This window comes from Notamacropus eugenii, chromosome 5 (assembly GCF_028372415.1).
Source record: "Notamacropus eugenii isolate mMacEug1 chromosome 5, mMacEug1.pri_v2, whole genome shotgun sequence".
NCBI lineage: Eukaryota > Metazoa > Chordata > Mammalia > Diprotodontia > Macropodidae > Notamacropus > Notamacropus eugenii.
Genome location: NC_092876.1, coordinates 238,799,878 through 238,944,056, shown reverse-complemented (window position 1 = coordinate 238,944,056; position 144,179 = coordinate 238,799,878). Strand labels below are relative to the sequence as shown.

The 144,179-nt window shown below is 36.4% G+C and overlaps 1 protein-coding gene across 3 annotated transcripts; it reads right to left on the bottom strand.

Annotated features, from left to right (window-relative positions):
• Positions 1-23,965: 23,965 nt before the first annotated feature.
• On the bottom strand, positions 23,966-113,249 carry MTX2 (metaxin 2). Of its 3 annotated transcripts, none has more exons than XM_072612409.1 (10): positions 112,927-113,249; positions 76,518-76,565; positions 75,460-75,506; positions 40,503-40,575; positions 36,851-36,927; positions 35,658-35,750; positions 34,435-34,473; positions 33,892-34,017; positions 32,601-32,677; positions 23,966-24,392 (listed from the first exon to the last, which is right to left on the bottom strand). In XM_072612409.1, the coding sequence occupies exons 1-10, from the start codon at positions 112,964-112,966 to the stop codon at positions 24,209-24,211; spliced, it is 804 nt and encodes a 267-aa protein (XP_072468510.1). In that variant the 5' UTR covers positions 112,967-113,249; the 3' UTR covers positions 23,966-24,208. The 3 variants fall into 3 exon arrangements, with proteins under 3 accessions (XP_072468510.1, XP_072468511.1, XP_072468512.1); XM_072612410.1 differs by lacking the exon at positions 112,927-113,249 and adding an exon at positions 112,453-112,629; XM_072612411.1 differs by lacking the exons at positions 36,851-36,927; positions 40,503-40,575 and having other exon boundaries at positions 112,927-113,186.
• Positions 113,250-144,179: the final 30,930 nt, after the last annotated feature.

Genomic DNA, 144,179 nt, shown 5'->3' with positions numbered 1-144,179 from the left:
CCTAGACTAGATGATTTCTAAGGTTCCTTTAAGTTATAAATCCTGAGATCTCTGATCTCTGTACTAACCATTCTCCCATGTTAATATGATGGTAAAAAATAAAAAGTAAGATAAACAGGAAAAGAGAATTACATCCTGGGATATTTGAGCATTAAAAAGTGACAGGAGAAATTCAGGTCCTCAAAATATAAGATAAAATATAACAGCCTCTCAACTAAACTTCTATCCCAAATAATGGCCTTCAAGGTTTTAAGGGTTTAGCAGTTAAAGTAGAACTTATTCTGTCTATAATGAGAAGGTACCTATACAAGCAGATGAAAAAGATTGGAGCAATAAAGGTGAAGGAGGAGATGAGAAAGGAGGAATGGCCCTTATATATGTTCCAAATGACAGTAGGCTGTATAGATCATCAAATTTAAGGTTAGTGAGTTTGGGGGTACTTTAGGAATCCAGATTTCATTTATATAGACTGGTAAGCTCTTGAATATTAGTGCTAGAAACTCTGACTCTCAAAACATTTCTTGTTTAAAAATCCAAGGTACCCCACTATTAAAAAAAAACAACTTTAACTGAAACTTTGAATTGAACTTTGGCTTAAACAACCAATGGAATCACTAAAAAAAACCCCAAAAAACTCACCATACTTCTTAGTCTCTTATTAATGTGCTTTTCCTAAGAAACATTTACTTCTCTCAGTATTTCTTGTTTACTTATAAGTTTTACAAATTTACAACTTCTTGTTCACTAAACAGCTATTGTTAATACATTAGATAGAAAGATGATGACAGATAAAACAGGGGTGTTCCAGTTTGGTCTCTGCTGCTTGTTTGCTTCAAAAAAATCTAGAGGCTGTATTTCCTCTTGAAATCCTAGTTACAGTACATGAAAATGTGGATGGATAAATGAATGAATGAAATGCATTTATTAAGTGCTTACTTACTACGTGTGCCAAGCATTACTAAGCGCTGCGGATACAAAAGAAAAGATAGTTTCTGTTTTCAAGGAACTCACCATATAATTGGAGAATACAAAACATATAGAAGAATTCAACTGCAGGTCAGATGGAAAAGGTGGAAGTCCTTAAGATGCATCAAGGTATATGTCTACCACCACTGGGAATGGGAGAGTAGATCTCCGGGTCAAAACAAAGAGGGAATTGTTTGGACAAGCAGCACTTCATTCAAACACTCGAAGTGTAAGAGAACTAAATAACTATCGCCTTCATTAAGTGGCTGTAACCTCACGCTTGGACTACCGTGACATTGCTATAACTGATCTCTTTGCCAGAAGACATTTTGAGGGAGAGACTGACTATAGCTAAAAAGGCTAACTAAATACTTCACCATCATTTCTCTCAGGTTCCTCATCTATAAAATGGGGTGATGGTAACAGCTGTAATATTTACCTCACAGGGCTATTCTGAGGCTCAAATAAGAAAACTTTAAAATGCTATGGAGATATTGGTTGTCATTACTGATAAGGATATTGGAAGTAGGACAAAACATTGTGAACCTGCATCCAGAACATTCTGTGAGCTTCAAGATGGACATAACCATAGCTAGAAAAAGTCCACTAAGATGATGAAGGAAATGGAGCTCTGTGGACACGAAGATAACCTAAAAAGAAAATGGCCACTCAGTCTACAAAGATGATGGAAAAGAGGGAATGTTTGTGTGTGTGTGTGTGTGTGTGTATTTATGCCAGGCATGTGGCTAGATTCTAGGTAGACAATAACAAAAATGGAATAGTTCCTACCCTCAAAAAGTTTAGCTAAGGTCTCTAACAGGGGAAACAACATGTGTGCATATAAGGGGAATAAACATTTATTAAACATCTGCTTTATGCCAGACATTATGCTAAGTGCTTTACAAATATCTCATTTGAGCTTCACAACAAACTTGTGAAGTAATGTTATTATTATCTCCTTCTTACAAAAAGGGAAACTGAGGGAGACAAAGGTTAAGTAACTTGCCCATGGTGACACAACTAGTAAGTGTCTGAGGTCAAATTTGAACTCAGGCCATCTTGATTCCAGGTCTAATGCTCTATTTATTGCACAATCTAGCTGAGATACAAAGCGAGTCTGGGGGAAGGGGAAGGGTATGAATAGCTTGAGGAGAATCAAGAATGGTCTCATGTAGGAAGCAGCATTTAAGCTGAGATTTTAATGAAACTAGAGATTCTAAGGGCAAGAGTGGAGGACTGACCTCCAAGCAAAGGGGGCAGACAGCCTGTGTGAAGACCATCTTATGTGAGAACCTCAAGAAGCCAGTCTGGCTACTCCAAGGAGTGAATGAAGGTAACACATAGGATGGAAATGGTTATAATAGGTTGGAGTCAAGGCAGTAAACAGCTTTAAAAGCCAAACTGAAAAGTGTTCATTTTACCCTAGAAGCAAGAGGGAACCTCTAAAATTTTCCGAGGAAGAGAAGATGCCTTAAGGCAGAAAACCAATTAGGAAGCCACTGTAATAGTTTAAGTGATAGACAATATGGCCAAATAGTGATATCAATGGAGAGAAGGGAATGGTGAAAAAAAAAAATATTTATAGAGGTTAAGTCAATATTTGGCAAGTGAACACATGAGATGGGGAAGAATGGAGTTTTTCAAAAGTAACTGCCACGAGGGATTAACCATTCTAGTTTCCTTCTATTTGCAGCTAATAACAGTCAGTGATACCATTTTGCACATACGAGGCCAATGTCTTATCCATGACTTTTATGAAATAAGATCTTCAAGTCCTTCATCAACTCAAACATTAAGAATCTGTTTGAAGAGTATGCTGCTGATGACCTGACTGCACATTGCTTAAGAACATGGCTAAAACCAGCAGCCTCCTTTCTAATGCAACCAAAAGGTGCCAATCTTCAAGTCCAGGGTGAAGTTGTTCAATCCCCAGAGACGTTTAGTCTCACCTGGGATACCTCCCAGTGCTCTAATTCACCTTGTTCCCTTGTCAGAAACCTTTCTTCCTTCTGCCCTGGTTTTTTCCCCCTCAGATTTATCCCTATAGAAAGGAGTAATCAACAAATACCGACCATGCACCTGCTATGTGATCCTATGGTTGTGGCAAGACTCAAATGAGATAGCGTATATAAAATGATAAATGTGAATTATTATTACAGAAAAATCAGTTTCATCTTTTTTCAATGTAATTCAGGGAGAAGCAATCCTGGGACAAGTCACTATCTGATTATTCTTTTATTTTGAATGTTCTTTGGACAACTGCTTAGGTGACTAAGAATAATTCCTTTTAGTAGTTGTTGGCTTACTAGAGGGAACCTTGGTTCAACTCCGGCAGAAGGGAGGATAATGGGGATGATGTCTACACCTCATTCTGTCCTCATGATTTTGATTTCTTCTGCTCTGTCTCTAGGTTTGGAAAGTCTCTCTTTCTAAAAAGCTTGGAGTTCGAACATTCTTTATGGTGGCATCAGTCTAATGTCCAGGAAATTGTAGGCAGTAGTTTGGACTGTGATAATGCTCCAATTCCAGTACAGTTTATTGGTTGAGCTCTCAAGGGACATTTTGAAATCCATATTTGTAACACTGGGATTTATTCTCTTGTTAATCCATGGAAGATGATGTGCTTTCGATGTAGAACGCATCAAGTTCTGTCTTGTGCAGATACTAAACTTTCATAGCTTTCAGTGATATGCTGTCTAGTTTCTACCTTCCCCCTGCATAATCTGCATTGATCCCTACATTCAGACTCCTTAATAAGAACTGCTCTCTAATTTTGGTGGTCATGATCAAATCCTAAATTGTCATTATTATTAAAGCAGAATGAAGAATCTCTAGTTTTAGTTTCTTTTTCCTTTTCATCCTCCCTCTTCTCTTAGATCTTGGAAAACCAAGAGAATGACCAAAACCTACAGTGTCAGATTATCAGCTTGTACAGAGGATTCACTTTATTCATTTACAGTCACTTCAGTTTAATTCAATAAACATTTATTAAGTATGTACCATGGACAAAGGTGGGGATTAGGAGATGACTTCCTGCTCTAAAAGAGCTTAAAGTTTAACTGAAGGAAACTCGTATTAGGTATCACAATATGAATCCAGTTCACTCTAGACAGCCTTTGATAATTTCCTCATCAGGGAATTACAGGGAGAGGGAACAGCCTAAGCAAAAGCATAGAGGTAGGAATGAAAGGCACGCTGCACACACAGCAATACTGTATGTAAAAATGTAGCGGAAAATACGACAGGAAAGATATGATGAGGGGAGGGTAACTGAATGCCAGAATGATTAATCAACAGAGCTTATAAGAGAATTTATACAGTTTATAAGAGAATTAATACAGTACAACACTGTTAAGCCACTTAAACTTTATTCAAAGAAGACATTAATTCTAAGAAAATTATTTCCCCCAACAACTAAATGTCTCATTGTGCTTTAATAAAAAGACCTGCTTATTAATTCAAAGTCTATTTTTTCCAATCCCTTGTGTTTGAAATTATTGAGATAATGTAACTTCATATAAAGCTACATATATTTGAATAGGAATTTACATCTAAAGAACATTAATTCTACTTTTAAGTAATCAACTAACCAATAAACTAATAATTTTTTACCATTTCTCATACCAAATGTAAAACAGCAATTTTGAAACCTTAACATGTGTTAAAGCTAAACTGAGAATTTACCTCTTAAGAAAGGGCAACTAACTCAAGATTATATGCAGCAGTTCTAAAAGAGCTAAGTTCTACTTCACCAATAACTGTGTCAAAAGTGTACATACTCATGGGCTCCCAAGTATCTATTTACATGAAAGACTAGCTATAGTCTGTCAAATCAATGATCCACTAGCTAAATGGTCCCGAAGTACACAGCAATTATGCTATTGCTTCCACTTCCACAGCCTCCAAGGAGGAAGCTTCTTTGAATCTGAGCATTGCAGAGGGATTCAAAACCACTTTGGTGTAAAATAAGCAAATTAGAGTAAGTTGATAATAGTGTTTGCCAGTAGTTTAAATGTTTCTAAGTTATATCAGGCCTTTCCCTTCACAAGGGTGAACACTGTGGAGTAATGACTTTTGGAGTCAGAAATAACACAATGGAATGATATTCTCAAAATAAGAAATGAGTGACAAAATATGATATAATGTTCCAAACAATTAAGGATAAGAGAAATATAAATCAAAACAACCTGGAGATTTCAACTCACTTGCAAGATGATGAAAGACGGAAATAGTCAACATTGGAGAGGTTGTGGAAAGATAGGCACACTAAAAAATGCATTGCTGGTGGAGCTGTGAATTGTGTAAAGAAATGAAGAATTACGCAAAAGACAGTGACTAAAATGTCCATCATTCAACCCAAAGGTTCCACCATGAGACATATGACCCAAAGAAGTCAGTGATAAAAAAAAAAAAGAAAGGTCTGATAAACACACACACACATTCACACAAACACAATGCATAACAATGTTTTGTTTTGTTTTGTGATAACAAAGAACTGGAAATAGATGCCCACTGATTAGGGAATGGTTAAATAAATGGTGGTACCCAGATGTAATGGAATCTTTCTCTACTGTAAAAAAGTAATGCACATGAATACTGAGAAGCAGGGAAAACATGATGAACTGATGCAAAGTGAAGTAAAAAGCAGGAAAACAACGTCTCTAATGACTACAACAATGTAGCCTGAAACAATACAAAGAGACGATGATCTGGAGATTAAGAGAGAGGCTTCAGTGGGAACTTCAGGTAACGAACCAAACAGAAGAAGGTTAACAAGAGAGAAGTGGAGACACTGACCACAGGTGGATTTTTCAGCTTAGCTGAGGTGAGGAGAGAAATACAGTTCTTACCTTATAAATAAATGTTAGAATCTAATGACTTTTTGTTTTTTAGCAATGGAGACTTGAGAAATGTTTGTAGGCAGCAGGGAAAGCACTAGTAAACAGGAAGAGACTGAAGATTAAAAACAGAGGGAAGGGACAGAAAAAATAAACAAAACAATCAACAAGAATTTATTTTTTTATTTTTGCAAATGAACTTTTTTTTATTATTAAATAATTTAATCTGTTTTCAGTGTTCTACAGTCACTTCCATATATCTTAGATTTTTTCCCCTCCCTCCCCCTCCCCTTCCTCACTCCCTTCCTGAGATGGTTTACAATTCTATATGGGTTCTACACATACACTCCTATTAAATACATTTTCACCTTAGTCATGTTGCATAGAAGAATTAAAACGAATGGGAGAAACCATAAAACTAAACAAAATAAAACATAATACAAAAGAAAATGGCCTGCTTCATTCTGCAATCCAGTTCCATAGGTTTTTCTCTGGATGTGAAAGGTGTTTTGCCTCAAGAATCCATTGTGAATTTTTTAAGTCCTTGTATTGCACAAGAGTTTATTAATCAACTACTACGTACCTGACACCGTGAAAGGCACTGTGGATACAAGGACAGGAGAACCTCGGCCTATAAGTGTCATTCATTCTGAGATTCTGTTTGTTATGTGATTTCTTCATATTGCAAAGTGAATTTTCCCATAGGAAATAATGTAAAGTCAGCTGGTCGGTACCACATCCCCAAAAATATTCATATAAAAACATTTATAATTTTAAGTAATTTTTTTGTCCCTAATGCACCTGAAATACAGTAACAACAATTAGCACACAATATAAACCAAAAATAAAACAAACTAACCTGCACTTTACCTTTGAGAAGAGCTGTGGCTGGTCTGAGAGAGATGAGAGGGTGGAGGAGGAGGAAGTGTTATTGCTTGGAAGGAGAATCTCCTTCGATGAGAACATAAGGGATTTCAACATCGGAGAGTGTTCTCTCTTACGCTACTTTCAGTAAAAGTAAGATTAATACTAGCGTCTTAACTTATTTTTCATTTTTTAGAATCACTTTCATGTTCTGACACACTGATTTTTGTTCTTTACATTTGCTTCTGACAAGGAATCTAATGACCCTTGTTTCTGACATCTTTTAAAAATGAATTTGTTTTCAGTTTTCAACAATCATTTCCATAAGTTTTAAATTTTCTCCCCCTCTCTCCCCAAGAGAATATGCAATCTTATATAGGTTAAAAAAAAAAATTGCCCTAGTTGAGCACCACCCCTTTGCAAGCTATTTAAGTCCAAAATATGATGGCTCATACTGCAAATTTTTGTTCATCCTGCAAGACAAATTTTGTGAAAAATTTTTCCTCATCCAGTGAAGCATAGAGAAACCAGGTTACTTGTAAACTGTGGTTCTACTGTATAATGAATGAAACAATCTCTACTCACAAGACATACACATTCTATTGTGGGAAACAACAAGTACATACGTAAGTATATACAGAATAAACACAACGTGAATAAATACAAAGTAATTAAACACGAGGTAGTTTGGGAGGGAGGGCACTACAAATGGTGCTTCAGCTGTATCTTAAAGGAAGAGAACTCTATGAGTCTACAAGAATCAAGGAGAGAGTGCATGCCAGGCACGGGCGCGAGCCAGTGAAAGGCACTAAGATGGGAGATGAGGAAGAAAGAAATGGACAGTTTGGTTGTATCATAGAGTACAGGAGAAGCAATAATGTCCACAATGGATCTGGGAAAAGGTTGGGCCAGATTGTGAAGAACTTAAGTTTTAGAGAAGTGTTCATTTTTATCCTGGAGGCAATAGGAAATCACTAGAGTTAATTGAGTGGGGGAGGTTACATTATCAGACCTGCACTTTAGGAAAATCAGTCTGGCAGCAACATGGAACAGACTGAGATGGAGAGAGACTTGAAGGAGACCAATTAGGAAGGTATTAAAAGAATCTAGGTTAAGTGGTCAAGAGGGCCTGAACTAAGGAGGTGACTGAAAATGAAGGGGGCAGATGGGAGAGATGCTTTAAAAGTAGAAACAGCAAGATTTGGCAACTGATTGGCTACGTGGGATGAAGGAGGTTGGGAGTCAAATAAAATGCCAAGACTGAACCTGGGAGACTGAAAGGATAGTAGTACCTTCAATAAAAATAGGAAAATTTGGAATATGGAACAACTTAGTGAGAAACATAGAGTTCAGTTTTAGACATGTTTAATTTGAGATATCTCTAAACAACGATCCATGACAATTTCAAAGGACTCAAATAAAAAATGCTAGCTACCTCCAGAGGGAGAACTGATGAACTCAGTGTAGACTGAAGCATATTTTTTTCAATTTTTCAATTCTTGATTTTTTGCAACAAGGCTAATAGAGAAAAATGTTTTGCATAACTTCACATGTATAATGGCTATCACACTGCTTACCTTCTCAATGGGTGGGGAAAGGCTGGATGGATGGAGAGAATTTGGAACTCAAAATTTAAAAAATGTTTTTTTAAAAAAAGATGCTTTTAAGACATCCAATTTAAAATTAGTAGTTCATGAAGAACTGAAGCTCAGAGAAGAGACTGAACAGGACTAGTCATATAGATCCAGGGATTCATCTTTATAGAGATAATAGTCAAATCCATTAAGAACTGATGACTTCATAAAGAGAAAGTATAAAAACAAAAGAAGGCCTAGGACAGAACCCTGAGAAACTCCCAGTTAGATGGCATGATAAAGGTAATAAGCCAGCAAAAGAAACTGAGATATGTAAAAGAACTTGGAAAGTAATAACATGAAAACCCAGAGAGAAGTGGGTATCTAGGAGGACAGGGTGATTAGCCTATTAAATGCAGCAGATAGGTCAAAAAAGATTAGTACATTGAAAATACCATCAGATTTGGCAATTATGAGATCACTGGTAACTTCAGAGAGAAAAGTTTCAATTAAGTGATGAGGATGGAAGCAAGACTGCAAAAGGTTCAAGACATAGGAAGTAGAGGCAGTGATTATAGATAGGGAGAAACAAGAGAGAAGGCAAAGAGAGTGAGGAAGACTAGATATCTTGATGAGGGCTGAGAAGAGGTACAAGAGAAGCAATGTGCAAAGATAGGAAGTTATGCTCAGAGAGAGAAATATTAAGAGTTTCTACTAAGTGGGTGGGGCAAAGATGGATAAAGGAGAAAGAGGGAATAAATAGCTAGAGTTGGGGTTGCGGGGTATTCTTTAAGGGTTAAGGCCTCAGTATCATTGGGATACAGAGAAGAAGAGATTGTAAGAGTATGAATCAAGGCTGTTGTGTTTGTCCTTCTTTCTAGAAGAGGACCATGACATCAAGATGATGACATGACTTGCAGTTGACTTTGATTTGAGTGAGGGAGGGCTGTGCAGGGTCACCAACCTCACTTTCTTCTCCTGAGTCAACTGGGTCAAGTGGCATGAAATTCATCAGGATGACTGGAGATGGCCCAGGTTGCAATATGTGCATGAATCAAGGCAGAGTTCAATGGATAAATCAATTAGTTATTTATTAATCACTTACTATATGCCAGGGACTTATCATATGCTAAGAACTGAGGATACAAAGAAAAAGCAGGAAAGAAAACAATAGTAAAAATAGTGTGGAGGCTGTTCATCAATCAATAAACATTTATAAGTGTCTACTATGTACTACACTCTTGTGATACAAAGAGATGCAAAAGACAGCTCAGCCCTCAGAGAACATACAATAGGAGAAAACAAGCAAATAAATATATGTGAAGCAAGCCATAAACGGAATAGGAGATAATTAATAGAGGAAAGTCACTGGAATTAAGAAGGGATGAGGAAGACTACCTGTAGATTGTAGAATTTTAGTTGGGGCTTAAAGGAAGCCAGGAAGGTCAATACTCAGAGAGGAAGAGGGAGAGCATTCCAGGCATGAGAGATGCCCAGGAATGTCAGGGCTGAGAGATGTAGTGCCTTGTTTGTTTGTAAAACAGCTGGAAGAGTACCAGTCAAGGAGTAAGATGTAAGAAGACTGGAAAGATGGGAAGGGAATAGGTTATGAAGGGCTTTGAATTTCAAACATAGTATTTTGAATTTGATCCTGAACCCATTAATAGAAAGCTACTAGAGTTTAAAGGAGGGGGAGAGGAAGAGAGGCTGAGTGGAAGGTGACATGGTTGGATCTGCACTTCAGGAAAATCACTTTGGTGGCTAAATGGAAAATGATTGGAGTGGGGAAGAACTTGAGACCACCCATCTACTGGTAGGCTATTGTAGTAAAACAAGGTGTTGAGGTGATAAGGGCCTGCATCAGAGGGATGGGAGTTTCAGAGATGAGGCACTGGAGTGACTTAGAGGAAGGTAAAATCAAAATCTTATGAACAGATTGGATTTTGGAAGTGAGAGATAGTAATCCAGAAAGACTAAAGTTTGGAGCTTGAGAAGTAGGAGGATAGTGTTGCCTTCTACAGTAATAGATATAGATAGGAGGGAGGAAATTTACCAGGAAAGAGATTAAGTTCTTTTTTCTAAAAGGCTTTTGGAGGTGGGACACTGGAGGTCAGCAGCGGTTGGGGAGGAAAAGTAGATTGGAGAATTATCAGTATAGACACTACAATTAAATATGTGGGAGCTGGTAAGATCATCAAGTAAAACAGTATAAAGGGAGAAGAGAAGGGAGGACTCAGGACAGAGCCCTAAGGAGGCACCTGTGGTTAGAAGATGTGATCCAGAAGAGCATCCAGCAAAGCAGACAGAGGAAAGGTGGGAAAAACACAAGAGTGGTGTCCCAAAAACCTAAAGAAAAGAGCATTAAGGAAGAAAGAGTGATCAACAGGGTCAAAGGCTGCAGAGGAGTCAAGGAAAAAAAGATGACTCAAAGCTTCATGGTCTTGTGGGGCACCCTGACCTTGGAGAGGTGAGAAAAAGAAGTGTTATTGCTGAGGAAGGGTAATGGTGGGAAGGGTCAGCAAGGATAAGTGTTGATTGGAGGAATGCTAAATAAACTGTGCTACATAAATGTAATGGAGTACTATTGTGCTATAAGAAACAACTAATGTAAAGAATTTAGGGAAGCACGGCTAACTTCTATGAACCGATACAGAGTGCAGTAGGAAACGAGGAAAACAACACACACATTGACAATGTAAATAAACAGAAAGAACACCAATAAAGACAAAACCAGGAGAGGACTCCCAGAAGACGGTGAAATAGGTCAGAATACTTTCAGCTTTCCAAATTTCCTCCACAAAACAAATAAATGAATGAATAAATAAATAAACAAATACATAAAATAAAACAAAACCAAACCAAAAATAGAGCATCACTTCAGCGCAGCAGAAATAAACTTGAGGAAAAGCAGTTGTCCTCCCAAGGCAACCTGAAAAGTTTGCAGGAAAAACTTGACCTCCAGGGGCAGAGGCTAGGTCAGAGGGAAGCACAAACACTCCCAAAACCAACAAACAACAAGCCCTGGGGACACCTGGGTGGAGAGGCAGCCTCAGCCTTAAAAACTTTAATTTTGCAGTGTGGGGAGTTTGATGCCTGAGGAGTAGACTTCCACTGTAGAGGCGCCCAGCACAGCTATGCTAACCAGAACTGTCCTGGATGGTGGCTGCAAGGGGAGAAGGATTTACCGCACACCTAGTGAGTGTCGTAATGGAAGAATGGGTACCCTGCTGGCTCTAGGCACTTGCAGGACAGCAGAGTCCCTGGTTTCAGTTCTAGGGCAGAGAGGACAGCTGTAGTTGGCAGTCACCAGTGAGACCCCAGGGAGTAAGATCATTTGAAGGACAGTGTGGCTGGGGGCCCTCCCTAGCTGTGGTTTAAGTTAGAGAGGAAAACCTAAGGTTGGGCCCCTGAGACCTCAGAAAAGAACAGCAAGAAGGACCTTGGGACTACAACTTAATTAAACTAATAACTGTTATAAAAACAGAATGAAATAAAAAATAAATAAAATAAGTAAGTAAAAGAGAAAGAACTCAACCAAAAATAGTAACTATGAGGCTAGAGAATATCTGGGTCCATATTCAGAGAAAGCTAATGGAGCTAAAAAAGTCACTCCTTTTTCAACGAGAAATGTCAGGTCCCCAGCACAAAAAGAGTTCTTGGAAGAATTCAACAATGACTTTAAAAATCAAGTAAGAGAGATTAAGGAAAAATTAGGAAAAAATGAGAGCAATCCAAAGAGAATCAAGAAAATTATGTAAAGTCAACCCACTTGAACAGAGAACCAAAAACTCAAGGAAGAATGGGCAAGGGGAAGCTAATGCCATTATAAGAAACCAAGAAATCATAAAACAAAATCAAAAAATGAAAAAAAAGAGAATGTGAAATATCTTATCAGAAAAACAACTGATCTGGAGAACAGATTGAAAAAAATAATATAAGAATAGTTAGACTATCTGAAAAATGATTAAAAATGAATCCTAATACATTTCAAGAAATTATCAAGGAAAATTGCTCTGAGGTTCTAGAACAAGAAGGCAAAACAGAAATAGAAAAAATTCACCGATCACAACCTGGAAGAGATCCTGAGAGGAAAACTTACAGGAATATCATAGCTAAGTTTCAAAGATCCCAAACAGAGGGGACTCAGTAAAGCCAAATGGGTTACATGTGAAAATTTTATCAGTCCTTTTATGACTGTCATTTATATTTGGGTAGTTTGAAAGAAATACTTGGGTTAATCTGAGCATGACGAGGTGATTCTAAAAAAAATAAAAATGTAGGGAGAGATTAAAAAGGAGTAATTATCTCATACAAAGGAGGCACAAAAGGATTCAGAAAAAGCTAATAGGGGGAACCTTACTCTCACTGGAAATAGGTTAAAGAGGAACTGTGTGTGTGTGTGTGTGTGTGTAGGGGGCAAAGTAGTGGGTACAACTCAAGTAGAGAGTGAAGAGAGAGATTAAACAGGGTAAAAAGGATAATGAGGAAAAATAGGAAGGAGGAAATACAACATGTAATTGCAGCTTAGAACGTGAATGGAATGAATTTATCCATAAAACAGAAATGGACAGCAGATTAAAAATTTGAATTCAACAATATGTTGCTTTCAGGAAACATAAAAATGAGAGTTACACACAAAGATAAAATAAAGGGCAGGAATAGAATGTAATATGTAAAAAAAAAAAAAAAAGCAGGGATAGTAATCATGATCTCAAAGTTAAAACAGACTTAATCAAAAATGAAAAATAGAGAAATTGCATGATATGTCAGTAATATTATTCAGTATAGCTTTAAGTCATTTAAAATATCTAGACAGTATAAAATACCTCAGTATATACCTGCCAAAACAGACAGAGGAACTATATGAATATAAACATAAACTACTTTTCACACAAATAAACTCAGATCTAAATAACTGAAGTAATCTTTACTGTTCATGGTTAGGTAAAGCCAATACAATTTTTAAATGACAATTTTATCTAACTAATCTATTTATTCAATGTTATCCCAATTAAATTACTAAAAAATTATTCTACTAAGTTAGAAAAAATAATAAAATTCATTCAGGAGAGGAAAAGATCAGTAACTTCAAAGAATCCAGGAAAAAAAGATGTAAAGGAAATAGATTTAGCAGTATCAGACCCTAAACTATATTATATCTATATTTTATGTAGAAGTGTAAAAAAGATAATTTCAGTTATTTTTAATCAAAATTTTCTTGTGTAAATAAAACCAATGGAGCCAAGAACAGATGGAATGCAAAAAATTGGGGAAAAAAAATTCTCATAGACAATCTCTCAGACAGGATGTGATTGGGTTGGAATAATGCTGTGGTGTAGGAAATGGCAAGTTCATTGACTTAGGAAAGCCTTGGGGCCTATGAAGGAAGATGCGATTCACCCACAGAGAAACAGAAGAGAGGTGGAAATAAGCATAGTACAGTCTTACATACATGTATATGAGCATAAATGTGATGTTTATAGATATCTATATATAAAAAAATTATTTCCATGCTTAACTGTAGCCTTCTTTAGGGTGAGGAGGTGTTAGGGAGAGGGGAAAAAATAAAGTAAAAAGTGCACAGCAGAGAATGAAAGAAAATCAACAAGGAACAAAAAAAAGCTCAGCCACTTTGAAAACAGTATTTTATTATATAGGTTTTCTTGAAATGGAAATTTATTGTTTTTTATTGAATCTTCTCCTATGGTCTGCTGTGTACATGGCAATGTTCTCCCATCCCCTCCATTTTGTATTTAAAATTTTTTAAATGTATATTAAAAAAATCTTAACACTGTAATTGTAATGACCATGCTTGGCCCTGAAGAAGAGTTAAGTAAAATCAGCTCTCTCCCTTTACCTCAGAGGTAGGGGACTTGGTGTGGGATATCTATCTGTCAGACATAACTGACATGGTTTTGCAAACTGCTTTTTCTTTGTTTCAGAAATGAATGATGTAAAAATAGAATATTCTTTCAAAATATCTGGAGCTCTGAGAGGTTAAGTGAATTAACTGCCTAGAGTCATACAGTACTTGAACCCAGAACTCCAAACCAGTCACATCCTACCTGAGAACTCTTAAGTACTATTTCATGTACTATCACGCTGCCAGCTAAAATACAGTAACAATGACCAAGAGTTCCCTACCTTATTCATTGTTACATATTATTCAATTACCAGAAGTGGGGCATTTCAGATGATCCCGGCACCACAGATGATGCTAGAAATTATTGCCCCTCTCAACCTCAGTTCAATGCTATTATACTGAAGGAGAACTCTATGAAAGTGCCATTCTCATCTATATTACAACTTATATCAATAATTTTCTTTCTCCACAGGTCACCAGAGATAATTTAGGCATCAACAGGAATGTCACAGAATGAATTTTCATTAGGAAATCTTGGTCTAAGCACATTTTAAATCACTTCACGTATTCATGTACATTGGGCACTAAATAAGCTTCACAGAGAAATGAGATGAGCCAATCAGAATAAAAGTAGCAGGCACTTTTATTTGGTGCTCTTAAGGTAAGGCCATGGAACTTAATTAGATACACCCAACTCAGTATGGGGAAGAGGTATGTGTGTGGTCATAGAGTACTGGGGTAGCCCAATTACCCATACCCCTCGATACAGAGCCCAGAATCCTCCAAAACAGAATAGGAAAAGACACATAAAGAATATAACCAAGAAGGTCCCTGCCATCTCTTTCCAATGTTTTCTATTGCTTCATGTTTTGTCTTCTTTGCTGCTTATCAATTGGGAGTCAAGACATGGATTCAAACTTTGTTTTAGACAATGCTAACCTGTGTGACCCTAGAAAGGCCTTCAGGGCCTGTTTCCTCACCTACAACAAGAGGGGGCTAGACTCATTGACCTCTAAGGTCCCTTCTAGCAGTGGGACCCTATGAGATACTTAAGTGTTACTTCCTTTGGTAATGTGGGTCGGGACACTGGTGAGGGGTGAGGGCAGCATCAGTTAAACTCCTACCACACCTACACTCCTACAACACCAGCAAGGAAACTGTGGTGAAGACTTGGAGCAGTTGGGGTTAATGCTCCCCCACCCCCCATGAACTGATTTGGGACCCCATTGCAGGGTTTGTTGGGCAAAAAGAATATAAAAGTGACTTTTTCAAAAGTGGCAGGGAGATTTTGAAACGTAAGGAACTTTCTTGCCTGTTGTTTTTAACCTCCTTTCTGCTGGCTTTTAACTGCTTTTATCTTCTGAAACTCTTTTACCTAGAGGCACTGGAACATGTTTTTAGTAAAAAAAAAAACTATTTGTTCAAACTCTTGATTCTGAGCTACCTATCGTAGAAGATGCAAAACTCTGATTGGACTTTCCAGCAAGATTTCAAATTACAGCTGTCAATCTGGAAGAAAACTCATGGAGGTGTTCAGTAAATAAAGTGAGGCATCTATTCAGGGTCAAGGAATTGAGATTCAGCACAACATGTTCCCTTACTCAGGGATGCCTGGGGAAGAAGGGGAAGAGGAGGTTCCTATAGGGCACAGTGGTGGGAAACAGCAGGAAGGGACATAGTCTGGACATACAGAACAGCTGAGCTGCAGGAAGGGCATGTGGAAAGGTGTTGAGAGATTACAAGAACAAGGTCACAGAAATATCCTTAGAACTCTCTCTTTCCAGGAACAGAAGCAGTTAAAAATTGATGGTGTATGGCCTTCCTTCTTGCGAGCAGTTAGAAACTGCTAGAGTATCCCCCATCCCGCCCCAGGTCTTCTTAGGGGAAGTTAGAAACTGCTGATATAGGAGCAGTGGCGATCTTCTTGGGGGCAGAAACGGCAGGTCAAGACAGGGTAGGGGCCCAGATTTTCCCAGGGGTTGGCACAACTGATCTAAAACTTTTTGAAGTCTCAGTGAGTAGCAAGAAGCACCTAGAGCAGTTGCCTTAGCTCACAGGAAGTGGCAGAGGGGGTAGGAAGACACTACAAAATCACAGAATTAAAAAAATTAAGGAACTCAGACTTGGAAGAAACCCATAGGTCATTAGGGCCAATGATGTCAGCTTCAAATAGGGATTCACTCAACTGAACATAAGGTAAATATGGGGGTACATACTGACTTAGAAAACCACAAATTAACTTTATCTATGTCTTACTGTATTTTATTTATTCTGTTAAATATTTCCAAATTGCATTTTAACCAGGTGACACTTGCGAATGTGTTTTAGGAACAATCCTTATGTTTGACACCTATGATCTTAGTCCTCAACTATTTCCTCAACAGGAATCACCCTACTGATGGAGTGCTTGGGTGCGTGCGCATGGATCCCATTTCTAAAATCACATTTCTCTCAAAAAATCACATTTCTCCCTAACCTCAAAACATTATCCCAAGGGGTTTCTCTCCAACCCAAGGACAGCCTACCCTAGACCTCTCTTCCTGATACAGTAGTCAGCTGCACGTATAGAATTTATTAGTTTGAACCAGCTGTGCACTGGCTGAACTGGCTGTGTCCTAGGTCATAATGACAATTTCCTTCCTCACTGACCAATCATATGCATCCTAGACTTAGACACATGTATACTCCCGTACATTTATCTTGCCTAACAAGACTGACAAGAGCAGTCTGAGTATTACTTAGTCAGTCCTGACCCTTAGTTGACTTAGTGATGTTTCAGGAATAAAACCACAACTCAATGTAGCCCCCCCACCCCAGTTATTTCCTGATGAACTCTGGGTAAAATACCTGCTCAGTAGATACTAAAAGTGCATGTTCCTTTAAGAACTAACCACTCCTTAACTACTCCCTAATCCTACTCTCAATCACCTAGGAAGTATGTTTGGCACATGTCTTACTAGAGAATACCCTATATAAATTTCACTTGTACTCCTCCTAAGGTTGCAGGTTTCCTAAGAACTGCTGCTGGCTGAAAAGTATAATAAATCTAATTTATCACCTTGACCTCAAAAAAACAAAAAAGAGAGAGAGAGAATATAAGCAAGGATGCAGAGAGGATGTTTCCAACACGAACGACAGTATCTGGTCAAGGAATGAGGAAGAGATTGCTCCCAGGATCTGACATATGCTTATACCAAGCTCTTACTGCTAATTCCAAACCTATCTCCCCTCCATGCTTCAGGGCTCAGTGCTGGGGTACTGTTCAAGAAGATCGTCTGACTGATTTCTTGCCTCTAAGAACAAGGTAGGAGGGCATCAATAATCCAAGAAACCGGAAGTTCCTGTATTGTAAGCTTCCTGGTACACAGCATCTATATCGGGTGAAAGGAGTGTGTGGGGGGGAAGAGTGAGAGAGAAAGAGGAGAGAGAGAGAGAGAAAAAGAGAGAGACAGACAGAGAGAGAGAGAGAGAGAGAGAGCGCTAGGCAGGAGGGAATGCGGTTACTCCACAGAACTTGTTGGACAAAAACTACATTGCAAAAACCAGTGTTTCGCCCCCCTTAGCACTGCATAATTAAGCAAGTAAGGAACAGAGCAAGGAGGTGATTATCAACCTTTGTCATTACTATTCAAGCTCTGCCTGCTTTTTTACTCCATCCATAGCCACACAGGCCAAGGACCTTGAAAAAATAAGGCTCTAAGAAATTTTAAAGAAAATGAAAATGGAATTCAAATTTCATGTTGTTGGTACGTCCTGACATCAGATACATCTCTCTAATCAAGGAACTAGAACAGAGGTTCTTAATCGAGACGCTAGGGGCCATGAACTTGGATGGGAAAAAATTACATCTTCATTTCAATGTAATTGGCTTCCTTTGTAATGTTATATATTTTTTTCACTCAAAAATACTGTTATGTGAAGGGGTCGACAGGTTAAACCAGACTCCCAAAGGGAGTCATGAAAAAAATAAGAACTAAACTAGAAAAAGTTTTGTTGGTAATAAAATAGTTATGTGGTCATATAAAAGGGAAATCTGCCCTTCAAAAATACTTTAAAGTGCTGGACAACCAACTCTACTCTAACAGGACTGATCTCTAGATCTGTGTTCCAGGATACAAAGAGATCCTTTCCCAATTTAAATAAGAGGCACAGGATCTTTACTCTCAGTAAGCAGCTTAATTATCATCTAACTTGCCTTTGTATGTTCAGATATATTAGACCCACTGTAGACTCCATAGAATGCCTCTTTAGACCTTGTCTGGGATTTTAAAGGCCAGTTTGAACGCTACTATTTTCAGGATATCCATGAGCAAAAGACTTGCTTACTCTGTCAAGAAAACTATCAATTTTTAAATTGACTAAAACAAGTGTTTCATATCATGTGCACATAAGTGTTATACACAGAAGGTAACTCATGAGACAAGTTATCTTTTCTTTCAAACTACACGACAACAATAAGCTGAATAGTAATATCCTTAATATTTTATTTGTATCTCTTTTCAATTCTCTCTGCTTTTATAGAAATGCCAGCTCGCTCTCTCTCTCTCTCTCTCTCTCTCTCTCTCTCTCTCTCTCTCTCTCTCTCTCTCTCTCTCTCTATCTGTATTATGCTGTATTTCATTAAAGTCAATTTTGCTGTACTGAGAACATTTAATACAGATTGAACATTATTATAATAAACCATTAAAATGTATTCCTGAAAAATTTGTGAGTTATAAAATCTAGAATAAGCAAATACAGAGTATCCCAAAAGTCTTAGCACAAGTTCAAGCTATTAAGGCTTATTTACAACTCAAAAACTCTGCATATAAAACGTATAATTTTTCTAGCTCCAATAAGTTATACTATAAAACTGGTACTTAAAAAAATAACGAGAACTTTTGGTCAGGTTAGCTTTAAAACATATACACTCTATCTTGAAAAACATTTTAAATAATTAAATTGTAAGCATATATATCTAAATGTTTTGTCACAGCAATGACCACCATCACTGTACTATATGAGAAACCTGCCCAATCAAAACCGAGTCTTTAAAAGTCTTAATAGTCAGAACAAATATCACACTGTTTAAACTAACACAGTAATCATTTTCTATGCTTATCAAAAGTGTAAAAAAATACTTAGTAAGTACAATCACTCTATTGAGAAAAATGTTTCCTTGTCTCATTAAGGAAGAAAGCAAGTAAATTTCCTAGTTTTCTGCTAACTAGAGTCCACAGCTTTTGCTATAATTGGTTAAATGTTTCAAAACAGGGCATGCCTATTATTAAATTAATATACAGAACACTTCTTGCTTAAATCTAAGAATACCACTTCACATTTTTATCATGTGTTGTGATTTTCTACCAATAAATATCTTTTCTGCCACCCAAGAAAATCCACCATTAGACAAAGGTGAAGTAAAGCCCAAATGACACAAAACCCATCACTGACTCTCTCTACATACACACTACCTTCTGCACTGTTAATCTCCCACCTCTCTACTGAGAAGAGAGAAACATGTGCTTTATCATCTGTTCTCTAGAATCAAGATCCAGTGCCTTCAACCAGAATTCTACTACCTTACAGCGTTACTTTCATTTACATTATCGAGAGCCACTGTTTATACCATCCTTTTGGCTCTGATTGTTGGGCATTAACTCGGTCAAATATTTTTCTCTCTGAATTTCCTTTATTTATCTTTTCTTACAGTACAAGAATAATCATAGGCCACAATTTGTCCAGCAATTCCGTCAAATCGCAGAGTCAGAGATTTAAAGCTGGAAGGGACCTTAGAGGCAAACTCCATCATTTTACAGATGAGAAGAATGAGGCTTGTAACACTTAGGTTGACTTGTCCATGGTTATACAAACACTTATGTGTCAGAGGTGGAATATGAACCCAGGTCTTCCTGGCTCCAAAAGCAGCAAACTAAATATTATACCACACTACCAATCACTAGACACACACACACACACACAGGTATACAGCAGGTATATCTAGTAGATATGTATATATATATGTGTATATACAAACACATTATAGATACCTAAGTTAAAGCATTTATATACACATATACACACACATATGTATTTATATGGTAACTTGCTATTTAACCATAATATTCAACCAACCAGTAAATCCCATACAGGGATCCCAAAGTCTTTGTGCAGATTTAAGTTTTAAAGCTTTGAGGTCATCCTGTGTACACAATTTGGCAGCGTGAAATAAAAAATTATCCTAAATATTGTTTCACAGTGAAGCACAGTGCCTTCCACTCAGTGGAAGGTGTAAGTTTACTTATGAGAATGTTAAGCATATGAAATGTTAAACCTATCTGTATAGAGTAGACACCACACCAAAAACAACAGAAGTGATATGTCCATTATTGGGCATTCCAAGATTTACAAAACCATTTTGAGGTTATTCTGTAACAAGGTGAAAGTAAGCATTACAAAACCTTGTAACAAATCAGGAATGCCACTGGTAGACTTCATAAAATGCTAAAAAACAGGTGGAATATGTGTGCAACCCTTTGTATCAACGACAATTGATCTTAGCAGCTGGTTTCTATAAAAACTGAAATCATTACACAAAGACATTCCTGTGGTTTAACCTGTAACAAGAGGCTCAAACCTCTCCTACAGAATGATGATAACTATATCCAACAGATGGCAGAAAGGTTTTAAATTATTGCATGAATGACACAAAATCCTTCTCAGGAATCATGTAAAAGGCATTTTATTCTTAATTATTTATTTTTAATCTCAAAAATGACAGTTAATGCTCAAATACAAAGCAGGTATTCAGCAATATCATTTCCTCATTATAAATTTTTTTTTTTTAAAAACACACTGCTATTTTGATTGTTAATAGATATTTTCATTTTTGTGAAGCAGGATAAAGATCTGGGTAGTGAATATAATTATGCTCTCAGAAAAGACTTTTGCTCTTGTTCCTATTGATGTGACTTTTAGGAATACCAATCCTCCCTAAGGAAGTCATGGCAATTTCCAAGTCATTCTTAAAAAACAAAAACAAAAAAATCTTTTGGGAAATAATTAGGTCACAAATATTGTCCGTAAACAGATAAAGAGATTTTGCATAGGCAAATTATAATGACTCAAGTCACACAGCTCTATGGAAGATTATCTACTAACAGAATAGACTTTTTGATTCTGTTTGGCATTATAGCTACTTAATCAAAGCTTAAAAAGAAAAAGGACAGCAAAAAAAAAAAACACCTTCAGAAGGAAAATATGTTAAATTACACAAAAGCAAGACACCCTAGACCAAGAGACATAAAGACTTTCATCCAATTACATTAGAGCTCTAGTTATCACCTTTAGTAGAACGAGAAAGCATTATATGAACAGGGTTCCAGACCAAAGGACTAAGAGTACACAGGGTCAAATGTCAATTTAACATAAAGCCCACATAAAGAATGATTCAAACATTCAGGAATTTAAACAAGATGGATGTATTATTTATATAATTCTAAATATTATTATGCATTTCCATTTATTGGAGAATCAATATAATATACAAACCATAATATACAAACATATATATACGTATCTGAAAAGTCAGAGAAGCCACACCACAACCAAGTATGCACTGACTTGTTACTATTAAAATACTGTGTAACTACAAATATTTTAAAATGCTAACATTCCACTCATAAATTTTCTTGTAGCATTGAATAAACTTGAAGAATTCAAATAACTAGCCACTTACCAATTATTTTTCAACATATAGTAGGTGCTTGTGAAATATTCCATTAATCACCAGTCAATCAACATTATCAGGAACAAAAAGTTATAAAAGAACTTGCACATTCCCATTTATTTCCTCTAAATTTAGGGAATCTAAAGACATATTAACTAATAATTTGGCTTTATTACTACTAGATGATCTTAGGCAAGTCACTTAGTCTGTCTGGGCTGTATTTTCCTCATCTGCAAAATGAAGGAATTAAATTGATGACTCCCCTAAGGTTCCGCTCAACTCAAAAGCCATGATGTTAAAAAAAAAAAAAAAAGATCTTTTCATCCAAAAGTTTAAAGCAATCAAAAGGACATCAGATAAGTCTTTTAAAAGAAAAAGCTTCACAGAAATAATTTGTATTAAAACAAATGGGAGGGAGGAAGGGAGGAAGTTAGGAAAGAAAGAAGTTAAAAAGTGAGGAAATTGTTAGGTTGGAAGGGAACAATTTTTAAGCATCTACTATAGGCTAAATACTGTGTACTAAAGTCTTTACAAATACCATTTAATTCATATAAGAAACCCAAAATACATTAACATTGTGTGCCAAGTATCTCTTGACTACAATAATTCTTTTCTACTCAATATCCTAATGAGCCATTCTATAAAATCACAAAACAGGGCAGTATGCTACTTTTAGAGTGTTCAGAGTAACCTCAAACATTTGGCAGGGACAAAAAAAAAAAAAAGACAACCAAACACACATCGAGCTTGTTTTTGTCGGCAAGCAGAATGAGAACAAGCAGCGCTGACTTTTCAGCAATAATTTTTAGCTACTGTGACTTGGCTTAAATGCTCCCATTTAAAAGGTAAAGGAAGGAAACTGAATCACCATAATGGGATGTCAAAGCTTCCATTTTCTAATGGATTTTGCCTTGATGCTGATTCACCTTGACAGAGGACAGCAACAAGACCGAAAGTGATCCATAGATAGTAAGTCTTAAATAAGAGCAGAAATCTCAGCTTGGAATAAACAGCCACTGTCTCCAAAAGCTCTTTATCTTGTAAGAAAGAAGAGAGCAAACTGCAATGATGATAATAAAAATGCATCTTGTGCTCATATTGGGGCCTTTCCATCTAAAAAGCATCAAGAAAAAGCCTAGGTTCCAAGTACTTAAATGATCCAGAAAAAGTATCAAAAGTATGGACAGAAGTAAAAGATTATCAAATTAATAACATGGTAAGATTCAAAAAATCCTTAAGGAATAAGGATTTATAAAAAAGAATTAGGACAAAATAGGTCTTAAAGAAAAGTCAACATAAACCAAAGTAACTGAGGATTAGAAACTTTTAAAAATAAAGAAGGTTTAAAAAGAAGACAAAAAACTAAACAAAATGACATTAGAGACTAAATAAAGATTTCAAAGCATGTGTTTTTGGAGGGACTGGGGGAAACAAAGAAGGAGTTATAGTATATACCTAGAGTGCATAGTAAAAACAAGGGCTTTCTGAAAATATTTATATAATAAAATTTCCCATCAATAAGAAGAATGTTTTGCACTAGGGGAAAAAAAACTATTGCCAACTAATTCATTCCAGTGTTTTGTTTATTTGGGGGATGGGGGGGCGGAAGCTTAAACATAAAGCAAAAACCTAAAACAGAAAAATAAAAAAGATCACAAAAAACTTTCAACCATTTTCATAATTATCGCTAGGTTGTATATACTTAATAGTCTCTTGCAATCACACTACTACTTTTGTGATTAGTCATTTTAAGGGGAAAAAAATCATTAAGAAAAATTCTTAACAAAATATGAGGTCCCTTCCAGCTCTAAATCTATGGTCCTCAGATGTAAATGTCAAAAATGAGAGTTATCGCTTTATCAAATCTACTTTACCCACTTTCTGAAGTTTCTCTTTTCATCCAAATGATTTCAGAGAACAATTACTCTGCAAAATGTTAAACTAGTATATGATCTAAACATCTCATAAACAGGCAGATTTCCCAAGTGTCTATTTATTCAGTCCTTAGGTGACCTTTTCTTTCCCATGACCAATTTTACCATCTAACCAGTAAGATCACCTTCAGTGTCTTGTCTTTTGTCTTTGCCTTGGGAAGAACTTAAAGCACTTTTTCAATCCACATGCATAAAGCTGACAGCATTTAGGGGGGAAATTTGTATCACAGTTAAAGCTTTATTTTTATGAGCATACATGTTTCAAGGAAACAAACATAATCTGGAATACAACAGAGCAATTCAGAATTGTTTAGTGTGTACATTGGCTACAAAATATATATAAAGGGTCTGTTATATATTAGAGACTTCTAAAAGTTTTGTTCATTTTTAAAATGCTGATACTATTTCAATCAGGGAAGCTGAACCTAATTTAAGACTTAGACTTCTAATCCAACAAGTCTCTATGCTAACCTGAGGGGGATGCGTCCTTTGCCATTTTCTCCAAAGTAGTTCTGTTCAATTCTTCTACAGAAAGCAAGGAGGTTGCTGTAATTTTTCACCTTTTCAGAGAGCTCATCGTTGGTCAGCTGAGTGGTAAGGATTGTGAAGAGATGGCCAAAGACCAGGGCATCAAGTTCAGTTGGCCTAAAAAGAAGGAAAATGTTGACAAAATGCAGAATCTTACTTTGCAACATCAATCTTAGCATACTTCCACTGGCTGCTTTAAACATCAGATTTAAACTACGGTGTAAATTAGTATGAACATTTGTTCTTCATGACCCTAACACGTCACAATGGCAGACTTCTTTATTTAGCTTTCCTTACACACAATCAAATTCCAATTCAAAGTCAGTCACAGAGAGGAATAAGTACGCCTTAAATTAAACCATAACAAAACTGGACTACATTTTACTTTATTTTGCTTTGTAGTATATTTTTTAAAAGATTAACCAGTTCTTTGACTTGTTTTGTGCAATGGTACTATCCTGAAGGAAGAAAATAAATTTAGGCAAAATACTCATCAACAATTACATGCATACATGCATATATGTATGAAATCTAGGTGCAATACATAACATTAAAAAACAAAACAAACCCAAAAAAGGTCCTGTATTATTCTGATGGTATCACTTTTAAGGACTTAATTCCAACTTTCTTTTCTCAGCACGTTTAGTGTCATTTCTTTCAGATATCTTCCTTAAATAATGTTCCTTTCACCATTTAATCAACTCAACAATGTAACATCAAAAGCTCTTCCACTCTTAGTTCAAACACCATCTCTTCCTAGACATTTTCCCTCATCTCCTTGCTTGATGACGAATTGTCCCCTCAGACTTCATAAAGTATTTGGTTTTATAATTCTCCAATGCATTTATGTAGTACAGTACAGTATTGTATATCATAGCTATCAGCTGGTGTCTTATTCTCCTCTCCTACAATATAAGATTCTAAGGGACTGTGACTAAATTTACTTCCTATGCCATATCCTTCGCATATAACTGGTGCTAAAGATTATACTATTCCTTAATATAAAAGCTCCTGATTAATTCTGAATAGCAAAGAAGCGTGTTATCCCTTGTGTACAAGGATGATGCATCACTGAACCAACATCAGCAGTGTACAGGCACCTATATAGTCATACATTTTCCCAGTATTCTATCTGTGCCACCTTCATTTGGCAATGATAAGAATCAAATACATAGGCTTGCTTAAGAGGAAAGCTGAGACCATGAGGAATTAACAAGTGGTCTCTTTAATTAAGTTAGAAAGCATGCCACAGTACATGGAGAGCTGGTCTCAGAACCAGGAAGATCTGGGTTAAAGGCACACCTTTGACACATCCTGATTGTGTAATCTGGCAAGTCATTTAATCTCAAATGTTCAACAGCAATGCTCTAAGCTACAAGTTGCAGAAAAGGTACTTCAGTAGATGGCATTTCCTCACCTGGGAGTTCCCTATAACAATGAAATCAAAGGTCCAATTCCTGTCCTATTCTAATTTAGGCAATGTTTTATCAATGGGCTACAAGGAGAGATAGTAAGGTACAGATGCTACAAAGGATTAACCCCTGAAAAGAACCAAAACTATACGGGGAACAAAAGCATAGGAGAGAAGACTGGGGAAGTTGAGGGAAGTTATCTCAAATACTGAAAATATTACCATAGCATTTTGCTTTACAGATTCAAACCCAAGGGAAGCTGAACTCAACTTCCTGCAGGCCTGATAGGAAGGACTTCAAAAATGGGTTACCCTATAAGATCAGTGAAGATTATGACAAAAAATATGAAGTGTTTTCAAATTACAAAGATCTGGAAATGTATTTGAAATGTCTAAAATATTATTGCTGGAAAGATTTATCTACATAACCTCAATGGTGCTGAATTATGTATGAACATGATATACAAAAATTGATCTGATGTTACATATTTTTTACAACTTTGTGGAAAATTACCTTAGAATACTTAAACAGGAAGCAGAACACAGTTTAACGAAACAAACTAAAACCAACTTTACTCGCATTTGTATGCCGCTACTGTGACCACATCTTACCCCAAAACATCAAAGCAATTTCTACAACTGCTTAATTTCAGAAAGTGTTCTATACAATGTGCTCCATCCAGTTTTCTTCTTTCTAAAATGTGCATTTCCACCCAAATTTTGTCTTTCACCATTTAATCAAGTCAATACTCTGCTATTCCCCTTTCTCATTATCTTCTATCTTCTCTATACCAGATAAATTTAAAGAAAACACAAGAAAATTTTTATGTTTGCCAAAGAACATTTGTTGACTAAAACCTGGATGCATAAAGCAATCACTTTCTAAGAATTTTTAAGCCTTTCAAACATATCTCATTTATCCTTGGAAAATTTACCAAAAAGATTCTGGAGGCCATACAAATATAACTTGTTTCAAGATAGCTTTCCAGACTTATCTTCAAGTACTCATTTTCACATACCCTACGTTTCAGCTGAAGAAGACTAAGGGAAGGGAATAAGCAATTATTTAGAACCTACTACAAGCCACGCACTGTGCTAAGCACTTTACAAATATTATCTCAATGGATTCTCACAAGAACCTGACAAGGTAGGTATTGTTACTATCCCCATTTTACAGTGAAGAAAAATGAGTTTAAGTAACTTGCCCAGGGTCACACGGTATAAAGGGTCTCAAGTTGTCCTGAGTCCAGGTCTAGCACTGTCCACTGCTCCAGTTAGCTGCCTTGACTATTAGCTATTTCCCAATAAATTCTACAACATCCTTGCTTTCATGCCTTTGCCTACATTCTCCAAGGATGGAAAGCCTTCACCTTCCCCATTTCTGCCAGCTAAAATCAATTATCATTCAAAGCTAGGTACAAATGTCATTTCTTCCATGAAGCTTTTTTCTCATTATCCAAACACATGATCTCTCCAGACCCTGAATTCTCATAATACTTAATTTTTTTTATTTGTGTTATAGATGCTGGTATATATCTTATCTCTCTCTTAGCTTGCATCATCTTGCATCATCAGCTCTAACTGGCTGCTTGAAATATCAACATTTAAACTACAATGTGAAAAAAAGGTAGCCTCCCTTAAAAATTTCTCAAGTATAGTACTTAACTTTGTTCTTCCTTTCTTTTGGTCAAAATGTCTCTTTCCTGCACTTCCTTGATTTCCCCTTTTGTTCCCCTCTCATCCTGACAGTATGTTTATTGTGTGGGCTTATTTTTGTTTTACCTCATCATCATGCCCAAAATTAATTAATTCCCAGTATCTTGATCACATATAAGCCCCGAATATTTTCTTATATATTTTTATAATCCACTGTACATTCTTTAATATTGCTATATCTTCTATTATTCCAATATTTTACAATGCAAGTCCTTTTGACTGTGTAGTTCCTTTTCAAACTTGGTATTCCCTGGGATATGTTTGGTATATAATGCATCCTTCCTCTCTCCCCAACAAAGTGTACAGACCACTTGATAGCTTAGTAGCTAGTCTTCATGAGTTGCTATGGTCAAAAAATGCCCTTAGCAACCAAAAGAATTGCTGATATTTATTCTTTTTTCCTTTCTTTCCTTTCCCACTGTCTTGTTTCCTTCTCCTCTTTCCCAGATGCTGGAATAGCAGGAACTTCTTTAGCGATTTCTTTCCTTTTCTAAATTGATTAAAGTTATTGGCATAATACCTATTTCAAAAGTCTTTCCTACAAAGGCTATAAAATTATTGGGTTTTTTTGAAAAAGAAAAAAATCAAGAGGGTAATAGTTTTTAATTGTTATTCCATAAGTACCCTCTGGAATCAGGGAGAGATAATGTGAATTTAACTCTGATTTATATAAAAGTAAATGAAGAAAGTAGGTGAAGAGAAACATTTCTTATTAGAACTATCTTTTAAAATTTTTTAAATTTACACTTCCAAATTTTTTCCCTCTTTCCACTTCCCTACCCATTTAGAAGGCAACAAATAATATTCCTTATAATATGAATTCATGTAAAACATTCAACATTAGCCATGTAGAGAATAAGAAAGAAAAATATGCTTCAGTCTCTACTTAATGTTCATCAGTTCTCTCTCTATCAAGATGGATAGCATTTTTCTTCACCAGTACTTTTGAAATTGTCATGGATCATTTAATTGATTAGATTAGCTAAGTCTTTCATAGTTGATCATGCTGCTGTTACTGTATACAATGTTCTCTTTGCATCAGTTTATACATGTCTTCATAGGCTTCTCTAAAACCATTCCTTTCATCATTTTTTACATCACAATAATATTCCTTCACATCATATGCCACAATTTGCTCAGCCATTCCGTAATTGAAGCGCATCCCCTCAGTTTTCCAATGATTCGTCACCACAAAAAGAGCTGTTTTTATGTTTATGCAGTTTTATAGCACTTTGGCACAGTTCCAAACTGTTCACAACTACCAACAGTGCATTAGGGTCCCAATTTTCGCACATCCCCTCCAACAGTTGTCATTTCCCTTTTCTGTCATATTAGCCAATCTGACAAGTATGAGGTGTAACCTCAGGGTTGTTTAAATTTATATTTCTCTAATTATTAATGATTTAAGCATTCTTTTCACATGGCTATTGATAGCTTTGATTTTCCTTCCGAAAACTGCTTATTTGTATCCTCTGACCATTTGTCAACTGAGAAGCAACTTTTATTTTTATAAATTTGGTTCAGTTCCCTATATATATTTGAGAAATGAGACCTTTATCAGAAAAACTTGCTATAAAAATTTTTCCCCAGTTTCCTCCTTCCCTTCTAATTTTTACTGCACTGGTTTTGTTGCTTGAACTATCTTAACTGTTATTTTATGGAGAAACACTACAAAGAAAATTTTATGAGGAATAAGAAGAGAGACTATATGAATGAGAGTTTGAAAGGAACTAATGAGATACTCTTCCAGTTTTGGTTGGAAATAAACTAAAAAAAAAAAACCAAAACCCAAAAAATCCAGAAAAAAGGACAGAAATAACTTTTTTATGAAAACTACTGGAACCTTCATCTTGCGAAGAGACTTCATTATCTTGAATGAACTAAATGGTACAGGCCTATGGTGTCAGAAGGGGTCACTTGTTGTTATAATGGGGGTTTGGGGTAACTCTAACTATGATTTCACAACTAAAATATTTAAATAATTATCTATGTCTTTATTGTACACTAAGTAACTTTAGTGCTTATTTAATCATGAGATTTAAGGGATTTAATATATAAAAAGGTATGAGTAAAACTACTGGGAAATAAAGTTTTTCTAGTTTATTAAGTAAAAACAAAAATTTAATTGGGATGGGAGCTCTGAGATTAGTTGATTGAGAGATATGTTCAAATTCTAGCAATTATTGAGGAAACAGCCATATCTACTCCTGGATTATCCTAGCATTTGAGGTGATAAGATTAAATAAGGAATGAAACAGATGATAAGAGATGATACAGAGGTGAAATTGGGTCAGCCCCAAATAACCCTGCTTCATTGGCTTTTACTCAACACTCACAATAGCCACCATGAGGGGAAAATTTATCTTCATTTTATGGAGGAAAAAGAGTAATGCATAAATAAAGTCTTCTGCCTATGGCCCCCGGTCAATGGTAAAAGTAGGGTTATAAGAATACACTGACAACTCAAACTTGGTCTGGTGATCTAGCCACTAAACTATCAGGTTTTCCACAACAGGAACTAATGCTTTAAGAGAAATTCTAGTTTAGAGATGGTAAGAGGACATATGCTTGTCTAAACTTGGTCTAAAGTAAAATTATTCTAGTGCTCCTAAAAGTAATTCATTTTCATGTCATCAAAAGTCCTTCAACTCTTTAAAAGCAGGCCTTCCTTTTTTATACCTGTTTTGAATTCTGAATCCAAAGCTATCATTAAGAATTTAATTATAATTGTACCCCATTATGATGAAACAGATATCTTGATATTCCCCTTAAATCAAGTGCCAACTGATCTCTGATCATCAACCTATTTTCCTTTGAGATCTAAGGATCAAACTGCTTGGGATGGTTCTCTATACCTCCCACCAGGATGCTGTGAATAACAAAAACCACCCTTAAGAAGAATGATGCCCTTCAAACAGTAAAATACACCCCCCTTCTGGGTCTTTCAACTCTTAAGAATTCCTAAATTAGTAAGAAAAGGAACTACAGAGTAGCAACATTTGGATACATTTCTTTTGTGTTGGGAACTAAGTTAATGGAAAGAATTGCATAGTAAAAATCAAAGAAGAGTGATTTTCTTCCCTAGAACCACATGCATAACTGTAGGTTTACCTATCAGGCTTTCTTAATTTGAACTCTGTGACCTTTCTCCTTCAGGGTCAATAGGCCCTAAACTGCATTTTATTATTTCTAACATATATCTTGTTTTGCTTGTGCTTCAGGTTATATATTTTAAATATCTAAAGGCTGGCCACATAGACACATACACTAATAGAGTCTCCCAAATAAATGTCTGATATATACATGAAAATGCAACTTACAAAAATGTCATTAATAATCAAAGAGTAAAACTGTGAAAAATAAGAGTAAAAAAATTCAGTGAATTAGAATTTTAAAACAAACCTTTGGATTTATGAATACTAACTCAATTTAGACAAACTTGATCATAAAACCAAGTGATGGAATTCTCCAGGATATAATGACATATTTTAAAACTGTAATTCAGGTGGGGAAAAGAGAAAATTATATTCTCTATCTATATTAGAAAGGGATTCTTTGCAAAAAAAAAAAGCATATATATATATATATATATATAAATCCTTTTACAGTAAAACATGAAATATATAACATCTGTATTTTTAAATTTGTAGTCCTTTATCTTCATTTCTTTGCTGTGTAAACACTTTCATAAACTTTAAAAAGCTTTGATAGCAATAAAATAATGTTTCCAATTTACATGAAAGACAGAGAGAGAGAGAGACAGAGAGAGCGAGAGAGAGAGAGTGTGTGTGTGTGTGTGTGTGTGTGTGTGTGTGTGTGTGTGTGTGTGTAATTCATCCCTTAAGAAGTCAATGAGAAATTCTGGCTACTCTTTTCTTAGCCTGGGGTACCTCACTGTACAGAAAAGCATCATTGTGCTTTACCAGAAGGTAGAACAAATAGTAATTTCTTCTTAGAGGTGCATTTTTGTACAAAAGTTTATTCATTTCAGTTTTACAATATATTTTACTCAGCTAACTGATCAAGCTACATATATATCAAGAATACATTTTAACATGTTATGTCAGAACATTTTAATTTCACTTTATAATCAATTCTTTTAAAAATTCGAATATATGACATACTTTCGTGGACATTGTATTTTCTATTATTTATTGCTTAACAACATAGGAAAGCTATTAAATAAAAAACAGCAAAGAGTTACATATCCTACTCATTCACAGAATCTCACTGTTGGAAAGGACCTCAGAGACCACCAAGTCCAAGGTGACTGACCAAGAACTCCCTCTACAATCTATCAGACAAGCAGTCATTTTGGTCTTGGTTTGAAAACCTCTCTGGAGGCGCTGCTCCATTTTTTGGACATCACTAATTTTTAGGAAGTTTCAAAAGCCAACATGCTCTACCAACGTGCTCCTGGTTGTGCTCTCTGAAGCCAAGCAAAGAAAGGTGAATCTCTTTTCCACATGACAGAACTATTTTCAAAATTGTGAAGACAGTTGTGAGAGGGGTAGAGGTGAAAGGTGGGGTGGAAAAGTAGTATAATGGAAAGAGGGAAAGTTCTTGAGTCAGGAGACCTGGGTTCAAATCCTAGATCTAGTACTTCCCACCTGAATGACTTTGGACTAGTCATTTAAATCTCTGTAGGCCTCAAGAGGGGGCTGGACTAGAAAATATCTACAGTGCCTAAAAGGTGTAAAGGACCTCATCTCAGAGGCCGCATAGTGCAATTCTCTTGTTTTACACATAAGGAAACTGAGGCCCAGGAAGGCTGATTAGCCCAAGGTCACACAAGCAATAAGCAACATAGAAGGGATCTGATCCTACATCACCTTCCTCCCCAATTATTTTCTTCTCCTTGCTAAATATCTCTAGTTCCTTCAATCAGTCTTCATTTTTAAGGCCTTTCATCAACCCAAATGCTCTCTCCAAAGTATGTTTACAAAAACTCAACTGAATACTTTAAGCTCTGTACTAAATAAAAGTGCTACCACATTCTAATAAACTTCAAGTTAATAAAATATTTTCTGTATTCACCCATAATTGTTCTACATTTGTAGCTTATTTTTAAAGAAATTAGAGAATTTTATCCTATATAAGCCAAACCTATAGATGACATTATAACATTTCTATTAATCAAGACAACTTAATACAACATACTATACTTTAAGATAGTCACAGGAAATAAAATTACTTACTGCTTATTGAAGAAATAAGGCTGTGTTCCTAGTCTTTGAGAAAGAGCTTGACAGCACTGGTCTACATCTTCTAAAACCTAGGGTATTCAAAACCCCCCAGAAAAGTAATGCTTTAATTACCAAAGCAATGACATTTTATCTGCAAAAATTCATTCACATCATATTCTATAGTGGAATTCTGAATGAGGAGCAATATAAATGTAAATATGAATAGAAAATATATTTACAGAAACATACCTTATGCACAGATACACATACATACATTTGTGTTTATATGTCTGTATCTATAAAACTTAAGCCAAACTATATTCTACATCCTCCTATGGAATGGAGCTGGCTACAAAGACTTTTAAATAAAGCAGCAGAACAAGACTACCCTGGCTAAGTCACAAGAGGCTAGCACCAAATGAGGATGTCAATCTTTTGGACAAACCAACTAAATGAACCCAACTACTAAAGTACAGTCAGTGCAGAGGCAAGCATCCACACCAATGAAATCCCAGCTTTGTTAAGGCCCTGAACCCTGGTCCATCCAAATCACTAACATAGAAATAATAGTTTAATAATATGGAGCGCCCTGGGAGAATATTTGAGAGGTGGCTACCTTTAAATGCCACACACTGAAATTCAAAAATTTAGAAATATTATCTTCAGGTAAATGCTAGTTTTTTCAAATATGTGCATATTAGATTAAGCAACAGGAGGAATATTTATTCATAGATGAATATACTTATATTATTCTGTGTACAATCTTGATGCCTTTTTCCATCTCGTATAAACATCTAGTCTATCGGTTGAACATGTCTGAGTTGTTTTTCCACTAGCATTTTGATAGATTTGCTTTGCTCCATCCTCATTCCTTGTGACAAACAGCTATTTCTGATGCTGCTGGACAGGGTTAAAGGTAACCATAAGTAAGGACAAAGCTCATTTGCTAACACAAGAACTAAAAATATTATATTGTCTCGGAGTATTTAAAATTATTACTAATTCTTCTGTCAATTAAGTCAAAGAGAAGGGGGAAGATAAGTTCAAAGTTGTATGACTAAGTCAAAATACATAGAGTATGTCCCAAAAGTCTTAGTACAGATTTAAGCTATTAAAACTTAACATAAGTGTCCCAAAATAGCTTAAAACTACACTAAGACTTTAGGGACACCCTATATTAAAGAGTAAAGAAATGATGGGAAATGATTTCCTTGTTTTACAATGTTTTAGTATTTAAATATAATAAATAATCATAAAATACATGAAAACTGGAGATTTCAACTTTAGTATTTAATGGACTGACCTGATCCAGAGTCTTATTACCCCATCCAATGGCTTTCATCTTGCGTTTGACTTCCCATTGTTTTTGATAAGCCAAGATGTGGTTCAGAGGCCAAGGATAAGGATATCCATATCGAGAATGAGTGATCTAGGTAAGAAATAATTTTTAAAGAGAAATAACATTTTACTTCTAGAAACAAAAGCTATTTTCAAAAAGAAAATTCTGGGAATAATGTTTATTTTGAAAGCTGATTCTATTTGTATACACTGAACATTTTGCCAGGAATAGGAAAATAACAAATACTACCATCTTTAAAAAAATTAAAATTTTAAACCTTGCTCTTTAAAAATATATAAACTTTTATGTACTTTACAACCAGTTACATCAAACAATGACACACTGCTTCCTTAAAATGTATATGCAAGCAAAATTAAAGTAAGTGAAAAACTATATCACTAATGGTATAAACCACAATGTTTCATTTATGAGCAGGGACTTGCAATTGTGAGCAAAAGTGTTTTCTCATTAAATTTTAATTAAGATAAATGTTGCAGAACCACTCACCTCCCCTACCGTAGCTTCATCACACCACTGAAGATACAACTAGGAACAAAAGAATATTTACTAAAACTTTGGAAGACCAAAGAAAAACTAAATGAATAAAATGATTTCTTACAATTACAATTTTTATGTGTCAAGTTTTTATAAGCTACATCTGTGGGGCTTTTCCTCTGGGCTAACACTTCTAAATAGTCATTATATTCAATGGTGATACTTCATAAAAACTATTTCTTATTCATAAAACACATCTCCAAGGAGTTTAAACTGCTTTACAGATGTTTTTAAGAAAGCCTCAAAGAATCTCTGTAAAATTATAAATAAATTTAAGATAACATAGGGGCTCAAACAAGGAAGGGTACTCAGAGGTCACCTATTCCAATTCCCTCATTTTACTGATGAGAAGGTAAGTAATATGCCCAAGGTGACACAGGTCAGAATTTGAACCAAACTCCTCTGACTAAATCCAGTGATCTTTCCACAGCGCTGTGCTACCCTGTACAAAAAAAATTTCCATAGCAATTGTACTTGTGATACCAAACTGAACAGCTTATTTCTTTAAAAATTAAGAAATTCAAACAAAGTCAAGCAATAAGATATTTGTGGAGCTGGAGAAAACCCAAGTGCCTTGCCTACAGACTGTATTGGTCTACTCTAGAGTCCAATATAGCCCTCTAGATTATCAACTGGCTAATGTAATAGATAGAATATCAGCTCTGGAGTCAGTAAAACCTGAATTCAAATCTGGATTCAGACACTCGCTGTGTGACCCATCCTCATTTGTAAAATGGTGATAACAAGAGTACCTGTCTGCTATGGCTGGTATCAGGATAAAGCAAGATAATATTTGTGAAGGACTGCACAAATACCATTACTGTTACTAGTATTACAGCACACTTGGGACTTTATAACACATGCAAAAACATATTCATCAACTTTTCAGTGAAGGTTTCACAAAGAGGAACAACTTCAAGACTTTTTATAAACCAAACACTTTGCAAATTTTGTGGAGCTACATAAATGTGAGCCATTATTACTATTGTTATTAGTAGTAATAATAATAAGCTTACAGGAATTTTAAAATGACCTAATTTTTCAAAACCTGACCTGTTGTCATCATTTAATTTAAAATTAAACAAACTAGATATTACTTTTTTTTTAACAGGAAAATAAGGATATTTTCAGTTACCTTCTTACACAAAACCACACAAAGTTATTATTTATTATACCTCTGCTGTCAACAGCATATTATTGACTAATTCCATGTAGGCTTTCATTTCTGCTTTTTGGACTTCATCCAACCCATCACTAAGAGAATGGCCCTAAAGGGAATTAAAAAAAATTTCAAAGCATTATATTGTATCAAACTATATTAAAACTTCCAGTTATTTTCCTATTATATTAATTTCCCAAAATCCTTTCTAAAGGATGTAAAATTTTTAAAATGACACCATGAATAAAAACCTTATATTCACTGATGCACAACTATGCAAATTAGTTTCAGATACTTTCCCATCATAGTATGTACCTTTTAGCTGAACATAGCAAAGTCACTTAAATACTACAATAGCTTATATTTGCCAAAATGTCAAATCTATCCACAATGCAATTTTTCATTTTTCATTTACTTCTACTCCTCCCCCTCAACAAAACAAAATCATAATGGTTATTGAATCCTTAGATTAACTTGGGAAAGTTGTTAATAATACTTCATTATAGGCTAGAATTCACTCTAAGTAAATCTTGCTTGGTTTGCCATCCAAAGGGATTTAGCAACTGAAATAAAGAAAGAAAACTTTGTTAAAAGGTGATTTCACCTATAAGGCAGCTCAGTGTACTTACAAATGGAAGTCAAGGCACTAAATATAAATACATACTGCTTAATGCACAAATGATGCTTTTACAAGGTCAAGAATGCAAGAAGCAAAGGCTTTTATTAGCTACAATTTTAAGGCTTAAGCATACAATGCATCTTTTCTAAAAGTACTATACCTGTTGCCAAGAAATAATAGTATGATACAAAGATGTGTTAGAGCTGTATTCTTAATGGAATTGGGAGCCAACCAACAGCAAACATGCATACAGCTTACAATCCAAACTGAGTAAATATAAGGTGAAATAACTAGGATAAATTAACTCTCCTAGTTAGCAAATCTGACATTTTGTAATATTTCAATATTTTTTTATTACTGAAGCTCTTGTAAGTGATGGTAAGTTAGAAAAATATTTACCAAACTACCACTTGCCAATAATTTATAGTAGGAAAAAAATTAATATTTTAGAAAAATTTCCTCACTAGTTTATATTGACATTTCATAAACCTAGGTTAAAATCAATGTAAATGTTAAGACATGCTAAAGAATGATGAATGACTCATTTAACAATAACTGTGATCAAATGCATTTAATATCTTTTTTATTACCTTGGCTTTTACAAATTGGACTATTGGACCAAGTTCTGATACCACTTGATTTCCCACATGAATAAAAGGTACCTTACCTGTAGAGAAAAAAAAAAAGGATTCTTTTGGAGTAAATTAAAATTTATATGAAAAAAATTAATGCATTAATAAACAAATTTGTTAAAATGGCGCATTCTGAATTCCATAAAAATGTATACCAATTCATCAATTTTTGATAAAGGCTACATTTGTCCCCAAATATGAAGTTTAATAAACACATTGTCCCCCAGTGCTGTAACAAGGACCAAGTGAGATAACACATATAGAGTGCTCTGCAAGTCTTCAAACACTACATAAATGCTAGTTGTTGTTGGTATTACTGTCATCAGCACCTTCTCTTCCTTCTCCTAGGCAATCTAGCAGATTACTATAATCCAAGAAATTAAGAGTACTTCAAATCACTGGGGAAGACCTGTACTCAGAAATACAGGGCAATCTCAAAAAAAAAAAGAGAGAATAAAAAGATAATTTACTATATTGGCAATAAATCCTCTCAGAATACAGTCATGTTCTGATAGTATTCTTTGTATGATTTAAAAGACATTTTTAAAACCTTCCATTTTAAAATTTCTACTGATTCTAAATCACTGAAACATGTACCAAGGATATTTAGTATCATTTATTTTTAATACTCTATTATTATGTCTCATAGTCACTTTTGTCAAAGTCTATTAATCTGTGAACCGAATAATACAATATATTCTGCCTATGTGGGTGTTGGGGGCAGGGAGGTGAGGGGAAGAGAGAGTTGCTATGGATTTTTCAAAACTGACCACCACATCAAACATTTAGTACTTTATTTCAATGCATATCAAACCTAGATAATAGCATTAGAATTCATATGAGCAAAATATTTACCAAAAATGAAAAAAAGTCTGCCTCAAAGGCCAGTGGATGAAACCTGCTGTCAGACCTAGTTCAAACAGAGTTCACAGTAACAGCAGGCTCCTTCATGCTCCCTTTCAATAGATTTGCTCCTCTCCAGCTCACAGTCAGCCTAAGGGTAATGGATGAGGTGCACTGCACCAACAAAAGCCTCATCTGCATCCACAGCATAAAATGCATTACAAAAGAAATGCAGGCCTTTTTGAACTACAACTCAATAGATTTATTTGGAACATACTTCCACTGTGACCAGTACATGGAAATGGTCTGGCATTCCTGTTCATTTTATAAATCTTATCTTAAAAAAATTCTCATTTCTACTCAATACCACGTTACCTCTTTTTTCTTAAACTTATCGTGTCTTACTTGAAAATGATTATACTAATTTAAGCTATAAATACCCCACATCCTTTTCTGACTCTTATGAATGAAAATAATTTATGAATGAAAGGGTTCTAGGAACAGGCTAAACTGAAAGTAATTTTCCAGTGTGCTAAATTTTAAAATAAAAAATAATTTTTTATCACTGCCACAAAAATAATTTGGATCAATAATTATGACCAAGGATACGTGGGTGATTTGAAATCCGACATTACATTTTCCACCACCAGCTTTGTTTAGAACTGGAAACAAAGCTATGGCCTGATTATTTGGCAGGTATCTGACATCTGCACACCGAGGCTGTTGTTGCCTGTCACCAATCATGTGACACTGTCTGAATTATTCTCTTCACAAAAGAAAACTCTGGGTTTCATGCTTTTCACAGGATGTAAAGTAAGAGCCAGTCTCGCCTTGGTTTCTATTTAAGTGTTCCCTCCATTTCTGTGCAAAGTTAACAAGATCAAGACACCATGGAAGTTTGAGGAAGCATCCCTCTTAAAGGTCTTTAAAAGGACAGATGTTCTGATTGCACATATATAACCTGTATCAAATTGCTTTACCATTTTAGGGAGGGGGAAGGGAAGGAGAGAAAAACTCTGGAACTCAAAAAGCTGAAAATTGTCTTTCAAAAAATTGTTTTAAAAAAGGGCAGATCAAGATAAAGTATAGCCTTCTTTAGGAATAAGAGAATGAACTAGATGGCTTCTCAAGATTTTTTTCCTACTTAAGATTTTAATTTTAGCTGCCAGTACAATCGTCTTTTATATGAGATCCTATGTTAGCATCTTTAAAACATTAGTTGTCCTGGAAAGGTCAACTGGAATTTGTGCCCCAAGGACCAGTTACAGATAGAGTCATACACACAAGCCCCTCTGCCTCACCCATACTACAATGCCTTTCATAATGGAAAAATAATAATAAAAATGCATGAGAAACTATTCTCTTAAATTTTGGACCTAAAGTGAAGAAATCTGAATTCCAATTCTGCCTTAAGAACAAACTGTACGAACATGGGAAGGTGGCCACTTAGTCTCTTAAAGGTGCAGTTTTCTCACTTGCAATTTGGAAATAATGATGCTGCCCTATCAACTTTGTAAGATAGTGAGGACATTGTTTTGTAAACCGTACATGATCATAAGCATGCAAACATTTATTATTGTGTCTATACAAGTGGCTCAATAAAATACTTGCTTAAAGATATCTAAGATTTGATGTTAAAAATTACTGTTAATTCACAGAGTATTTCAGGAAATAAAAACATGGAAGCTACATGTTAAATGTGCAAATCTTACTAAAGCAGACAGCTGTAAGTCTATAAATGTAGATGGTATTCAAGTGGAACACTGAAGTAGAAAGAAAGTGAAGTGATCCCCCTCATCTTATTTATTTTATTGCTACACTTGGGATGGAAATCATATTTCACACTTCATTCAGTTGTCTCTACAATGATAGGATACTGCATTTCCCAAAAAGCACTGCCACACATTTGCATCAGTTGGTTATTACCAACTGAGGTATTCATGAGAGATACTTCTACCTAGGTATGATTACTGCCATAGCAAAACCAGTATTATAATAGTCATGTCAACAGCATTTGGAATTTGTTTATTTTCGAGAGCACACAGCACTACACTAGACCATATTTTTAAATTAAATGAACTAAAATTACTTAGCCCATGCTGTGTAATGGCATGTTAAATGACATATATTATTTTTATATTTGTCATTTTATATCTCAAACTACAACAGACATGAAAATATCAGAAAAGCAGCAATATTCATATAACTGCATCTTGAGACCTACAATCTACAAACGTACTCTCAGAATTCAAAGAAATAAGAAAGATGGGACTAGTAGCCATGAGTTTTTCAATTGGTTATTTCACCTAAGATCTATGGCAAGTCATTTTAGTTACCCTACTTATTGATGTTCTCCCATCTGTAAAACAGTAGAACTGAAGTCATGCATAGATTAATATTTACAAAATGTTCTGAAGATGAAAGAGCTATGTGTAAGGGCTAAATGTAAGATGACAAGGAAGATTTGAAGAATTTAGGGGTAGAAATACAAGATTACACACTCCCTTAAAACCTAATTTTTTGTAGCAATTTACACAGCATTCTAAAAATGGTCTTAATTTAAATGAGTAGGCATTACTATCCTACATAAGATTCTTAAGTTTAAACAAAAGTTGATTTTATAATTCTGAATAATAGCCAACTCTAAGATAGTTCAAAAAATACAAAGGCATTAAAAGGATATTCTGTTTTCATGTCTGGATCCAGCATGAATATTATTAACTCTTTAGTAGTTTATTTAGTACAGCTAAAAGAGCACAGAACTTACCAGATGGAGACATATATTCAGCATTTGCTCTACAAACCACTTTGATGGGGAGCTCGCACATTTGCAAAAAGGCCTAGAAACCAGCAGAAGCAGAGTAAACCAATGAGAATTGTCATTCATTATGATTTCCTAAAACAAACTTCTGGTAGAATAGGCACAGTTCGAGCAAGTAGCACATTATAATGTCTTTTTTATGGCAAGAAAATAAAATATGTATGTTCTAGAAAAAAACAAAACACTTTATGTGAGCACTGTCAAAACAATATGAAAAGATCCAGCCATACAATTTAGCAGTGAAGCACCTGTTTTTCAAAAACAAGCAAAATGCCAGTTTACTATTAAAAATCAACATTGCTAGTCAGATACCAAGAGATAAGATAAAGCATTTGCACATCCTTAAGAATGCAAATGCAAAACTGTACAATTATTTTTATAGATTTTTAAATTTTAATTGTTCATATTTAATTCTCTCTTTAGCTCATTCTACTTCTTAAGTCTGAAAACCATGAAAAGCCATTGCTTGACTCCTTTTCCCCTTGAGTTGTGATTGATTTTCATTTTTTCTAGCTCCTCTGCACCTACTCTTAATGATCTTCCCAAAATGCTGATGATTTCTGCTGCTTCAATTCCTCTAACCTAATCCTTTAAAATCTGGTTTCTTTACCCACTAATTCACTTAAAAATGTTGAAGGTCAGTAACGTCTTCCTTGCTGAGATGTCAATAATAACTTTCACAGCTATTCACACCCTTTGCTTATCTATCTGGACTCCTTTTCCAGGACAGTCTATTTCGTTCTCTTTCCTAAAGTTTTTGACTGTCCCTGGTGCATAATACAAGACTTTTCTTCACTTATCAAATACAGAAGTCCCTCTTCTTTTCTCCTTTTAAAATATTTTTTTTTGAACCTCATGCTTTCATGTTTTCAATTTCTACCTCTAAATTAAAAACTAAACTCTCTTGACTGAAAAAAATGTTATAATTAGCAAACAAATGTAAACTAAGGTAAAAAGAATTGCTACTTTATTGCTTCTTTTGGTCTCAACCTGTTACTTCATTCGTATAGGATCCTCTCCATGAGGAATCTTACTCTACTAATGCACATAAGTAACTGTTCTGAAACACAGGGTCTTGGAGTTTCCTGAGCAGTTTTCAAAGAAAGAAATCCAAACTATTAACAAATATAAGGAAAAATGCTCCAAATTAACAATAATTAGAGAAATGCAAAGTAAAGCAACTCTGGGAGTTTGACTTTACACCCATCAGATTGGAAGGATAACCAAAAAAAGAAAAACAACAACTGTAGGGGGGTGAAGGGAGAACAGGCACACTAATGCACTGTTTGTGTAACTAGGCATTGATTCTGATATTCTAGAAAGTAATCTGGGGCTATGCTCAGAAACTAAATGTGAACTATCCCAAGAAAATCAAAGAAAGGGAATAATGTCCCATAGGCACCTAATTATTTAGAGCAGCTACTGTTGGTTAGTTTTTTTGTTTTTTTTCTTTTGGACTGGGGAAGGCAAGGCAATTGGCATTAAGTGACTTGCCCAAGGTCACATAGCTAGTAAGTGTCAAGTGTCTGAGGCTGCATTTAAACTCAGGTCCTCCTGACTCTAGGGCCAGGACTCTATTCACTGCATCAGCTGGCTGCCCCAGAACAGTTGTTCTTGTAGAAACAAAGAACTGGAAACTAAGGGGTATCCATACACTGGGGAATGGCTAAACAAATTACAGTATACAGTATGGTGTTTTCAGAGAAACCTCGGAAGACTTGCATGAACTGATGCAGAGTAAAGTGAATAGAGCTGATCGAACAATTTACACATTATAAAGAAAAACAACTTTGAAACACTTGAGAATGCTGATCAATGCAATGACCAACTAAAGTCTTGGAAGACTGATGATAAAGCATGCTACCCACTTCTTCACAGAGGTTTTACAAAATGATTTATACCTCCTTTTATCCTCACAACAACTCTGGGAGACAGGTGCTATTATTATCCCCATTTTACAAATGAGCTAGCTGAGGCAGACAAAGGTGACGTGACTTGCCCAAAGTCAAGAATAGAAAGAACAGGTCTGATTGAAGATGTTGGGGGAAGGCCAAGGATCATTTCTTCTAATTCTTTGGAGTATGCTACCCCCACCAAGTATAATGACTTACATACCACAGACCTGAATTCAAACAAATGTTTTAATTATTAAAGTCAGTTAACTTTAATAAAGCATCTTAACTCTTGATCAAATTAAAACTTTTGAACCTAAGTTTAAGGCCTTCTACCAGTGCTGGCCCTGATGTGCCTAATTATCTATGCCTTTGTGGAAGATGGTCTTTGTGAATGCTATTTCTGAAAAATTCATCACCCCCCACAGACAAAACTGGTGATGCGTCTCTCTGCATTTAAGAGGCTGACTCAGGCAAAAGATAGACAATAACTGGGCCCTACTCAAACCTTTTCAATTTGGTATGACCTATAAGAGTTTGTGCTCTGTTGGCATAACCTTCAAAAATCCAGGATCACCTCCATACCACAATGAGGCATAAGAATAGGAGTTTAATGGAAGTATAAATATATCTGATAAAAACTGACATTAAAAATCAATAGGCAATTAACCCAAATTTACAAATGTAAGGTCTATTCCCCAAAGGATAAATGGTCAAAGGACATGAACAAACTGTTCTGAAAGATGGAACACAAATAATCAGTAACCATCAAAATATTTTTCGAACTCTCTTAAAATCAGAGAAATCCAAATTTTAAGAATTCTGATACGCCATAATATATCCATTGGCAAAGAATATTTAAAACTATAAAATTCAAGGTTGGTAAAACTGTGGAGAGAGAGACATGATTCTACTACTGGTAGAACTGTGAAATGGCACAAACTTTGGAAGGTAATATGGCAACATGTAACACATAAAGCAAGAGTTACAAAAATGCTCATGATTATAAAAATTCTCTGATACAGTGATTCCAATCCTGAATATACAACAGGAACTTTTTGAAAAGAAAAATATATGTATCATAGATTTAGAGCTGGAAGGCACCTCAGAGGTTATCTATTTCAATCTCTTCATTTTACAGTTTAGAAAACTGAGTCCTATAGAGTCCTATAGAGTATACAGACTTGCACAAAGTTATTAACTGAAAGATCTAGCATTCAAAGCCAAGTGCTCTCTGACTCTTAAATCCTGTCATCTTTATTCAGTCACCAAAGTGATTTCCTTAAAGTTCAGGTCACTCCCCCTTCCCCACTCAATAAACTCCAGTGATTCCCTATTATCTCCAGGATCAAATACAAAATTTTCTATTTGGAATTCAAAGTCCTTCATAACCTTGTCCCCCTTCTGCCTTTCCAGCCATCTTATACCTCACTGTCCTGCCATACATTCTTCTACCCAGTGACATTGGCTTCCTGACTATTCTACAAACAACATCTTTCTGAGCATTGTTTCTGGCTGTGCCCCATGCTTGGAATGCCCTCCCTGTTCATCGCTGCCAAGTGCCTTCCCTGACTTCCTTTAAGTCCCAACCAAAATCCTATTTTCTAAAGGAAACCTTTCCTAACTCCTGTTAATTCAAGTGCCTTCTTTCTCTTAGTTATTTCCTATTTATCTGGCATACAGTACTGTGTTAACACTTGTTTGCTTGTAGTCTCCACTATCAGACTGCGAGCTCCTTGAGGGCAGCAGTTGTCTTGTCTCTTTTTCTATCCCCAATGCTTAGCACAGTTCTTGGCACATAGCTTAATAAATGTCTACTCACTGATGTACAAATCTTTTCATAGTACCATGTCCTTGTACAAACATATTCACAGTCATTTAACTTCTAATAGCAAAAAATTAAAATTAAAAACAACCCTCCCCCCAACTGGAAATAGCCCATACTGCTAAATGAATATAATGCTATTATTCTCATGTCATAAGAAATGTTAAATATGAACACCTAAATATGCAAAGATTTGCTTGTACTTCGTTCTCAAAGAGGACCAATGACACAGAGCAGACTAAAGAAAATAGAATCAGAATAATATATATATATGTATGTATGTATAGTGACAATGACTAAATTAAATAACACCAACATTTATGCAAACAGAAGAGACCAGAAAGAAACACGGGTCCAAATCAGTTTTAAAAATTATTTTGTTCAATTTGAGTAGACATTTTTAAAACTGAGCATAAATAATTTAGAATTTATACTTTTATGTGTAATCTTTTTTATCTTTATTTATTTTAACAACTGTGGACAGTTACTAAGATGATGGCTTGGTTTATGGTAACCAAGTTTAGAAAAATTTTTAATACATTCTTCAAAGGTCACTGTGACATTTCAATTGTCCATTAGTTATAAGTTCTATAGTTTATAAAACTGTAAATAGAGTATCTTCTTGCTGGTACTACTATGCACCAATAAATAAAAAAAATAAACGAACCAATAAATAATCAGAAATGCCACATTTCACAAGCAAATAAGACACTGAACCTGATTACAAAACAAGCCTAGGCCACTTAATCCCTAGTTTTCTTTCCTTTTTTAAAAAACCAACTCTTGTTTAATTTTGTCCAATTAAAAAACTTGACAATTCTTATAGTTAGGATGAGTTAAATTTATGCTGTGTACGTCTCCTTCATCTTTTGACTCAGAAGAGTATTTGTGATTTACAGCATTCAAAAAGCTAAACAAATTTATCAGCACATTTTTGATAATAACAGCAGTATCACAAATATAGCTTTCTATTTAAAACTTTTATTAACTTTTATGGGGTGAGGGAAGGGAAGCTGTGTGCACACCTGTGATTTAATCAACATGGGAACTTCCAGTGAATCAACTCCGTCTACCAATACATATCAACAACTGTTTTGCAACCTAGAACTTTCAGGCAGTGAAAGGCTGAGTAAGTGACCTTCCTAGAGCATAAACGTATATCATTTTACTAAGCTTCATTTTATTGCACGTAACAAATACTGCACTTTAAAAAAAAAAATTTAAAGTTTGTGGCAACCCTGAGTTGAGCAAGTCTATTGGAGCCGTTTTTCTAACAGCATGTGCTAACATCACGCCTCTGTATCACATTCATGTCTCTGTGTCACATTTTGCCAACTCATATTTTAGACTTTTTCATTATTATTATATCTGTTAGGGGGATCTGTAATCAGTGATCTTTGATATTACTACTGTAATTGTTTTGGAATTCAATCAACAAATGTGTCTTGTTCTGACTGCTCTGACTGGCTGTTTCCTGTCTCTCCCTCTCCTTGGGCCGCTCTATTCCCTGCAACACAATAATATTGAAATCGAGTGAAAGGAAGAATCAAATGATGGGGCAAACTTTATTGCTAACTTATTTTAAGAAACTGCCACAGCCACCCCAACCTTCAGCAACCATCACCCTCATCAGTCAGTAGCCATCAACACTGAGGCAAGACTCTCCACCAGCAAAAAAGATTAGAAGGCTCAGATGATGGTTAGCATTTTTTAGCAATAAAGTAGTTTTTTTAGACATAATACTATTACACACTTAACAGACCACAGTAGAGTGTAAACATAACTTTTAGGTGTACTAGGAAACCAAAAATTCACAACTTGATTCATTGCAATATTTGCTTTATTGCAGTGGTCTGGAAACAAATCTGCAATATCAGTATGCCCGTATACCATTAGTGGAAGTTACTAAAGATCCCTGATTTTAACAATGTTCATGTATGTATCCAACACCAACCAATATAGATCACAACCCCTCTATTGTTTAGTACAGTATTCCATGGGCTGCTGTAGCTAAAAACAAACAAACAAAAAGGTATCTGTGTGTTTGGGGGGAGGTTTCAACCTTTTGGTGATATACTTCTGCAGATCGAGCCTCTCCAGCTTGGCAAGGCCTGGCATAATATTCAAGAACAGCATGCATTATACCAGAGCAAGACATGAGAGTAGGGCTTAAACAAAGGGAGTAAGGGAAAAAGACACATAAAAATTGGATTTTACTAAGCATTAAGTAAGTAACAGGGGCAGATATAGGTGGCACGGTGGATAGGGTCTAAGTCTGAAATCAAGAAGACCTAAGTTCAAATCCAGTCTCAGACAGTTGGTAGCTATATGACCCTGGGCAAGGCACTCAAAAAAACCCCACAAACAAACAAACCTCTATTTGCCTCAGTTTACTCATATGTAAAATGGGGATAAGAGAACCTAGCCCCCCCCCATGCTGTTGTGAGGATCAAATGAGATAATAACTGTAAAGTGTTTATTAGCACAGTGCCTAGCACACAGTAAACACTATATAAATGTTAGCTATTATTAATAAAAGTAGCAGTAAACAAGGTTGTGGTTATCAGGCTTGGGTGAGAACAAAAAACATTCCAAAACTAAGAGTCAGTTCCATTGAATTCTTGGGAAAACTTTCCCACCTATCACTGTAAATTTCATAAAAATGAAGTTCTCAAATAAAAATGAATCTTTAGTTCTGAATACTGAACAATCCATTCAAATAACACTTCTTTGATTTTTAGAAATAAAGAAGTGTAATCTAAAAGCAGCAGCACCATCAAGATTATCATCTTTTCAATGTAACATATGAATGGTACACCAATTATAAGGATATTTTTCCATTTTTGACCAAGAAAGTCATTTATTTTTTCTATATCTGAACTCAAAATGAACCAATACATACTTTAATTATGATAATCAAGATCACTCAACTTGCTCCCATACTTTGCATGGACACTTTAATACGAACTAAATGACTGACAAGATGAAATAATTGTGATCAAGGATTTGGTACACCCTACCAGAATAATGTTCAATACTAATGTCAATCACTGCTAAAATCAGACCTCCTCAAAGAAAAAACTGACATCTTAAAGTGATTAGGCTAAATAGGATGAAAACAACTTGCATTAATAGAGTAAGTACTATGGCATCCTGTGGGTGCTCAATCAATATCTGATGATTATATGAAAGACCATAATGCTTCTAATTTGAAATGAGATCAACAGCAACTAATCTGAGGCTTCTTTCATTTACTGTATAATTGCCAGCATAAAAAAATTACACTTGTTACTGTGCATGATTACACAAGACATAATAAAAATATAAGGCTCAGGGATCAAGGAATTATCTGAGTAAATCTGTCTCAATCATCAACTTGGGCAAGGTGAATATATTTTCAGGCTTTTTTTGTGTTATTAATCAGCTACACTGATACAGATGACTCTCTGGGATGGGAAGAAAGAGAGATACTAGAGAAAACTAAAGTGCTGTAAAAAACAAAATACATTGCTTGAAAAAAACCTTCTATTTTTTTTTTTTAAAGAAAGAAAATATAAAATGTGCCGAATTGATTTCAGTCACATCTATACCACTCTGACCACCAGGAGTCCATGAAGATCAGAAGAGAAATGTTCTACCCCCGAAGTTTGCCCATGACAATCTATGTATCGAAATGTTAGTCCACGGTGACAAGCAGAAACCTATTTCTTGGGCAATCATTGGACAATAGGTAGAACAGTGCGCAGAATCTTCCTGCATGATCACTTGACAAATTACAAGCTCCACAAAAAGTAGAGATGGCAGCAATACTTGAGGCAATTTATCACGTAATGAAATGCTGGACAGATCACACAAACAAGTATGATGACCAAGAGATGGACGGCCTGTATTTTAAGGAAGATCCTGTGGGATCAAGAGGGGGGCAAAAACTAGGTAGGATAAACCAATGTTCCAGTTGTTCACACAAAAATGAAAACAGCAGACACAAACTGTCACTTTGGATACTGAATGAATCTGTTTATCATGTTCAACAATGGCAGATCTCAAGGTGAAGTATAGATGGATTCAAAAAGAATGAGCATTACTAACTAGAAAGATGAATAAAGGAAAACTATGACGAATGTTTTTTAAATGACAGTATCATTTGAACTGTTTAGTTAACACATTTATGTGAGGACATGATAGGTAAGATGAGGCACAAGAAGTCAGTAAAACAACTATGCTCTAGAAATATCCATTCATTATACTTGAGTACCTATTGTGTTCAACAGATGAGAATTATGAAAATGTATCTAAAACATGATCCTGAACACTATGAACTGAAAATCCCAAGGGATACTAGTTTCTTATCTTGAAAGGCTTCATGTCAGATAATTTTACCAAAGAGAATGGGTAGCAAAATTATTTTAATGAGTTTACCCTCCAAAAAAACCTGAATAGAAATAGACTATTGTGTCTGAATGGGATGAATGAAAACACTATCTAATGAGGATCTGTGAGGAAGCACACTACTCACCTACTGACAGAGAGAGGACAGATTCAAGATAGAGAATGAGTTATACATTTTTGGACATTTGTTTTTGTTTTGGTTTGCTTGACCATGCATATATGTCAAAGGGTTTCTTTTTCTTTTTTTCCAATGGAGGAGACAATGGGAGATGGAAAAGAAAGAAAATAAATGTTTAATAACTTTAAATTTCCCAGAAAAGAAGCAAAAAGCAATTACTTTAAGAGAACACATGAATTCACTTTTGACCTTTAAGAAAGGATGCAAAGAAGTAACTTAAAGATAATAGGTCTCCAAGGAGAATGTGATGAAACAAACAAAAAACCCTAAATAATATACTAGAGTAAATAATAGAAGAAAACTAGTGAGACCTTTTGAAAACAGAAAATGAAGTGCTAATTGATCAAGTGTGCAGATTGCTGCCAAAGAAAAACTGCATTAAATTTCGCAATTGTAATAACCAACTAAATTTTACAAGTACCCAGGAGATCTTAATTTATGAAGGAATGTCAATTTGAATTATTTAGTTATTTAATTATTTATTACTCCAGTCATGAAAAATCACAGAAAACATGTCAAGAATATTTTTAAAAAGTCAAGGAATTTAAGATGTGACCCAAAATGATAGCCTTCAAAGTTAAGCCTAATCTCAATGAAAGATATACGCCTAAAATAAGAGAAAGACAACTGAAGCATTCTTACAACAAGAACAAAAATGTGACCAGAATATTATATTCCAAACAAAAGAAACACAAAACAAAGGTTAAATAAGTAAAACTTATCAGGAAAAGACTAAATAATAAAATCAATTATCTCAAGTTTATTCTTAAACAAAAAAACTAATAGAAATAAATTGGGCCAAGGGTCAAATAAACAATCAAGGGACAAAAAGGACTTAAAGAAGAGCTGAAGATTTAAGGGAACCTTAAAGAATCATGAGAAAGGAAAGAAGGAAAACTTAATATTTCATAGACAATTATATGCTTTCCTCTAAGTGATTCAATGTTGGGTTTGGGAGGGAAAACTATGCAATAGGGAGTCACAAGGATAGGGAAGTAGTCAAAAGAGAAGTAAACGAGCGATGCAATCTCACCCAGTCTTAAGGTAAACAGAGAAAGGAAAGCAATTCCTTTGTCTCAAAAAGAGTGAGGGCAGTGGGCAAACAAGATAAAATCAAGGGAGAGGAGATATTAGGGTGGGAACATTAGACGATACGGCCCAAAAATGAAGCAGCTGGCACCACGAGCTTGTCCTTTTAAAAATATATATATATTTTGACAAGATATTGAAATATAACTGATTTCCTTTGTAATCCTATTTATTCTATTTTAAGCATTTAAAAATATTCTAAGAGATGAGACTAACAGAGAAATCCATGACACAAAAAAAGGTTAAAAAATATCTACACTGAAACTAATATAATAAAAAAAATGGACAAAAATGAAATTTGTTTTGAGAAATGGTTCTGAACCTGGGATCCGTAGAATCCCAAGGGGTATACAGATAGAGTTCAGAAGGTCTGTGAACTTGTATTGGGGAAAAAACATAACGTTTTTATTTTTAATACCCTCTAAATGAAATTTATAATTTCCTTCAATTACAAATGCAAGTAACAAACATTATTCTGATGCGCTTACAGGGCTTCACTGCACTAGGAAAAGGTCCATAACACAAATAAGCTGAAGAATCAATAATCTAGGGGAACTACAGGTCTAAAATATTAAGAGACAAATTTAAATTAAACTCATTAAAATTTAAAAGGTAGGAATAAAAAGGGACATAAATAGCACTCCAGGTCTCAATTTTTATTATAATACAGTAATCATTAAAACTATTTGGTTCTAATTTTAAAATAGTGATTTAAAATGCTTATCAATAAAACATAAAAGATAAGGAATAATCAGAAGAAATAAAAGTCAATAACCCATTGTTCAATAAACCCCAAAAGATTTCACATCTGCCAAGGGCTACTGCAAAAATTAGAAAGTAGTCTGACAAGAAAAAAAAAGGCTTGGACCAGCATTTGACATCACATACCATAATTAATTAATACTCATCTGATATAAATCATACAAAAATAAATGAAGGCGAATGGATGGAGGAATCTTTCACTACTTTGGCTAAATCAAGACTTCTTTGTTTATATATGAACCTAAATTTTTTTTACATACAAGATTTTTTAAAGAATAATCACGTCCAACTCTTTGTGACTCCATTTAAGGTTTTCTTGCCAAAGATACCAGAATGGTTTGCTGTTTCCTTTCCCAGCTCATTTTACAAACGAGGAAACTGAGACAAACAAGGTTAACTGACTTGCCCAGATTCATACAGCTGAGAAGTGTCTGGGGCCAGATTTGAACTCAAGAACATGAGTCTTCCTGATTCCTGGTCCAACACTCTATCCACTGCACAACCTAGCTGCCCAAGATGTTACAGATCTGTTCAATCTAATGAAGAAATAAGAAGGTAGAATAAGTGATCCTTAAGTCATACACATCTTTCCCCTACAGAGAGGGGAAAGAAGTCGTCCTTAAAAAGTTTATCTTACAAATAAAGTCAGATTTAAGTAAGTGGAAAAACATCAGTTGCTCATGGGTAGGCCGTGCTAATATAATAAAAATCACAATTCTACCTAAATTAATTTACTTATTTAGTGCCATACCAATTAAACTATCAGACAATTATTTGCTAGAGCTGGATAAAATAATATCAAGATTCATTTGGAAGAACAAAAGGTCCAGAATATCAAAGGGACTAATGAAAAGAAATGCTTGGGAAGGTAGCCGAGCACTACCAAATCTCAAATTGTACTATAAAGCAGCAATTATCAAAACCACTTGGTATTGGCTAAGAAACAGAGAGGTAGACAAAGTGGAATAGATTTGGCACTCAAGACACAGTAGGCAAGGAATATAGCAACCTCCTGTTTGATAAACCCAAGGACCCCAGCTTCTGGGATAAGAACTCACTGTTTGACAAAAATTGCTGCGAAAACTGGATAACAGTGTGGCGGAAATTAGGCATAGACCCATGCCTGACACCGTACACAAGAATAAAGTCCAAATGGGTACATGATTTAGGTATAAAGATTGATACCATGAATAAACTGGAGAAGCAAGGAATAGTGTATTTATCAGATTTATGGAGAAGGGAAGAATTTTTTACTAAAGAAAAGATAGAAAGCATTATGAAATGCAAAATGGATAATTTTGATTACATTAAACTGAGAAGTTTTTGCACAACCAAACCCAATGCAACCAAAATCCGGAGGGATGTAGTAAATTGGGAAAGAATTTTTATGGCTAAGCTTAGGGATAAAGGCCTCATTTCTAGAATACATAGAGAACTGACTCAAATGTATAATCATACAAGTCATTCCCCAATTGATAAATGGTCAAAGGATATGAACAGGCAATTTTCAGAGGAAGAAATTAAAGATATCTATAATCATATGAAAAAATGCCTAAATCACTTTTGATTAGAGAGATGCAAATCAAAACAACTCTGAGGTACCACATCACACCTATAAGATTGGCAAACATGACAGAACAAGAAAATGATAAATGCTGGAGAGGATGTGGGAGAGTTGCACTAATTCATTGCTGGTGGAGCTGTGAGCTCATCCAACCATTCTGGAGAGCAATTTGGAACTATGCCCAAAGGGCTACAAAAATGTGCATACCCTTTGACCCAGCAATATCGCTACTAGGACTGTATCCCCAAGAGATCATAAAAATGGGAAAGGGTCCCACATGTACAAAAATATTTATAGCAGCACTCTTTGTAGTTGCCAAAAACTGGAAGTCAAGGGGATGCCCATCAATTGGGGAATGGTTGAATAAATTATGGTATATGAATGTAATGGAGTACTATTGTGCCATAAGAAATAATGAACAAGAAGACTTCAGAGAGGCCTGGAAGGACTTATATGATCTGATGCTGAGTGAAAGGAGCAGAACCAGGAGAACTTTGTGCACAGCAACGACCACAGTGTGCAAGAGTTTCTTCTGGTAGACTTGGAATTTCATAATAACGCAAGAACTTATTAAAAAAAAAATCCCAATGGTGTTTTTCTAAGGCAAAATGCCTTCCACACTCAGAGAAAGAAATATGGAAATCATTCGCAGAATGTAGCAGATCATGTTTGTGTGTGTGTGTGTTTTTGTGTATCATGTTTTGATTTGTTATATGATTTCTTTCATTTATTTTAGTTCGACTACATAGCATGACTATAGTGAAAATGTACTCAATAGGAAAGTATATGTAGAACCTATACAGAATTATCTGCAGTCATGGGGGGGGGGGTAGTGGGGGGTAGGTGTGGGGGGGATAAAATCTTAATTTTATGGCAGTGATTGTAAAACATTAAAAAGTAATAATAATAAAATAAAATTTTAAAAAAGTTTATCTTAGGTTAAAATGGGATATATTTAGCAATGGAGGGGGTAAAAGAAAGAAAGTATGAAAAGAGGAGGAAGAAGAGAAGAGAGGGAGAAAGTATATGATCATACAAAGTCTAATTTTGGCATGATGCCAGTGAAATAAAAGGAATTAAACACAACGCTGGTAAAATAATGAATGTACCAAGTTATGTAATACAGTGGAAGAAAACCCAAGTTTAACAATTATATTCCAAAATATTGTGTTTGTCCTTCGTTTTCCAAGAGGACTATGCCATCAGAGAAATGATGGCATGACTTGCACTTGGCTTTGTTTTGAGGGAGGAAGGGCTTTCTCCTTCTTTCTCCTTCTGAGCCATCCTGATCCAGCGACCAGATAGTCATCAAGATGACTGGAGACGGCCCAGGATGCAATGGGAGACCTTGGCCTTTCCAAACTATAAATGGTTTATGCATGGGCGAACTCACTTGGATAGAGATGGGAGAGGGAGATTCAATAATATTCTGCCTGCAGAAAATGCATCTAAAACATAAGGCTACATATAGATTCAAAATGAGAGGCTGGAAGAAAATTATGCCTCAGTTAACTGTGACAATCATAATTTCAGACTAAGTGGAAATAAAAATACAAAACATTTTAAGAGTTAAACCAGGAAACTATTATTATGCTTAAAGTCAATAGAGATAATGAAATAGTACTGTTATAAAATACACACACACATACACACACAGCAGTCTAATCCTCAATATTCACACATTTCATTTTCATTTCTTCAAATATTCACATAACTTTATTAATAACCCCACTTTTACTTGTGTGTTGGCAACTACACATATTTGTGGCTATGCACGGTAGAGAAAAAAATAAGAGGTGATGTAAGCAAGTTTGAGAAGTGGCTGAGGAATGAGAAGTTAGATGTGATGACTCAGGAACATCTTGAGGACAGTGTAGAGGAAAACAAAAAACAAGATCCCAAGACTGTGACACTCAGTCTCTAAGTTTGAAGGGTGGCTTAACATGACTGACCAGATGGCTAGAGATAACAAGGTTGATGATCCTATCATCCACTAAGGCCCAAGGATTAAACATCAATTCACCTCTGCTATGCTCGCATACTTCAAGACCCTTAAGGATCTCAAATGATCAGAAACAGATGTCACTGACAGATAATTTCAAGCTAGTGTGTCCTTCATGATCTCTAACACTATCCACAAGCCTTCACAAGGAAAAAGTATCAGAGATGATGTCAAGACCACACCAGGCTCTGTATCTTCTGACAGTAGTGACTAATGTCCCATCAAACTCTCCCTTGGTTTTCAGAAGGCAGTCAAAATTAGAGAGGCTTATGTGGTATATACTCATACCACCATGTGACAGAGGAGGAGGTAAGATTCAAGTAGAAACAAGTTTTCATCTTAAGGATGCTGTATAATATTTATGGTACTGTAGATTTTATGTGTTATTTTCATGTGTTTATTTTTTATTCAGATGTTAGCTAAAGAGATCACAGAAGTCTAGGAAATTATTAACAAGAAAATGTTTTGCATGCTACCAATTTTATTTTGTGTACTGTATTTGACTGGTTATTTCGTGATTACTGTGTTCGGAAAAATGGATATTATCAGAATTAATACTTTGTTATGAAGAATTATATGCTAAAGTTTTTTATGGCCAGGGGAACCCATCTATTTCCCATAGGTTCAATGTAACAACATTTACATTTTTTTTACTTTTGCACTATTTTCTAAGAACATAATTATCCTTATGAAAGTGGAGGATTAACTATTTGTATACCAAATGGAGATATCTCTAAAGGAAAAGAAAATCAAAATGAAAAAGGATGCAGATAATAATTCTAGAGCTTATTAAATTATTAAAATCTAAATAGATTTTAACTCCCTTCTATCAGAACTGGAGAAATTTAACAAAAGGATAAACAAAAGAACTAAGGCCTTAAACTTTTGTTCTCCTCAACAAAAAGAAAGCTGATACAGACCCAGTGCTTAGTAGAGCTCCTTGTACAAGATAAGCTCTGAACAAATTTTATTAAATTGAATATGCAAAGTGATGAATGGAAATATTAAATAGTCTACTTCTCAAACATGCACAGGGAACATTCAGAAACTGATTACGTCCTAAGGCTGAAGACTGCTGTTGTTTGTATTCCATTCTCAAAGAGAACCATGATGTCAGGGAGGTGATGCCATGATGTGCAAGTGAATTGGATTTAAGTGAGGGAGGGCTGTGCCAAATCTCATTAATTAAACAAGAAAGGCAGTAATCTTAATTATTTTTGTAGACTTCAATACAAAATAATAGTAATCAATAAAGAAGAGATGAGCAAAAGAAGGTGACCTAAATAGAGACTGATTTTCCAAATAAGCAGGTTATGTAAGAAAAAAAATACACTATCAATAGTGTAAGTGTTCATCCACTGATGATGGTTCAACAAACTGCGGTAGAGGTATAAAACTGTATATTAAAGTCAAAGAACAAGTGAGAGACAATCAAAAACTTTATTAAAGATAATGGCAAGAAATACAACACATTAAAATGCATGGCATGTAGCTAAAGCAGTAACCAGAATTAAACATACTGCTGAATGCTTATTCCTGAATGCTTATTTTAAGGAGAAAAAGAATACAAGATAAACATTTTTTAAATTGACATAATAATTAATGTAAAACAAAGCAATCACAAGAGGAAACTTTTAAAATTAAAGGTAAAAGTAGATAAAAATAATAAAATTTATAGTGAAGAACAATAGGTTAAGATTACCAAATAACACACATTACCAATAACACACATATACAACTATGTATGTATGTATCTATCCATCTATCACCTAATGATGTCTGCCAATCCAAACTAATGGGTCCATTCCCTCTTCCTTCATAGATATACAGATATAGCTATAGATACATAGTATCACAGAATCATAGATTTAGAACTGTAAGGGACTCCAACTCACTCATTTTACGTACAAAGACACTGAAGCAAAAGGGGGTTAAATTGTACTATAATCATGATCAAAACTATTTGGTACTAGATTAAAAAAACAAACAGAAAAAAATGGATTAATGAAACATTAGACAGTCAAGGCTTAGAACTAAATGCTTTTAGCAGTGCTGTGTCTGTTAAACCTAAGGAAGGAATTCACTGCTCCATTAGATACGTGCTCTCATCAATGTAGGTACTTTCTCCAATGGAACAGATCTAAATTCATCTCCATCTCCTCCTGTATAATTCCTGTCCTTATCTTCCTATAGGTCCTCTACCAGTCATCTATTCATCACATTGGAGGCCTTCCTCTCCTCTCCATCTCCTGACACTGCTTAGATCCTCAGACTACACATTCCTTATCCCTCATTATGTGACCAGTCCTTCTCATTTTCTGTTCATATACCTCTTTGACAATATCACTTAGTGTGCGCTCTTCATGGGCAATTCTTTGTGGTTAATATGCTGTACCCTAGTAATGCCCATCATGTACCTATGTATTGACTTTTAGGTAAACCACAAATTTACTTCTTTGTAAACTGTCATATTACATTTCTGTTTTATGAGAAAATACTATTCATACTCTTCCACCATTCTCCTAAGAATTTAAAAACATGTATATATTCTAATCTGGTGCTATTTTTGGCTACTGTTTTCACGTGGCAAAGAGATCAAGCAAACACTGAGGCAGTTTCTAAGTTTCTCTGGTTTCCTTGTTATAACAACTGATTTAAGTCTGTTAAACTTTCTCTATGGAAATGGTGATATCTTGGTCAATTTACTTATGAAATAAAGCCTCAGAGATGTTTAAGTTTGCATCTCTTATTAGTAGTAATTTAGAACAATCTTTCATATGGTTAACAGTTTCAATGTTTTTTGAGAACTCTGTTCATAACTCTTGTCATTTCTTATGGGAAAATGATTCCATTTGTTTCCTTATGAACATGGGCATATACTCAATCATTTCCTGAATTTTCACATTTCAATTTATTTAAGTGTTTTTACCAAGCAAGACCAATCATAAACTAAAACAAAGCAAACAAAAATTCAAACCCTCCCATTCAGCATAAAGCGACTGCAAATGCCATAACACTATACTCTTTTATTAAACTTGGCAAGTGATAAAAGAAACAATGTTTTAATGTTGATTGTGTAAATATGGTATACAAATAGTGCTCAATTTGTGAATCATTCCTATTTGAAACTTCACTAAATAGTGGAAATCAACAGGCAAGCTCTTCTTTGGGATATATATTTTTTACTTAGGCATCGTTTCATATCAATCTTTCTGTATTTTATGTTTTTTCTTATATTAAAGTATACAAACCACTTCATAGTGTAGTATGTAACACACCAGCCTTAGTCACAAGGTTCTGGCACTTGCCAGCCATGTGATCCGGCAAGTCACTTAACCTTCATCTGTCTGGCATTTCCTCAACTGTGAAATGGGGACAACAACAGCACTTTCTTCAAGGGCTAACAGTGAGGATCAAATGAGGAAATACATGTAAGTACTTTGCAAATGTTAAAGTGCTGTATAAATGTTAGCTTTGATCATTTTTAGTGTTATTCATATTTCATTATATGAATACACACCACAGTTTATACAGCCCCCAATTGCTGACATATCATTTATTTCACTATTTTTCTCTGAAGATAGGACTAGTTTGAAAGTCCACCCCTCATTAATTGTTCACCAGTCAGGGTTGATTTTCACCTGTCAGGGTTACCTCCTTTGCCAAAGGTATTTAAGCATTCAATGATCTCCATGTTTTTGGATACTGAGAGAAACCACTGACCATTGATTTATTATCAGCTAGCTAATAATCAATAAACTAATTATTAATTACCCAGGAAAAAAAATAAAGATAATGCTAGTTACCTACATACAGGAGTGTTTGGGGGAATCAATGTTTAAACGTTTTTCATTTAAAATGGTTTGGGTAACAATTTAAGGTTCTGAGTCATTTTCTTCAATCTTCTAATGCTGCTTATTTAAAAATATATATATATGTATATATAAAATTAATGTTGGTAAATCTGACTAAAATAGCATTTCCTGCTTGCTTTCAACCAAGCAAAATTTAGAGAAACCAAAGTCTGTTCTTTTTGAAAGTGATCATTAATTTTTCTCTTCCTACTGTAACTCATGGCTATTGTGTCAGACTTGACCCCTTGAAAAGTAATTCATGTATCTTCCCTAAGACATGATGAGAAACTGGTAGCAAACTGAAGGGCTCCTAAGCTTTTAGACAACTGAGATTATCTTTCATATTAACAATGAAGCCTTTTTTCTCACAACTAGTAAGTGTGAGTGGGGTGGAGAAGAGTCCTGTCGAATGCTTTCTATGTGTTCTGTGTACATGTGCTAACTATTGAACAAATGGAGACTGCTTGAGCTACAGTTAGTAGGAAATGATTGAGACAGTCAACTGCCAGGATTCAGTGTGAATGCAGGAGCTCCCATGATTCTAGTACTACGCTGCCAAGAAAGCCTTCTATAGCAACTGTTGGACTAAATTTTGCTTTTTATTGCTATGATCGCATTTTTTGGACTGATCAAACACATGAAGTTGGCTGTCGCCTATGTTTGGAGAGAGATTAAAATGAAGTACCTCTTAAAATGAAAATTTGACATTAAAATTTCACATTGTGGTAGACCATTATTTTCATGTGTTGAAAAAAATTGTACCTGGAAGGTTTGTCTACTGAGTAGTTATAACACATATACACAGTTTTTTAAGAAGCAAGTTAAGACATTTAAGTAATAATTCAGAATATTTATATTTTGGTGCATTAACATATTTTATAAACTTTGTAAATCATGCTTTAATTATTACTAATCCATTTGGGGAGAAGGGGCAAAAGTGTCCACTCAACCATGGCAATTAAGTGACAACAATTAATTTCCTGGATACAGAGAAAGGGACAAATAAGAGCTACTGGGAAGAAGTAGAATCAACAAAGCTTAGCAACTAACTGAATACTGAAGGTGATGGAGGGTAAAGAGGTGTGATAACTCAGGGTGCTAATGCGGGTTAACAAAATCATAGTGATATTGTCAATAGAAACAGGAAAATTAGAAAGAGGGCAAGTTTAAAAGGAAAGACAGTAAGTTCAGTTTCAGACATGTTGCGTTTAAGATACCTTTGAGACATACATCAGATAGAGATACAGGCAGTCAATTGGAGATGTAGGAGTGGAGTTCAAAAAAGAGATAAGGGAGCCACAAAGAAAAGGGACCAAGGTGGTCCCTGTGGCAGTGGGATTAGGTCATCACAGAGGCAGGAAGCTACCCAGCACCAGATGAGGCACAGACTTAAGTGCTGCCCCCAGCTGCCAAAGAGATACATGAGGAACATGACACCCCCACTGAGAATGCCTATGACTCAAACCCTAACCCACAACTGGATCTTTGAAGAACACGAAAAAGAGCTCTTTAAAATGAAAATGAAAATTTAAAATCAGAATATGTTGAAATATAAGGAGAAAGGAAAAATAAAACTCTTTAGATTTGTGCAAATCACTAGATAACATGGCTGATGGAGATGAAATCTAACCCGAAAAGTGACGGGGTCTCAGTAGAGGACAGTCCTCAGCCTAAACTGATGGTGATTTGATTCGAATGCAAAAAATAAAGAATGCCCGCACGTTTAAGGCAAAATTTGAACAATGTAGGAATAAGATTAGTAGAAAAGAAAGAGGATCAGGCAAAAATAGTAATGCTGACAATGTTGCTGAAAAACTACAAGAGCTTTCAGTAAAAGATGACAGCAAAGAACCTGAAAGCCAAGAGCCAGAAAAGACAGAGGCCAAGGACAAAAATCAGAAAAGTAACAATAAATCATCTTGAGCCTTGTGTTTGTTCCCTACCTTTTCTTTAAGGAAATTTATATGAAGAACTAAATTTCAACAGGCCTTTTGGAAGATGTCATCAGCCAATTCATCCCCCAGTTACCTGCTATCTTTTCTACAGCAGAAACACTTACTAAGAGTTTATCAGAAAGAGTGAATAAAATATGTATAAACGGTGGAGTGAAAGGATGGGGGGAGGGGAGACCAAGAAAGAGGGAAGAAGGTAGAAGGAGGGGGAGAGAGAGACAGAGACAAAGACAGTGACAAATGGAGGCCCTCAAGAAGAGCTAGGAATACAAATACAAACAGAAAGAGAACTCCTGACCTCAGGGAACTTATATTCCAATAAGGGAAGACCATCCAGAAGGCAATTAGATGTAGATCTGGGAATTATCTGCAAAGGAGCCATTCACCAAAGGTGTGAGGTCCTGGAATACACATATGTGTAGGGAGTGAGTCATGGACCATCCAGTGAAAAAGACTGAGAAGGATTAGTCTGGGAAATATAAAGAGAGCCAAGACAGAATAGCCTTACGAAAACACAGGGAGGAAAGAGTATGTATAAAGAATGTCTATTATAAAAAGACTATTGCCTTCAGTAAAAAAGAAATCACTGGCAATTTCAGTCAAGTGGGGAGAACAGAGAACAGATTCCAAAGTGTTGAGAAGTCAAAGGCATGTAAGAAAGTGGAGGCAAGGAATAGATGGGTTTTCAAAAGAGTTTTGGCTAAAACAAGGTGATACAGAACTTCAATATAAAGGGATGCTATACGTAAGAGAAGTTCTGTTTAAGAATGGAGAGAAAATCTAGGCATGCTTGAAAGCATCCCAGAAGAAGCCCATGAGGAGGCCATAAGCGGAAGCTGAGAATTAGGAAAAGAGGACAATCAAAGGGGCAAACTCCTGGAGAAGATGGGAAGGATGGGAATCAAGAGAGAAGATGGCATAGGCAAGAAGGACAGCCTCATCCTTGAAACTAAAGCAAAGGAGGAAAGAAAAAGGAAGACACTAACATGACCTCAAGTGCAGAACTGGGAAGGTGAGTTTCAGGAGCATGGCTTCATTTTTTTCAGTGAGGTATGAGGCAATGTCCTCTACTGAGATGGAAGATGTTAGCATAGCTGGTTGGAGAAGAGGTCTACAATAGCTGTTCTGAGAAGTGAGCAGGAAAGAGTAAAAAGATTGGCACAAAGTAGGGAAGATCCAGTTAAAATTGAATAATACATTTGTAGTAGACCCTGTCAGAGCAATTGTGTGACCTCCTCCAGCCTTGTGCAGCAATCGTCCATAAACAGGAGAGAAGAAAGCCAAGGATGGGAGCAATCCAAGGTTGGGATCTGTAAAGAGATAAGTAAAAATACAATAAGGGAGCAAGAGATCATAGGATCAAGAACAGTGTAAAATTAGACAAGTGAACTAAAGTGTGGAAACTGTGAAGGGAGAAAAGTAGAGCCAGAATGGTGGTGACTGCCTGGAAAAGCAGGAAGGGGTAGTTTGGATGAGGACAGAGAATAGATTAAAGCAAGAAAAGGCACAGGAAACTGAAAGGACAGGAGATTATGATCAGATACAGGAGCTCCAAAATGCAGAAATGGAATGCATCGAGTAGATTAACTGGAGAATGGTGGTGTTCTTAATGTGAAAAGAGAAGTTTAGGATCAATCCATCAGTCCATAAGCATTTATGAAGCATGTATATATATGTATATATCCACTGTGCTAAACACTCAGGATACAAAGAAGGACAAAAGAGACTCCTTGCCCTTGAGGAGCTCAAAATAAAATAAGGGAGACAAGCAAATAAATATGTACAAACAAGGTATATAGAAGATAAATAGGAAGTAATTAAGAGGGTGGAAGACCCTAGAGAGAAACATGAAGAATCTCATTTTGGATATACTGAGTTGGAGATCTCTATGGAGATATCCAGAATCAGATGAATGAATGTTCAGTATTTTCTAATTTCTAAAAATTAGAAATTATAGCTAAAGGATTGGAGTATGGAAAAAATATTAGGGGTAGGCATAGACATGGGAAACAAAACACAAAACTCCTCTATCATCTACAGTCTTGCTCCAATCTATTCTTCTAAGCCTATTTCAAATTATTCACTTGTCTATGTTACATTTCAGTCAACTGACCTATTTACTATGACCAGTACACTCAATTAGATGTGCTAAGCCAGTGCCTATCTTCGCTCCATGCCAAGAATGCTCTTCCCACGACATCTCTAACTTGATGAATACCTGGCATCCTTCAAAGCAAAGCTCTATGCTTCCTACAGGACACTTTTCCTGAAACCTCCCATTTGTTCCCACCATTCAGGAACTAGTATGTACTTAATTTCTAATTTTTATGTATCTGTCCATATAGATCTTATATATAGAACTTCTTTCTTTCCAATAGAATATAAGCCACTGATAATCAGGGATTGCTTCATTTTTGCATCTGTATCCCCAGGACTTAGCACAGTGCCAGGCACAAAGTAGACAGAGTTTTGCCTCTTTGATTGCCCCTTTTCCCTAACTCTTGGTTTCCCCTTATGGCCTTCTCATAGGCTTCTTCTTGGATGTTTTCAAGCATGCCTAAATTTTTCCCCATCCTTAAACAGAACTTCTCTTAATAATTAATAAATGTTTGTTAAATCTAAAGAGAGAGGAAATTTTAGTCCACAGGAGTTAAGGAAATCACAGGAGAGAGTTTAAAGAGAAAAAGTTGGCAGAGTCCAGTCAATATCCTTAAGGACACCCATATACAAGATGTGAGACAGATCAAGAAACTTGCAGGGAGGATGGAAGGGGAGGGAGAGATGGAAACAGAGAAGTCTAAGGTGACGGCAGAGTCAAATGAAGAGTTTTTAGGGGGAAAAACACCTGGGGAAAATTTAAGATGAGAGAAGGAGTGATCAATGTGGCAAGCTCTAAGAGGAGAAGAAAGGGGATAGGACTAAAAGGTTTGGAAGGATTGAGACAACTGTCTTAGGACTCTTTAAAACTGGCTTATTTCATAATTTAGGGAAACTATTTGCAAACATCTACCAATTTCTCATATGCTACCAAAGATTGCAGATTCTAAAGCAGTTGAGAGAATCAGTTATATGAAGGTCCTGACACCTTATTTCAGGATTTACTCAGGGAATCATAGTTTTTCATTCCTGGATCAACCATCCAAAACTGTACCATAATACATCACTTGATAGTAGCTTTCTAACATCAAGTCTTAAATATGTCTACTACTTAAATGTACTAGTTTTCTCACTCACATTTCTGCCTTTTAATCTTAGATTCAAGAGATTCTGCACAAGAACTAATAAAATTAACCAATGAGAAGATGCTTTCTTCTATTTAAATTTCTCATAAACTAGCAAAACTGAGGGACACCATATTATTTAAAGTTCAGTAGTATGTACAAACTAAGTTTGCTATTTTAAAATATAAATCATGGTAATTTTATGGGCAAATTAAGTTGTACATGGCATTTTTAATAGGATCATAAATCTAGAATTAAGACCTTAGAGGTCATTTGATCCAAACTCTTACATCTGAGTAACATGTGGTTTTAAATCTGTAGTGGGTATTCAAAATATATATTTCATATACTTCCTTTTCCTCTCCACACCAAAATTTTATTTTTAAAAACAAAACAAAAACTTCACCTTGGCTTCAACTGTTTCAGAATTTTAAATGTTTCCTTCTATGGGCATTAATACAATATAATTTACTAAAAAGGATTAAAAGGAAAGGAAACGCTGTGGTACGCTTTACTGTAGCTGATACCCAACTTGCTGGGCTGTCCTGAGTAACCAACTTGCCAGATGCTAGGAAATGGAAGATTACAACAGATACTTTTAAAGCATAGGGTGTGTGTGTGCATGTGTACGTGAGTGCATGTGTGTGTGTGTGTGTGTATATATATATATATATATATATATATATATATATATATATATATATGAATGGGTATTAAGACTTCATAACAAAAAAGTACATAAGGAATGTCCTTTCCTTTGAACTTTCTAGGCCTCCTGAGTTAACAGCCTTTTAAGGAGTTTAGGGAGAATCTAAAAATTAATGCAATTTTTTTCTCATGGCATCCCACCTACAATCAATGAGAAGACCTTACCATGGTAAGAATATATTTAAAGAAAAAGCATTAGTAAAAAAAGGTAGCCATGTCTAACTGATGGACCTTTCTGTTCTCTAAAATAGTTACCATGATTCAAAGCTATTTATACATTTGCAGCTTGAATGAAATAGTCATTCCGATTTAGTAAATACATGTGAGTAAAAAGAAGAGGGGAAGTAGTTGATCTAGGAGGTTGGTAGGGGGAAAATATGAATTACAGTGACATTAAAAAGGCACTGTCTACTTAGCAAAATGAGACTAAAAAGGATCTCAAATATTAAGCAGGTCTGGCAAGCAAGAGCTATTCAGTTTCCAGGGAAAACAAATAAGTTGAGAGCATTCAAGAAATAAAATTTTAGAGAAAACCAGTGAAATAAAAACAAATGCCTAGTCACGTCTTAAACAAACAAGAATCAATAAGCTAGCAGGTTTCTGACAGGAGTGAGGGAACAAGGTCCACAACAGCAATAAACATTTTACCTATGAGGAATAATTCAAATATCAAACATTTATTATGGCTTCATCAAGGCTCAAAAGTAAAAATAAATAAAATAAAAATTCTCAAAATGGTAGAAGGGAAGAACACTGGCTGAAGGGAAAATTTTTAGGCTACCTAACTGCCGACAGAGAAGGAAGCTATTATTACTAGTTTAAGTTAAGTTTTCTTTTGTTAGATTTAACTGAAGCATAGTGCCTAGACAATATTACAAGCATCCTATATTTGTAGCTTTGCCATGGTAGAATGATGAGTGGAATAAGAAGCTGAGTTCAAAATATAACCTTGATACTTAAAACCTGGGTAACCAGGGGCAAGTCAACTACTCAGAGAATCAATTTCTTCATCCATAATGTAGGGACAGCACTGCCTATATGGAGACAACTTCACAGAAGTGTTGTGGGGCTCAGACGAGATGTATGTAAAGCACTTTGCAAATATAACGCCTTATATAGATTAAGCTAATATTAACATATCTCATATCACTTTTTCACATGGTGTATGTACCATCATGAATACTTTAACCACCCCCAACCACAAAGTTGAGTGTCCTTGCATAGCTCGTTACAGCGGTAAGAATCAGACTTCCACTCTTGTTATATATGTACATACGCTGAGAATTCCAAACCTCTGTATTAGCCTTAAAATGAATCACTTCTTAACCAATCTAGAAAGAAAAACAATTTAAGCTAAGATACTTATAGAGAAACCTAATTATGTTTATTTTGCTACCTTGATAGCTCCTTGAAAGAAAATAGATTATTAGTATATGCTCTTATATATTTCTTATATCTATCTTATAAGTTATTCTAAATACATTCTCAATATCTAATTTTTTAAAAATAATGCACTAAAAGTAAAAAAAAAATCTGGAAAATAATGCACAAATAAAAAGTGAATAAATATATTTTCTATAAACCAAGCTAGAAAAATAATTTGTTCATTTTAAAGAATAAAAACAATAAGGGCTTTGTAGTTTCCTTTAAAAAAATGTTTTAACCCACAGATGAACACAAAAAAACTAATTTTAAATAAAGTTTAGAGATAAAAGCAAATATATCTAGGTGGGTAGAGTAGAAGGTAGGCCATCATAAAGATTAGTAGTTAATTGGGTTATGGATGTTACGCTAAAAACCAGAGCATCTGCTACAATTTGAAGATATCAAAGCATCACAAGGGTTAAAAAATATGTAATTGGAATATACATTATTTAAAAGTAATAAAGACTGGAGGCGGAGCGAAGATGGCGGAGTAGAAAGACGCACATACACATAGCTCCGAACCCACAACCCACACAACGGCTAGAGGGGACCAACTCACGGTGAATTCTGCACCCAGAGGCCAGGGAACATTGGAGCGAGGGAGATTTCTGTTCCGGAGAGACCTGCAAACCTCTCGCGGGGGGGGCTCCTTCGCGCTGCGGACTGGGCGCCGGGACTGGGAGCTGAGTGCAGCCCTGCAGCGGCCGCGACACCGTGAGTGGGCTACAGGGACGGGGTCTCCGGCGGCGGCACAGGCCCCTCCACCCACAGGTGACGGGGGTCAGTGAGAGAGTCTCTTTGGCGGGTCGAGAGGGGAGTGGGGTGCCCCCATAACTCAGGCCCCCCCCCCAGGATGTAGAAGCTGAGAGGCGGCTGCAGACAGGGGCTCCCCAAGCTGGCGGGAGCCTGGATCCATTGTGAAAGGTCTGTGCATAAACCCCCTGAGGGAACTGAGCCTGAGAGGCGGCACTGCCCAGACCTGACCACCTGAACTTAATTCTCACACTGAATAGCAGCCCTGCCCCTGCCAAAAGCCCTAAGGTGGGAAGCAGCATTTGAATCTCAGTCCCCAAATGCTGGCTGGGAGGACCAGGAGGTGAGGTGGGTGTGAGGAGAATATTCAGAGGTCAAGTCACTGGCTGGGGAAAATGCCCAGAAAAGGGAAAAGAAATAAGACTATTGAAGGCTACTTTCTTGGAGAACAGACATTTCCTCCCTTCCTTTCTGATGAGGAAGAACAATGCCTACCATCGGGCAAAGACACAGAAATCAAGGCTTCTGTGTCCCAGCCCACCCAATGGGCTCAGGCCATGGAAGAGCTCAAAAAGAATTTTGAAAATCAAGTTAGAGAGGTGGAGGAAAAACTGGGAAGAGAAATGAGAGAGATGAAAGAAAAGCATGAAAAGCAGATCAGCTCCCTGCTAAAGGAGAACCAAAAAAATGCTGAAGAAATTAACACCTTGAAAACTAGCCTAACTCAATTGGCAAAAGAGGTTCAAAAAGCCAATGAGGAGAAGAATGCTTTCAAAAGCAGAATTAGCCAAATGGAAAAGGAGATTCAAAAGCTCACTGAAGAAAATAGTTCTTTCAAAACTAGAATGGCACAGATGGACGCTAAGGACTTTGTGAGAAAGCAAGATATCACAGAACATAGTGAGAAGATTGGAAAAATGGAAGATAATGTGAAATATCTCACTGGAAAAACAACTGACCTGGAAAATAGATCCAGGAGAGACAATGTAAAAATTTTGGGACTACCTGAAAACCATGATCAAAAGAAGAGCCTAGACATCATCTTCCATGAAATTATCAAGGAAAACTGCCCTGAGATTCTAGAACCAGAGGGCAAAATAAATATTCAAGGAATCCACAGAACACCGCATGAAAGAGATACAAAAAGAGAAACTCCTAGGAACATTGTGGCCAAATTCCAGAATTCCCAGGTGGAGAAAATATTGCAAGCAGCTAGAAAGAAACAATTCAAGTACTGTGGAAATACAGTCAGGATAACACAAGATCTAGCAGCCTCTACATTAAGGGATCGAAGGGCATGGAATAGGATATTCCAGAAGTCAAAGGAACTAGGACTAAAACCAAGAATCACCTACCCAGCAAAACTGAGTATAATACTTCAGGAGAAAAAATAGTCTTTCAATGAAATAGAGGATTTTCAAATTTTCTTGATGAAAAGACCAGAGCTGAAAAGAAAATTTGACTTTCAAACACAAGAATGAAGAGAACCATGAAAAGGTGAACAGCAAAGAGAAGTCATAAGGGACTTACTAAAGTTGAACTGTTTACATTCCTACATGGAAAGACAATATTTGTAACTCTTGAAACATTTCAGTATCTGGGTACTGGGTGGGAGTACACACACACACACATGCACACACGCACACATACATAGAGACAGAGTGCACAGAGTGAATTGAAGAGGATGGGATCATATCTTAAAAAAAAAAAATGAAATCAAGCAGTGAGAGAGAAATATTGGGAGGAGAAAGGGAGAAATTGAATGGGGCAAATTATCTCTCATAAAAGAGGTAAGCAAAAGACTCATTAGTGGAGGGATAAAGAGGGGAGGTGAGAGAAAAACATGAGGTCTACTCTCATCACATTCCACTAAAGGAAAGAATAAAATGCACACTCATTTTGATAGGAAAACCTATCTCATAATACAGGAGAGTGGGGGACAAGGGCACAAGCAGGGTGGGGGGGATGATAGAGGGGAGGGCATGGGGAGGAGAATGCAATCCGAGGTCGACACTCATGGGGAGGGAAAGGATCATAAGAGAATAGAAGTAATGGGGGACAGGATAGGATGGAGGGAAATATAGTTGGTCCTATACAACACAACTATTATGGAAATCATTTGCAAAACTACACAGATTTGGCCTATATTGAATTGCTTGCTTTCCAAAGGGAAGGGGTGGAGAGGGAGGGAGCTAAAGAAGTTGGAACTCAAAGTGTTAGGATCAACTGTAATGTTCTTACCACTAGGAAATAAGAAATACAGGTTAAGGGGTAAAGAAAGCTATCTGGCCCTACAGGACAAAAGAGAAGACGGAGACAAGGGCAGAGAGGGATGATAGAAGAGAGAGCAGATTGGTCACAGGGGCAATTAGAATGCTTGGGTCTGGGGGGGAGGAGATAAAAGGGGAAAAAATTTGTAACCCAAAATGTTGTGAAAATAAATGTTAAAAGTTAAATAAAAAAAAAGTAATAAAGATTGAACTTAGAGAAAGGAAAATAATTGCTGAGGAGAAATAAGCAGAAAAGGCAATTCAAAAGGCAAAAGAAATCTTTAAAAGAGAAAATCTACAGACAGAAAATGACAGTAGGGACCCCAAAGAAGACACCATGTCAGAGAGCAGGATGCCCTTTTTTAACAAAACTTTCACCTGGAAATGACATCTGAAAGGCAAAGTTCAATTTTTATTAATAGTGGGTACAATTAAACTTGCAGATATGATTCAAGTAAGGAGCACACCAACAAGAGCGATCAATGAATAAGGGAATTAATATAGGCTTCCCACAAAAGTCATAGTAAAACTATTACAGTTTCTAAATGGAATGTGAGTTCCAAAATGAGTGAAGGTAAAGACAAAAGGGTGAAAATTACATAGCACGATTGTTTTATGACTAATCTCCCAACACAGGTATGTATATAAAAGATGTTAAGTCTTGCTACTCAGGGATTACCATGTAAGCATGAAAACTAACCATGACTAGTCTAGTCATTACTGTGCAAAATTGAATAAGTGTCATTAAAACCTATAGCTAAATAGCATATTCTGGAATTATTAAAAGAAATGCTATTGTCACTTAAAGGGAAAATAAACTAGTTCTTCTCTCATGTTTAGTTTTTGATAAACTTTTGATTAACAGTAACTCTTAAAATGGAATAATTTCATAAGCAGTCCTACTTTTTCCTTCCCTCTTTCCAATTCTCCATGCAACATTATTTGTTCTAGAAGTTGTGACAATATTCTTTTTTTAACACTGAAACTATCAGTATTACTTGCAAATGCAATGCAAAACAATTCTGATTTTTAAAACACCAACATCATATTTCATCTTCATGTCAGATAGTTGCAATGATTTATAGTTTTGAATTTTAGGGGGTTTTAGTTTTCAAATGAATTTAAACTTCCAATTATAAAAATTACCCACAATTCTCACAGTAACTATATAAAAATTATCCTAGACAACAGACCTCAAATTTCCTTCTTCAGAGACAGACATCCTATTCATTTCATAATTAACTCTGAAATACTTTGTGTAATAACTCACTATGGAATATTTTAAAGCATAAAAAATGCCACTGTGGAAGCACAAAGTAAAAATGGTTTTGTGTTTTCATTCATATTCTGTTTCACCAGGACACAAAGGAAAATCTGTGAAGACAACTAAAGAATTATTCTCCACCTTATTGAAGAGACATGCTTTAAAATTAAAAACCATGAACAAATCTATCTACAAAATAATTCATTTTTTATATCAAACAGCTGCAGACCTTGTAATTGAAATAATGTGTCTAAGGTTACAAATGAAAAGTGTTAGGTATCATTCTTGAAGTGACAGATTAAGTTCCTAATCCAGTTATGGTAATGGCCACATTGGTAGTTTAACATAAATTAAGACCTTAATTATATTTGTGGCTATTTTAAACAAAATAACAAATTCCTTTGTACCTGTGAATGTAATTTATAGCAAAGCCAGGTTCATTTTCCAAGCCAATCTATTTCCCACTGCAGAAGAACCCTGTTATAATGGTATAATGTAATTCTTGTAGAATGTTGAAGGAGTAGATTCGCTGGTAGCACAGAGGAGGTTTTGAAGATAAATGAAGATGCTATTCATTCAGGGGTAATTTCATCTTAGAACTATATGAAAGATGTTTCACTCACATGTGGTAGCTGTATGGCCTGGAATTTAAGTGTATTTTCGGCTCAAATGTAATGCTGCTAGATCGATTATGTTGATACTGTATATCTAATAATGAAGAATTCTAGCCTTTTTCTGTTTAAAAAATGGGCTGTCATTTTTTCATTCCACTACTGTGTCTTTATTGTTCTTTTTACAGCAACAAATTAAAATCTGGCTTGCTGTTTACTTTATAAACAAAAAGTATACAGTTGGTAAAACTTAAAAGTCTATAAGAATTCTTGACCAATAGGATCTATTTACCACAGAAATAATCGCCTATCTGTATTATGAAGTCTTTGGGAAGTTTTTAGTTTTAAATTTCAGTGACACTTCAGGATGTGATATGTAAATTTTAAGTTTACTTTGTTTATACATGGTAACTGTCAAAAGGAAAAGAGAAATATCCATTAAATTAGATTCTACCCATAACCACACAGGCTCAGTTATTTTTTACAAAATTCACATGTTCTACATATAAACCAACCCAACGTTAAATCACAAAATGCTTTGTTATATCAGGTATGCAGAGGTAATAATAAATTAGCTTAGGAATTCGAATTCAGTGAAAACAAATAGCAAGTGTCCATTTGGGGGCTCTCACATAACACTGAAACTAAAAGGATGGAAAACCCCCTACTCTATTCAAATTTTCCCTAAAGTTTCTTTGCTTCTTCTATTCTATCCTCTCCCCAACATAAGACCAACAAGAGGATGAGTATATTTAAAGATTTAATGTGCTTATTACTTAGTTTCTTCTCTCTAAGAGATAATCAGGGAATTTTTGGGAAGAGACTAAAGAAGTAATGGGGAACTCTGGAGAAAAAAATAATTTCACCCTAAAGACAAGTGGTTCATTTTTACATTCAGAAAGTTATATCAAATTGTATTAATATTTTAATGTAATTATGTTATGTTACTATGTATTATGTTATGTTACTAGCTCTTACTATTAAATATATATTAATTTACATTAATGAGTGATATCAGGTCAACTTCTACCCCTACAACTCCTATGAAAAGTCTTATTTAAAGCAGAAAAGTACCTGACCAATGTATGTCAGGAAATCGGAAAATATTCCCTCAGGCACTTTTCAGTTGTCTCCTGAAGACAACTTTTCAGTTCTGAATGTCATAACATAAGTTTACGGGACTGACAAATATATGTTGTAAATCATTTCTGTAAAGGTTATTGCTGATTCCTACAAACGCCTTTTCTAAAATGTTGTTTTTTCTCCTCAGATAGGAATCAAGACAATTCTAGAACTGATTATGAGAGTTTATTTGGCTTGGCTAAGAAATGTCAATCTCACCACAGAATTATCAGTTAAGAAATGACCAGTGATTAAAATAAAAGCAACCAATAATGGTGAACCATTAGAATACAACCATTTCACCACCAATTAATGTGTCAACAAAAAGGCACATTTTGCTGAAAGGAAAAAAGCAAGACTCAGCTATTTCTTTATCGGCAGGTCTGACATGTTCATGTTCGTGGCCCTGCATTAATAGGCCCTATAAAAATGCTGACTTTTTTTTTTTTTTAAGGATTCAACTGACTAATATAAGGTAAAGAGTTAGTTCTTGTTGACATCTCCCTTTTCTTTTAGGAGACAGAATATTTTTTTTCAGAAAGTATAAAGGAAAAGAAAAGTAAGTAGAACTAAGTAGGTTTTTTTTCCTTTCTAAAGGTAAAAACTCATCGAAGAAAAAGTTTTTCCCTTCATGAGGTATTGCAATAATGAGTATGACAAAATTTTAAAATATCTTTATTATATTGATGGATTTTTTAAAGGTTGGGCAATCTGAACAATCCTCATACATTCTAACTATGTTCAAATCCTTTTGAGTATTACTCTTCAGGATTCATTTAAATGAATTTTCAGTTTGAAAAAAGTAAATAATAACAGAAAAAATATTATCTTAAAACATTACATTTTCATTCACCATAATCTATAAGGTACACATACAATTTTTTCTATTTAATGAAAGTTATCTATTCAAAACCTAAACACTACTTTTACTTTTTAATTATTTTTCATCTTTTCGAAGAGCTCTGTTACCTATGATTTAATATGACCCTCACAAAAGTCCTTTGAGGCAGGCAGAGTCAGTATTACACTTACTTGACAAAAGAGGAAAATGAAGGACATTATATTAAATACTTTTCAGTGCTACAAATAAACACAAACAGTAAACAGTATTTTCTAGAAAGTCAAAATTCAATGTTCACTATATGCTGGATAAATATACAAAGGCTTCTTATAGCCTGAGAAAAATTAGTGTAAAATCTATTTTCCTGTTTGTGAACATATATGAATGAATAAATAGGAGGCTAGGAAAGACACTTATTTCATAAATAGAAATCCCTCATCCTTCTGGCTGCTACCTTTGGACTATCTCACTACTTATTTCCGTAAAAAACATGAAGAGAATAGGGAAGAAACATGGTAACTCAGTTATGTCTATTTTTCAACCAAAAGAGCTCCTGGCATTTGTGAAACTTAGTACTTAGAAGAAAAAAGCCTCCTGAGTCTAGAGGGCAGACACTTTAAAGAATTTAGCTTTATTGAAGTAAACCTTTAAAAGTTCTTTATCCATCTTTTTTAAATCAACAGGTTGATTTTTTTAACATCATACATTCAAATTGTTCTTTCAAGTTTTTTAAATGTTTTCTTCATGACAACTTTGCGAGCTAGCTAATATCTATTAAGAATTTTACAGAACTGAAGTTCAGAGAGAAGAAATTACTTGCTCACGGTCACACAGCACCAAAGTTCTGAGACATGACTGGCAGTAAGTCCAGTGCTAAAAAAAATAGGGTCTACTTCATTTTCATTACCAAAAATATTTTGCTGAAAGTGAGCTGGAAGCTAGAGGAAAAAAAATGGCAGCCATGTACCATAAATGGATCTAGTGTGTATGTCTCTGTCTCTCCTTCCCATCCTCCCTCTTTTTCTTTTCTCTCCTTTCTCCCCCTCCTTCTCCCTTCCATTGACCAAAAGGACCAACAAACTTTAAGATACTAAGTACATGGCTATTGGAGTCAATACACAAGGATCATTTCTTAGTCATGCCAGTGTCTAAAAACAGAGGAGAAGTATTGTGTGGGAAGAACATGCTAGGGAAGATACTAAGGTCCCTTTAAACTGAAATCAAAAAAAATTGCTTTAATCATTAAAGATCTGACCACTTCAATTTTACAGGTAGAATAAATATCAAGTCTATGTAGTAAGTGGAATTTAAATTTCCTGATGGTTAAATTGGCAGACTATTAAAATATTTGATGTGTGATAAGTTTGTTATCTTTTAGAAAATAATCAGGCATTTTATGGATACCTGTCATATTGCTTTGATCAGTTTTGCACATCACAAGTGAGTCCCTGTACTCATTCTTCTAAATCAATCCTGTTCTACTCTACAGAAGAAAATTACTCCATAAAGTTTAAATCAGATATCTGCAAAAGTCACATTTATAGTCATGGCTACTATCAGCTGTCAAGCCAAAGAATATTGAAGAAAAACAAGAATTTTTAATATATTCTAGTTAATTTATCATCTAAGTGACACGTGTAGGATAACAAAATTAAAATGGTAAAATGGTTAAGTAAAATTCTACATTTAAAAAGTAACCTTTTTCTTGTTTGGTTTTAAATCAAAACTGATTTTTTTTTTAAAGGAGCAAGCCCAGTGCTCAAATGAATGAGACTTAGACAGATATGAATGGCTAGATAAAGTCAACACTAAGATCAAATGGTCAAACATTCAGCAAAAATACTTATTTCTCTCCATTTCAAAGGATTATTTAAAACATAACAATGGGTGGACACTGCCATCTTGGGACTTGTCTAAATTAACATTCGATTATTTCAACATAAATACCTTTGTGACAAAATGTACTGCACTATTTTGTAAGATGTTACTCTTTAGCTAAAATACTCATTCTTTTTTAAATAAGAAAAGTGGAAAGTATAATGTTAGACTAATCGACAACTTTCTGGTATCAGGTATAAGGCTAACGTAGTTATAAGTGTGATAGAAACAAAGTTATAAAAGTCTCAACAGAAGCACATGTGGACTTTATGAAGATTCTCTATATTGTAACTGAAATCTTGTTAGTTATAATGATGGAATATAACATACTGATTTTAAATAAGGATACATAACAAACAAGCAATTGAGAAATTTCCACTCATCCAAAAAATTTCACTCACAAAAGAAATACATTAATTAGCACATCATCACATAAAACAATAAAAACTTAAAGGTATATTTTGAGTTCTTAAGAAGAATGCAGTGTTTTTTTAATTAAAGAATTACTGCATAATTTTTCATACACACACATGTATACCCAATACCTTTTTACTTTTCATTTTCTAAAGAATACTTTTTTCCATCTTAACTTTCTCATATTTTTCCTCTTAGCTTATTCATCATCTTTACTTTTTGAAAATCGTTTTCCTTGACCATTTTAAATCCAACTAAATGGGACTGAACCTAAAAATAAAATACTGTAATTTGTATTAACCTATATTATGAAACTTATTCCTCCCTAAAAAGTTCTTTGTGAAAGTACATAATTTCAAAGTCGTATCTTTTTCAAAAGTACAATCTGAGGATTATAGTCAGGGATCTTTTCCAATGTAATTCTGATATCCATCAATCTGTGATCAATGTGTACATAAGGAACAATTACAAATGAATAAAGTTTCTTCAAACTGGATTAAATACAGAATGAAGAGGAATGAACAGGAAGATGTCTAAAACTAAAGATGTCTAAAAAATACCATCTATAAAAAAAAACATGAACACACTGTGTACGTTCCCTTCACTACTGTCACCTAGCAATCTAGAGAGAACAACTGTGCTTTAAAAACAGGATGGTCTTAAATATTTACTAAAAAAGACCATGAAGGTCTAAATTTTAAGTTGACAAACATTCGCTAAATAAAAGATATTAAAATTCTACTTAACAGAATTGTGCCAATAAAGGCAGTATTATATAACTATAACAAAACATATTGGAAATTTTAAAATATGTAGTGCTAGAAACTTAAAATGAGGTAAATCTTCAAGAGAAATGTAACATCCCCATTTAAAACAAATATTTGTTTACCTGAACGGCAAGAGAAGAAGCATTATCAGAAAGCAAAATTTGTTCCCCTGTAGGAAGAAAATGAAAGGATATCCATTCAAAAATGTGGCTTCTAAACTAGTAAAAAGTCATTTTTTAAAAAAATTAATTTTAGCTTTCCTCTGTAAAAAAAAAAAAAAATTACACACCAATGTCATCATGTAATTGCAGCAGTGCTATTATGTGATGATGGTTTTCAGCTATATTACCTATATATGAATGTAAAATGTAACAAGATCTTTCCTCTAGAATTGCTTTGTCATTTATCTCATCTTATCAGATATATATATATATGCACATAATATATATGTAATTAAAAATCCCTCCTTCAAAAAATATTTGCTTTAAATTTTCCAGGATAATTCCTTCGTACTCAATCAAAATTAAGTAAAATAGTATCTGCTCACAACTCCTCTAGTTAAAAGTGAAAGCATTCAGAATCCTATAAAACCAGCTTGCAGTTAATATTGCACAGTGTGTCTAGGTCTGTCACACAAAAGAAAGATGACAAGTTCGCTGCAATAAAAATTCCATGCTTAGAAGACTAGGGCCGCTGCCTATTAGTCTTCATTACTTTGCAGTCTTCTGACAACTGTAGCAGGCTGCTGAGCCCCAAATGGGGTCCATAATGTGATCTGATGATATATGAAGAGCTGCTAAAGGGAGCCTGAACCATCCTAGCCTATACATTTTAACAGTTCCTTTTTACTGAGAGCCCACTTTACCACAAGACTTCAAAAATCTGCTGCCTCAGCTATTGGTGCAGTAAATCTGCCAACGGTGCCTGCAACCACATCATTTTACACTGCCTACAGCAGCCAATATAATGAGTCAATAATAAACCAAGGACCTTATAGGCCATGAATACTTGGTTTATATTGGCAAATGCAAGTTAAACTAAAACTTACTCTTAAGACAAATAGAAAGGATTCCCTCTACTAATATTCTGTTTCTCTTTGCTGCTACACATACTGAATGAGGTTTCTTTTAAACATATTTTAACAGGAAGTGATTACAAATTACAGAAATAAAGCACCCACCTTTCAGCTGCTGATAAAGTGTAGCATCTTCAGGCCAAGGTTCTGTAGCTGTAGAGAAAAAAAAAGTTGGAATTATACACATGGGGAAAAATAGTCCCCAAACCAAATTAATGAATGGGCAAATTCGCCTATAACAGAGGCAGTTGCCAAGGTTACCTTAAACATGGTTAACTTTCATTACATTGCATTCCAGGTGACAAGGTGGGTTGCAAGGTAGGGGGAATGGAGGAGGAAAAAAAGATTTTACGTTGTCCTCAAAAATTAATGTAAAATTTTAGGTCTCCATGAATACTATCATACTCATAAAACCTCTGTTACTTCTTTCAAACATAATCAGATCCACATGAGAGGTACAAATGCATCTTATCATGTTAACTTATTTTTTCCCATTGTCCCTAGCCAGTATTATAATGAAATAAAGAAGAGGCCTTTTATAATATTCTGGAACATTCCATTGCCCTCCCAGCTCACAAAAACAAGCTAAGGCAAGCAAAGCAGTATGAAGAAACAACATGTAACCACAAAGTAAAAACAAACCACAGCTAGTAAAGATACTTTCAAGCCTGAATTCATCCTTAGCCTTATTCCTTTAAACTCTTTTCTGATAACTTCTTGTAGCCAAATTATAACAGTATTAAAAGCAAACTGAATCCAGAAAACTGGGCACATCCATGATGATGCAGTGAATTAGATAATATTATAAATTACTTGCTGATATTACTGATATAACAGATTTTTAAAATTCTCATTTCTAATTATAACGACAGTGAAAATAACTAATGCTAGCAAAAAAGTTAAATGATCTTTTTCTAAAGCCACAATACTTCAAATGAATATTAATAAGCAATTTCTTATTATTTGTGTGCTAGTGCTGACAACATACCGCCAAATTCTGATTTTTGTTATTCAACTCTGATTGATTTGTTTTGGGAAATATTATGTCTGTAAGAGTCATTCTTAAAAGTCCAATCAAGATTTATGACAAAAGTAAACACTTCTAGCATTAAAAAAAAAAAAAAAATTACATTAGATTTAGTTGGATAAGGTTTCAGGATTTAAAAGAAACATGGAAATGTTATAACATTACTGCGTTGCTACGGGAAATTTGGGCTTAATTTTGAATATAACTCTAGGTCAAGTGTAAAATAAACTCAAATAACCAAAATACATAGGGGTCTGTATAGGGGTTTGGTTTGAGAGAGAGAGAGAGAGAGAGAGAGAGAGAGAGAGAGAGAGAGTGTGTGTGTGTGTGTGTGTGTGTGTGTGTGTGTGTGTGTACATGTTATGTGGGAAGGGGAGGTAGAGAGACACCAAATGGGGCTTGAACCTGTTGATTTCAACAGTACAGGAAATTTCCAGTGAAAAAATTCCCTCTACTAAGACAGGTCTAACACTCATTCTTACAGAGTGACAGACTACACTGACGTTGCAGCGAAGTGACTGCCCAGGGTCACAAGAGTCACAGAGCCAGCACAGGTCAGAAACTGAATTGGAACTCCTGAGCTCATGATGGACTATGGCCAGATCTCTATCCACACCACCATACTGCTCCTACTTATGTGCATAGGTTATTAACCTAAATAGTATACTTATTATCTAAATGTTATCCAATATATATTTACAGCAGCTACTATTTCCCTTCAAATCCGTAAGACATACAAACATCATAAATACGGGCAATTTTTAAGGATGATGATGCTCATTTTACAACCCACTCAAAAAATTCCTATGTAAAAACTCTGAAGATAAAATTCTAAAAACTAAATGTTTTCAAGTTCATTGTGGATTTTTAAATCACTAAAACCTCAATTAACCAGAATGCACTAATTCTGAATTGTTTTCTGAGCTCCATTTTCATACCATGTCCTAACTGCTGCCCCTACTACTCAGTAAATTCCACCAGCTCACCATCACACCTAGGATCAAATATAAACTCCTCTTTGGTATTTCACACTTTTCACCACCTGCCTCCTTTCTACCTCTTTCTGTCCTCACACATTATTGCACTCCACTCACTGGGTTCCTCCAGTGCTTGCTATTGCGTACACAAGTGACTCACCCAGCTGCTTGTACCTTCCCTCCAAGGTTATTCTGTGCCTACTCTGTATGTCTCTTCCATACACCTATTTTACATACATGCTGAAACCATCAGAATGTTCTTTGAAGACATGGGTTTATTTCACTTATGTCTTTATGTCCCTAGTGTTCCACATTTTTTTGCCTAGAACACAGTAGGTACTTAATAAATTCTTGCTGAGTGATTCAATTCAACTAATATACATTAATCACATATTATGTACAAGGCAGATACCAAGTGACAGATATACTTCAACAAAAAAGAAAAGAAAATCCCTATTTTCAAGGAATTTTTATCTTGTAGGAAAGAGACACAACATGTCCTTTTCTAAGGATTATGTCAAAACTATTCAAGATATGGGAGGAGAGAGAACTGGTGCTTTCCCCCTCATAGTTGAGAAAAATGACAAACTGTGAGCACATGACAGCTAATGCAATGTGTAGGCTTGGGCAAGTCTGAGCCTGATCTTTAAGACCACTGCATACTTGCTTCTGCTTTCTTTCTTTCTTTGACTAGTGCTGTCAAACATGAGGGCTGAAATAAAAGCGTCCACCGTGAGAGGTACTCTTGCGTGTATGAGAGATTAGAGGTCCCAAGTTCTTCAATGAAGCTGCCTGGTGGCAAGCAGAGCTTCTGCATCACAAAGAATAGCCACTGATAACCTGACTTGGCAGAAGACATGGACAATGGAGCATGTTATTTGTACACTGTGGCACTGAGGTAGTGGTCGTTGTTTATCCAAGGTACTGAAATATGAAATGCCAGTCCCACAGACTGCTTACATTGTTTCTTTTTAGGTCTTTGTTAACTGGGTGACTATTAGAGAGCCTTTGTGTTTAGCATTTAACTTGCATAGAGGAAATAAACAGCTAACTTATACCACATTCCTACTGTACACTATTACCTTTGAGGAAGGCATTAGATATAAATATAAACCAAAACTTAATTTTCCCAAAGGCCCCAGAGTTGGGGGAAGTGGGATGAAGATGGGGTATAAAAAAACCAAAGAGTAGAAGAAAGAGCCTCACTTCTCTTATCCAGCCAAGCAAACCCTGGACTGAACCCAGGATGTACCTGTGTGGGTACAGATCAGAGAGATGTCCCTTAGTAAAGAACGAGAAGGTGCAGTGTCCAGCAGGGGATACAATGGTTATATCAAAGGACAAAGTAATTTTTGGATTATATTTATATAAGCACTTTAACCACCAACGGGGCCTTTGGGAAAATTACTTAAAGCTTAGTTTTGATTTAGGTCTATGGTCCTGGACTTTGAGTCAGAATGCCAGCTCCATAAAAATTCCAGCTGTGTGACCAAGCACAAGTCATTTAACTCTGCTGAAACTCAGTCTTGTTATCAGTAAAATGCATTCTGGGTTACTTTACAGGGTTGTGTTTTTGCCTTGTTTTTGTTTTATAAATCTGGACCTGTGATTTCCTTGGTACAACTTGCTGCCAGTGAGGAAACAGCTCAGTACCTGTTGTACAACCTCAAGTCTTAGACAGTTGTCCAGGACACTGAGAGATTAAGTGGCAATTTGCCCAGGGTCACATATCCAGTATCAGTCAGAGGCAGAACCTGAACTTGGATGGTTATGATTCTAGGGCTGTCCTATTCATCTCACCAACCTGATCTCAATAAAATAATATTAAAATAATCTATTTGTACTAAAATGCTTTATATAAATGTAATCTTTTATCATCAAAAAATAAGTATGATGGCACAGAGAGAATATACAAGGTAAACTGAGAAGAGACAGCTAATAACCAGATCAACTTTCCTAAGTTGGAGGCCTCAGACCTTAGCCTTAAAGGCCAGAGCTGGGGAATATCCTGGAGGGATGATTTGGGGGATAGTCTGGGGGATGGTTTAGGGAAGGACTTCACAAAGGCAGGAAGTAAACTTCAGGCAACATCTAGTAGCCCATTTTAATGGAAAGATAGAGCTGGTGAAGTAGAGTCATGAAGATCTGGCTGAAAAGAAAATGCTGAAGGGCCTTAAACTCTAGGCTAAAGAGTTTGAATTTTGCTCCACGGAAAACAGAAAGCCACTGAAGGTGACAAGGAAAGTGACAAGGTCAGTCCAATGACAATAACTGTTATATTTCTGCATGGATATTTCACTAGAAAAACTTTCACTTTCAAAATTCATCTTAAAACATTCAGGAAAACAAATGCCCTCATCCTTCATCAGTATTATTTCATTTGTCTTCAAATCCTCTAAAAGAAAACATTTAAAAAAAGAGAAATTCATTCTTAAGTGAAAAAAAAATTGCAACAAGAGGAAAACAAAAAAGTTTAGTAAGAGGAATTTTGTTATTAACTTTTTTTAAGACTCTCTAGCAGTTCAGTTTTGTATGTAATCCTCTTTGTTTTTATATTTTTAAATACTGTGTTGATTGCTAGATTAAATCTTTTTAAAATTCTATTCTAGAACTGATTCTTACTTACAGGAAGAAATTCATTGCTGGGTCAGAAATGAAGTAATAGTGGAAGAATGCAACCTCCAAAGGTTTATGTCAGAGATAAAGAGGAGAGCTGGGCAGTTTGGTGAGTATTCTAGATTTGAGAAAGTAAACTGTTAGGGGGTTCAGAAGAAGCTAGGTAGAATTTCATGGACTACAGTTTGACAAAGAAAGGCAACCCAGGAAGAATGGAAAATTCCCAGGAATGAAATCTGAAGACACGAAAGGAAACAATGCCAACGAAAAAAAAACTCGAGTTTCCTAGAGACTAATGAGGATGCACAAGGAATTCACCATGCAACTTGGATTTTATAGAGGTTATGTAGAGAAGATGGAGGGCAAGTAACAGAGGATGAATATAAAGGAATGATACTGTTCAGTAAAAGTATTAACAGGCAGGTGAACGTAAGGGGATGGTACAATTCTGTAAAAATAGTAGTAGATGTGCTAAACCTCAGAATGAGCTGAAGCTGATGGCAAACGGATTTTAGAATTACAGTAGGAGAAAGAAGAGCATCAACCAAGAGATACACCCGCTGGTTGGGGTGACAGATGATAACTGACAATGGAGAGAAAGCAGATGCAGAGTCAAGAGGACAGAGTGGCAGGAAGAATCATGTCCAAGACGCAAAAGCATGAGACACCAAAAGAGTAGAGACTGGCCATCAGTGAACCAAGTACCCCAGTGAATCCCGGAATGAGCACAGGGTACAGGAAAGTGGGTCATCTGGTAGCCCTATTGTCACTACCCAGCTCCAGGTGACAGATGCAGGGCAGACTCAGGAGGGGACCTGTACCTAGGGCTGTCAGAAAGGAGCAACAGCAATCATAAACTCTATCTGTATACTGAGCAAAGAACAAATTCAGAAGTAAACAGTAGTCATGTGGCTCTGATCCCAGGGGAAGTAGGGCCTCAGTTTTAGACTTAACCCCAAGCTGAAGCCTGCAGTAGAATAACAGGCAGGAATCCCAGACCAAAAAGAGAGTCAGTCTTGCAGTACAGTCACTGAATCAGCAGTCACCCTGAAGGTGCTAAAAGGAGATGTATTCTAGATTTGAGAAAGTAAACTGTTAGGGGGTTCAGAAGAAGCTAGGTAGAATTCTTGGACTAAAGTTTGACAAAGAAAGGCAACCCAGGAAGAATGGAAGTAGCAGTTTACCAAAACTTCCAACCAAGGACAAACCAGGAGACAAATACAGGCTAGTGAGTTTGAAAGGGAACAGTTCCTGCCCTACTAATAACCTTATTTCTTTTTTTGACAGGATTTCTTAACTAGTAGACGCAAGGAAATTCTGAAAATAGTTTTACCTATATTTCAGCAAAGTATCTGAGAGTATTTCATGTGACTCGTGGAAAAGATGGAGAAACACGGACAAGATGGCAGTACAATCAGATGAATCTGAAACTGTCTGCCTGTTCAGACTTGAATCAGAGTTCTTAATTGTTCACTGTCAACTTTAAGAGGTCTCCAGCGGATTCGCGATCCCTGGGATTCGTGCTTGGTTCTGTGCTGTTCTACATGTTTATCAATGATGTGGATAATGGTCTAGAAAGTATTTCCATCAAATCTGCAGAGCGCACAATGCTGAGAGGAATAACTGACACAGCAGACAACAGGATTTTTAAAAAAGAATCTTTACAGACAAAGAATTAAAAACAAAGTACATGTCTATTGAGTAAGGAATGGATAAACAAACTACGCTGCATGCATGCAGTGGCATGTTACTGCCCTGTAAAAAATCATGGAAATGATGAATACAGAAGAGATATGTGAAGATTTATATGAATAGATACACAATGATTACAACTATATAAATAAAAATGACAGCAACAAAGGAATGGAAGCTGATGAACGTTATGAAATTATGAGGACCAAGCTGAGCCCCAAAGAAGAGATATGAGAATGTAACCCTTTTCTTTTTTTGTGGAGGTGAGAAGACAATGGGTATAAAACACTCCATATAATGTCAGACTTTGGCCGATATGTTGGTTAGTTGCATTAAACTTTTTATTCTCTTTTTTTACTGTTTGTTTTAAGAGATGGCTGGCTGGCTGTGATATGCTGAGAAATATCAGTGATATAAAAACAAAAACTACCAATAGAAATTGGAGGAAAAAAAAGATCTTGACTGACTAGACCACTGGGTTGGAACTAAAAAGATGAAGGTCAACAAAGATGAAAGAAAGGTCTTACACTCAGGTTCGATGAATCAACTTCCTAAGGTCAAGTAAAGGGTAGAAACTGAAAGGCAACAGTTTGTTTGAAAAAGACCCAGGGATTTTAGTAAACTGGAAGATGAATATGAATTAACAAGGTGGTATGGTAACCAAGAAAGCTACTTATTTAGGCTATATTCAAGAACAAGGGGTTAACGGTCCTTAGAGTTTAGTTTTGGGTACCATATTATAGGAGGGAGATTGATAAACTGGGGAGAATCCAAAAGAAGGCAAGCAAGAGGGTGAAGAGCCTTTAAGTCAATAAGGAACAGGTGAAGGAACTAGAGATGTTTAGCCTTGTGAAGAGAAGACTCAAGGTGAACACAACTGTTTTCTGTAAGGATTTTCAGGGCTTTCATGAGATAAAAGTATTAGACTTGTTCTGTTTGGCCTCAAAAAGTGTTTGAGCCCCCAACCCCACCTTTTTTTTTTTTCTTCCAGTGCTGCCTAGGAAAACTATCCCAGACTCAATGTAACTCAACAAACACTTCTTAACCATCTACTAAGTGCAAGGATGACGCTAGGTCCTGGGAGAGTAGTTTGAGTTCTTTATTTTGGGCATGGGAATGGGGAGATAAGGGGGTGGGAACTGTGTAATTCCATTAGTATGGGGAATTCCTATTGAGGAAATTCTCTCTTTCAATGAAGATCAGCAACTGTTCTCTAACTTCTAGTCTTAAGAGTTTACTGAGGCACTAATAAGTTAAGTGATTTGTCCAGGAACCAGTTTATTTCAGAGGTTGGTTTTGAATTCAGATTTTCCAGTTTTGTACCAATTATAAGAAAGAGGCTGGAGAGATTCAAACACAGAAACATCAATATACATGACAATAAATCCTGAACTGGCATTCTCGGTCAGCAGTTAAGGACCACCAGATAAACAGATCTTCAAAGACTGAACACCAATAAACTATCTACATTGCATAAATTTGCATAAGTAATTTGTCAGTAGCATTATTAGCAAAGGCAGAAGTCCAAATACAGAATTACAGATTTGGAAGGAAACTAAGGCCCTTTCAGCCAAGCTACACTACACCTTAACAAGAATTACCTCAACAGCACAACTGGACATTAATGGACAAGTAGGCCATCCAGCCTTTGCCCAAAGAACTCAGGTGATAGGAAACTTACATTCCACTTTTTGAATAGCTCTAAGTTTTTCCATATAGCAAGACTAAATTTGCCTCTCTTCAGCTTTTACAAATCACATTTGGGACCAAACAAAACAAGTCTTATCATCTGCCACAGAGAGTGTCCTTTAAATATTTATAGTCAACTATCACAGAATCCCCTCACCCCAGCTTTCTCTTCTCCAGGCTAAACACTGCCAATTCCTTCAGCCCCACTCAATACTCTGGCTTTTAAGCCCCCACCAATGCATTTCTATTTATATAACCAAGTATTCACAATGATGACACATTATGATCTTAAACATAACCATTTACTTAAAAATCAGGCAAAAGAAATAATATCATAGGTACTTACATTAAAGCAAATATATAAATTATATTTGAAATTCTAAACTTCAGTGCCCTCTGTCTCAGAAAATGTCCATAAAAAATTCCTTGGTGAAAGTAACTTCTGTGTTAAAGAGATGCTTCCACTTCAAAGTAATTGGTCCATGTTATACTTAACTATCACCTCTCTAGACAACACATCTCAGCCAATAATGAAAATAAACTATTATACATGTAATAAGGGAAGCATAGCTGTAAATATCAAAACAGTGAAAACTATTTGATCCACTGAGTGTCTTCTCTAATTCTCTTCTTCAAATAAATCAGTTCCTCTCTCACTTATAGCTTCAAACTTCATGTTTATTAAATAATTAAAAATGATAAATGCTTAATAAATGACTGGTTGAGACTGATCAATTATGATTGAGATGGTGTAGTTCTGAAATCTGTTTTTACCTCATTCAATCTCTTTCTTGGTTTAGACTGGATCATCTTTTTAAATCACATTTATGATTAGTATTTAAATTTTCATCTTTTTTCTGTGATCAGATATTTTTCTTATCCAATGATCGTAAAACAGGTAGGGTTTCCAGATCTCCCCCAATATACTGAAGCTTATCACATTCAAAACTCAGAAATAACTGTCTCAAAATTATGTCAGAAATGAACTGCTTCAAAAACTTTCTCTTAAAACTCTGGGCAACAAGATACCTTGGCAACAAGCCTTCAAGAGAGAGTATATTACACTAGCAAAATGTTATTTGCATTCCAAAGAAATAATTTTATATGTGGAAACCTGGTAGCCTGAGACAAATCACCTTTAAAAGGTGAAGAATTTACTTCCTACATATTACCAAGAGACACATCAGATTCTTGCCAACTTTAAAAGCAAGTTAAATCCCTATATTAGAGATATAAAGAAATTAAACCTGGAGAGTAAATAAGGAGTGTCAGAACACATCAAGGTTGTAGTCATCGAACACTCTAACAAATGATTATAGTCTCTAAATTATAATCACATATATATGTGTGTGTATGTACGTATATATATGTATGCATGTTATAAGTTTAGTCTATTTAAAAGTATTTCACAAATACTAGGCCTTTAATCTAGGGACAACTAGGAGGGGAGGGGGCATTATATAGGGGTACAGAAGTGATACTAGCCCTATTGTCATTGTGCTAGTGACCACTTATAAAGGATATTATGGCAGGAATACCTTTCTCGTAGGACTAAATGGCCTTTGAGGTCTATTTCAATTCTAAATTTTGGTATTTCTATGCTTTCTAATGATAGCCTACCATTGTCACAGACCACTTAGCATATTTATTAAATGGGACCAGAGGAGACAGAAGGTGATCCTATGCTGAGAGGGTGCATGGGACCAAACACCAGGGTGCTTGGCTGGGATTGGAGAGGGGAAAGAGGAGAAGCAGAGCAAGACGTTACAAATTAACTAAAAGAAACATCACATATTTCCAATTTTGCCAAGTTTGGCCCTGAATTTCTTATGGTCTGCTTGGTTTTCATTACTAGCAGTTTTCATTAATGAGGCAATTTTATCCTCAGGATTAAACCTGGAATGCCTTGTAAAGTTAAGAATTTAAAAATTTAACATTTATGAATTTGACACTAGGAAGGTATTTAGATGATTTGGAATATGAATCGAATTTGACACAAAAGAATGTACTAATGCTTTTCAAAGGACCCCTCTCCAAAACTAAAAAAAAAAAAAAAATGTGAACACAAATGCTTGGAGTGAGTAGTAGGAGAAGAAAGTGAAAACACGGATTCATGAAGGTCAGGTGAAAAATACACACTAATGGATGACCCATTTTATAAAATGATTTAGTTTTATTCAAAATGTACAGTGATAGTAGAAAGTGGATTTTTACAAAGATGAAAATACACTTATCTACATAATGAGAAGCAAAGCTATAAATATTGAAACAACAGATAATTGATAATTCATATACAAGTCACACACACACACACACACACACACACACACGCTGTTCCATTAGCACAGAATTTGTCTCTTTTAATACCCAAAGTTGCATCTATGTCCTCAATCAGCTACTTAATCTTTGTTAAGGAAAGATTTCTACTACAGTAAGAAAAGTAAAATATTTCCAGTCCTTAACCATCCATTCTCACAATGCAATTGTGCTAATTTTGAAATTGGCAGTTGCAGACTTTGGCCATAATTCTTGAGCTAAAAGGGACCTTCAGAATCCTCTAATCCATTCCCTTCCCCGATTTTACAGATGACAAAACTGAGAATGGAAAAGTGGTTTTTGCAAGTTAAAACAGTGAATTGGTAAATATACTTGCGTAAGAGAACATCAAGAGATATTATATGAATAAATGCACACACACATATACAAACATATCCCCCAAACCCTGAAAAGCAATACAAAATGATTTCCCATTTTCCTCCTTTTTCAATCAGTGTTGTTTATAGCAAATCAATTGACCTTACTATCAATCCAGTATAAACTGTTTCTACCTCCAAACATTTGGGCAACTAGTAATTTGCTAATTTGCCATAGGTATATAGGCAGGTATACATAGATGTGTCACTTAGGGTTCCTTAAGTACTTCTACATGCTTGGAGAAGACACTTGGAAATCAAGTTCAATAATAAGTCATTCTTATGACAAATGATTTATCCCATTCGATTCTGGAACAACTCTGAAAGTCTATGACCTCATAAATAAGTCACAATTCCAAAGGCCTTATTTAGACTATCTAGTCTAAAAGAGCAAGGGAAAGGCCAATGCAAAGCTGCCCTTCATAAAAAAGTTTTTTGGTTTTTTTTAAAGCACAACATTTTTAACATATAACATGACTCTTCTGGCATATGAATGTAGGTGAAGACATAATTTGTAGAATAATAGGCACTAATATTACACGCTGCTTCAGTTCTGTCATAGTTCTAATCCATCAAATTGATTAATGTTATAATAACTCTACACAAACCTATCATTTGTGCACTAATGAAGTCAAACCCAGCTTATCCTTAGGCAACTAGATTCCAAAGGCCCAGAGATGTCATCTCCGTCAGTTTACCAAGTCTACTTGGAGAGTTCAAGCTAAAAAGGATAAGAAATTGGTGTAGCTGCTGCCTAAATTTGTAAGACTTTTTTTACTAATAACTCAATATTAATATAAAAGAATAAAAGTGCCCACAGTATTAAAGAAATGTCTAGCAAGTCTTTAAACAAAGACTAGACTTCAGAAAAGAAAAAAAGTTGACTTTAAGAGGCAGTTGTAAGTAAAAGCAGAAAAGGAAACTGGACATACAAGCTATGTAGCTCTAAAATAGTTAGGGCATGAAATTAACATTTAGTACAGGTTCTAAAATTTCCAGACTTCAAATTGAGATTAGATAAAGAGACTTAATCAATCATAGCTAGCATGTTTGTGTGCTTAAGTACTTTATACAAAAATACCAAATTTGGCATGCTTCAAAGATACAAACTATGTATGACAATGCTAAACAAAGAAGTTCTAAATTTTGTAATGAGTATTCTTGACTAAAAGGCTAATTTTTTTTCTTTTTTTCTCTAAAAATAAATTCTGGCAATCATACTTCAGAAACAAAAACAATCATAAGGAAAGACCAGTAAAGGTCACAAATGAGATAACTGATAGGATGCACTTTCTTCTAGGATGCCAATAAATGCCAAGTTCTTAGGCCCATGACAAACAGCTCAGTGATTTTCTAGTTACAATTAACCAACATCTCTAGCCAGTTATTTTCTGGCAAAGTGATAAGTGGATAAGGAGAACGAATGAAGGACCCTCCTCCACCCCATCCCCAAATTCCTAGACAATGGGAAACTGACCCCGATGAAAGGCTAAGTGAACTATTATAATAGTCCCAGTAGCTTCAATTCCCAGTTATTCAGGAAGCAAAAGTATTCTGTCAATGGTTGCAGTCCTTCAACCAAAGAGCCAACAAGGTGACTAGAAATGCTAGCCAGGGGTGGAGACAGTCTCTGAAGTGCAGAGGATCATCTTTGACCAATTTCTTCTATTTGTCAGTTGAGGAAATTACAGGGAATTACAGCAAGTGGTTAATTGTGGGAAATGAGTGAACCACACTGATGCCATCTTTTGACTCAGTTCTGGAGCTAGCTCAGTTTCCTTTCTATTCAACTATAGGTCTAGTCCAAATTCTGTCCTGTGAGAAAATTTTATTCAATTCAAAATTTTTTTCAATTGTTGGAATTGAGAGAAAACCTTACTGTATTGTTTGAACCTATCCTTGCATGGCTGGGAAACTGGACCACCACTCCTTGCTGTTTACAGACCTTTAACTAGGGACCTAGGTTATGCTAACTAGGGACCTAGGTTATGCTGACTAGAAACCCAGTCAGAAGCAAAGATTGACACAAGGAGTTGTCTCACAATTGTACATCTCAAGCAATTCATATATGTCTTAGCTAAAAAGTAGCCTCATAGCGATCAATCACATACTGTTTTCATGTTCATTAGACTGTTTACAGACGCTGAGGGGAATGGAACGTCTCCTTTTCTGACTTCAGGGATCTGCACCTGTTCACTCTCCCCCTCCCAACTTAAAAAGTCCCTCATCTTTCATTCAATTGGAAATCAGATTAATGTATGAAATCAGATTAATGCTGTATTGTTTCCTTTTAATTTTGAGGAACTGTTTTTAATGTATAAAAGTCTTCTCCTCCTCCCCCCCCTTCCCACACCCATCCCTGTATTCAGGGTCCAACCCTATGCCGAGAAAGGCTACTTACTGGTCTTGATTTGTTGGGCAAGTGGTATGCACTGTTTAGTAAATCAATAATCTTGGAAACTTGAACCAGTTTCCTCAGTCATTTCATCTTTCACCCACCACACAATCTGTCCACAAGTATTTATTAAGCACCTTCTATGTGCCAGACATTGTGCCAAGTGTAAAAAAGTAAAAACCATTCCTTCTCTCCAGGAGCTCAAATACTAATGGGGCAGACAACATGAAAATAACTATGCACATAACAAGATATGTGCTATCTCTGAGGGAAAGGACCCCAAGCAGAGCTCTTTGAGAAGATGTGTCCTGAAGGAGAGAAAGAAGGCTGAGAGTCAGAGGTGGAAAGCACTCAGGCATGGAGGACAGTCAGTGAAGAGACACTAAGAGAGAAGATGGATTGTCATGATAGAAGAACATAGGCCAGTGAAGCGGGATCGTAGAGTTTGTGGAATGGAATAAATAGTGAAACAGAATAAAACATAATTAGACTGGAAAGGTAGGAATGGGGCAGGTTGTGGAGCAGCTTTATATGCCAAAAAGAGGGCCTTGTAATTTGATCCTAAAAGTAAAAGGGAACAACTGGAGTTTACTGAGTAGAGAGATAGGACTTGGTCAGACCAGCCCTTTAGAAAAATGACTTTGGCAGTGGACGATAGACTACTGTGGGAAGAAACTTGAGCCAGAATGCTATTGCAATAGACCAGGTGTGAGGGGATGAAAGCCTGCACTAAGTTGGCAGCTGTTTAAATGGAAAGAAGACATGAATGAATTAAGAGATATGAATGGAGAGGCAGAGTATACAAGAGATGTAGTGAATGGAGAGAAGGAGGTGTATACAAGAGATGTGGTGAATGGAGAAAAGGGGGCATGTATAAGAGATGTAGAGACAGAAACAAGCCTTGGCAACAGACTGGATATGTGATGTGGGTGTAAGTGAGAAGTGTAGGTTGACAAGCCTATGTGACTGAGAAGATGGTAGTGCCCTTGACAATAACTGGGAAGCTGGGAAGAAGGGAGGGTTCGAGAAGTTCTGCTTGGGCCATGTTGAATCTTCAAGGCCTGAAATCCACTAAACTCTTTTTCTAATAGTGCTACTCTATAGAGAAGTATTTAGCTCCTAAGAAGTTAAGGGAATAAATTCGTCTATTCCTTTCCTAGTCATTCATTATCAGTGTTGAACCAAACAATTCAAACCAGAATTTAATTCAACAAACATAGGAACATGATACGAATGATGTAACAGTCAGATCTGTGTCTTAGGAATACCAATTTAACAATTATGTGTAGATTTGATTGTTGAGAGAAAAACTGGGAATGGGGATGGAAAGGGTAAGGTTAATTAGGATTAGGAAAACCTTACAATAATTCAGGGGAAGAATTTATCACCACACACACACAGTAAGGCACAAAAAGGAGGAGATGTATGAAATCAGTTATTAGAGATGGATGAATCAAGTAAGGACTTTTTTAAGGATGGTGGAGCCATCATGGACCTGTTTGTAGACAGCAGAGAAGCATTCAGAGGATAAGGAGGGACTAAAACTTAAGGGGGGGATGGAGGAGGCAAAATCTACAGAAGAAAACAGAATGGAATGGGATCACTTGCACAGGTAGAAGGACTGGCCTCTAGAAGGGCCACCTCTTCATGTGAAATGAGTGAAGAAGATAGATGCAGAAGGCATCTAAGTGATGGGAGATGAGAAGCTCTCAGTAAATGGCCTCAGTCTTTCAGTGAAATAAGAGCTGAGCCAGTGGGGAGATGGGAAGCTATGCAAGATTAGAGGAAGGATAAAACCACTGTGGTGAGTAAGACAGTAAGTCAATAAGGGAGACGTAAAAGGACTACCTTGCCCCAAAGAGGGTCTGGTTGAGATTATGGAACATAAATTTGGTGTGAACTCAGACAGCACACTTCAGGATTTTCTTCAACTTTGTTCAGCAGCACCTAAGTAGGAGCAAATCATAGTAATCCAAGGCTGAGGCTGGCAGGGCAAAACCTATCATAGGATAAGGGACCAAGGGACCTTAAAGAAGAGGGCAATGTAAAATTGAAGCAGTTCACCAAAGATTTGAGATGAGGAAGAGAGAAGAATGTAGCCAGTGTAGAGGTGACAGCATGGAAAAGAACTGAGGAGGAGAGGGACTGGAGGGAGGTTAAGGTGACAAAGAACAAGGTTTAGGGTGCCAAGCAGTGAGAAGAGTAGAATGACAATAGAGTACAACCACATAAAGGAAAGTCAGAATTCATGAACACGGAAGTAGTGCATTTGTGATGATGCTAAGATGAAGGGTATGATCATCTCTGTATGTTGCACTGGAGGAGGGAGGAGGTTATGCAAAATGACTAAGTTGAAGAATTGGTAGTTTAAGGAGATGCCTGAGTATCAGTATGTATGCTGAAATCCCTTAATATGATGGCATGTACTAGGAAAGAAAAGACCATAAGCCAGGTACTGAACTTACTGAGGAAGGAATGAAATGCCCTGAAAGTTAGAAGACAACAACCACCAGAATTTTTATTGGGTGTAGATACAGACTGAGGAAGCCTCAAAGAAGTTACTAAGTGATGGTGAAAGAGGAAGTTCTTGGAAGTGGTAACGGAGAGCACAGTATTCCAACTCTGCTACCTCAACCACTACATCAGGCTAAGTCAGTGGGAAGGAGTGAAAGGGCAGCCAGGGTCACAAAGGGTGGCCAAGAAAACTGCCATCAAGAGGGAGCCAGGTCTCAGTGAGAGAATTTCTATCTTCCAGAAAATGTGAGAAGTGGGAATGGAAAAGATTTAAGATGAAACTAGGTTTGTTACCTATGGAGCAGGCATTCCAGGGAGCAGAGTGGAAGGGGTGGATTGACTTAAGAAAGGGATATGGCAGGGGAAGTATGGAGAGGGTTGAGAGGAACAGGAATAAAGAATCAGTTGATGGAAAACAGAGAATGACTCAAAATCACTGAGATGGGAAAGTTATGACCAAGTGGGAGTTTGTTAATCATTGAGGAATAAGTTCAGATAGGTTATCAATATCCCTAGAGGTTAGGCCTCAGGGTAGTCCTCTTAGGGCCTTCAGCATCTCTGAAGAAGACCTGTGGAGGTGACCATATAGAATTGCATCTTTCCTTCCCTTTCTGGCAGAAAAGGCCAAGGCAAGACAAAAGACCAGCAGAGGAAGGAGCATAATAGAATGGCATTTTTCTCTTTCCAATGAGGTGGGAACACAAAAAGGTAAAGGGCCCGATGGATGGCATCTTCTCAATGCTTTACAATCTGGCTTCTGAGCACATCACTCAAGTGAATCTGCTCTCTTCAAAGTTACCAATCACCTCAATTACCAAATCAAATGGTCTTTTCTCGGTCCTCATCCTTCTCAATCCCTCTCATCTTGGATACTTTCTCCTCTCCAGGTTTTCATTACACTATTCTCTCCAGGTTCTCCTTCTACTTGCCTGATCATGTTTTAAATCTCTTACTGGATCATCATTTATATCATGCCCATTGACTCCTCACTCTCATTTTCAATCTTTCTCCAAGTCTTGTCAATATTAATTTAAAAACATCTATCTTATACAACCCCTTCTCTTCTCTGATACTGCTATCCTCCCCTGGTGCAGGCTCTCCTCACCTCACATCTGGGCATTTCCAGCAGCCTGCTTGCTACATGGCCTCCCTGCCCCCAAGTCTCTTCCAACTCCAAACTACCCTTCACACAGCTATTAAAATGATATTAAGTGAAGATTTGATCCTGTCACTCCTCTATATTGAATGGCTCCTTATTGACTCCAAGTTAAAATATAAAATTCTCAATCTATTCCTTCCTACTTTTCCAGTCTTTTTACACCTTAATGCTCTGGTTCAGTGACACTGGCCTCCATGCTGCTCCTTACACATGATACTGGCCATCCCCCATGCCTGGTATTCCCTCCCTGCTTATCTGTGACTCTTGGCTTCCCCAAAAATCCTCACCTAAAATCCCACCTTCTGTGGGTATATAGTAATTCATGCTATATACATCTGTTTGCACACAATTCTTTGTATGTTATCTTCCCTACTAGATTTTGAGTTCCATTAATGTAGGGCCTATTTTTGCCTTTCTTTGTATTTTCTGAGCTTGGGGTACTATAGTAGGCACTTAAGAGATGTTTCCTGACTTGACATGAGTATTGTCCAAGACTCTTTCCAGGTCCTATGCTTGAGAAGCGAAGCACACAAATAGTGTTTCTCTTCTCTTCCTACCCACTTTTTTTTATGAACTCACCAGTAAGTATTCATGGATTAAAATATCATCTCTAAGACAAAATATTCACAGACACATATCCAGTGCCAGACTCTCCCTTTAGCTTCACTGCTGCATTACTAACAGCCTATTTGACTATTCAAATTCAATGTCTCCAGTCCAACTCAAAACTTATTATCCCTCCCCTAAAACCTGGCTGATCTTCCACATTTCCTATCTTTCAAAAATCACCATTCTTTCAGTCTCTAAAGTTTAAAACCTCAGTATTATCCTGGAATCTTCCCTCTGTCACTACACAGAACCAATCAGTTCCATAGTCTTGCTGTTTATCTTCAAGATATCTAGCCTAAAGCCATGTTTTAAATGGTTACTTATAGATTAATGTTATGTTGCAACTTTGTGTTATTCAAAAATAAGCCTTGATTAATGAACTGAAACCACATTTATTTTGGAACTAAAGTAGTTAAAAGACAGTTTTTTCCATTAGAAGTAATCAATAAGGAAAATATAATTAAGTTGATAATTATGAGGTCTGAACACTAGCCAATTCAACATACCTATGTGAAAACAGAGATCAATTTTAAAATGGTACTCAGAAATCAATTACATAAAACTGACCAGGTTCTATAAGTTAACAAGGGTCAAGAAAACAAATTCTTAGTGTCAACAACTCAATGATTCAGAATAGAATAAGTACCAATTAAAGAAAGAGCTTTCGGTTTACTCATGGTATGATTGTCATTCCCTCAAAATATCTTTATTTATACCTGTGTACTACATTGTTATGAAAGTGATTTATCATTTTTTAAAATCAATTTTCCCAGAAAAACTGAAGATAGTAGTAAGAGGATTACTCAGAATTAGTAGATACAAAATAGGTCCCATCATGGCTACAACCACCAGTTTTTTAAAAGATGTATTTACTATTCTATTTCTACTAAAACGCTATGCTGATACTTCATTGTGGAATGGAGGTAAATGAACTTTCAAAATGTAATGCTGTCTTCTCAATCAGAAAAGGTTTCAAGTATAGGCCCCAAAAAAGACCACGAGTGTGTGGTCAGAAAACCAACCTAATAAATGCATAAAGGTTCATCATCAGAAATCAGCCTACCACTAGGCAATTAATTTTGGTGGAGGCAAAGCAACTCATATTAAGACGCACTACTAAAGTGCGTAGGCATTATTATGGCAGTAGGCATACCTAATGACAAAAGTCAAGCTCTTAAGGAAAAAGTGCTGTCTTGCATATGGGAAGAACAGAAGAATAAAAAAAGCCAAAACGCTGTGATTGACAAAGTACCTTCTTTTTCAGTATCTTTGCTATTTCCATTTTACAGGTGAGAAAACAGGCTCAAAGAGGGTAATCTGCCCAGTGTCACACAGCTAGTGCGCATCAAAGCCAACACGTACAAACAGGGCTTTTGACTCCCCAGTGTGGCATTCTTTCCACTATTTGGTAATGCCTCTCCACGTTTTGAGTTGTTTTACCAGCACTAGGCACAGATTTGCACTAGTATGGGCTGATTTTCTCAGCTGGTTTTCCTAAAAGCCCAAAGCAGGCATTTGTAAAACAGCTGACTTAAGTTCGAATAACAATCGCTGGCGCAGAATACAGGGAAGTTAGCTTGCTAGGCTCCATAGATAACATTCCAACAATGGTTTCCTTTGCACAGTCCTCTGTCTTACTGAACAGACCTAAAATAACCACAACCACAACTAGATCGTCTTAGCAAGTGGGATAACACTACAAGCATGATACCTAAACAATTCAATATCCCTTTATCCTAGAAAAGGAAGACATGGAAGATAGGAGCTTTATCATTAAGATGTCACTGTCCTTCAAGATGATATAAGCCTGAGGTACTCATACATCAAAACCCTCAATATCCGCTGCCCCTCTGATTAGAGGGATGGAGGCCAGAGCAGAGGAAGGAACTTCTTTCTCCCACAGCATCCATTTCAACAGGGCTACCAAAAAAGCTATTTCTTCACTTCCCACCTGCTGTACTCCTTTACCTTCTCTTCCACCTTCCCCTGCTAGTCTGTAAGCTCCTTGAAGGTTGGGAGTGATCTTTTTCACATTTGTATCCCCAGAACCTAGCACTGCACCTGGCACAAAACAACCACCTAATAAATGTTTACTGACTGGCATGGAAGAGGCCTATATTGCCTTGTAGATCAAGCATATGATGCTGGACCCTCCTCTCTCCCAGTCTCCAAATATTCCAAAGCACATCTTCATGCCTCAGGAAACCAGTGACTATTCTTCCCTTGTGTAAGAATACCAGTTAGCTTTGCCAGGATATATGAAGGAAATATCATGATCCATTACAAACGTACTTGAAATCCTGACCACCTTCTATACTTCCATCAGGGGCTGCACAGAAAAGTATTACAGAAGATTTCATTACAAGTAAATGAAACTTAGGGCTGAAGGCATCCCAGGGCACAGAGGGCCAGAGCACCCTCGTAAAATCAGCACAATCCCCAGAGCAGGCATTCCTGAACCAAGGGCTCTAAAGAGACATAGTGGAATGATTTCAGGATGTGGTCCAACAGGTCACTCCTGTGATTCACATAACTCCCATTTTTGTTTATATGTAGAGCCTGGGAAGGAGGGGAGGAGGGGGAAGAGAGAGAGAGAAGGAAGAATCAGTTAATAATTTGCTTAGCATCATTAGGCAAGAATTTTCGACTTTTCTTCTCAGAAGCAGTGTTCAATAATTTCAGAAAAGTAGACTCCTACTTGTCACAGAAATAGCATTCTGGTAAATTAAGCACCAAGGAACAAGCTGAGAAAATTAATGAACATGGAGGGAAAAATAAAGGAAAGAAAAAAATCCTGGAATGGCAGCCTTAATATTGGCAAAATGACAAATGCATCCAAAGGTAAAAATCATTCAAAACTTATATGGAACAATCAAAATAAACGTCAAATTAAAAGGAACAAAGCTAAACATATACTGGTAGTGTTCCCAAGCCATCATTTTAAAACAGTTTAGGGCTTATGGTTCTATCACAGAGAACACTGAAAGGAGAGGTAGGATTAGAACCACTAGTTTATTTATTTTTCTTCTAACATCAAGTCCTCTTAGTCTTGTAACTTTACTTTGGTTAAAATATTTTTATCCTTGTACAACTGAGCACACGTATACAACGTAATTTTCTCAAGAGATATGTGGGAAATTTCCCCCAAAATTTTTTTCTTTTTTTTTGTCTGTATACAGAATTCCAATCAAGTGTCTGGCACATAAGAATGGGCATTTCATAAACACATATTAACTGGGTGTCTCCAGAAAGTAACTAGAGTCTCATTTCACTGGATGAGCTTCTAAAGCAGTGGTTAAGGTAAAAAATCAAATACATTCAAAATTTATCCTTGAAAATTCCTTACATTGCCCATAAGTAGAGTATTTTTAAACAGCTGTAGTGGAAAAGGGGTAGGATCTTTTAAAATATAGAAGTCTGTATCAGATGCACCTGATGGTTGAGATGGAAACTAGATTTTTTTTTATGTTTATTTTTCAAGATACAAAGCTATTGACTAAGTGAGATATAACAAAGCATCATTAAAAAAAGTTTAGTGAATACTCTAAAGTGTAACTATTGCCTCTGTTTCTTTTCTTATCATTCACTTCTCATCCCTTATAATCTGGTTTCTGATTCCACCATTCAAATGAAAGTGTTTTTCACCAAGGTTAGCAATAATCTATTAACTATTAACTATTTAATTCAATGTCCTTTTCTCAGTCTCAATTTTATATTTCACCTCTTTGAAGCTTTTGAGTCATCATCCTGTCCTCATCCCAGACAGCTTCTCCTCCCCAGGGCCCAGTTTCCTTTTTGCTTTCCTCCTATCTGCCCACTCCTGAAATCTCCCTTGCTGAATCACAACCCCCTTACCCCCCAACTAAGTTTAACTATTCCCCAAGGATCTATCCCCCATCCTCTTCTCTTCTATACTCCCTCTGGTAGTAATCTCACCAGGTCCTAGGTTCTATTATCATTTTTATGAATACGGCTCCTAAATTTATTATATCCAAGGAGGGGAAGGAAATAAGCATTTATATAGCACCTACTATGTACCAGGAATCATGCTAAGTGCTCTACAAATCCTTACACAATAACCCTTCAGAGTAAGTACTGTTATTATCCCCATTTTACAAATAAGGAAACTGACGTGCTCAAGGTCCCACAGCTAGTGTCTGAACCTGGACTGGAACTCAGGTCTTCCTGACTTAGGCCCAGTACTCTGTTCACACAGACACCTAGATGCCTAACCTGCCCTAATTTCCTGAATTCCAAAATATTATTAACAACTGCCTGATGGATATCTCCACCTGAATGTCTGATAGGCTTTTCAAATTCAACATATCCAAAACAAGACTAGTTGTATTTCCACTCAACCCTTTGTCCACATCTCCTCATTTCTGCTGATGGCACTTACAATCTTTCCAATCACCAAAGTTCTCAATCTTAGAGTCATTTTTGACTCTTTCTTTTCCCTCAAACCCTATCTATATTCAATCACTTACTTGTCAATTTTACCTCCCCAATATATCTCAAATCCACCACCCTTCTACTAATGAAGACCTCATTACTTCTGACCTAGACTGCTGCAATAGCATCTTAATTGGCCCTTCCTGAACTCTAGGCCTTCCCATCTCCAGTCCATCCTCACTAGTTCCAAATGGCTATTACTAAGACATAGATCTCAAGACGTCATCATCTCCTCAAAAAACTTAAATGTCTCCCTTTTGGCTCCAGAATAAACTACAAATTCCAAAGTCCTCCACAATCTGGCACCCGCCTATCCTCTCAATCGTGTTTCTTCTTACTCTCCCTTTTCACATTCTCCATTCCAGTCAAACTGATCTGTTAAGCTATTTCCTGGAAATCCCACCTCCTATGTCTGTGCCTTTGCACAGATTATCCAGCAGGTGACAAATCCCCTTATGTCATAGGATCACCGATTTCTAATTGTAAGGGACTGGGAGCCCTCTGGTCCGACCCTCTCATAGTACAGGTAAGTAAACTTGAGGAAAGGACTTACCCAAGATCACTCAAGATTAAGTGTCCTAGGTCTTCCAATTCTCAATCCGGTGTTCTTTTCCACTTTACAACACAACATTTCACTTCACAACATTTCTAAGACTCTAGCTTCCTTCAAAGCACAGGTGTCAATCACCTCCAACAAGAGATCTCCCAGACTATATCTGATCTCACCTCCAGCACTGTGATTGGTAGTAGATAGGAATAATATGAACTCCAGAGGAAGAGAGGTTAACGAGCGATGGAGAAAGGTAGAACCTGAAAGTGGCAATGGGGATCAAGGAGTATTCTAGGTCCTCTGCCTTGACCATTGAGCTGAGGAGAATGAGTACTAGAAAGGGTGGCCAGAGAGGCTGTGTCATCAATGGGGAGTCAAGTTTCAGTAATATCTAGTAGATGGAAAGAGTGGGAGAGGAAAAGAATTATGGAACATTCCAGAGGGCACAGTAGAAGGACTGGGTAGCGTTTAGGTTGAAGCTTTTAGATGTAAGGTTTGAGGGAGATGGAAAAGAGTAATCAGATAATGCAACAGATATTTGTACTTGTGTATTCAAACATTTAAAAATAATCTCAATGAAACAAATTTGATTTGTAAGGAAAATACACCAGAAAACTGACTATCTATTTGCAATCTGAAAACAAAAGGAGAAAAAGAAAAATGTTTTTCCTTTTGTCTTCAGCTAACTGTGTTTATTGGCTAACTATTAAAGTAAGCATACCTATGAGGTCTGGTGAGCTATAGTATTAGGAGTGTAGTTTCACTCAGTATATTGAAGCCATGGTAGCCATCCTTTGAAGAAATCTGACACACTCCCCACTCTCTTATTCCCCTTATAACTGCCCAACAAATGAGGACCAGCAGCCTTCCTCAGCTTTGGCACTGGACCCGAAATACAGAGGGAGACAGACTTTTATGCATTAAAAATAATCAAATAAGACCAAATAATTAAAAGAAAACAATTAACCAGGATGCAACGTTAGGTAATCTGATTCCTAACTGGATAAAACATTAGGAAATTTTCAAGTTGCCTGCGGGAGAGTAAACAGGTGCAATTCTCTGAAATCAGAAAAAGAGGTGACCCACTCCCCCCAAGTGTCGGTGAACAACCAAAAGAACATGAAAACAGTAAATGACTGATCAATACAAAGTCAGTTTTCAGATAAGACACTGCTTGAGATATACAAATGTGAGAAAACTCCTTGTATCAATCTTTGGGTTTGACTGGGTTTCTGGTCAGCATAACCTCGGTCCTTAGTTAAGGGTCTCTAATCAGCAAGGAGAGGTGGTCTAGTTTACCAGACATGCAAGGTTAGGTTGAAACAATATAATAAGGTTTTCTCCCAATTGCCACAATTGAATAAAGCTTTCTCACAAGACAGAATTTGAATTACACCCATAACTGAATAGAAAAGGAACTGAATTAGCTGAAGAGTTGAGTCAGAAGATGGAATCAGTGTGGTTCACTCAATTCCCACAATTAACCACATGCTGTCCTAATGCCCTCAATTCCCTCACTACTTTGCCTATCCTCACAGTATAACAGCTGTATCCCTCCCCCAATTCCTCTTCCCATAAAGTAAGTTCCTCCAGGGCACAGACTATTTATCTTTGTAATGTTAGCACAGAGTACAGTGCCCAGCACAAAACAGGACTTTAAAAAAATGTTTGTTGAATTGAATTGAGACAATTCAAAATCACAAATAAGGGGGAAAAAATTTCTGCTTATCTAAGGAATGCAGGTTTCTTTGGCTATAAGACTCCCTTTATAAATATTATTTCTTTAAGCTAAATTTTAAATTACTTTTATTCCTTGAACCTATGGTTACTGATGGTAAAGGAAGCAAGCTCAGACACATGGCCTAGATCAAGGAGAAACCAGCTTGGGACAATCTGTCAGGGACAATCTATAGCATGGATTCATCACAGCTGAAGATCAAATACCAGCTTACACTGGAGTTAATGTCAAATGCTTGTTCCAGTTCTCTCTCAATAACTAAAATCAGAAATTCCAGTTCTAAAGTCTTGCAATAGGAGAAATTGTAATAATAATACTATTCTAAGAATCTAATAGAAAAATAAACATCAGTTTGATTTTAAGATTAAGTTTTATTTATATGATATATATCATAACATTCGTAATACATAAGACAATGAAAACCACATGCAAAATTATTGAGCTCAAAAATATTCTCTTTCTGCTGCATATTCAAAAGAAAAAAGTCAGCTATGGGTCAAATTTTTAAAGATTCATCTGCCAATATCATTTTAGAGAGATGAAACCCATTGAAGTTCTGTCGTCCATTCAATGTTTAATTACTAACATAATTCACTTACACAACAACTCACGTAAAGTACTTAAAGCCAGTGCTCTAAGCTGAACCAAATCTTGAAATATAGCATCTGTGAGAAAATCCAATTGTAAAGTCTGAGGAGAATTCACAGATCTGGATAAATATATAAACAAGATGTCTGTTTCTAAAAAAGCAAATAAAAATTCACACAGAGGTTTGGAGTCATGACTTCATGACAAAATTTCTTTGGCTTACATAAAAATGCTTCAAAATAAAAATATATAATTAGCACAAAAACATTGCTAAGTGTACATGCCCAATGAAATGCATTTTATAGTTTCTATTTTGCTAACGCAGTTACAGTTAATGGAAATTGCCATGACAAAATGATTGTTTTTATGAAAAGAGCCCCACTTTATTACTAACCAATCAAATTTCATTTTTATTACTGATGCTAAAAAGTTCAAAACCACGATTCATTCCTATGCCATACAAAAATAAGAAAAGTGTTCAAAACTAGAACAGAGGTTCATTTAAAAAGCGATAAAAATTAAAGCACACATTTCCTTCTTTTACTGGCGAAGCAAATGTTTCTCCACTACATATAAATGTGCTTGTTTGGATTTGGTTGCTTATTATATAATTCCTTGTCTTTTAGTGATGTATGAGTGAATTTTCAGTGTCTCTTCAAAATGCTTAGTCCATCTGACAACTGCTTATCAAGATATAAATGTTTCCAAAATGGTTCAAATGGGTAAGAATATAGTGGGGGGGGGGGGGGGGTTCAGTTTTCATTATAATATATGACATGTACTAATTTAAGTGTTTTAGCAAACATCTAAGCCTCAGAAAAACAGGTCCTCAAACAGAAGGAAAAAAGAAATTTTATGGTGTACTAATTAACATACGTGCTTATTCTAAGTTAATAAGGTTTTTTTTAAAGTTATTGCTAAAGTAAGAAATATCAAAGTTACAAAATCAAAAATTAACACCAGATTAACTATTGACTATTTCAAAACTAGATAACTTGTATTTACAAGAGACATCAACTAGTAACTCATCAACATTTTATAAAACATAGCAAACTTTGTGTTTTAAAATCTAAAGGTGGAAAAATTTCCTTTAAGTACTAAAAAGCAACCAGACTGGTTTTCACTGCTATCAAAGTACTTATAGCAAAAATTCTCTAAAGAGCCTAAAATAGCACTGACATATCTTTTTAATTTGTTATGACTTACTCTTTTCCCTTTATCATTTATATGCAAACCTCCCCCACCCACCACACTCTTTGTTCCCCAGCAGGTAAGGCTCATAACTAAGAGTTACGAGTATTATACTACAATACGTATTATACATGAATACACTAAATAAAGGTTCTTCAATTTCTAGCTGCTCGCTCACTAACTCTGAAAAGAACACTTTCCCTAATTCTGTGTAGAACTCTAGAAGAATAATAGAAAAAAAGGTATAGAACACCTTTGTTTTCAAGAGTAAGCTGAATCTTACAAGTCTGTATATTCTTCCCCAATATTCTGGTGAAAAGATTACTGTGATTTGAGTATTCAGGTGGCGTTATAGTGTTGCTATGTCCTTTACAATCATATCCATTACTCCTCAAAAACCTCTGTGAACTTAAGTCTGACTACCCTCACCAAATTTTCATCTTAGATCAATACTCTCCCATGTTTTTGAGCTTAACAGACCACCTAATCTATTTTTCACATTCAATTCTTCAATTACTAATGGAATTACTGGGGCAACTACACTGGGAGAAACCAACAAAAATGCCATGCTTCCTTTTATTACATTTTCTTCAAGAGATTCTATGGCTCTGTGGAATACAATTTCAAAACCACTTTCTGAGATCATACCACAAAAGCAAGTACCCAAAGCTAGAAATGGAATCTTAATCACCTACATGTTCAAGAACAGAGGAAAGGTCCCATACCTTCTATTTTCAATCTGTTAAGGGAAACAACAGTTTACACAGTATGGAAAATGCTGGACTAGGAATTAAGAGATCTGGAGGTTATAATCCTGGCTCTGACATTATCTGGTAAGTATCCTTTGGGTAGGTGACCTAATTTCTCTCCTTTACTTTACTTTTATCTTTAATCAAGGTTGGATAAATGATCTCTAAGGTCATCTCGAGCTTTAACATGACATATTGTTTTATATGTATCTATTATCCAAGTTATTAAAATGAAGAAACTGTGGCATAACAGGATTAAATATTATGATCAAAATGAAGAAAGTCTGTGAAATAAGAAGAAATACAATTCAGGGGTGGCAGTAAAGGAAGAAGAGAATGGTGTCATGGATAAATGGTCAAAATTTATGAGCAGACATTTTTCAAAGAAATACAAATTATCAATATACATTTGAATATTATTCAAATTCTCTAATTAGAGAAATTCAAATTAAAAACAAGCTCGATGTCAACTTATTTCTACTAAACTGACAAATATAGTTTTAAGTTAAAAATTAAATGGTGATGAAGGAAGGAACAGTTATCTCAGTTATATGCCTGACAACAGTGAATTGGTACAATAATTTTAGAAAGCAAAATGAAAATATAGTATAAGAGTTACAGTTATTCCTACCTTTAGACCCAAGTGACTCTATTGCTAGGAATATAATATTAATATGATATGATATATATGATATAATAATATAATATAATAGTGAAAGGTCAGTCAGCCAATAAGCATTTATTAAAGTGTCTACTATGTGCCAGGCACTGGGCTAAGATAAAAACAATCCCTGCCTTCAAGGTGGTCACAATCTAATGGAGACAAAACAAGCAAACAAATATGTACAAAAAGCTATATATTGGATAAACAGGAAATAATCAAAAGAGAGAAAGCACTAGGATTACAAAGGACTGGGAAAAACTTTCAGTATAAAGGAGGATTTTAGCTGAAATTTGAAGGAAGCCAGAAAAACCAAGAGGCAGAGATGAGGAAAGAGATTAATTCAGCCATAGGGAAACAGACCACCAAAGAAAATGCCCAGAGATGGAGTGTCTTATTTGTGGAAAAGCCCAGAGGCCACTTTCACTGGATGGAACAGTATGAGTTGGGGAGGAGGAAGGTATAAGAAGACTAGAAAGGTAGGAGGGGGATAGATTAACTTAAATTCTATGAAAGGTGGTAGCCCAGATCTGATAAAAAATCGTAACTTAGATACTGAATCATAACTTAGATACTATCACTGGTACATGACCAGTACCCCACCTTGAGTGCCTCAGCACCTACCCAATAGTGCTCAGTAAACGTCTTGATGTCTAGGAACCGGGTTCAATACTAAGCATAAACTAAAATGTTAGCCAAAACATTAACTACGCAGAAAAAATAAAACATCTATTAATCCTCAGTAAAGCACCCTATAGCTCCTCCTCTCTTTGTCTGATTTCTAGAATTACCACAGGGATTTTTTTTTTTGGGGGGGGGGGAGGTCTCCACAGAGATCCATGATTGACCTGGCCACTGCTTCAGACTGCTGATTATCCGAACTCTTGGCAGGGATTCATCATACTGGTTCCCAATGTAAATAACCCAATTGCTTAAACTACCTACATTCATTCTGGAGCTCCTTGGCCTTTTCTTCGGTATTGAATTTGTCCCCTTGTTTAGGAGGGAGCTCTAGACCTTACAACAGGTGACAAGGTCAGACTTGCACTTTAGGAAAATCACTTAGAACAAAGTGAGTGGAGGATTGACAGGAGTAGAGAAGAGACTTGTGGTAGACAGAACCACCAGGAGGCAACTGCACCAGTCCAGGAGTGAGAAAAGGGTCTGTAGTATGGTGGTAGTTGTCTTAGAAGAAAAAAAGATGTGTATCTGAAAGATGTTACAAAGAAATAAATAAGCCCTAGCAACAGATTAGATATGGGGTGGATGACAAATAGTGAGGAGTCAAGAATGACTCATAGGCTGTGAGCCCTGGGGGGCTGGGGGAATGGTGATACCCTCAACTCTAGTAAGAAAGTTTGAAAGTGAGGAATATTTCCGGGGAAAAATGATGGTGTTTGTTTTGGGCATGCTAAGTTTAAAATATCTACTGGACATTCAACTTAAGATGCCTAATAAGCAGACAGACAACTGAGGCTGGAGCTAGATTAAGTAGGTGTGAGAGTCATTAGGACAGACCAAATCCAAGTAGTAGAGGGAAAAAAGAGGAAGGGACTTGGGACAGAGCCCTCAGGATATCCATCCATGGGAAGACCAGGATGAGGAGCCAGCAAAGGAGACCAAGAATGAGTGGTCAGACAGAAATGACAAGAATCAGGAACGTAGTGTCACAGAAACCTGGGAAGAAGAAAATATCAAGGAGAAGAGAGTAATAAATGGAGTCAAGAAGGATGAGGACAGAGAAAAGGAGGCTGGACTGGACAACTAAAGGTACACTGGTAACTTTGGAGAAAGCACTTTGACTGAATGAAGGGGGAAAGGGACCTAGTTGAACAAAAATAATCACAACAGCTTTATTCTTAATAGAAAAAATATATAACCAATACGTCAAATGATTGGGGAATGGCTAAAGAACTTGTGATATACTGACATAATAAAAATTATTATGCCATACAAATATGAATAATAAAACAAATTTGTAAAGACAATGAAACTGATTACATCTATGTAAAATGTTCTGTTGTTCAGTTGCTTCTGAGGATCATATCTGGCAAAGATAGTGAAGTGTTTTGCATATGGATTAAAACAAACAGAGGTTAAGTGATTTGTCCAGGGTTACAAAGCAAGTGTCTAAGGCAGAATTTGAACTCAGGTCTACCTGGTTCCAAGTCCAGCACTCTCAACTGTAACACTTAGCGGCCTCTGTAAAACACAGGGCCCAACCTCCCCCCAAAACTGAAGAGTTTAAAAGGGCATATGGAAGCAAATTAAATGTTTTTATTTTTGTTTTGGTTTTTTTATGAGGCAATTGACTTGTCTATGGCCAGAGACTTGGTAAGTGTCAAGTCTCTGAGACTGTATTTGAACTCAAGTCCTCCTTACTCCAGGGCTCTTATTTTGTTAAAGTTAATATACACTTAAAACAAATTATTTAGAATTTACAATTTTATGTACAATGGTTTTTATTTGTGTGAAATTTGAATATTTTTGATTCTGATGATCAAGTTTGAACATCTGATAAAAGAAAAAGACTGAAACTCAAACTAGCCTAAGAATCAAAAAGGCTTAATTAATCACATATTCTCCAGCACCTACTTGCCAAAATGAGGCAAACATGATACTGAGGCTTAATGGCAGCCTCAATTCTGGCATGCACCTACTTACCAGGGTAGTTTTCAAGGCTGGCAATGCTGGACAGAACTTGCATGAAAACTATGAATAAACAAAGGAAGGAAATGAGAGGAAGGAATAACAGGGCCATCAGTTCTTGACACTGGCCAAGAACCAGTGGCAAAGGTGGAACAACATCGAAGGAGCTGCCACCCAGCAGCCAATGGGTCAGTAGACAGAAAGCAGAAACCCAGACAGAGCGGGGGGGAAAGGCTTGGCGAGTCAGACTCATTCCTGCCTGGCATCCATTTCATCATACATATCTCCAATGAAAAACACCTGGGGGCATCAACAATCTGCACCCAACTCTCTTTTACAGAGAGCAAAGCATTTTTATAACAAAGAACAATGTTACAAGGATTTACCAAAGTACACATTCTTACTCAAAATAAGTAACCTAGAATTTCACATTATAAACTTCATTTACATAATTTCAGTTACAGCGCATAAACAAAACACTCAACACAGAACAGTTTTTAAGTCTTGTCAAACTCACTATTAGAAGCAGAGTCAGATGACAGTAATAAACTTCCAGGAGAATGTAGTACACAAAATGGAGCAAGAGGGTATTGGCCTACAGGGACAACCTAGAAGTGCAGTAGGAAGGTGCAATATAAAATTAAGACTTGGCTTGTAATCAGAAACCTGGGTTCAATACAGCCTCACACACTTCCTAGCTGTGTGTCCCTAGGCCAGTCACTTAACCCCTATTTTGCATCAGTTTCTTCACCTATAAAATGGGGATATATAATAAAACTTACCTCCCAGGGTTGTTGTGGCTCACTGAAGAAAATAATTACTTAAAAATCAGAACTGGACAAGGGTCATTTAATGACTCCATGAGATACCAAGAAACTATAAAACGAAGTCAAAAGAAGAGACTATTATCTCCTTGAGAGCAGAGATTATCTTTCGCCTTTTTTTGTATCTTTAGAACACAGCTTGGTACATAATATATGTTTAACAAATGCTTACTGACTGTTGCCCCTTAACTTGGGAACCTATCGTGGCTGAGCAGAAGGTAAACTTCCATAAAAAAACAAAGATCAGCACGATCTGTTCCATTCACCTTTTAACACTCAGTGCCTATCACAATACTTTGAATATAGCGAGCGTGTTTGATGACTAATACAACGTACAGATTGTTACCAAAATGAGTTAATTTCCTCAAATGAAAAGCGGCAAATTCACTCTGCTCACAAATTTTCTCATTTGTAAAATGAGAGGGTACGACTAGACATTAAAGGTCTAAAATCTACCTTTAGGGTCTGCCAACTCCAAAATCTTATCATTCTTAGCACTAGATATTTCACTGACTGTGTGACTGTCAGGGATGTATCTTCCCTCTCATGTAGAGAGGGCAGTTCATCCGTACAGTGTCATTATCAACAATTTATGCGAATGTTCTCCCATAAATCCTTCAGCAGATTATCGTTTTTGTTTGTCCTCCATTTCCAAAAGGACCGACGACATCATGGAGTGAGTAAACTGAATTTAAGTAAGGCACCAAGTTGCACTCTCTCTTTCAGAGTCATCAAAGTTCAGTGGCAGGACAAAAGTCAATTTGACTGGCAATAGCCCAGGATTCACTGGCATCTGCAACGTCTGACCACGATCTAAGCAGAGATTTGAAGTAAATTAAGGATTCTAAGAGGCAAAAGAAAGAAGGAAGTGTATGCCACTGTGGAGGGAACCTGTGCAAAGGCACAGAGAATGAAGAGTTGTATGCAAGGAACAAAAAGGAAGTTAGTTTGGCTGGGCTTAGAAAACATAAAGGAGAATAATATATAAATCTATAAATGCATTTACAGCCAGATTCTGAAGGCATGATTCAACCCTGTTAATTTACAGATGAGGAAACTGCTACAGAAAATGGTTACATAGGAATTAAGTAGTAAAATCAGGATTAGAATCTAGGTCACCCATTGAAAGAACTGCACAATTACCCAAATGCAACTCACAGTGTGCTCTCTCCCTCTCTCTCCCCAGTTCAAAGCTCAGCTTACTACCTATACAATAGTACCTGTGCATGATGAGCTAACTCAAAGGGCTACCACTCAACTACAAATCATAATCTGGGCAATAAACATCCTTTACCTACTTGATTTATTCTGTGATAATTATGCCATAGATCCCAAAGAGAAACACTTGTTGGTATTAGCACATGTTATTCACAAAGAGTAGCATTTCACCATCTAAAAGGAATTCCACAGCTATCTGAACTCTTTGCCAGGAAGGTAGTGAACACATTTGGAAAGTATACTACCCATCCCTCTTCTCCCCATCCCCCACCTTGTTTCCACTGAAATAGAAATGTAGCAGTCCTTCTGGACACAAGAAGTCCAAATTATTTTAAGGCTCCTTAATTATTAAAAGGAACGGCAAATTAAGACTTCATACAGTCAGTCACCTTGAAGTCTCTTAATTCAGGGGTTCTTGACTTTTTTTGTCATGAAGCCCTTAAGTAATCTGGTGAAGCTTTTGCCCTCATTCTCAAATGAGATAATATTTGTAAAGCACTTAGCTCAGTGCCTAGCACATAATAGAAACTTAATAAATGCTTGTTCCTCTCTTCCCTTCTCAGAAAAAATTTTAAATACACTCGTAGGATTACAAAGGAAACCAATTGTATTGAAATAAAGCTAAACTCTCTTCCCATCCAAGTTCATACCCACTCCCCCAAATTTCAGAAACCCCCTTACTGTGGACCTTAGGATAAGAATTCCTACCTTAAATGCATTTCTTAAATCTATTTATCACATTTATTAAGTACCTACTATGTGCTAGGCACTGTGCTAAGAGTGGGGTATACAAAAAGGCAACAAACAGTCCCTGCCTTCAAGGTCAATCTAACCAGGAAGACAACATGGGAATATATAAAGAAAAAGCCATATTGAATCTAAAGGTGCACGTGGGGGTTTAAAGTGTAAGGAGACTGGAAATGTAGGAGGGGGCTAGGTTATGAAAGGCTCCAAATGCCAAAGAGAGGATTATTATTACTGAGTGGGGAGTGTTGACATGATCAGAATTAGGAAAATCACTTCAGTGGCTGAATGGAGATCTCTGCTACTTTGCCTCAAGGTGAAAAGCAGTATAAAATGGTGGAAAGAGGATCAAACTAGAAATCTGGATGCCAAATTCTAATTCTGGCTCTGACACATATCTGCTGTTTAACTTTGGACAAGTTCCTGGAGGGGCTAAGTTTCCTTATGACTCAAAAATTCTGACGCTGCAATTTTTTCCTTAGTGCAGCATTCTGAACTTTTAATGATTAGAATATTGAGACTTGAATATTAAGTACTGATCTAACAAGGTATATTTTTAAAGTATTTTTCATCTAGATGTCACCAAATACAAAAGGACCATTGATTTAAACTTGTAGAATGGGCTTTCTTGGCTCAAAGCATGAAATTCAAAACCTTCAGGGAGTTTCACTATCTCCATAACCAAATCCATGATACCTCTTCACAATACTGAATTAAATGTTCAGCCTTAGCGTCTCTCCTGAGCTCCAGTCCAACAGAAGATTGAATAAACATTTAAAAGTAGGATGCCCCATATGTCTCAAACTCAACAAATCCAAAACAAAACTCATCATCTTTTCCCCCAAAACCAGCTGCTCCTCCAGACTTCTCTATTTCTGTTGATGACAGCAACAACTTCCAGTCACTCAGGTTGGCAACCTTAATAATCCTTAACTCTTCATTTTCCCTCAGCTCATGTAACCAATCAGTTGCCAAGTCTTGTGGATTCTACCTTCACATTTCTCAAACCCATGTCCTTCTCTCTGCGTCAAATGGGCACCATCCTCAAAGGCCCTCATCACCTTCTGCCTTTAGTAATTTAACTTCCTGATTGATCTCACTACCTCAGCTCTCCCTTGCCCAGCCAAACTCCCATGACTTAAATAAAGCATATAAATCTGCAATATCTGTTTGGCATTGAATGCTTTTCACAATCTGGCTGCAAATTACCTTTTCTCTCTTAATATATATATATATATATATCACTCCTCTTCAAACAGTCTACAGTCCAAACTATGAGTGTTCCTTAGAGGCCAATCCACCTTTTATCTCTGTACGTTTACACAGGATGCCCCCAAAGCCTAGAACACACTCCTCCAACCTCCTTCACCTCTACCTTTTACAATTTCTAGTTTCTTTAAAAGCTCAGTTCAAATGCCACCTCTTACATGAAGGTTTTCCTAATCCCCCTCTTCTAATGCTATTTCCCTTGTGTATTATGTGTATACATATGCATATATATGTACATATAATATATATGTGTGTACATATTGTCTTCCCATATTATAGAATGTAAGCCTGTTGAGAGTAGGTACAGTTTCATTTTTGTCCTCATATCCCCAATGGCTAAAACAGACCTTGGCACATAATGGACACCTAATAAATACTTGTTGATTGATGAACTGATCAATCAGTTGAGTGATGAAGAAATAAGAGAAAAATATAGCAAGTTTTAATTGTTGGGGCAAAAAGAAGTTAGCAAAACAGTGAACATGCTTAAAAAATTTTTTACTCTCCAAGTCTGGAAAAATGAGATTCATTATTAAGGAATACTGGATATATATGATAATGTACCCCCAAGCAAGTCTTTAGTTTACAGAAATGTTCGGACCAACTACCACCTTTAAAAAAACCAAAAAGCAGCTCATCATAGTATATATCTCAAAGCAAGATTTAAAAATATATATATATATTATATATATGATACAGTGGTTTGGGAGTTTTCCCTCATGCTTCTCTCATAATTTCTAGAAATTGGCCTCTTTTAACCTTCAGTTGTTTATTTCCCTATTTATACTGTCTCTTTCATTGTAGTTGAAGGTACTTCAAAAAATGACAATTTTAAATATGGTCTTAATACCGGTATATGTCAAAAGCAGCCCTTGAACCAAAATTTTTCTACCTTCTGTATCTGACTGCCACTCTACAATGGTCGGTATACAATATGTAAGCAACAGCAGAATTAATAGCAGCAATCTTTCTTGTCTCTTGGAATACAGCAAGAGGATTGTGAAAATCTAAAAACTGACTTCCAGAATGGAAAAATTATAATCTGATGTTTATGTTAAAGAAGAAATGCTTATGGATCCCTGCTTTATTGAAAAATTACACAACTGTTTCTGTAGCCTGTAAATATAAAGGGGAAAACCTCTATCACAACAAAACAAAAACACTTAAGGCCAAAGTTAAAGTAACAGTGCTCACATGCATAGAATGGATTGAAAAACACTTTGGAGAGTATTATGGTACCTACATTGGGACACTGAACCTAACCTCCTGATTTTAAAATGAATACCCATTTTGAAGACTTATATGAACTGATGAAAAGTGAAGTGAGCAAAACCGGGCTAACCTTGTACACAGTAACAGCAGTATTGTTCCACCGTTCAACTGACTTACCTACTCTGATCAACACAATGGTCCTCAACAATTCCGAAAGCCTCATGATGAAAAATGCTAACCCCATTCAGAGATTTCACTCTGAGGATCATGAAAGCATATTTTCTTTCACTTTATTTTTCTTGCTTTTTTCTGCAACACTCCTAATATAGAAATACATTTTGCGGGACTTCACATGTATAATGTGTATCATTGTTTGAATTAATGGGTGAGAAAGCGGCTGGAGGGAGTTTGGAATTCAAAAAGTAATATAAAAAATTTAAAAATGAATAAAAAATCAACACCCACTTAAGAAGCGCGCCTTTAAAGCTAAAAGCTTACTCCAATCACAAACATTTATAGGGTTTGTACTATGTGCAAAAGCACTGTGTGGGATGCTAGATATAGAAAAGACTGAAAAAATATATACAAAAGACCTCTGCCCTCAAGAAATGCACTCAGATTTTCCCCACTCCCTACTTCAATTTTAGGCACTTGGTACTTTCTTAAATTTCCATTTTGTTTGGCTTTTTAGATTCCGATCATCAGTATCTACAAAAGGCTGCTCATTTGGGAACAACGCCAACCGACGCTGAGGGTTCGGTGACCAGACCCATCTGGAGAAGCCAAGTTCCAATCGCGCCCACCGAAGCGGACAGCTGGCCAACCTCTCCAGGACGCAGGCCGCTCCGCAGAGTCCGCGTCCGAGGAAGCAGAGCTGGACGACCTCCGGTGACCTCCGAGGCTCCTGCCAGGGTCCCTGCTTCCGCTCCTCTCCAGATCCCGGGTATGGGCGGATATCCCCAAAATGACAGTGCGCTAGGCGAGCCCCTCCGCCCGGGCCTAGCTTAGGTCCAGCCCCAAGCTAAGGACGACCCCCTCCGGGAAGAGGGGGCCGCCGACGGGGGTCAAAGGGCTGCGGGCACAGTGACGTAGGCGCTGAAGGGGGGTGCCCACCCCTCGCAGCCCAACCCCCCCCAGTCCTATCTAACGTGGCCGGAGCAGAGCCATGACCCCCCACCCCACCCCCACCCCCACCCCCGGTCCTTCCTGAACTCGCTCGCCTCTGGGCCCTCCGGGGCCCTCACCTCGGGCGCGGCCCCGCCCCTCCCGCAGCCCCGGCCCGGAGGAGCGCGCGCTACCTGCGACCTGGGAGACCAAGGCTTCGGCCACCAGGGACATGCTGGCGGTGCGGCCCGCCTAGGCCTCGCCTCGCCGCCGCTCCTCCTCCTCCGCCGCCGCCGCCGCCGCCGCCGCCGCCTGCGCCTGCTCCCGGGGCTGGGGGCGCGGAGCACGGCGCTTCCGGGCCGCTCTGTGTCTCCTCCCTCCGCGGCGGACCGGCCCGGGAAGTGGCACAAGGTTACAGCCCGAGCCCCGGCAGGAACTTCCTGCGCCGTGACAATCACGCCGCCGGGCAGCCGGGACGCCTTCCCGCCCCGCCGCCGCGCCGGCCCCTCCTCCTCCCCAGCCGCCGCCAATCCGCGGCCCTCCTCAGTTTCCCCTTCTGTACCCGGAGAGGGTGGGCCCACGTGACCGCCACGGTCCTTATCCGCCCTGGGCCCCGTTTCCGGGCCATCTGAGCCCCTTCGGCCGGTTTTGTCGTTAGCCTTTCTTCGTATCCGCAGTGCTTAGCAAGGGCCTGGCAAACAGTAGGCGCTTAACGAACGAGCATTGAGGTGACAACGGAACACCCCCGCCAACCCTGGTGCGTGCGGATTCTTATCACCTCCCGCTCAGGACTGGCGCGATGGCTAGAGCGCTGGACCCCGACCTCAGAGGTGCACTAGTTGCGTCCCTCTGGGCACGTCGCCTCACGGTGTCTGCCTCAGGCCTCTCATCTGTAAAATGGGGGTGGGAATGAGAGGATGTGCGCGAGTTCAGCGCAGCGCCTGGCACAGAACTGGCACCCCCTGAAGGTGCGGGTGGTTCTAGCTTCGAGGCCCTCCCAACCCCCTCCAGTCCGCCCTCCTCTTCCCCAGGCCCAGGTGTGACCCGGTCACACACACCTGCACCCACGTTCGGTAGACCTCGGTGCTGACCGCCGTAAACCAGGGCTGGCCACACCCAAAGACCCCGCCCACCGGACTGACCAATACTGGACTAACACTACGAGGAACTGGAAAACCAGCTTCGGAGAGAAGGTCCAGACGGTGCCTCACGGCGATGCGAAGGCCATCCCTGTGGGCAGACTGGCAGAGCAGGGAATGGTTCACCTGCCAGGTCCATGGGAAGGGAAGGACTTGGGACCAAACAAGACGGAGAGCGTTATGGAATGTAAAGTACATCATTCTGATTATGTTAAATTAAAAGCAATGCGACCAAAATTTAAAAGAAAGCAGGGAAGCCATCTTTTATAGCAAGCATCTCTCATAAAGTCCTGATTTCTCAAGTATATGAAGAACTTGGTCAGATTTATAAGAATACAAATCGTTAATCTGGCCATTGACAAATGGTCAAAAGATATGAATAGGCAGTTTTCAGATGAAGAAATCAAAGCTATCTATAGGCATATGAAGAAATGCTCTAAATCACTTTTGATTAGAAAAATGCACATTCAAACAGCTCCAAGGTACCACCTCACAGCCATCAGATTGCCTAATATGACAGAAAAAGGAAAAGGATAAACGTTGGAAAGGATGCAAAAAAATCAGGACACAATGCGTCGTTGGTGGAGTTCTGCATGGAGCGCACCCGTTCTGGGGAACAGTCTGGAACTATGCCCAGAGGGCAACCAAACTGTGATCCAGCCTTACTAGATCTGTATCCCAAAGAAATCATAAAAAAGGGAAAAGGACCTACATGCACAAAAATGTTTATTGCAGCTCTTTTTGTGATGGCAAAGCAGTGGAAATGGAGGGAAACCTATCAACTGGGGAATAGCTGAACAAGCTGTGGTATGTGAATGGAAGGGAATACTGTTGTAAAATAAGAAATGATGAACAGGCAGGTTTCAGAAAAACCTGGAATGACGCATTAACTGATGCAAAGTGCAATGAGCAGAACCAGGAGAACATGGTACACAGTAACAGCAACATTTTGTGATGATCAACTCTGAATGGTTTAGTTCTTAGCAATATAATGATCCAAGAGAACTCCAAAGGACTCAAGAAGAAAAATGCTATTTGCTTTCGGAGAAATAACTGATGGATTTTGAATAAAGATCAAAGCATACTATTTTCACTTTATTTTTGTTTTTTTTTCTTTTAGTCCGTTTCTTCTTTCACAATATGAATAATATGAAAATGTTTTACATGATTGCACACATATATAACCTGTATCGAATTGTTTACCATTTTAGGAAGAAGGAAGGAGAGGAGAGAAATTTGGAATTCAAAATTTTGTAAAAATGAATGTAAAAAATTGTCTTTACATATAATTTGAAAAGATAAAATACTGTTTTAAATAAATTCACTCCAGTGGCTCCCTGTTGTGTCCAGGTTCAAATACAAAATCCCGTGGCTTTTAAAACTCTTAATAACCTGGCCCCTTCCTATCCTTCTAGTCTTCTTACATTTGACTTTGTATACTCTTATCCACTGACAACCTTGGCCTCCTTGCTATTCCTTGGATAAGACATAGACTGGATTCCATGTATTTTCACTAGTTGTTTCCCTGGAATTCTCTCCCTCTTTATCTCTGCCTCCTGATTTCCTTCAATTCTTGGCTTCTGTAAAAGGCCTTTCCCAATTCCCTTTAATCCAGATGCCTTCCCTCTGAAATTATTTCCAATTCATTCTGTGCATATGTTATTTGTACATGAAAGACAGCAAGGTCATTCACTGTATCCCAGGCCACCACTGATCATCTTGACTTTTGTCTTGACGCTGAACTTAGATGACTCTGGAATAAAGACTGAGGCTAACAGTGCAACTCTGCCTCACTTAAATCTAATTCATGAGAAAGTCAAGACATCACCCGTCACGTCACCATGTCGTTGGGCCTCTTCAGAAATGAAGGAAGAACAGCACAGTTGCGTGTTTAGTTAAGCCATATTTGCCTCTTGCCTTCATAGAACTTACAATTTAGGCAGAAGATATGACGCAAAGCATGCATAAAATTTGTGCATTGACGTGTGGCCAATCTTAAAAATTTGTTGGATTTTGAAGTAGCCGAGGGGTTTTGGCCTAATAAGAATTCAATGAAAGAAGTAGGTTCATGAGGGTACATAAAATTTAAAGCTGAAAGGGAAGTTGCAGATTATTTATCCCTTCATTTTACAGCTAAGGATATTGAAATAAAGAAAGGTAAAGCAACTGTGCAAGGTCACAGAGGTAACACTTTTTTATTTATTTTATAGACTACAACATGACCACAGGGTATTATAGTGAAAAGAGTATTGACTTTGTGGTTTGAAAACATTGGTTTGAATTATGTTACTATTTTTTGACTGTGATCTTTGTCAAAGAACCTCTCTAGACTTCATTTCTCTTACCTGTAAAAATGAAGGAGTTAGACTAGATAGCCTAGAAGATCCTTTCCAGCTTGACCTAGAAATGTTGAAAAGAATCCAGATTCCTCCTCCTAACACCACTACTAACAAAGAATGGAGGAATACTTGTTATTTTTTTGGTAATAAACCAAAATGAAAGCCTACAACCTATTTGTTTTCTGCACAATTAGGAATTATATTACTTTAATGAAAATGAAGAGCCATACTAACATCCCCCATTCAAGAAATTCCAGATGGTCCTTCTAACCTTCAGGGTCAGAGTTAAAATTCAAAACCCATCATAACCCGGCTCCCTCCTACCTTTCCAATCTTCTTACATCTTACACCCCAGTGTAGTCTTTGATGACACTGACCTCCCTCTTGTCCCTCAAGCTAGGAACTCTTATCTCCTGAGTCTGGGCATTTTCACTGGCTGTCCCCAGTGCCTGGAATTATCTCCTTCCTCATTTCTGACTCCTAACTTCCTTCAAGTCCCAGGTAAAACCTGAACTACTCTAAAAAAGCCTTTCCTGATCCTCTTAACATTAGTGCCTTTACTCTGTTGACTATCTTCAATTTTTCCTGAATATGTCTTGTTTGTATATAGTGGTTTGCAGGTTGTTTTCACTATTAGACTATAAGCTCCCTTAGAACAGATCGTTTTTTTTTTCTTTTGCTTTTTTTTTCAGAATTTATCACAGTGCTTGGAACATAGTAGGCACTAAAATGGTTGTTGACTGATTAACAAACTTCCAGTCTTACTACTGGATTTGTTTTTTGCCACTCAGTGACAGATTATGTACTGTTGTTCAATCCGTGGGCTTCAGAGTACGGAGAGTGTAAGGTTTTAGGGGAGGCGAGAAAGAAGGAAAGGACAAAGGAAAAGACAGGAAAGGAAAGGAAAGGACAGGGAAGGAAAGGGAAGGGAAGGAAAGGAAAGGAAAGGAAAGGAAAGGAAAGGAAAGGAAAGGAAAGGAAAGGAAAGGAAAGGAAAGGAAAGGAAAGGAAAGGAAAGGAAAGGAAAGGAAAGGAAAGGAATCTAGCTAATGTACCCCAACTTAACTCCTTTTGCATCCTGGGGCATCTCTAGTCATCCTGATGAATATCTGGTCACTGGATCCAGATGGCTCAGGAGGAGAAAGTAAGGCTGGTGACCTTGCACAGCCCTCCCTCACTCAAAACAAAGTCAAGTGCAAATCATGTTATCATTTCTCTGATGTCATGGTCCTCTTCGAAAATAAAGAATGAACACACAACAACACCACAATGTGTTGCTGATATGAAGTATTCATTGGTTCTGGACAAATTTGTCCATAACTAAAGACATACAAAAAGTGTGTCAGATGTTGGTCACAATAACTGAAATATAAGTGGAAGGACATACAGAACAGTTAATTTTTGATGTCTGGGTTTTTTATATTTTTCTTTCAGTACAAAATAAATCTATCATCTTAATAAGAAAAGGAAAAGGAGAGTCCACAAATAGAGGATTGATCTATAGTTATTAAATAAAAATATACCATTTATATTTCTGTTGTACTTAATGATTGCCATTCCTAGCAACAGTAGTGTAAGATAAAAATATATAAGTTAAGGTTGACCCATTTTTTGATTAATCCCATTTTTGGAAATGGGGAAGCATTAGAGGAATGAAATAATATATCTTTACTAGATTCAGATTAGATTCCAATTCCTCTAAATAATATGGTGTCTATACTTGCTCAATCCTCCTGAGTATGGTTACTCTCTCCACTGATTCAGATTATGGCCTTTCTATACTTTACTTAGAAAAATGTTTCAGAATCTGCTGTTCCCCCAAAAAGAAACATCCACCATTCTTTGGCTAAATTTCAGATGAGGAGCCCCTACAAAGTAGACTGATCTTCATACAGCAGCTACACAGGTCATCACCAGGATGTATGCAAAGCCTTTCCAACTTGGTTTAACAAACTAGTATTCATACTCTACTGGCATAGTCTCTGAGAAACCAGAATTATCTCCATGTCATAATGAGACATCAGAAAGGGAAATCAGTGGAGGTTTCTGTATCAGTCATATATACAATAGTTATCTACTAATAGGGTAGCTAGGTGGCACAGTGGATAGAGTGCTAGGCCTGACCTGAGTTCAAATCCAGACTCAGACACATACTGGCTGCATGACCCTGGACAAGTCACTTAACCCTGTTTGCCTCGGTTTCCTCATCTGTAAAATGAGCTGCAGAAGGAAATAGCAAACCACTCCAATATCTTTGCCAAGACCCAAATGGGGTCACAAAGAGTCAAACACAACTGAAATGACTGAACAACATCTACCATTAGTGGTATCGCAAATGTAGTAAAGGCTCTCTCCCCAGTCATTGGAATCCAGGAATTCAATTCAACAATGATAAATTGACTGCTAATTATGCACAATAAAATATGCCAGTCTCTGAGTCTACCTCTGAGAAGGAAGGAATGATACAAGGTAAATTTAAAAATGGCTATTTATAAAACTTCTGTACATTTTTCTAAACTATTTTAAATAAACATCAAACCTTAGAATATTTGTGGCTTTCTAATCTTCTTTTACTTTAAGATGAAATAATAGATTCAATGTTTTTGGCTGTCAGTAGCCAATTTGAATCAATTTATAGTTGAAACCATAGATTCTGGCAAAATTGATCTACACCATAACCAAAATGGAAAGATGCATGTTGGGCAAAATTCAAGTGAAGTCAACAAACATTTAAATGTCTGCCATGTACAGGACACTGTGCTAGGGATACAAAGTCAAAAAAACAAATAACACTCCCCACCCTCAAGGATGTACATTGTTGTGTTCCCTCCTTACCCTGTTGGTGACCTTCTAGATCTCAAAATCATGCCTGTACTGATGTCTTATATTGGAACTTCCCTTAGCACCTAGAGCCTGTTCTCCCTAGATCATCCTATTATCCCTTAGGCCAACTCACCATGGAATATCGTTCTGTAAGAGCCATCTCTCTTTTTCCCATTGGTCAAGTCCTCCAGGATACTCTATTTTGTGAAGGACCCCAGGCCAGCCAGCCTTCATACATGTCCTAGATCTGTTTCTGCCCTTTTGGATGTCAAAATCATGCCCCTTGCTGCCAGGTAAATTCACCTTCCCCCTTTATCCATTAAAATATTAGCTCTTTAAGGGCTTGGCTTGTGTTTTTCTTTTGGTTTGTGTCTGTATTCCCCACACCAGCATATAATAAACAATAAATGTTTATTCCTTCCTCCCCCCCCCCCTTCCTCACTTCTCTCCTTTCTTCCTTCCTTTTTTTCCTTCCTTCTCTTAGGAGATTCAACTTGTAAACAGAATTAACTGATAACTTGAGGAAATCACAGAAGGCTTCTTATAGGAGGTGGTACCCAAGTTTAGCAGTGAAGGATCCCCAAGAGACTCCACATGGAAGGCTCTCTTCATAGACCAGCAAGAGTCTGCTTAGCTGGAACTTTGAACTTGTGAAGGGGAGTACTGTGAACTATTTGAAAAAGAAGGCTGGAACCAAATGATGAGGGGCTTTAAGTGCTCACTAGTAGAATTTGTGCTTTATCCTGCAAGCAGTGGGCAGTCGCTAAATATTCTTGAACAAAGCAATGACAAGCATACCTCCTATACAAAGATTTTGCTGAGTTAACTCTCCTGCGCCCATCAATGTTAACACACTCTGGCTCTTGACATTACTTTCTGTTTATACTAATCTTGGAAATTTTGTATCTGTCTAATCCCAATAGAATATAAGATCCTTGATCTTACTGTGGTCTTTCTGTCCTCAGCACCTAGAACAATTTTTCACACATAGTGGGTTCTTAATAAATATTTGTTGAGTTGTACTGAATTCATGGATAGGAGAGGGGAAAAAAACGTAGAAACAGAGAGGACAATTAGGACATTATTGCAATAGTCATGTGGGAGGTGATGAGGTTCTGAACCATGTTGAGGCCATGTGAGCAGAGAGTGGTACAGATGCACGAGATGCTATGGTGGTAGAAGGCAGAATAGAAAAGACTTAACAGCTGGTTGGATATAGATGGTGAGGAAGAGTGAAGACCTGAGCATGACTCTGACATTATGCATTTGAGTGATTGGAGGGATGCCGGTCCAACAGAAATAGGGATATTTGGAAGAACAGGTTTGGAGGACAAGAACTTTTAAATTCTGGTGCCTGTAGTAAGCACCATTAAATGTGCCAGCTGGGCCAAAAGGAATGAGAAGCTGGAGATCAGTTTTGAAATGTCCACATCAATGAGATATTAGATCCATTGGAAGGCAGTGTGGAAGAGTAGAAAAAGTCATTGAGTCTGAAGTCAGAGAGCAAGGGTTACATCTGAGTGTTGCAGCTTAGTATTTATCTGACCTCAGACAACAGCGTTTTTATCTGTAAAATGAAAAGGCTAGACTACTCAGAGGCCCCATTTAGCTTGCAAAACTCCTGAGTGCAGCCAGAAACAGACTGAAATGTAATCAGGAAATGTTTAACAAAATAAATAAAAATACAACAACATAGATAATGTTAACTTGTGGTTTTCCAAGTCAATATGCAGCTTTCAGGGATCACTTCTATTTGAGTTAAACACCGCTGGACTAAATGATCTTTAAGGTCTCTTACAATTCCAAATCTATGATTTATACTGACCAAAAAAACCTTAATTGACCATAAAATAATTAACTTGGTCAAATTAACAAACCTTTAATATCTTCTCCAAAGATTACTTCCTATAGACATTTAAAAAAATAAAATATAATTCTTCAAAATGATCTTCAAGCTTACAGAAAATGTCATGCAGCTATAAGCTATCTAAAATACTTTTAATATTTTAAGCCCTTTGATCATATGATCCTATCCTATATTTTATTTAATAAGGTTGTAAATATTTATCATGATAGTTGTGTTTTTACCAGTCAATGAATATAACAATACGAAATCTAAACTGAAGGCATGAAAATGCTTGTGTGTAAAAACAATTTTGCACAGAAAATGGGTAGCATCAGTTGGCAACAAATTTTGTTACCACAGCCATAAAGTTATTAATGCCAGATGAATTGTTATATATTTGTTACATTAGTACTTTACTTAAAAAGCAATTTTGTGATCTTCCTTCTTGTCTATCATATTTGTATCTTATAGATTTCCCAGCACTTCTGTTTTAAAACTTCACTCTCAAAAATTTCAGTGGTTTGTTTTCTTGTGTTTTTCTTAATTATGGTGATCTTAAACAGATCTTCAGTTTAAAATCTGCCAGCCAGTCTCATACAGATGCACAAATATATTTATTCTGGTTGGCTATTTATTATAGAGACAGCTTGTTTGTAAGCATTCTTTGGACATCTGCATTTTATTTTATTTAATTTTTGGTAATAAAGACCTCCCACATTATATATTCTTTCCAGCCTAAATTTGCCTCTGTGGGAAGCAAAAGAACTGTCAGCCAGGGAAACAAAGTGAATCCATATGGCCCTGATGATTCTACTTCCCTGAATCTAGTGAAGTAAGGATGGGAATAGAAGGTACCACCAGCAGATCATATCGTTCTCTGCTAAAAAACAAAAAACAAAAAACAAAAAAACAAAACAAAAACTCTTGAATAACAAAAAGTTCCTACCTTTTCCCTCTTAGATCATTTTTGAAAGACTAAATCTCTAGTCTAGTGATTCAGCTAACAGATATTGCCAAGAACTCTTATTTAGCTGTATTTTCAGTAAAGGGACCTAATCCAGAATATAAAATTTTAAAGAAGAGCGTTAACTTCTCTTTAAAGTTGTATTTGTAATATTGCTATACACTCTGTCATCAATTAATTATTAAGAGGTACAAATTATTAAATTCATAATAATAAAATTTGATTTTAAAAAATCAGGTCCAGTTTTCCACCCCCATTTATCAAAAGTTGAAATAGCATAAACCAATATAAAGAGGCCCTCAACAGATTTATCAGAAATGAGGGAATTCAGTTCCTGCACATAAAATCCCCTAAGTTGGAATGGAGGAGGAATTGGGGAGAGGATAAGGGGGTAGGAGGAGAAAGACATGAATTTTCACTATGATATGAAACTTTACAGCTTGCAGAGTACTTTTCTATACATTATTAAATTTCATCCTCACAGTTCAATGAAGTAAGGACAAAACAGGTATCACTATTCTCATTTTGTAGAAGAGACAATTGAAACTTAGAGAAATTAACAAAAATTTCCTCTTTGTGTGTGTTTTCAGAAGATTTGTTTTTGTGCCCTATGTAACTGAAATAAAATGTTTTTTTAAATATAAATAATTTAAAACAAAAATCTGTGTCAATTTCTTGAAATAAGATTAAATGTTATAATAGGGTTTTATTTATTTATTCTTTAGTCTGGACCTAAGATTTAATTGGTATGGGGAACTCACAGGGAAAATATCCTCTAGCAATGAAGATTAGCAATTCTTCTGCAACTTAGTGTTTTAGAAAGTTGCCTGGGGCTAGTTAGAGTTTAAGCGACTTATCTACCATCACATAGTCCTTAAGAGTTAGAAGTGGTACTTGAACCCATTCTGGTCTTCCTGATTTAGAGGCTGTCTCTCTGTCTATCATACAACACTGCCTCTCATAATACTAGATATTATTCATAAAGTGGAATTTTTAAAAATATATTGATATGTAATAACATTTCAAAGATAATGTGGTAGCTTATTAATTATTTCTATGATAAAGTACAAATATATTCTTAAAATTTTCTTTAATATTCCTTATATTGATTTTAATCATCAAACACAAAGCATTTAGAAGAAACTACATTTTGGAAAACATTTTAAGCTTAGTGATATTGCCAGGTCTTGTGATGAGAGAGTGTGTATTTTCAATTAAATTAATTGCATTAAAACACAGTACAATGGATCTAAAAATACAAAATTCAAAGGTGAAGTAGTACCATCTGTTTCTACGGTACCAGTAGTTTCTCTTAGTTTATTGTCTGTGAGATATATTACGTGCAATGTCCTATACTTTGCAAAATAGACACTACTATTTTCTATTTTTGTTATTTCCTTCTTGGTATCCTTGCTCCATGAGCAATTGAAGTATATTATGCAAACCTGGGCCAGTAGGTCTTTTTCCCCTGAGTGTCCACTTGTGTCTGTGATAATAAAGCTCAAAATTTCAGAATTCTATCAATGATACAGAAGATCTTTATTAATAAGCAAAAAAAAAATGCCATTTTAGAGGGATGTTTAGTCCATCCTGTCCTTACATTTGCATTATGTGTATGTTCTAAATTATTTCCATATAAGCAATACAATTTGTCTCTCTTATGATTGCTGCTTTCTTCTCAAATTACCTTGATTTACTTATCTGTTGATATGTTAGATATCCACCTTCAGTGGAATGTAATCTCCTTGAGAGCAGGAACTATATCTTTTTTGGTTTTCTGTCTCTAGTACCTAGCACAATGTCTTGCACATAGGAGACACTTAATGAATGCTTATTGAATTAATCAGTCTCAGAAGTAATAGGCCAGACATGAGGAATCTAAGCTCTAAAGTGACAGCAGTGCAAATGGAAAGGATGGAAATAAGACATTATGAAAGAAGAACCGTAGTGTTTAGTGATTGAATATAAAAGACAAGAATCATGTATGACTTCATTTCAAGTCTAGATGGTAAAGCACTGCTGATATAAAACAAGACTTTAGAAGGTAGTTATGGTTTGGGAAAGGGATGAGTTGAGGAGGCTGACACATTGAATTTGATGGGATGGGAATGTGGGTAAGAGGTAAGTAGGAATTAGGAAATTTAGAACTTGAACTCAGTAAAGTTGACAGAAATAGACCTATAGATTTGAGAATCTTTCAAATAGAGACAAGTATTGAAGCCATGAGAGTGGATAATATTTCAAAAAGAAAGTGTAGGAGAAGAAGAGGAGAGAGCCAAGGGTTACAGTCTTTAAGGAACATTCACACTTAAGAAAGGAATAATCAGAACAGTCAGAAAAGTAGGGTAGCCATGACATTCGAATGTTGTGGAAGGTCAGAGAAATCTTCAAAAAGCATTTAGTTAACTTTAATGTTTTAGAGGAAGAGAACTGAGAAGAAGCTTTTGTACTGGGTGATTTAGGAAGGAGGTCATTCAAGAGGACAGTTTCCACAGGGTGAGATCAAGATGGAAGCCAGATTGCAGAAGGTTATACAGGAGTATCTGGATAGTGAGGAAATGGCAGTAAGTGAGTATACTCAGCTGATTCACTAAGAATTCAACTCTTAACAAAAAGAAATCACAGCCAATAACATTTCCTTAGTATCCTAGCTCTACTTCAAATTGTAAATAAATCTGTGAATTAAACTGATATCTCACAACTGATGCTGGTAGATAAAAAACATTTCTTGTGCCATAATAGATTTATTTCCACTTAGATAAAAAAAAGTTTATTAAAACCAGAAAAGTCACCATCTGAAAATTTAAAAAGACAAATGCTAAAAGAGAAAAAAAAATCACTACTTAAAAGGTGCTTCCTTTATTACTGTTTTTTTAATTCATCCCCTCCAAATATCTTGCCATCTACCCTGCTGCAGCCCCAAATCCCTACCTGCAATAGACCCATCCAGAGAAAAGAAAGAAAGGAAAGGAAAAGAAGAGAAAAAAATAAAGAAGATTGCACTGACATAGTCCACAGTCCCTCTCTATACCTTACTGGATAGTCTTCATGAATTGCTGGGGGCAAAAAGAGTCATCATTTGGCAGCCAACTATCTGGTGATGGTGGCGGACTTAGCTAGGGCCATACAAGAGACATACAGAATATTGCAAGGCCCATCCTCAAAACTTTCCCAACTTGCTAGGGCCTGCCAGAATAGTAGAAAAACAGCTTCTAATGATTGCTATGAAGGAAAAAGAAACCTGTCATGGGCAAGAAAATACAAATGTTGGAATAACAATATTGGTAAAATATCAGTTTTGCTTATGAAATTTGCATTTTCATTCAAGGCTATACCAAAATCATTGTCAGAAAAAGACCAGGTGAACCTGTTAAGATCTTGGTTGGCATTTTCATCAGACTGTTAAACATCCACCTTATACTTCTCCACCACCTGAAAATTCTTATTTCTAATGGACCTGGAAGTCTTATCCCAATTGAGGGAATAATGAATTTTGATAAATATACTGATATAGTGAGAAGCAGAATTTTTTGGGAAGAACAGAAATTCCCTCTGCTGCAACAAAACTACGTACCATGCCACACATTATGAAAGGTTAAGAAATTTATCTAGAAGATGAAAATAAACCTACTTCTATGGCTTGTAAACTCACTTGATTTAAGTTTCTTTAAATACCTATCAGAATACCAGACCAGAATCAAGGCTATACTTGGAAAAATAAGCTGTTCATCAAATGTACACTTGCAATGTGACAAGGATGGTTTTATGAAGAAAATGAAATAATATATGTTAAAATCTTATAAACTCAATCCTAAATCATCTAAAAAAGTGGTTGTAAGAAAAGGACATATTGCTTATAAAATGTTCTTTAAATATTTAAAAGGTTACTGTATTATACAGTAATACTGTGTACTATATTATACAGTGTACTCTATTATACAGGATTACTGTATAAGTTAATACATTTAATTATTTTACTTTGTTTCAGATAATATGCATATCACTGCAATCTGTCTCTGAAGGTGTTTCCTCCATGTCTCTGTCCCAAGCCTCTTTATAACTTAGGGTAAGGAATTCCCCTTTAGTTTCTGTTATTTCCTGATTGCCTGCTGGCAGCTCTTAAAAATCATTTGAGGGTTGTTCTTTCAACAACTTGCAAAGGGCTATCTGGGTCTGAGGCCCCTCTGTTTTCCGCAGTACCTTAGGTCTCCCATAATCAAAGAGGAGGAAGGTTAGAATGAAAAATGTCAACTGTATCCAGGGTAAGGCATTGTCAATCTTTCCCCCAAAATTTCTGCTTGTATTATGTATTGTATGTGACTAATTACAAGCCTCCCAGGCTTCAAGCCACCCTATACTAAAGATTATTTGTAAGATATAACTCAGGATGAAATTTCCCATAGAAACAATTTTATAAATAGTACTTAGATTCCTAAATTAGCCCATGAAAAATAGTATAGCTATATTATAGTATATAGTATATATACATATAGCCTGGGTAGTAGCTGTCTCTCTTTGTACGTGTAAAAAACTGTAATTCCTAGAGATTAAATAGTTTGCCTAAGATCTCTCAGAAAATGGCAGAGCCAACTCAGATCTTTTGACTCCATATGCAATGCTTCTGATCACATTAAAATACTTTTCTTGAGGGTACAATATGTCTTATACTTCTTTATATCACCCACAGTGCCTAGCCCAGCACCTTGCACATCGTAGACACTATAAATATCCAATGATTGATTGATAACACTGTCAAGTTTGGATTATTATATATACTAGCTATTAAGCATGTACCTAGAATGAATAAAAAAAAATTATAAACTGTTGACTTGGGTGGTGTGTTACAGATAGACTAAGAAATAAAACCACACAGTATATTAACTAATGTAATATGAATGCTCTTGCTCCATTCCCTCAGGGTCTAGCCACTATATCAATCCTCAGAGTTCTAGATAGTCTGAGGGAATTGTGCATATCTTTGATTTTTCTCATCAGCTTGAGCCCTATAAGCTTTATTCTCATCATTCTGGGGGAATAGTAATTAGCACACCATTTCTACTTAGCCACTTAACATTGATTGTCTTTTACAAAGAGATATTTACTTCAAAGACATATTATGTACATATATACATGTGTGTGTGTGTGTGTGTGTGTATACTTGTGAAACAAACACAAAACAAATTTTTAGGCAAATCTTTCTGGTGGACTGGAATTCCAAAGGACACTTCTGAAGATCATTCCTTGCTCCTTGAGGGATTGATGTTGTACTTGCTGAAAACCCAGCCTGGATTCCTGAGGCTCACTCTCTTGGCTTTTGAAACTGCTAAGATCATAGACTCTCCTCCCTGCTTTTAGAAGGGAAAGAAGAATGAAAAGACCAAGAAAGCCCTTCATTTCTTGGGAGGCCTCAAAGGAGGACATTCCCATGATGACTTCCTTTAAACCATCACAAGATTAGAGCTAAACTGAAGACAATGAGGCAAAGAAGAGGTAGAAAGGAGGTCACCAAAGAAAGGAAGTCCTCCAAAGCTGATCAAAAAGCTTCCCTTTCACCATGTGGGTCAGCCAACCAGAACCAATAATGGTATGGAACATGCTCCAGTCTCTCCAAAGTACTTCCTTCACATGTCATCACAATTCTTCCAAAAGCAGCTCTCCACTATCCTAGTGGAGAGTTGCCATCTCAGGTGGTCTGGATATGTACCAGACAGATCCCCAATTAACAAAAAAAGCTCTGCTGAACACATTTTGGCAATATTCCTTGTTTAATGCTAATTAATACATTCTTATTGATTTGCTCCAACCAAAATGACTCTACTTCAAACACATCTTGAATATTTTTGCCTTCTTACCTTTGATCATGGCATTTCCATCATTAACTAAGTCAGGAAATACCTTCCTCACCTTTAAAAAAATTAACGATTATAAGTCCTGTTTCCTCTATCAAGTTTCCTTTATCTACCCTAGCCCTCAGTGAACCTCTGAACTCCTAAAGCAATTATGTATTCCTTTAAGCCCCTTGAGAGTAGGGACTGTGTTTTATAACTTTTGGTTTCCCCCATGACCTAGAACAAACAAGAAGGAGGAAGAAGAGAAAAAGATAGGAAGAGTGACATAATAAATAATTACTGATTTATAATAAATCATTACTGATTTATTGATACTTCATCTGTGTTATTTGTAGAGATTATATATTGGAAATATGGACAACTAGGTGACAAAGCAGATAAAGTGTTGGACCTGGAGACACAAAGACTCAACTTCATGAGTTCAAATCTGGCCTCAGACACTTTCTAGCTACATGACCCTGGGCAAGTCACTTATGCCTTCAGTCTTCATCTGTAAAATGAGGTAGAGAAGGAAATGTCAAACCACTCCAGTATCTTTGCCAAGAAAATCCCAAATGGGATCACTCAGAATTGGACATGTCTAAAATGAAAGAACAACAAAGGAAAAATATAATAATAGAAGAGCCCTGGTTCTGAACTAAGAGGACCTGGGTTTAAATCCCACCTCTGACACTTCCTGTGTGACCTTGGCTAGGTCAAATAACCTGCCTGGGCCTCAGTTTCATTACAGGTAAAATGAAGTTAGACTCCTTAGCTTCCTTCATGTCCCAACTAAAATCCCACCTTCTATAGGAAGGCTTTTCCAATCCCTCTTAATTCTCTTGCTTTCCCTCTGTTAACTTTTTTCCTACTTTTCCTGTATATAGTTTGTTTGTACATATTTGTTTGCTCGTTGTGTCTCCCATTACATTGTGAGCTCCTCTGCGGTAGGAACTCTCTTTTGCCTTTCCTTGCATTTCCAGAGCCTAGCATAGTGCCGGGAATATAGTAGGTACTTACTGGATGCTCATTTGGTCTCTGAAATGCCTTCTCGATATATGATCCTATGAAATCCTAACTTGGCACCTATCCATTTATGTTCATAATGATAAAGTTTAGAATTAACTCAATAACTGAACCAGTTACAACTATCCTTTAGGTTTATCTGTAATTGCTTTCTATAAAAGTTCCCCTTGCCATTATCTCTGAGGTACCCTACCTCTAAATTCAGCAAAGTGAGCGAAATCCTCAAGACTGCACTGACTTCCATAGCTTGCTTTGAACTGTTTCAAAAACAAAAGTATTCTTGAGTTACGTATTTAAAACGCAATTCAACTCTCTGCAGAGTTCCTGGACCCTCCAAAGAATTTCTATCGTGTAAACATAGCCTCTTTGATGCTGGAAAATCAGTGATGACTCTTTCGTCCCTTTTTCCAACATTCTGGATAAAATGTATATTTATCATATGGAATTAAATCAGTGACAAAAACAAGTATGATGCTGTTATGAAACAGCAGAATACTTCAAAGCATGTAGTGCTTAAGGGTGTTTAAATTAGGTGTACCCTAACATAGGTTTAGTTATGGTGGATGTCCTAGGAATTATCAATACCAAGTCCAAAGTTTATTATAAGAACATTAGGTACATTAAAAAAAAAAGATTACTCAATAGAGGAAGGATTAGCTTTTTTTCCTTCCATTGTTTAAGATAAAATATAATGGGAAATGAATTTTACTTTTCACATTATTGATTCAGTTCTGTTGTTTTTGTATCTACAGGGAGTAAATTCACGTTTTGAAAAATACCATAAATGTTAAAGTGTGCATTTACTACTTTGATGATGTATCATAGAGATTATACAATAACATCTGGGAATATTAAACTTTGTCTTTACTGGCAATACAATTGGCATCATTAATTTCTAGTGCAGATGTTTTATACTGATGTGTTTTGGAAATATTTGAAGTATTCTCAAGACATTACTCTGAGGTTTCTGCAGTGGTCCAGTTTACTCTTTTGAAGTTTTCTATACAATAGGAGGCATATATCCAATTTCCAAAACATGTTTTGGAGGGAACAAGGATAAGTTCAAGCTGATCCCTGGCATTTTATAAACTGTCACTAAGAAACTGCACCTAATTTCTATTGTACTATGCATTGTTTCTGTGAGCAATGACTTCTCTGATACTATTCTGCCATACCTACTTTTCTGTCCATGCTTGGGCTTGGGATTGAAAATCATAAAAATGGTGCTCAGAGAAGGGGACTCGTATTTCTGTCAAGGGCACTATCATCCTTCCAGTCATCCAGATTCATAACCAAAGAATAATGCTTGACACTCACTCTACTTCACCCCAGATATTCAAACATTTGCTTAGCTTTGTTGAATCTACCTCCATAATATTTCTCAAACTGTCCCTTTCTAAATAATCATATGGTTACCACCATTATCATGTCTCATCTAGACTGTTACAACAGCCTCTTAATTGGTCCCCCTGCTTCAGGTTTTCCCCTTCTCCAATCCATTGCCCACATCACTGCCAAAGTAGCCTTCTTAAAGTACAGGTCAAATCATGTCGCTCATTCTGTGACTCAATAAACTATATTACACTTAAAAGATTTCACCAGCTGGCCCAAACCTATGTTTTCCAGTCTTGTTACACATCTTGCCCCTTCACTGACTTCAAAGTCCAATCAGTTTGGTCTTCATGCTTTTTGCCTTAGAGCTCATCTCCCCTCTCCAAGTCTTATGCAGACTATATTACCCTCTTGCCTCGACCACTTATCTCTAATTTCCTTCAAAGTTCAGTTTATATACCATCTTCTACATGATTGCCTAAACTCTTCAGTTGCAAATTCTTCCTTCCCCCATTTTTAAACTGTGTGTGTGTGTGTGTGTGTGTGTGTGTGTGTGTACATTGTATGCATTACAAGTTGCTTTCTTGAATAGAATGTAAGCTCCTTTAGGGGAAGGAATGTCTCATGTTGTCTTCATTTCCTCAGTGTCTATAACAGTGTTTGGTGCATGGTATGCACATAATAAAATGTTTATTGATTAATTGAATCATGACTTTCCATGTATATACACACATTAATATTATAAAATTTTTCAGAATATGAATCTGGTCCCTATAGATATAAAAATAGCAGAACTGAATCAATGATCTGAGAAATAAAATTCATATTTCACTTATGTATTAGCTTAAACAATGGGGAAAAGCTGTCCTTTGTTAAAGACATTTTCCCCTATACTAAGAGAATTTCTGTCCCTTGATGTTTTCTCCCACATAGACTTTACCTTTTACCATTCTTCCTGGCTCAGTGAAAAAGGAAAGAGGTGTTCACCTTCCCTTCATTCCCCAGTGATACTTTAGACTATTGAAACCCTATTTACTCCTTTTGAAGTCTTTGCCATCAGTCAGAGTCACAATTTCTAGATCATCTCCCTATTGCCTACCACCTACTAGAACTCCTTTCCTCCTTCAAAGATTATTTTAATCTACTCGCCATCTCATCTCTAACCATTATTTTTGAATCTAAACTCATTAAACTTTACTGTTCCTCAATGTTCTCAACTCTTTTGTTTGCCATTTGAACTCCACACTGGCCAAACAGTAGCATTATCTTGCCATCACAAGTCACTACTCAGCCTCTAAGCTGTTGAACTCGCTATATCCCTCTCAGACAATAACCCTAAGTATTATTTTTTCCATGTCCTAAAACCAATTGCCCTTATTCTCCTAACAACATTTATTGAAAAATACATTGATATCCAACAAACACCTAAGAAGAGGCAATCACTACAGACTCAGATGAAATTTAATAGGTCTAAATGTAAAGTCTCAAACTTGGATGCAAAAAAATCAATTGCACAAAAGCAAGATGAGGCCACTCTGGTGGTTGAGGTCCCTTGGTGATATACTGTCCTGGAATAGGTATGGTATTAGTCCATTAATCCAGTTTTAGAGGGATCAACATCCAGTCCCAGGGTAGGAGGCTGGGGTGCTACACTGATTAAGAGGAATAACCAATGAGCCAAAATTCAGAGCCTCATAGTAGGAGAAGCTTCAAGATGGAACATCACTGAACCCCCTTCTTCATCTTGCTGTGGTTCAAAAACCATTGAACCCAAGAGTCATTATAGTTCTGGCTATGTCTTTCCCTTATGACTCTTTCTTTCACCTTGAGGTATTTTCTTTAACCTTACCTTGTGTGAGTTAAAATGTGACCAAAAAAAAAATTGAGATGAGAAAGTCATGGTGAGACAACTATTTAGGGGCAAAAACTTGGTATTAATGGATTGTAAATTCAATATGAGTCAACAGTGTGACAAGGTCATCAAAAAGCCTAATGCAATTTTAGGCTGTATTAAATAGAAAGGTGGTATACACTAGAGTAGGGGAGGTGATAGTTCTTCTGTGGACTGCTTTGGTCAACCACACCTAGAGTGTGTTGTTCTATTTTGCGTGATATATTCTAAAGCCCCTCCTTCACCTCACATAGACAATCAGTTGACAAATCTCATTGCTTCTTCCTTCATGACACCTCTCATGTCTGTCCCCTTCTCTCTGGTTTTACGGCCAGCATTCTAGTTCAGAATCTCATCACCACTCATCTGAACTGTTGCAATAGTCTTCTAATTGTTTTCCTTGCCTCAAGTCTCTCCCCACTTCTTTCTATCTTCCATACAAATGAAAAAGTAACTTCCCCAAAGTGCACATCTGACCATGTGATCAATCTCCAACCCCTAATTATCCCTACACACACTTAATAAATTTCAACGAACCTCCATTGTTTTTAGGAACAATTGTAAACTTTTGTATTTTGCTCTTAAGGTCTTTCATAACTTGACCCCAATCTATTTTTTCAACCTTATTATACATTCCTCCGCTTCTCGTTTCTACACTCCAGCTAGACTTTCTTTTGTTCTCACAGACCACACTCCATCTCCTGTCCCATATCTTTGTACTACCTATTCTCTATGCCTAGAATTCATTGAATCTTTACTTCTGTCTCTCAGAATCCTTTATTTCTTTCAAAATTCAGCTCAAATGCCAACTTCCACATAAAACTTTCCCTGCTACCTTGAGCGCTAGTGCTTCCCTACAACAGCAAAAATTGCTTGTATTTGTGTTGTCAAATTTTTGTATACATGTTAATCTACCCTAGTGGAATATACTCTCCTTGAGGGCAAGGTACTATTTTAATTTTGGTTTTGTATCCCCTTTTGTCTGTGTCTTTGTGACTGAGTGCCTCATTCAGTGCCTTGGAATGAAGTAGACACCTAATAAAGGCTTCTTGATCAGACATGTGTAAAGACTGGTTTGTTTTTTGTTTTGCCTTTTAATGTATGGCCAACTTAGCACTGTACCTGGCACATAGTAGGCATTTAATAAATAATTTGATTGAAAAAAGCACATTGACTTTCTACAGCATGTTGATAAGAGGGCAACTGAATGATGAGAATGTCTTAGAGTCATGTAAAAAGATCAGATGTAGGAACTTGGCTTAATAAAAAGTAAGAACTTTGAGGGAATGTAATAGCTATTTTCAAGTATTTCAAGGACTGTAATGTGGGAAAGAAATAAGATTGGTTCTGCTTGTTCACAGAGGATACAGGAGTAATGAGTAGAAATTGAAAAGGGGAAAATTTAGGTTTGTGTAAGAACACATATCACAACCTATAGAGCTATTCCCTAGTGGAATGGGCTGCCTTTGAAGGTGATGAGCCTTCCCTCCTCAGAAGACTAAAGCAGAAGTGGCTGAATGACCACTTGTCAGTATGTTGTAGAGGGAATTCTCTCTAAGATATGACTTTTAAACATCTTGGTTCCCCAGAGGGAGATTTCCTGACAAGTTAGCTTGTAATGAAGCTGCTCCTCTCAGGCAAGTTGGCTTTGAAGTCATGTCTGAGAAGAATTTTCATAAATTTCATGTTGAATTCAAAAGAAGTTCTAACTCCAAAGCTAATCATACTGGTTTGGCAACACTGTATCATGGAAACTCCCCTTTTTCCTCTGTACTCTTATTGCCACACACTCACAGAGTCAGAGGATAAATGATCTCTAACAGGGTTTTTTATCTTGGACTGTGTGTGTGTGTGTGTGTGTGTGTGTGTGTGTGACAAAGACAGGCACAGAGGTAGAAATAGAAAAACAGAATGTATAAGCAGGCAAATGAACCAATGAAAAACTTCACGTAGGTTCAACACCTACCCACACTCATACAGACAGACAGATTATACCTTGAAAAAGTATTCATTTGCTAACTTTCTTGAATTCAAGCCAGGTCTTATAACTTTCTCCCCTCTTCCCTTAATCCTCCTAGGAGATAGGAAATGGGGAAGGACCTTGTCTCGGAATTTGGATCCAACTTTTCAGCATAGATTACTCTGCCTTGTGCACTTTTTGAGGTGGTTGATACATTTCACACTGTAGTTCAGCCACACTTGAGATTAATTTCTACACTTGGTTCTCAGCTGTCTTTGTCCCCTTAGAATGAAGGGACTCCTATTAATCAAATTGTCTTGGCATTAGAGCTATCCATCTCTGCACTTTATTTCTGACAATGGAACTGCATCTTATCTTTCTTCCTGTATTTTACTTTCTTTGCTTCCCATAGTTCTTCTGAAATTGTCCATTTTAGCATTTCTTATTGTACAGTAGTATTCCATTACATTCATGTACCACCATTGGATTGACCATTTCCCAATTGATGAATACTCCTTTGTTTCCAATTCTTTGCTAAAAACAAATAAACATGTTGGTACATGTGGATCTTCTCTCTCTTTCTTTTATCCCTTTGGGTGAATAATCTTGGTAGTGGTTTTGTTGGACATGTACAGTTTAGCTACTGAGGGCAGAGTTCTAAAGCCTTTCCAGAATGTTTGGACCATCTCACAGTGCACCAATGTGTGTCTTCTTCCAGCTCCTCCAACAATTGTCATTTTTCTTTTTTGTTATTTTTGCCAGCCTGATAAGTATGAGATAGAACTTCAAGTAGCATTAATTTGCATTTCCTAATTATTAGTTACTTAGAACTTTTTTCATACCACTGTTGATCACTTGGATTCCTTCTTTTGAGAACTTGTTTACATCCTCTATTTAGCTATCAAGGAATGACTGTTATTCTTATATATTTGAGCCAGTTTCTTTTATATCTCTACCCTGAGTTCTCCAAGATCATGCTAGCAAAATGAAAATTCTGGCAAGTTCTACCAAACTGGAAAGCTATTTGTTTTCCAAAGGCCAGTCTATACATACAAGTCTCATAACCAGAGCACTGGTCAATAGATTAAAAAAAAAAATTATGGCCATTGACAAAATGTACAAAATGAAAAACAAATTTTAAAATGATCACTTCCATGTCTGCCTGCCCCACTTCCATGTCTACAGTTACAGTGTTAGAGAGTAAAGCAGGGGGGTGGGGGCAAATGATAATAACACCATCATTTTTTGTTTACAAAAATTATTGGCACTTTTAACGTGTGACATTACTCCAATACCCCTAACTATTCCTGCCTTACTTGATCCTCTTAACTCCTTATTACATATGCATCACACAATTTAATGTTTAATTACATATGACCTTCTGTTGTTCTTTTATTATTCCATATATCTCAGGATTCTTTTACTAATTATTTTACTAATGTAGGGACCATATCTAACACATCTTATACATTTCTCATGGATTCTGACACGGTACTAAGTGTATAATAGGTCTTCAATAAATACATATTCATTTCAATGATTGACCAATATTCATTAGAACTTGGGGATATTGATGTTCAACATGCAATGCATGATGCTTGTTGTAGATCCAGGTCTTAAGTGGTATTGGACGTTGGAAACACTACAGTTCAGTAGTTTTCAGTTTGTTCTAGAATTTGATATTATATTGCTACAACATCATTAATCTGCTCCCCCCAAAGGAAACTTCATCTGTTATTGGTCATTTGACATGGCATCATAGAGTGGGGAGAGCTTTCAGTTCTACAATGTTAACAGGTGTCTTTGTTCCTATGATATCTTCTTTGGTACTGGCTAGTGAATGAGCCCAATCTTTGAACACAGGATTGTTCTTGTTCTGCCACTAATAAACTGTGTGATCTTTAAAGTTGCCTCCATGCATCTCAGTATTCTCATCTGTTAAATGGGGATAAAAAATACCTGGCATACCTGTTTCACAGGATTTCTATGCAGATCGAGTAAGTGAATGTATTTGAAAAAATATAAAGTGTTAAAAATGGAGGGCACTGTTATTTTAGTTTCAAATATAATTTTAGATTAGAAAAAACAAAACTAGAAAAACACTAAAATATAAAGAGCCTGGGTATATAGGATTTGAGCAACATATCTTTATATATGAAGAGAATATTATTCTGACTGTCTGTGGCTCTATACCTTGAATTGTTCATTCTCTTCCTATGTTTTGGTATGTCATCTGTCAATTTTTCTTCCATTATAAACCCACTGGGCAAGTAAGATATCTTGCTTAATCTTTTGAGCAGTACATCTATGAGTAAATGTCATGAAAAATAGCAAATAGCAATTGTAGCTGAAGTTTTCAAAAATTCTCCGAAGAATATCCTGGTCCTGACTTGTCACAATATGCCTTGAGCCATTGAAGAAAGAGAAATAACTATAAGTCTGCTGAACTGTCAAGAACAGGATGAAGGGAAGAAAGATAATGTAAGAAGAAAATAGTCAATGGAGACAAGTTAAAGAAAATAAAGAAGTCTGGTATAATTTGAACTCCTGCTGAGGTGGTACAATCCTTTAATCACATCATAAAGTCAGTGAAAGTGTGTAGGTGTTGGAGAATGGGGAGTGATGAGGCTGGCTCCAAAGAAAAAGAAAAGCCAAAGAAAAGAAAGAGCAAGAATGAACGGTCAGATCTCCAGGAAAACCAGATCTCTTCTATCATAGACTGGGTCCATAGTGAATGTTTGCCTTGGAAGATAATTGAATGTCGAATTAAAAAAGTGATTTATTAAGTAGACTTGGTATTCATGAACTAAAAGAAATAGATAATATCAAAATGTGAAAATATACCATTTTTAGACAACATATGAATAGATCATGGACACCTGCAAATCCTATCTTGCCTTGTAATTAATTCTTTCCTTTGAGGAGAGATTTTGTCCTCTGGAGACCATTAACACCATTATCAGCCCAAAGATTCCTTGAAGAGTAGTCTGGGCCAGCTCAGAAAATAAAATATTCCAAAGAGTGAGGGTAAAGAAATACATACTTACACCATTGACTTGTAAGCCCATAGTTCACCTTGCTAAAGTGATTTACAGTTTATAAAGAACTTTGCACAGGAACCCTTTGTGGTTAGCAGTATAAATATTATTAACCCACTTTACAGATTAGTGAACTGAGATTCAGATAGGTTAAGCAACTAACACATTGTGGGGGGACTCTGTGATAAGGGGAAGTATTGAGTGTTTCACAGTAAACATAAAAATATTCAGGTTTGCTCTTTGCAATTACTTTGGAGGAAACTATTATTGGAAAATGAGGTGGTCTGACTTGGGATCTTATTGTTATAATAGTTTAAGTATTAATGAATGTAACTAGTGCTACTCTATTTTGAAACAACAATCTTATATTCATTGCATTGTATTTAATTGTAGCCTTTTTGTGATATACATCTTCTCATATAACTAATAAAATAGTTATATATATTTTATATACACACACACACATATATATATATTATTGGTCCTTTGAAAGTGTGACTAGATTCCATGCCCCAACAAAGAAGGTATATTAAAATGAAAATGAATTGATGGCATATTTATCATTGTTTCTTTAGCCCCTTCAAGTTGACATTGTTCAGATAGATTTTCCTTAAGGCCCTATTATCAACAGAATGATGCAAGGTTTTAGTGTAATGAAGAAAAAACAAGGTTAGTATGATCATATATTTTTCTATCATATGCCTGAATTATGGTTAAAAGGGCTATGACACAGAGATATGTGTAACAATTTTCCATAATAGATTAAACTTTTGAGAGTGTGGGTTATTATTTTTCTCTGTCATCTAATTTTGCCTTGATGAAAAATTGTAGAGTTTTCAGCATTGTAAAGTGAAGCCTGTTATTTATAAAACCCATTTTAATAAGTTTTCACTTATTCCTTGACTGTATAATCATGGAAAGCCCAGTTCAAGGCTGCCTCTTCCATAGATCCTATCCTGATCCTACCAACCAAATGTGAGCTCTCCTACCTTCAAACTCCCATAGCACTTTGCTTTGATGACCCTGATTACATCCTGCCTTGCTCTGGTTACCATACTTATTCTGAAAAATATTTAATAACACTCCTTGTTAACTCTGGTTCTGGAGAAGTCCACATTCAGAGCACCCTCTTTCACTGCAGCCCTCTCCCCATCTCCCCCCTCCAGAGTGGACAAATGCCTTTTGTTTCCCAGTTGTAAATGTAACCCATTCAAACAATGAATGGGAGGCCTCCAAAGGTAGAAGGGTTCCTTCACACTAGAGGTCTTCAACCAAAGAATGGATGAACATTGATGTGGATGTTGTTGACAAGATCTCTGTGGGTTAGATTAGACTAGCTGAGCTCCAAATTCCCTTTTAGTCCTGATAACTATGATTCTCTGGCCCTATATATGGGTTTTATTTGCCTTTGTGTTCTTCCCACAGTGCATCAAATAATAAATATTTTCATTTGAGGTATCATAGATTTCACAGGATCACAAATTTAAATCAAGTTTCTCATTTCACAAAGAAAGAAACTGAGCCCTACTCCCTACCCCCAGTCCCTCCCAAAATAAAGTGACTTGCCCAAGATCACACAATGACCAAGTGTCAGAGCTGCCATTCCAGTCCTAGTTCTCTAATTCCCAACTTAGCACTCTTTTCTCTGTAAATGTAGCTTCCAGCTGAGGCCCAGAGTGATTAATTTGTAAGCATCTTCTAAAGTTAGATTTGTCCTTTGATTTCAGAGCCAACATTCTGTACACAGTCCTAGAGAAAACTGAATCCCTGAGGGCTGAGGTGACTTGCTTAAGGTCACATAGGTTACAAGTAGCAGAGACAGATTCAAACAACCCAAGTCTTCTGATTCCAAATTCAGTGCCTTTTTTTTTGAGGCAATGGGGATTAAGTCACACAGCTAATAAATTGGCATCTGAGGCTGGATTTGAATGCTTTTTCCATTGAATTGGATTATATTGGATTGAGTTAGAAGATAATTCACTCTTCTTGGGACTTCAATTTCCCAATCTGTAAAATTAGGGGGTTGGACTAGATGAACTTTGAAAAGTCTTCCAGTCTTAAATACTATAATCCCATTATTTTCCTCCATTTACTCTTTCAACTAGCCATAGGATTTCAAGACTCCTCTTGATCCTGTTCTTTAAATGCCACATTTCTATAACAGAAATTTCCTGTTCCATAAATATCCATTGTATTTTGTTTTCTTCAATTAGTGTTGTTATATCTAAATATGAGGCAGGCATACAAGATGATCATTACTCAGGTTACATGTTCATTATCTACAAAGTAAACCTTTCTGCAGATGGGATCTGTCTTTCATTCTGGTCATTAGTTCACCCTAGCAGCTGAAGTTGGACTAAAGAAAAGGAATCTTTATTTTAGCAATGAGCAAAGTTGGCAAACAAAAGAAGCAAAAAGAACAATGACAGTCCCAGGTTAACAGGCTGTTTAGGATTGTCTAGATTAGATTTTCTTTGTTTCATTACCATTTACAGCTGCTGGTTATTCAGACTGAGGAACAGTTGTCTAGTGAATTTGTTGCCCTTGATCACTTCTTTACAAATGCTTGGGGATTCCCAGTTCTGGATTTGGCTGAACATTTCTCTTAGCCTAGAGCTATTGCAGATGTGCAGGGGACTAAGTACTAACACCTGCTGTGTTATGAATCATTATCATATGCTTGCCTTTAGCTGCTACTGGTAATAATCACCTTGATGCTCTGGAGGAAAACCAATGGAGCCTAAAAGTGGTAGCAGAGAAACCCTAGCAATTCATAAAAGTTCCTCTAGTTTTTCATGCACTCAGGAGAACTCAATTTTCCCCAGGCACCTAAGTCACCACCAGGAAACAACTAAAGCACATTCTGTTAGGCATATAACTCTTTTAAGACAGAAGAGCACTGTTTTAGTAAATGTATTTTTTACTGCAGGGAGTGAGAAGCACTGGGAAAAGAACCAGTTCAGATTTGCAATAACAACAAAAAAGACTCTCTTGAAAAAAAATATACTGTCTTTTTGAGTTGGAATTTCAATTCCTTTGACCCAAGTAGCCAAGTGTAGAAATATTATTTAGTAGCAGTTGGCTCAGTGTCAAAGCCCCATCTCCACTACTCATAATAGCTCCATTGACAAAGAATCAAATAATTGTTTTAGCCGTAACAACTGCTTTACATATATGTTTACATATGTGTATATGTATGTATGTATATATATATGAATGATAGAAAGAGAAAGAAAAAGAGTGAGAGAGGAGAGAAGAGAGGGGGGGGAGAGAGAGAGAGAGAGGGAGAGAGGGAGAAAGAAAGAAGGAAGAATTTCATCCATTAGTGCCTGAGTTTTTTCCAAATTCCTTCATTCATGTTCATGAGAAGGCATCATGGCACAAAGGAAAGAATGCTAGATTTGGAGCAAGAGGATTTCAGGTTGAATCCTCCTTTTTGCCACTGACTAGCTCTGACCTTGGTGTCTAAGTTTCCTTAGCTGGGAAAAGGTGAGGTAGGACTAGATAGTCTCTAAATGGCCCTTCCAGCTCCAAATGTACACCCCTGTGATGCAGCACTTGAATTAAAAGTAATAAGATGTAACATTTCTAATACCAAGCTCTTTCAAACAATGACTATGGTTCTATTACAAAAAACACCTAAACTATTGCTTAGTGATTTGCACATAGTAGGCATATAATCAATGACTATTGATTGAGTGATTATTTTTTCCATTCTCTTCCAAGCATTAGCATGGTACTTGGATCATAGTAGGCATGTTTGTTGATTGATTGGATGACTAAAAAATTATCAGTTTTAATTTGGCTATATTTAAATATTTATTTTTATTAAAGCTAGAAATTCTTCAGGACCTCTTTTCCTGAAGAGTTATCAGCCACATTACTTTAAGATCACAGGATTTAGCATTAAAAGAGGGTTAGTGAATAGATCATCTAGTCCAACCATTTCATGTTATAGATGAAGAAACTGTTGCCTAAAGAAATGAAGTGACTTGCCCAAGGTGACACAGATAAGTGAGAGAACCAGCATTTGAACTCAGGTTCCCTCACTCCAAATCTAGTGCTCTTTCCACCATACCACACAATGGATAGAGTTTCAGGCTTGAAATCAGGAAGACTCATCTTCCTGAGTTTAAATGCTGCCTTAGACACTTACTAGCTGTGTGACCTTAGGCAAGTCACTTAACCCTGTTTGCATTTGTAAAATGAGCTGGAGAAGGAAATGGCAACCCACTTCAGTATCTCTGCCAAGAAAGCCCTAAATGGGGTCATTGAGATTTGGACACAACTAAAACAACTAAATAATAACAAGTACAAAGTAAGCAGAAGGGACGCGTACTATGGAATAAAACTTTACTATTGGAATAAAAGCCTAATGTCACCTTATGACTCCCGTGTTGGTGAATACAGGTGACCTTGCTATTTTCATGGAGCTCATCAAACCAAAACTTTTCTCCAAAACCTTCCCTACTAGGCTCTGCACTAGCCCTTCCAAGTCCCAAATACACATATGGAATTGGGTTCCACTAAACAAGACAGGCAGCCCCACACATGAAGTGCTTTGAAAACCCATTGCCTGACTAGTAGGAAGTACCATAGTAAGTGGACAGGGTAGTCAGTTTCACTGTGAATATGTATGGGATTTTTGGGGGAGGGGTAGGAGAGGGGCTGTCAACTTCATTTATTGCTATTCTTTTTGACTAATAATTTCCTCTGCTGTCAGTTTTGTATGTAAAGTCACCACCAGCACCTGCTAAAGGTGTATCTGCTTTAGGAGCATCATTTTTTAATTGCTTAATTCATGTACAGATCCATCACACTTGCCCAGAAGCATACAGTAACCATGGCAATCCATTTAGACTCTCAGGATTATCTTCTACAGAAAGTATCCAAACTAAAAGGGCAGTGGATTTTCCCCCAAAGCAAGGGTTCTTAACCCAAAGAGTTTCTGTTAGAATTCAGGGGGTCTATGAACTTTGGGAAAAAAGGATATCCCTATTTTCTCTAACCTTTGTTTTTCTTTATAATCCTATTTTATATTATGCATTTAAAACATTATTTGGATGAGTCCAAGGGCTTCACCAGACTGCCAGAGGGAACCATGACACACAAAAACATTAGAAACTCCTGTTCTAAAGACTGAGAATGTAAAGTGCACTAAATTGAAATTATGAAACTGATTTGCTTTATTTTGGTTCTGCCATCTGTCCAGCATAGTTTGTTGTATGAATTTTTATTTAGGGCTTCGGTCCCCTTATGGCTATGCCACACAGTTTACCTTTATCTCCGAAAGCACGTGAAGTACAGTGAAGTGAATTACTTTGTAGAAAACCTCTTTTAAGAGTTGGGAGTTCACTACAGTGTACATAGGGAATTCGCTCCACCCACAGATGGAGATCTCAGACTCCTCTCACCTTGACCACTAAAGTACTACTCCCTTAACTTTTGAGTAGGAGTGTCTCCATCTTTAAAATAAGAAGATTGGACTAGATGACCTTTGAGCTCCCTTCTTTGATCCAAGTGAGTTGCCTGAAGCAACTAAGCCTGAGTTTAGTCAACTTGCCCAGAGTCACAGAGCTCACAGTAAATGTTAAAGGCAGGATTTACCCCTGGAGATTACTGACTTGAAGCCTAATCCCATGTAGCAACCACTGCCAAAGTGACAATTCCATGGAAAATGCAATTCTCTCCTATACTAACTAAATAACTTGAAGGATTGAGAACATGAAAAGGCACACAAAGACTAATGATTTTGTTCCTCCTGAGGGAATATATGTTATATCTATACAGTTAACCTTTCTACATTGAGCCTTTCCCCATCCAGATTTCTATATATTGCAGGTCAGCTTAAGAAATTACATAGGAAGTTTTTTGGGAGTTTTGCAGAAGCCACAGATGACACTTGAAGGCCAACAGACAACACAGAGCCTATGACCAAATGCTTAACCCATATTGTACAACAGGATACTGTAAACACTCCATAAAAGAAAAAGAAAAAAATCTCTGCTGCAAAGGGCCAAAAAATTTTACATGGATTTTTCAGATCATGGGAGCACCACACCCCTAACCCCTGTCATGTGGAAGGGATAACCGTATAATACATCTATATCTATATCTATAATGTCATAAACTGTCATAATATATTATCTATCTATATATGTACACATACATACATACACACATATACGTATACTTATAGAGAGCTATACTTGTATACATATGTGTATACTTAGATGTACATATCCATATCCATATGTACATACATAGATGTATATACACATACTAGATAGATAGGTTTCCCTCTCAGTGAATAGTCCTAGGCCACTGAATTTCCAAAACAGTTCTAGTCTAGATGGTTACCAGAGGTGGTGGAAGGAAGGAGATATAGGGGGAGAGGAATGAGCAACTTATTTAGTAATTATTTATGATGTTCCATAATTCCCTTTTTAAGGGTGAATATAGTTTTTAATAATATAGGAGTTCATGACATGCAACTCTCTGAATTATGTTTCTGTTTCCAAAAGAGATGCGGTCTCCTAAAAAGTTAAAAGGGACAGAAGAATGTACACAAAACAAAAATCTAACTGATTAGATACATATGTATATATATATATATATATATATATATATATATATATATATACACACATATGCATATATACATATATACATATATATTTACACATGTATATGAAAAGTCTTCCCTCTATCCTTTCCATAATAGCTAGCTTTAGTGTAAAAGATTCCTGCTCCAGTGAATTCCCCTCTCATAACAATAGGATTTAAACTTTATAGCAGCTGCAGATATTAATGTTTCTGCTTTTTTTGTCTTTCTTTTTGCTTTTTTTTGCCCAGTATGCGTTCTAACTCTGAGAAGCCCTTGATTTATCTAAAGCATCTCCTGCTAAGTGCTATGCTAGTTTGGCTTTCATTTCTAGCTCTCCTGCCAATTCCCACAATTCAGCTTCTACGATGTTTTTAAAGGAGCTGGATGATAAGGTCATGCTCACAGTTTACCACAAATCTAAGACAAGTATAGCTTGAGAATGAAAGAAAGCTGAACCAAAAAGTCCTGGGATGATCAGGAGTCAAGAAGCCAATGGTCACAATTGTTTCTAGTGCTTTAGATCTCTCAAGAGACACAGAAAGACCTAAAGAAATTCCACTACTTCCAGTCTGGATCATCAAACTGCTTTCCTCCCTATAGTTGGTCTATACCACCGTTTCCTAATGCACACTTTCAAGACATAATAATGACAGC

What these genes read in the sequence shown, in the direction of transcription:
- MTX2 (XM_072612409.1), bottom strand. Translation starts at nt 112,966, where the DNA reads ATGTCCCTGGTGGCCGAAGCCTTGGTCTCCCAGGTCGCAG. An exon ending in CTTCTTCTCTTGCCGTTCAG is followed by an intron (nt 40,576 to 75,459) that starts GTAAACAAATAT and finishes GCTGGTTTCTAG; the next exon opens with GCCTTTTTGCAAATGTGCGA. An exon ending in TGAATATATGTCTCCATCTG is followed by an intron (nt 36,928 to 40,502) that starts GTAAGTTCTGTG and finishes TTTTCTCTACAG; the next exon opens with GTAAGGTACCTTTTATTCAT.